We start from the raw sequence: 144179 nt of genomic DNA, 5'->3' as shown, positions 1-144179 counted from the left end.
CTGCCAGTTGAAAAGGCATTTGTTGAAAAGGCTATCTTTTTTTCTCCTGGATGGTTTTAGCTCCTTTGTCAAAGATCAAGTGATCATAAGTGTGTGGGTTCATTTCTGGGTCTTCAAGTCTATTCCATTGATCTGCCTGTCACTGTATCAGTACCATGCAGCTTTTTTATCATGATTGCTCTGTAGTACTGCTTGAGGTCAGGGATGGTGATTCTGCCAGAAGTTCATTTATTATTGAGAATAGTTTTTGCTATCCTGGGTTTTTTGTTATTCCAGATGAATTTGCAGATGGCTCTTTCTAACTCTATGAAGAACTGAGTTGGAATTTTGATGGAGATTGCATTGAATCTGTAGATTGCATTCGGCAAGATGGCCATTTTTACTATATTAATCCTGCTGATGCATGAGCATGGGGGATCTTTCCATCTTCTGAGATCTTCGATTTCTTCCTTCAGAGACTTGAGGTTCCTATCATACAGATCTTTCACTTGCTTAGAGTTACACCAAGTTACTTTATATTGTGACTACTGTTAAGGGTGTTGTTTCCATAATTTCTTTCTCAGCCTGTTTATCCTTTGAGTAGAGGAAGGCCACTGATTTGTTTGACTTAAATTTATATACAGCCATTTTGCTGAAGTTGTTTATCATGTTTAGGAGTTCTGTGGTAGAAATTTGGTGGTACCTTAAGTATGCTATCATATCATATGCAAACAGTGGTATCCTGACTTCTTCCTTTCCAATTTGTATCCCTTTGACTTCCTTTTGTTATCTAATTGCTCTGGCTAAGACTTCAAGTACTATAGAGAGTGGGCAGCCTTGTCTAGTCTCTGATTTTACTGGGATAGCTTCAAGTTTCTCTCTATTTAGTTTGATGTTGGCTACTGGTTTGCTGTATATTGCTTTTACTATGTTTAGGTAAGGTCCTTGAATTCCTGATCTTTCCAAGACTTCTATCATGAAGGTATGTTGGATTTGTCAAATGCTTTCTGAAGTGTCTAAGAACACATACTCCACTGTGTTCGTAGCAGCCTTGTTTATAATAGCCAGGAGCTGGAAAGAACCCAGATGTCCCTCAAGAGAGGAATGGATACAGAAAATGTGGTACATTTATATAATGGATTACTACTCAGCTATTAAAAACAATGAATTCATGAAATTCTTAGGCAAATGGATGGAACTAGAAAATATCATCCTAAATGAGGTAACCCAATCATAAAAGAACACATGGCATGTACTCACTGATAAGTGGATATTAGCCCAGAAGCTCAGAATCGCCAAGATATAATTCATAGACCACATAAAGCTCAAGAAAAAGGAAGACCAAAATGTGGATACTTCGGTCCTTCTTAGAAGGGAGAACAAAATACCCATGAGAGGAGATACAAAGTGTGGGGCAGAGACTGAAGGAAAGGCCAACCAGAGACTGTCCCACCTGGGGATCCATCCCATATACAGTTACTAAACCCAGAAACTATTGTGGATGCCAACAAGTGCTTGTTGACAGGAGCCAGATATAGCTGTCTCCTGAGACGCTTTGCCAGTGCCTGAAAAATACAGATGCGGAAGCTCTCAGCCAACCACTAGAGAGAGCACAGGGTCCCTAATGGAGGAGCTAGAGAAAGGACCCAAGGAGCTGAAGGGGTTTGCAGCCCCATAGGAGGAACAACAATATGAACCAACAAGTACTCCCAGTGCTCCCAGGGACTAAACCAGCCAAAGAGTACACATGGAGGGACCCATAGCTCCAGCAGCATATGTAGCAGAGGATGGCCTTGTCAGGCATCAATGAGAGGCGAGGCCTTTGGTCCTGGGAAAGTTTGATGCAACAGTGCAGGAGAATGCCAGGACAGGGAACTGGAAATGTGGAGGTTAGCAAGCAGGGGGAGAGGGGATGGGTTAGGAGGGTTTCAGAGAGGAAAAGAAGAAAAGGGATAACATTTGAAATGTAAATAAAGAAAATATCTAATAAAAATAAATTAAAAAGTTATCAAAAATACATAATTCAAAAGAAAAGAAATGAAAAGAAAAAAGATAAGAAAAGAAAAGAAAAGAAGAGGGCACTGAAGCAACCTCCTGGGCATGCCCACTTCAGGCTCAGGTAGTAAGACAGTGCACTTTCTCACAGTTGTGTTAAAGGTGATCTGTAGGATCACATTTTGTGCTTGCTTTCTGAATGATTTGTTTCAAGCTGGTCATTAATGAAGATCTCAGGAATCATGGATGACTAAGGCTGTCTTGTTTTCCTCTCAGAGTTTGTATAGAATCTTCCAGCATGATGGAAGCTAGCTTACTAGGGAAGAAACTTCCAGATCAATACCAATTTGATTTCTATATGTCCTGAGACCAAAAGATTTGATGTCTTCAACAATAGGATCCTACCACTAAATTCTCCGCTAAAATAATTTTTTGAAATTAAAAAGTGGAGTGCTGAGATAATGGAGTAGATAAGGACACTCGTGACCAGCCAAGTCTTGTGACCTTCAGTTCAGTCCCCAAAGTTCATAGAGTAGAAGGAGAGATTTGACTCCTACAAGTTTTCTTCTGACCTATATACACGTTTGTGGCAGATGCACAAGCTTGTGCACATACACAATGAATGAATGAATGAATGAATGAATGAATGAATGAACAAATGATGAAAAGTAAAAAGAATAGTCAGCAACGTAAAGTGATGAGGTTATAGAACAAGAAGAGGTCTCATTCATCACTGGCAGAGTATAAATCAGATCACTGTTTGGGATTATTTAGTGTGCATTGTCTCACACTATTTCTAGATATATACCAAAGAGAAACAAGTGCTTCTGCCCAATAAATGCATGTACAACAGTTACATAGAAGCTTTATTCTAAGCCATTAAAAAAAACTGTTGAGATAAGCTAAGGCTACAAACAGCCCTAATGATCCCAGATGGACCAAAGCTGTCCAATCGACCAAGCATGAAAAGAAAAATATGGTACTTTTACGAGGTTGTGTAGGTAAAAGAACGGTTTCAAGCGCGAATCCTTTCAAACAGAAGGAAAGGATTTTTCTATTTTATGTTAAGATAAAAGTAAGAATGTCTATTTAGCAAATCCCATCCTTAAGAAAATAGGAAGGGGAGCTCAGAGACGAGTCACTTGAAACACGTGACTGAGCAACCTACCGGGCATGCGCTGCTCCCAGGCCCAGGGAGTGAGACAAGAGTGCACTGTCTCACAGATGTATTAAAGGTGAGCTGCGGGATCACACTCTGTGCCTGCTTTCTGAATGATTTGTTTCACAAAAATATATATAGCATGACAATTCCGGTTTTGACAACTGTAGAGGAAGTAAACAGTTTTTAGCTTGGAAAACCTGAGAAACAAAGAGAGAGTTCATGTGAATTTGTGTTCCATCCAACAAAAGAGCGGATGTCTGAGTGACCCATGTGAGGTTCTTCCTGCTGGAAATGTAATTTGTTCAGTGTACAGAGCACAGGGACCTCTACACAAGGCCCATATGCTCCCCAACTATACCAACCAGCCCTGGCGTGCTGCATAAGGCTCTCGGGTAGACTGTGTTGGTTGGAAGATAGAAAAGAATACCTCTTCAGGAAGTTAGGGTAGAGACCCAAGTAGAAAGCTATTTGATGATCCTACAGCATCCAGCTTACAGGATTGGTTTGAGCCTTGATAACTCAGAGGTGTGTTTGTCAAAGAGCTTGAACCCACACTATTTGACCAGTTTCGCCATTCCATACGCAAGAGTATGCAGCAATTTAATCAGTTAAAATAAGTTCCTAAGAAGCCGGGGAGCAAAGAAACGGTTCTCCTTTCCATGAGCGCTGCCCAGTGCTGGTATATAATGCTTACTAAAGACTGAAGAAAGTAAATGCTTTTGTCTCTCCAGAGCCCTCAAAATCTATTTAAAACCTTTTCTAAAAATTCCAGCATAGCCTTCCTACAGCATGGCATGCGTCCTCTTGGCTCTGATGAACATTCCTGTAAGTATTCAAGGAACAGATCATTCTTAACATTCCAGCCTTTGAAAATGAATTTTTAATAGCCATCCGATTAATTTCACAAGACTGGACTTACATTCTATTACATTCCTCTTCACAGCTGTCATAACTATCAGGAAATGCATAATGGAATGAGAATGAAAGTCACATTTGCAGTAATAAAAAGTGTGAAGGAAAATGGAAAATTTTACTGAAACCCTGACATAGTGATAGGCGTTCCATATTTCTGAAAGGGATCCAAAAGATATAAAAATATCAATTAATTCATTTGGAAAAGTAGATTTTAAATATCTGAGATAGCCAAGATCAGACTTAGAATATAAAGCAATGACCTAATAAATTTTTCATTATGTATATTTTTCTTCAATATATATGTGTACATATATATATATAATATAATAACTACCAATATATAATACCACAACTAACTACTATTCTATAAACAACCTGAAACAAATCAAAGGTAATAATAAATACATTGAGTTATAATGATGTCTCCCTCAGAATGTAATACATTAGGATGCATCACATACCACTGGGGGAAAGGTGGACATAAATAAGAAGTACTGGGAGAAAAACAGATCATAGAAACAACAGAATTGGTAATCATCAAGGAAAAGATAGTGTACTGCAGCAAAAGTATCAATTAATCTGCGGTGGTTTGAACAGGTATAGCCTCCGGACAGCCGTGCACTTGAATGCTTGGCTCATAGTGATTGGCACTAGCAGGAGGTGTGGCCTTGATGGAGTAGGTGTGGCTTTGCTGGAGGAAGTGTGTCACTGTGGGGGTGGGCTTTAAGGTGTCATATGCTCAAGCTCCACCCAATATGGGTCACAGTCTCCTGCTGCCTGTAGATCAAGGTGTAGACCTTTCAGCTTCTCCAGCACCATATCTGCCTGCATGACACCATGTTCCGCCATGGTAAAAATGGACTAAACCTCCGAGCCTATACACCAGCCCCAATTACAGGTTATCCTTTATAAGAGTTGCCATAGTCATGGTGTCTCTTCATGGCAATAGAAACACTAACCAAGACATTCTGTGTATGGCGAAGACTGAGACACAGCAGACAGGACGAGGTACAGAGCTGCAAGATGGTGCTTTATTACTTTTTTATTAAATTGTTTTATTTATTTGCATTCCAAATATTGCCCCCCTTCCCAGTCCCCCATCCCGGTGTTCTTCACCCCTCCCCTTTGTCTCTAAGAGGGTGCTCCCCAACCTCTCCTCTCATTCACCCACCCACCTCCACCTCATCCCCCACAGCATCTCCCTTCCCTGAAGCATCTAGTCTCTACAGGATTAGGTGCACACTCTCCTACTGAGGCCAGACAGGCAGTCCTCTGATACATATGTGCCAGGGGCCACAGGGCAACCCATGTACGCTCTTTAGTTGGTGGCTTAGTCTCTGGGAGCTCTGAGGGGTCTGGGTTAGTTGATATTGAATTTTTTTTAATTTTCTTTTCTATGTAGTTCCCATCCTCTTCAGCTCCTTCAATCCTTCCCCTAAGTCTTCCATAGGGGTCCCCAACTGCAGCATCTGCATCCATCTCAGCCATTAGTAGCGCCTGTCAAAGGATAGCCATGCTAGGCTCCTGTCTGCAAGCACAACATGGCATCAGTAATAGTGTCAGGGTTTAGTGCCTGCTCATGGGATGTATCCCAAGTTGGGCCAGTCCCTCAATGGCCCCTCTTTCAGTCTCTTCTCCATTTTTGTCCCTGCATTTTCTTTAGACAGGAAAAATTCTGGGTCAAAAATTTTTAGGTGGGTGGCAATATTCCTCTACTGTGTCCCTGTCTATCTACTGGAAGTGGTCTCTTCAGCTTCCATCTCTCCATTGTTGGGCATTTTAGCTAAGATCATCTCCATTGAGTCCTGGGAGCCTCTCCTTCTGCTTTCTGTGATTATTTCATTCTCCCTTCTAAGTGGAACTGGAGCATCCTCACTTAGGCCTTCCTTCTTGTTAAACTTCATATGGTCTGTGAGTTGTACCATGGGCATTCTTTATTTTTGGCTAATATCTACTTATCAGTGTGTAATACTATGCATGTCCTTAGGTTCAGCTTACCTCACTCAGGATGCTGAAGACCTAGCTATATCACTCCTAGGCATATACCCAAAAGATGCTCGCCCATGTCACAAGGACACATGCTCCACTGTGTTCATAGCAGCTTTATTTGTAAGCAACTGGAAAGAACCCAGATGTTCCCTCAACTGAAGAACAGATCCAGAAAATGTGGCTCAGTTACACAATGGAACAAGATGGAGGTTTCTTAATCATTGTCTTTTCCATGATCAGTGATACCACAGCAACAAAGGAAGTGAGGAAACTAAAAGTATTTTCTGTGACAAAACTAAGAAACACCCTGGCCCAAAGTCAAGTATACAAGGAAGAGCTGCCAAACCTGGCAAAAAAAAAAAAAAAATAGATCATTGGGGGTAAGAAGAAAGCATGGCCAATCAGCTCTCAGAGAGAAGCAGAGGACCAGAGTGGCCTCCAAGGCTCACAGAGAGTGGAGAAAAGCAGTTAACACTTTTTGGAGTCAGGAAGCAGCCTCAGAACTTCTCAGTGGGGCTGTCCTGGCTAAACCAGTTTTCAGGGGTAGCACCAGAGGAAGGTGTCTCTGAGTTCTAAAGCTTAGATAGAAGCTGAGCCATCATGGCCCCCATCCCACTACAGTAAAGAACTCTTTCACACTCCAGGAAAATCCACCCTGCTTTTAAAGGGTGCAGTGGGGGAATACAACAAAGGAAGGGAGACTGCAAAGGAGTACAATTTAACACTATAAAATAGAAATTACAAGAAAAACTGTAAAAAAAAGAATACTTGACTGTATCTCATAGAGATACATAGAAAGATTCTATGCAGGTTTCTGGGGAAGGAGAGACTTCGGTGGTCTCACCCGGCAGTTTCCTACATGCTACAATACTCACCTTGAAGACAAGATGTACCGACCAGTACAATAGTGGCATGACTGATGAAGAGATAACAACGAGCCACTTTACAATTGTGTTTGCAGCCAGCTCCTCAGGACTGATTTCACGCCTGGGACTTTGAAGTAAAAATGCATGGACAAGAAGGTTATAGACCCTAGGGGAAGCTACCGTTGTTTTGATAAACAATCCTGTTGTTAAACTGCCTTCATTTTTTTAATCATTCCATTCATTTACATCTCAAATGATATCCCATTCTGTTACCCCTCCACAAGCCCCCCATCCCACAACCTCCCTCTCCCCCCTCCTCTTTAACTATATGAGGGTGCTCCTCCACCTACCCACCCTATCCTGCCCCACCCCTCCAGCATTCCCCTACACTGGGACATCAAACCTCCACAGGACCAAGGGCCTCCACTCCCATTACTGCCAGACAAGGCCATCGTATGCTGCCTATGTATCTGGAGCAATGGATCCCTCCCTGTACACTCCTTGGTTGGTGGTCTAGTCCCCGGGAGCACTGGGTGGTCCAGTCAGCTGATGTTTTTCTTCCTATAGGGTTACAGTACCCCTCAGTTTCTCTAGTCCTTCAGCTCGCTCCCCCACCAGAGTCCCTGAGTTCAGTCTGATGGTTGGCTCCAAGCATCCACATCTATATTGGCCAGTTGCTTGTTGAACCACCCAAGGAGCAGTCATACCAGGTTCCTGTCAGCAAGTAGCTCTTGTCAACAGTGTCAGGTTTATTATCTGCAGACAGGATGGATCCCTAGGAAGGGCAGTCCCCAGATGGCCCTTCCTTCAGTCTCCTCTCCAATTTTTTGTCCCTGTTCTTTCTTTGAACAGGAACATTTCTTAGTTAAAAACATTGAGATAGGTGTGTGGCCCCATCCCATGACCAGGAGCCATGCTTATCCACTAGAGGTGGTCTCTACATGTCTCTCCCCTTCTCTGCTAAAATAACCTCCATTGGATCCTGGGAGCCTCTTGCTTCCCTGGCATCTGGGACCCTCCAGCGGCTATTGCCAGTTCTTCATTCCCCCTACTATATATTTTTATTTGATTTCCTGACTTTCTGTACCTCTCTCCTGTCCCCTCCAGTACCTGATACTACCCCCCCTTATTTCTTCCCCCTTCTCTCTCCCTCCATGTGCCCCCTCCCTCCACCTCCCAAGATCATCCTTCCCCCCTACCTCGATGCAAGGAGCATCTACACCCTGGTCTTCCTTCCTCCTAAGCTCCATAGGATCTGTGGGTTGAGGCTAATATCCACTTCTCAGTGAATACATACCATGTGTGTTCTTTTGTGTCTGGGTTACCTCACTCAGGATGATATTTTCTAGTTCTGTCCGCTTGCCTATGAATTTCTTTTATTTATTTATTTATTTATTTATTTATTTATTTATTTACTTACTTACTTACTTATTTAATGTATATAAGTACACTATAGCTGTCCTCATACACAGCAGAAGAGGTCATCGGATCCCATTACAGATGGTTGTGAGCCACCATGTATGTGGTTGCTGGGAACTGCTTCTGGAAAAACAGTCAGTGCTCTCAACCACTGAGCCATCTCTCCAGCCCAGACAGTGAATTTCATGAAGTCATTCTTTTTATTAGCTGAGTAGTACTCCATTGTATAGATGTATCACATTTTCTGTATCCATTCCTCTGTTGAGGGACACCTGGGTTGTTTCCAGCTTCTGGCTATCATAAATAAGGCTGCTACAAACATGGTGGAGCATGTGTCCTTGTTATATGTTGGAACATCTTTAACTGCCTTTTAAGTCGTGATGTTTATCCCGTTCGTGTGAGTATCTTTCATCCGTATTAAGAGAGGTGAATGCACTCGGTAGTGGTTAACACAGAGACTCATCTGTAGTCAAAGCACTGAGAATAAGTGACCCTCAGCACCCATCCATAGATGGGTCATCTCTTCCAACCTCTCTCTACCCAAGGTTTACAGAACATGTCAAAGGGTAGGGAGAGAATGTGAGAGCTATGCAATGGGTGAGGGGTGAAATTCTATCTTCTAGACAAGACATGACCATTGGATACATGAACTCACTCTAGCACATGAAGCACAAGAAACCTGGCAGAAAATCTATTGGCAGTGAATGACTGCCGAGGGGAGAGAGTCACTTTTCTGTGGAGATATGACTTCAAAGAGGAATGCTCACACACCAGTGGATAGCCTCACATCCATAAGCATATAGGCAGTACTAGTTGTTCTCTGAATAACAACAACAACAACAACAACAACAATAATAACAATAATAGGAAGAGGAGAAGAATTTTCATGAGACATGTTTGAGAGTGCTGGGAGGAAATGCAGGATAACTACGCTAGAATTTTGTCTGTTTTGAATTTATGTACGCTGTGAGATGAAACCCATACCCAATACTGCTGAAATGACCAAGAAACTGGGAGTTGATAGATCACGGGCTCTAGGGGAAAGCCTACTACTACTATTCTGCCAAAGGGGCATAGTGATAATACGCCTTCTAATAAAACCACTATGCCCATAGATCAGGGGTTCAGTCAGCCCTCATCAGAGAAGCTTTCTGCAGTAGACACTAATTAACCATGATCGCATGCCATTCAGAGACTGAGAGACTATGGAGCCCTCAACCCTGACAGGGAGGCCTTTATTTCCCTCAAGGCTCAGGGTACCATGTGGGAGAGGAGATGGAAATATTGTAAGAGCAAGAGTAGAGCATGACTCCATGGAAACAGCATCTTCCAGACCCATCAGGATGGATAACATAGGTTTCGGTTGTTTTGTTAAATGTTACTGTTCATTAAAGGATGCTTTAAGAATTATAATTAAATTGACAATGTATTATGAGCCTGTGACATCAACAATGAATTTCAAATGTTCTTATGAATGTAACTATTGTCAATTTTAAATATTTTGCTGAGAAACAGAAGTTGAATTTTTTTTAATGTTATCTTTCTTTCTACTGGACCTTGCACATGTCAGGCAAGTGCTCTGCCACAGAGCTACACCTCAATCTTCTTTGTGTACTTGGGGAGGGAAGTGAGTGTGTGGTTATCTGTGTGTATGGTGTGGGGGTGTGGTGTGGTGTGAGTGTGTGTGTGTGTATGTGTGTGTGTGTGTGTGGTTGTGGTGTGGTGTATGTGTGGTATGTACGTGATGAGGTTGGTATAGTAGTAGTAGTGGTATGTGTACATGTATATAGTATGTGTACCTGTGTGTGTGTGTGTGTGTGTGTGTGTGTGTGTGTGTGTGTGGTGTATGTGTGGTATGTATGTGATATGGTTTATGTAGTAGTAGTAGTGGTATGTGTACATATATATAGTATATGTGTGTACCTGTGTGTGTGTGTGTGTGTGTGTGTGTGTGTGTGTGTCTGATGTGGGTTATGTAGTGGTAGTGGTATGTATGCTTACATGTGTATAGTGTGTGTGTGTTGCATACATGTTTATATAGGGAGGTGCATATACTTGTGCATGTACTTGTAGAAGCCAGGGTATACTTCACATGTGTTTCTCTACTGTCCTCCACTTTTTTTGTGGAAGTTACTCACTACACCAAGAACTCACCATTTCAGTTATACTGGCTGGCTAGCAGAGGCAGGAATCTTCCTGTCTCTGGCCCTGATCCCCCAATCCTGGGGTTATAGGCACATGCTACCCTGCATAGCTTTTGCATGGGTACTGTGGATCTGAAATCAGGATCCCATACTTGCACAGTCGGCATTTTCTAAATTGATCCCCCAGCCCATCATTGCATTGTGTTGTACAAATGAAGCATTGTATTGTATTATATTGTATTGTATTGGATTGGATTGGATTGGATTGGATTGATTGGATTGATTGGATTGATTGGATTGTAATGGTTGATTACCTGCTGACAATCATTTTGGCATCTCTAAACATAAATATGGTAAGGCTCAACACCACTTCAACATTTACAAATGCAATCAAACAAGCATTTGCTAGGCAGGTAATCACTTTTGACTTGGAGACACATGAAGCTCAAACTGTTTCTACCCTAAGGAGATGAAAGGCAAGTTAGAATTGCTTGCTACTGTGGCTTTCAACAACAGACAATTTTAGGTCCCAAAGGGCAGCTAGCAATGCCTAGAGTTGTACATGCGGGATGTGTAGAACACTACTGACATGTGGTAGTAGTCCAGGCAAGAGAGGGCAGTAAATACACTGGGCACTTGTTCACAGTGAAGAGATGTTTGGCTCAAAACATCAGCTGTAGCAAACACAAGATACCCTAAGTTGGCAGACCAGTGTCAACTGAAACGTGTCTTTCAAGTTATGATACTTTCTTTATTTTATTTTATTTTTTATTTACTGAAAAGGGAAATAAAGGGAAGTAAAAACACTTTGTGATAAAATTAAAGATTTGCATGGAAAATATTCCAGATAAACACATTAAAAATTGACAATTTTCATGGAAAATTAAGGCGTAAAGTGGTAGACATGTAAAACATTGCTAAATTAATTGAAATATGGGATAGAAACATTTTATGATAGAATTGAAGATTTATGTGGAAAATATTTTATGAAATTGTAGAAAATGTAGAAAAACATGTTAGAATTGAAGATTATCAAGGAAAATTGTATATAGATATAAGAATGGTAGGCGTAGGGGGCTGGGGAGATGGCTCAGCAGTTAAGAGCACTGACTGCTCTTCCAAAGGTCCTGAGTTCAAATCCCAGCAACCACATGGTGGCTCATAGCCATCCCTAATGGAATCTGACCCCTCCTCTTCTGGGGTGTCTGAAGACAGCTACACTATACTTACATATAATAATAAATAAATCTTAAAAAAAAAGAATGGTAGGTATAAAAGTATTCCTAAGTTGATTGAAAGTGGAATTATAGACATTTTCTGGTAAACTTGAAGATTTACATGGAAAATATTTCTGACAAAATTGTAGAAATATATAGAAAACCATGTTAAAATTAAAGATTATCATGGAAATTAAATAGATAAAAGGATAGGCATAAAAATAATTCTATGTTTATTGAAGGTGGAATTATAAACATTTTCAGATAACATTGAAGATTTACATGGAAAATAATTCTGGTAAAATTCAAAAAATAAATAGACAAACATGTTAAAATTGACTATTTCATGGAAAATTTTACATAAAGAATGGTTGATATAAAAGCTCTAAATTAATTGAAGGTGCAATTATAAACATTTGTGATAAAATCAAAGATTTACATTGAAAACATTTCTGATAAAATAGAGGAAGTATATAGAAAGACATATTAAAATTAAAGATTATCATGAAAATAATGCAGATAAAATGGTAGACATAAAAGATATTACTAAATTTATTAAAAGGGGGAATTGGAAACATTTTCGGATAAAATTGAAGATTTACATGAGAAATATTTCATTGGTCTATGTCTTTTTTGGGGGAGTTGAGTCCATTGTTGTTAAGAGATATTAGGAAATAGTGATTGTTGCTTCCTGTTATTTTTTATGTTATTTTTATGTTTGTGTGAGTATCTTCTTTTAGGTTTGTTGGAAGAAGATTACTTTCTTGCTTTTTCTAGGGTGTAGTTTCCCTTCTTGTGTTGGCATTTTCTATCAATTATCCTTTGTAAGGCTGGATTTGTGGACAGATATTGTGCAAATTTGGTTTTATCATGGAATATCTTGGTTTCTCCATCTATAATGACTGAGAGTTTTGATGGGTATAGTAGCCTGGGCTGGCATTTGTGTTCTCTTAGGGTCTGTATGAGGTCTGCCCAGGATCTTCTAGCTTTCATCGTCTCTGGTGAGAAGTCTGGTGTGATTCTGATAGGTCTGCCTTTACTTGCCCTCTTTCCCTTACTGCTTTTAATATTTTTCTTTGTTTAGTGAATTTGGTGTTTTGATTATTATGTGCCAGGAGGACTTTCTGCTCTGGTCCAGTCTGCTTGGAGTTCTGAAGGCTTCTTGTATGTTCATGGGCATCTCTTTCTCTAGGTTAGGGAAGTTTTCTTCTACAGTTTTGTTGAAAATATTTACTGGGCCTTTAAGATGTAAAACTTCGCTCTCCTCTATACCTATAATCCTTAGGTTTGGTCTTCTCATTGTGTCCTGGAGTTCCTGGATGCTTTGAGTTACCACCTTTATGCATTTTGCATTTTCTTTGACTTTTGAGTTAATGTTTTCTATGGTATCTTCAGCACCTGAGGTTCTTTCTTCTATCTCTTGTATTCTGTTGTAGATGCTTGCATCTGTGACTCCTGAATTCTTTCCAAGGTTTTCTATCTCCAGAGATGTCTCACTTTGTGATTTCTTTATTGTTTCTACTTCCACTTTTAGATTCTGGATTGTTTTGTTCAGTTCCTTCACTTGATTGTGTTTTCATGTAATTCTTTAAGAGATTTTTATGTTTCTTCATTAAGAGCTTCTGCCTGTTGACCCATGATCTCCTGTATTTCTTTAAGGGATTTTTGTGTTTCCTCTTTAAGGGCTTTTACCTGTTGACTGATGTTTCCCTGTATTTCTTTAAGGGAGTTACTTAAGTCTTTCTTGAAGCCCTCTATCAGCATCATGAGATAGGATTTTAAGTCGAATTCTTGCTTTTCTGGTGTGTTGGGGTATCCGGGACTTGCTGTGGTGGGAGAACTGAGTTCTGATGTTGCCATGTGGCCTTGGTTTCTGTTGGTAGGGTTCTTGTGCTTGCCTTTAGCCATCTGGTTATCTCAGGTGCTAGTTGGTATTGTTGTCTCTGTCTGGAGTTTGTTCCTCCTGTGGGTCTGTGAGCCTGTGTCCTTACTCCTCTGAGCTTAAAAGTGAAAGCACTGCTAGGAGATCTCTCTCTCTCCTGGTGGGCTATGCACAGAAGGCTGTGGAGTTTCCTGGCTCCCTGGTGCAAATGGCAGCAGGAAAATTTCTGTCCCGGCTGCTCCACTGATCTTAGGCCCTCTGTGCTCCTAGGTGGGTCCCCTCCAGGGAGAAGGTGGAGATCTCACCTTTGTGCTCAAAAGTGAAAGTCTGCTGGGAGATTACTCCCTCCTGGCAGACTATGCACAGAAGGCTGTAGAGTCTCCCGGCTCCCTGGTGCCTTTATGACACTTTCACATGACTGCTATTTTTGGTATCTGAGCATCTAGGACTAATGTTTGTTTCCCATTTCAGTAGACTAAAAACTCCAGGAGACTGTGTATCAATTCCCTCCTTTAAGACTCTCAGGTTTCTCAGGCAGTGTGGTGCATGCCTCTAATTTCAGCAGTGGGGAGACAGAGGCAGGTGAATCTCTGAGTTGGAGGCCAGCCTGGTTTACAGAACTAGTTCCAGAACAGCCGGGCTATGAAGAGGACGCTTGTTTTGAAAAATAACAATCATCATCATCATCATCATTATCATCATCATCATCATCATCATTCCCCCTGGCAATGGGTAAAGAGACACCTTGTTGGCAGTGTTACTCTTATGCCAGTCAGGGGCAGAGTCAACAGTTCTCTCCTTTGTTTATTATGGCTCAATGCCTGACTTGGTGGCCCAAGCAGTTTTATGCCTAGGACACACGAAAATCAATATCAAATCTAATCCAGGCAGCACAACGCAAGAAGAGGAAGATAGACATGTGTTTTCTGCTATGCCATGTGGTGTGGACTGGCAAAGATGTGCACAGACCTGCATTCTGTCCCCACGGCAAGGGACACACAGAGCTGGGCCTACCACCATACAGTGCAACAATATAGGAGGACACAGTCAGACAGAGTGCTGCAAATGGCCATACTACCCACAGACATGCCTTCCGGTGTGTGCCACAGGCACCGTACAGCATAGACAGAGGAAGTCACTATGAATTTGTCAGCTGTGTGGCCAGCCTGCAGTGGGAGCCACCACAATGTGTGAATATGTGGTGGTCAGAAGGGAGAGAAAGAGACGAGGAGTAGCTTGGGCCTTATGAAGAGAGATGGAACTGGGGACTCAAGGAGAGACTCAACAGAGGACTCAAGAGACTCAAGAGTAGGGGACTCAAGGCTGTTGTAAGTGACCACACATTGAGGTCCCAGCCTGAGCTGCTGCTGCTAAGGGCCATGTCTGGGCATGTGGCTCTGTGGCTCATATTACCACTAGAGAACATGGGGACGACCCTCATCAGCACAGCAGCAGGGGACTATGTGGATGTTCAGGGATTGTGCAGAATTAGCACCTCCCTTCATTGGCTGTGGTACTCTAGATAACCGCCCCTATCTCTTACCCTGTGGCAGCACTCAGGAGAGCTGGCCCTGCACTTCTCCCAGGCAGCACAGCGGAGCTGGCCCTGATGGCAGGGGTATGGTTGAGAAGGCCCTGGAGGTATGAGTGGGAGAGCTAACCCTGCCACTTGTCTGCCATTGGGCAGCATGGGTACGAGATTTCCACACCCCCAGCCCTTGCCACCTCCAGCAATCAGAAAGCTGCTCACAGGGTCATGAATTGGGGAGCGCTAACCCTGCTCTTCAGCAGCTATAGTACTGGGGAGAGCAGGTCCTACACCTTATACCTAGACAGAATAGTAAGCTGACCCTGGTGGTGGTTGGAAGGGCAGGTGAGTTGGCCCTCAGGGCAAGAGCATGGGAGAGATGGTCCTGCTACTCATCCACCATGAGGTGGCATGGGTGCAGGGGGTCATGTCCTTCCCACCCTTGTCCTTTGCCACCTGCAGAAGTTAGGAGAGCTGGCCTCCAGGGTCATGAGAGCAGGTGAGCTGTTCTTGACCTTCACTAGCTGTAGCACTCAAGAGAGTGGGCCCTGTACCTCACCTGCTCTCATGACCTGCTCTCAGCACAGTAGGGCTGGCCCTGGTTGAGGGAGCTCAGGTGAGCTAACCCCTGCCTCCCAACCCCCTTGCCCCTTGTCACCTTCCCTAGTTAGAGTTAGGCCCAGGGCATGAAAGCAGGAGAGCTGTCCCTGCCCCCTCACTGGCTGTAGCACTTGGGAGAGCCAGGCCCTGTGTCTTGCCTGAGCAACACAATGGAACTGGCCCTGATGTTGTCCAAGCCCTGTCCAAGCCCCTTGCAGGCTTCTGGGGGAGTGGACCCCACACCTTGACTGGGCAACAGAGTGAATCTGGTTCTAGAAGCATGGGTGTAGGTGAGCTGTCCAGAGGGCATGAGAACAGGAGAGGTGACATTGCCTCCTGTTGATGGTGGCATGGGGTGGTGTGGTGGTTTGAATATGCTTGGCCCAGGGAGTGGCACAACTAGGAGGTGTGGCCTTGTTGGAGTGAGTATAGCCTTCTTGAAGGAAGTATGTCACTGTGAGGGTGGGCTTTGAGACCCTCCTCCTAGCTGCCTGGAAGACAGTAGTAGTCTTCTCCTGACTGCCTTTGGGTCAAGATGTAGAACTCTCAGCCCCTCCAGCACCATGCCTGCCTGGATGCTGCCATGCTTTCTAGCATGAAGATAATGGATTGAGCTTCAGAACACATAAGCCAGCCCCAATGAAATGTCCTTTATAGCAGTTGCTTTGGTCATGATATCTTTTCACAGCAACAAATCCCAGACTAAGACAGGTGGCCTAGCTAGAGCAGTTCTGGAAAACTCACCCTGGTGGTGCAGATAAGAGAGTGGGCTTGCTGACCAATTCAGCCGCCACCCAGGCCCAGATCCAAAGCTCTAGTTGGCCCATCCCCAAATCTATATCATCTGTGAACAGTTGGGACACAGAAAAGGGCCAGTCCTGCTGAACCAAAGGTGAACCAAAGCAGGATCTCCATGACAGGGCAGCAACAGGATGGCCCTGAGGAGTCCCAGTGAGGATCCAATGTAGATGGTGTCGCAGAAACCAAAAATCTCAAACCAGACCAATGACTCACTGCAGTGAACATCTGCAAGTGAAGATGTGTGGACAGGGGGATGGACTGTGGGACACACTGACACACTACAGCCCCCACGATGAGATGTTTTCCATGGTTTTTGTTTTTTTTTTTGCTTTTGTTTGTTTGTTTGTATGCTCTTTTTGAGGGGCTTGGTTGCAAGGTTGAAGGGTGTATATGAGGGGATGGGGACATGAGCAGGAATGGAGTGAATGATGTAAAAAACTCAATTTTTAAAACAGGAATCAATTTTTAAAAAAGATCCCCAGACTTTTTTAAACTAGGTGAGTTATGAATATTTGTCAAGAAAATAATTAAGTATTGCAATATTAGCAAAACCCGTCATTCTCCAATATACTGGTTTGACAGTATATTGCACTCAAGAATTCTAGGGACCTTCTACCCGCTAGGCAAACACTCTACCACTGATGCTTATCACAAGTTCTCTCTCTACTTTTTATTTGGAGACAAGTTACACACTAAGTAATCTAGGCTGACTGAGAAATTTTGATCCTCCTGCCTCAGCCTCTGGAGCAACTGAGGCTGTAGGCCAGCACCACCAGTCCTGGCTAGAATGAATACCTTTGCAGATCATCTCATTGTATGTATATACTTTTCACACCCTAATTTAGTAAGAGTCTAACCTCCCCTCTAGCCCACAACCCACCAGAGGTACTGGAAAAGAAAGGTTATTAGGATACAGGGGAAGTGGACCTCTTTAGAAATGTTCGCTGGGGTGATTCCAATCTTCCTTGTTCTCAGTCCAGTCCACTAGCAAAGACCAAACATGAATCGGCAGCTGCAGTTCAGTCTACTCAGCAGACAACACACAAGAATCAGCAAGAGCCATTCAATCCAGAAGAAACCAGAGGCTTGCCAACTGGCTTGAGTTTGAGGAAGCCACAAAAAGCCACAGGAATCTCATGAGAAGTTCTTTGCTGAGTTTCTCTCTATGATGTCATCACAAGCAAAGCTCAACAATGCAATGCAAGTGAACCAATGCATATGTGATGTCAGCAAAGACTCGCAAGGCAGAGCAAAGAGAACCAATGAGAACCAAAGAGAACAGCTCCCACTGTCTAAGGTCGTATTTATATTCTTTCTAAACATGATGTGTCCTCTCATGTTTGTTATACAAAACACCCTTCCATCCATGCCTGCTTTAATAAAACATTCACCTGTCTGCCCCAGCAAAATACCATTTTAACCCAATTGAGTCTCCAAAGAAACCAGAAATTTCCACTTTATCTCACCACATGTCTTTTAATAATCATTCAAAGTAGCATGTTTGTTTGTTTGTTTGTTTGTATTTTCAAAAAGTTCCTATAGGAATGTCTCATATCTCAGGCAAATAAATGCAGTGTTGAGGTTTGGTCTACTGCTATGTATTGTAAGGCTAAGTGTGGAACCCCAAGACCTTGTTGCCCCAGAGATGAAGAGCCCACATGTAGACCCACATGATGCTATAGGACCTTGCCCCCAAGTTATTTCTGATTGGTGAATAAAGATGCCTACAGCCTATTGCTGGACAGAATAGAGATAGGCAGGGCTTGGTGTTCACAGCCTTGGGGACTGAGGAGAGCGTAAGGGAGAGAGAAGGTGGTGAGAGAGGAGAAGCCTTCATGGAGTAAAAATATTAAAGTAATGGCCATGTGGGTTGGATAATTGGAGTTAAGAGCAGCGCAGATGAAACATGGCAATTATATAATGGGATTATTGACTGGGAAATAGGCATAATCACATAGAAGATAGCTCTTGTGCTGGTTAATGCGTATCATAAAAATAAAGGTTGTATATGTGTGTCTTTTATCTAGGAACGAAATGATCAAAGGTGGGGTAGAAACCCAGGACTGAGATTAAATATTTTCAACAACAATGCAGCACTTCATGGAGTCAAAGGACACCAGTAGCACACTGTCGGGGACCCTATCCCCCAGGACTGAAAGAACACACCAAAACAACCATGGGCAAAACTGGCCTAGAGAGCAAGGAGGCATTTGAGCTATGTGGCTGCTTTCATTCATCAAGGAGTCTGAAACAGAAACACAGAACAAAGGTTGAGATAAGCTGGTGTCACACTACTTATGTATGTGTGCGTGTAGTTAAAGATGTATGTGTGGCCATCTATTCCCTAGGGTTGATTTCTTCCCCCTCAGATAATGCCTCACTCCAAAAGGATAAATGTCTCAGGAGGCTCCAATCCATGTCTAGTTTTATGGGAAATTCATCCAAGGCTGGAACAAGCTATATGGATGAACTAGATAGGTAGCTCTTTTTTTAATTACTGTCTTCCAAGACATTCTGTTCTGAGAGTCACTTAAGCTAGTGGTTCTCAACCTTCCTAATGCTGTGCCCCTTTAATAAACATAGAATTATCTCTGTTGTTACTTCATTAACTGTAATTTTGTTGCTGGAGGAAATAGAATACGTTTTATAGATAGCTATTAGAGTTTGGGAAAATAGACACGAGGCTGGGTGGTCAGAGTAAATAGGTCTAGTTGAGACTAGCCAAAACTAACTGGCCTTGAGAAAAATGTTCCTGCTCCTCCTCTTGATAAGTTCCAGGAGTGAATATGTCAGCATAATTTTCCCGGTCACCCAGTTCTTCCCCCTTATCAGCCTGTCTCTCTTTCAAGGACTTCCCAAGACCTGGTGCTGAAAGGGAGGAAGGAAGTTGAGTGACTTGGCCAGGAACGCCCCCTTGAGCGAACTGACCAATGCCCACCCGGATCCTTTGTCTTGATTCCCACCAATCAGAGTACCCAATTGCCGGCCTGTTGCTGGACTACCCTCGGTAAAGTATAAAAAGTGCGTACTTTCTTTGTTCGAGGTTGTTGCCTTTCCTGAGAGGCACAACCCCACGCACATGGACATGTCTTCAATCAGTAAACCTCATGCTTTTGCAGCGGTCTTTCGTCAAGCTGTGGTCTGTGGGGTTGCGCACCTTAGCAGAGACATTAATTATAATGTAAATGCATATGTAATTTGCATTAATTATAATGTAAATATCTGATATTCAACCCCTGAGAAAGGGTCATTCAACACCTCTCCCAATAAGGGATTGAAACCAATAGTTTACGAATCACTGATTAAGCAAAGGAAATTCTGAAATTCTCTTCATCATCCACTTGCTCTGCCAGACAGGTGACTGTTGACGGTGCGGGCTGTTAAGTAGCAGCATTTGGAACTAGGCGTACAGATAGTGTGAAAACAGTCTGTACATCCAGTTAAAACTCCAGCACCTGCAGTTTGCTTACACAAACCTCAGAGACGGAGCCAAGATACTTTTGGTGGGATAATGGAACTGCTTCGAAGACAATTTTTTCTAAGAAGCTGTGGGAAATGGGGTTGTGTAGGGATGGTTGGGAGTGTGTGAAGGAATCAAAACGTTGAAACATGAGAGTTTGGGATTTCTCAAAAGATTGCAGGTTATTAGAGTGAGAAACAGGAAACAGGTCATTTCACCTACAGACCTGAGAGGGGCTTCTTCATTCATTCAATGTCCAGTGTGCCTGTTACCTAAAAATACCATAATGATTGTGAACTGAGCATAGACATTAAAAGGACTCTAGTCAGTCCGAGCAGGACAAACATGGCCCTGGGAGGCCTTGTCCTTCTCCCCTATTCCCTCTGCCTTGCTAAAAAAAAAAAGAAAAAAAGAAAAAAAAAGAAATAACAAAAACAAACAAACAACAAAACAAAACAAAAAGTTAGGTTACATTCTAGAAGCTAGCTACCAAGGTCATTTCCTTCTCCTAAGGCTGACTACCAAGACCCAGTTATCAAAGTATTGAAGTCTAGCAATCAAAAACTCCCTTTGGCTAGATGGACTTTTTCTGCCTTCCCTCTATCCAGAGGCAGTCCTCTGTGTTTCCCTCCCCCTCTCCCCTGTCCTCCATCTCTTGCCTTTGTCTCTTATACCCTGCCCTTTGTCCATCTAGGGCAAATACATTTCCTAAGTGCTGAAAACTTAGTCTTGGAGGTCCTGAGGCAATTAGACAAATAACAAGCAACTGCGACCAGAGTTCAGGCAGGCTAAGAACTTTCTTTTCAAGGTGCAGAAGTCATCCTCAGACTTGCCTGGCTCTTTTTATTTCCTCTGCTGTTCTTTGTAGGTTTCCTCCAGAAGACATTAGCATAGAGGAGAAGGTCAAAATGTGACTATGACCCAGAGGAAGGATTGTCCCGGCTGGACTCACGCTGTGATCCTGTCAGAGTCACAGGGTTTTGAAGGGAGACATTGTCCCCAGAGGTTTCCATCACAAGGTGAACATATGCAGGGTAAAGAACAAATTTAAGTAAATTATATATACAATCTAGTCACTGTCACATGATCCGAAATGATACTTTCTTTTTCTTTTAGAATTCCCATATAAAACTAAACGAAACAGATGCGTTAGTCAAGGTTAACACTTTAGCTGTATTTTAATAGCTCAAGAGCCACAAAACCTTCAATTTTTCAGTAAAATTCTTTTGTGAGCAATAATTTTTTAAATGCCAGAAACAGCTATTCGTGAAGTACAGACACTGACCTGTACTTGTGTCAACGAGTCTGACTCTGGAGAGTTCTCAAAACCATACGCCACTATAGAATAAAGACCAAAGCCATGACTTCCCATTACTACGTCCTGAGAGGTACCTACTGTCTTCTTCCTTCTCAATTCACCTAGAGCCCATGCCTGCCTGAGTCTGCAAATTCTACCCATAGACTGTTACTGTTTAATCTTCTCTTGTGTCCATCTTTGATCCTCTATGACCAACAGCTATACACAGAAGGAACCTTTGAGGGCCACAAATCTCACCAGTTGGCTTACAAAGAACAAATTAAGTCTCAGAGAAGGGAAACAATATTTCCTCAAAGTCACAGAGATGATGAAGGTACAAGCCATGATCCAGGTGGAGCAACTCATCTGCACTCTAGTGTGCACAGGGCCATCTTCCCTGACCATTCCAGCTACTGAAGAGTTCTCCTCTCCCACCTGCTTCCCATTGTCAGGACACTGATCTGGGAAATATAATAAATATTTTGAAAGTATCTGCCCATCACACAAGAAGGATCTGATGCATTCGATTTTATTTTACATAGTGAAATGTGTCCCTTAAGCAAGGATTCCCTAAGGTAACAGATATTTGCTTAAGTCTTCCAAGAAGAGGCTGTGTGGAGTATGAAGGTCCAGAAGCAAAAAAAAGTCTGTTTTTCAAGACGGCAATGGTCACCTTAAGGTAGGTCAACTATTGCATGGATCAGACACTTAGGCTGTCGTTAAAACCATATTCCAGGTTGGAGAGATGGCTCAGTGGTTAAGATCACTGACTGCACTTCCAGAGGTCCTGAGTTCAATTCCCAGCAATCACAACGTGACTCATAAACATCTGTACTGCGATCCGATGCCCTCTTCTGGTGTCTGAAGACAGCTACAGTGTACTCATATACATAAAATAAATAAATTACAGTGTACTCACATACATAAATCTTTTTAAAAAATTATGGAAAAATATATCCCATGGTCTTTAATTTGGACTGAGATTCTTATTCCAATTTTTATAGTAATAAATGTAAAAAAATATAGATGTATACAGTGTCAAGGTCAAGTTTTTAGAGTGGGTATAGTCTCTCAATGTTTTTAATAAATACTTGCCAACAGTTAAGACATTCTATTTTTAAGTCTTAAAATTATAAATATATAATTTTAAAAACACGAGACAGTATAGTCACATGCTAAGTCACCCATCAGGTTATTGGCTGCCTCCAACTTCCCTCAATTCTTAAATGTAACTAAGATCCTCACTTACACCTTTTCCAAAAGAAGGAAAAAAAAAAACTTCTTCCCTTACATTTTGAAAGGAGTGATGTTTTATGGCAGAAACCTTTTGATTTCTCTTCCTCTCTCAGTCGAAGAACTACAGCAACCACAGGGTCACTTCCACCCACCAAAATTTTCCTGTGTTTATTTCCCCTCATCTTGGATCTTTCAATGATAAAGTAAAGTTCTCTAGAGATTCATCGGTTCTGCTAATGAAAACACTCGTGACAATTTGCCCAAGATTTGTTATCTGAATGCAGGTCCCTACTAATTACATATGTAAATGTATCCTAAATTGTAAGACTAGATTCCAACCCCAGAGGCATCGTGGCATGGGAAGCTTTAAATTTCTTTTTAGGAGGATTGTTTTTAGTGGTGGGTATACGTGCGTGCGTGCGTGCGTGCGTGCGTGCGTGTGTGCGTGCGTGCATAGGGGTAGTTATGGCTAAGACACCTGAGGCTTGTAGGCATTGGATACCCCGGAGCTGGCATTACAGACAGTCATGAACTGCCCAGTTTGGGTAGTGGACACTGAATTCTGGTCCTGTCCAGAAGCAGCACATGCTCTTAAGCCCTGAGCCATCTCCCCAGCCCCAAAACTTTAAAATTTCTGAGACAAATGGCTTCAAGCCCTGACTCTTCTCCATACCTAACTATAAGTTTGAACAAGTTACCTAATTTGACTTAACACTGAGACTTCCTGTGTTTAAAGTTTTGTGTTAATTAATCGCAAATGCAAAGAATCAATCAAGAACTGTTGTTACAAGTGTCCCTGAGGTACCTGTGCTGCCCGCCAGACATATTGCTGCAACTTAATGAGATTCTTAACAATAAAGTACTGGGAGAATGGAGACTTCAGGCTTGTAAACAACCAGGTTTATAGATCTAAAACTGAGATTTCTTTGGAGACTGAGGCAATTTGAGCTAGCTAGTAAAAGCCAGTAAGGAAGAAAGCAGTTCCTCAAACCTCCTGTTACAGACATGAAAGCAAAATAAAATCTTAAGGTTTATTTTTATGTTCTCCCATTTAAACCTCTTTCCCTTAACTAAACGATGAAGTTAACAGCAAAGAAAATGAGATCACTGAATCTTCTCTAAAGCCCGAATAACAATCCATCCCTCCTAGGCAGAGAGGGAAGCGACCTAGAGAACAGGTTCCTGTCTCAGCTGCCGCACAAGCCTTAGCTGAATTATGAATTTAAGGGTCATGAAACAGCAGGCCGTTTGTTGTTGGGATTTATTTTTGTGTTGAGAAAGCCTCTCATATAGACAAAGCCAGCCACCAACTTATTATATGGGGAGATCTCTCTTTGTTAGTTCCCTAATAATGTGCACACGGATGGGAGGCAAGGACGCCAGACAGACTGGGTCTTCTTCTGGGTGACTTTTGTCATCAGGCTATGCAGCCATATTGTGTAAAGCAGTGGTTCTTCAGGCTGTGCCTTGCCCTAGTCAACTCCATTTGACAAACAGCTTTTGGCCCTATTTTAAGTGCATATCAGAGGCAGGGTGGCTTTATACCCACTGGATAGACGAACAGAACCCAGTGCCACCCATGAGGCTAATAACTTATTCTTAAAATGAATAGTACAACTATAAATTTATCACCAAAGGCAAAATTGTAGGGGCACAAGAACATACGATCAGGAAAACCAGGCTTGGGAATTTATTGAACAAGCAAGACCAAGGGAAAGATTCCAACTCTTTCATCTGGACCCCAGAGGACACTCAAAACCATGATGGTGAAGGTCCCAACTGACCTGTCCACCAACCCTCCCTAGATGTGTGCTTCAAGGGACTAACAGATCTCCCACCTATCCCCAGTGTCAGCTCTGCTCAGTGCCCACTATTGATAAGCCCGCTCAGGCTGCCTTTTGTCCACACTTGTGGTCATCCAATCGGACCCAGCCAACTCTTTCACCTTTACGCCTCCGTGGGGAGCTCTCCTCTACAGCTTGGCTCAAGTCTGAGGTTCGGCTCGGCTTTGGTCCTATGGCTTAATTTTAGAGCATCTGCAGCAGCTGCCTGCCAGAGTTAATCATCTGATCTCCCCTATCCCTAGGAAATCTGTCTTACATCCCTATCGGCATGTTTCTGCCTCTCAGTGAGGCCTTCTTGGGATTCCCTAAAATCTGCTATGGCCTCTCTTTGCAACTATACACAAACACCACACAAACATAGACACACACACACACACATATACCACCCTCAAACATGCTTCCCCACACACATTAAAAAAAAAACAAACCCTCATGCCTTTAAGTAATGGTTCAGTGGTTAAGAGCACTTGAAGCTCTTCCAAAAGAGCAGAGGGCAGACCCCAGTAGCTCTATCAGGTGACTCACATCTATCTACCAGGTATCTTGGGCTCCAGGAGGACCTAATGCCTCTGATCTCCACAGAAGTCTTCACTCGCATGTACAAACACATGCATATACACACAATTTTAAAATATAAATCGTTCTGTAAAGCTGAATTTCAAAGAAAAAAAAAGGAAAGGAAAAAGAAAAAGGAAATTTCCTTCAGCGGGATAGATGTCTGAGCCAAGTGACCACCACCAAGTTGTGACCAGCAGCCTGAACTGCACCAGAAAGTGCAGTTACAAAAGTCAAATCTGGGGAAATCTCCAATCAGTGACATGGAAGGGTCCATGGATGTGCACAGGTGATGTGCACAGGTCAGCTGATGTGGAAGTGAGCAGAAGGTTTACTCCTTGGTCCTCAGGCAAAGCACAATTAGCCATGTAGTTTCACTACTGTCTATTTAGTGACCTGCAAAGTAACTTCAGGAATATTTTCACTTTTAAAGTGTTTCGACTCCTGTGGCCCCATTAACTTGGAAACCAACTTTTACCTGCATCTGTAGATCATCCATTTCAGAAGAGAGAGAGACAGAGGGCAGAGGAAAATCTACTCTTGATATTAATGAGACCCAAGCCCAATAAAGAGTTTTAACTTTTGGATTTTTTTTTTTTTTTTTAGTCAGACACATGTAATTTTGAAATTATGGCTCCAGCCTTAAGGCACTTTTATCTGAAAGTAAAGCATTTAAAGTACAGTGTGGCTAACTGCACTAGAGATGTTAGCTCTGGTATATTCTGGCCATTAACCTGACCTCAGAGTAATGGTTTTTAGAATATAATTGCCCACATCAACGGGAATACCTGATTTTGTTTTAACGTACAGACCAAAGTGGCCGGAGTAGCTACATAGACTATGATAGGAACCAACAGAATCAGCCCAGCCCAGCTCTAAATACAAGTATACAAAGGTGTGAATCATTCATACATCACAAGGAAAGAGACGCACACCAACCAAAACAAGCGGAGTGTGGCGTGCTTGATTAGATATGGCGATCAACCAAGCTGAACTCAAAATTAGTTAAAATACTGGTGATGAGGAAATCCAGTAAGAGGAGACCCTTGAGCGCTGGGTTCTGAGCACAGGAGCTTAAATTTCCATCTCCCACAGTGCCATCTGATGACAGCTGCCATGCCTCGGCAATGGTCATCAGTACCAATACAAGCCAAGCCCATATCCAGGATGAGTATGCGCCCCTGTTCCAGCGTTGCACAGGGTATGTCCCCAGTTGGAAGAACTGGAATTGTACAGCTCCCATTAGTATTTGCAACCAAGGAAGTGTGACTTTGTATCCATGACCTTTCCGAGCAGGAGGAACATCTGGATCTGGGAAGCAGCTGTTTAATAAAGTCACACTCGAGCGGAAGATAAGTACACACCAATAGGCAAACAGGAGAAATGGACACCCGCTGCTCACTCTGTCGACTGCTAAACTAAAGGTAGTGTCTGGACTTACTGACCACTTCTGCATTGCCAAGAAACCAATCTCAAAGCTAGCTAGGTGTGGTGATACGTGCTACCAAGGCTGTAGTCTACCATATCCAGATGACTCCTCTGAGCTCAGCACAGAATGGAGACTCTGTTTTCTTCATGGGGTTTCCTCTTCTCTGCCTGATCTAGGGAGCCTGACCCCCCAAATCTACCAGAGAAATGTCGCATAGTCCTTGGCAAACCTACAAGTTCACCCCGACACACACCAGTACTTCAAACTCTAGCCAATGACTTACATTCACTCTGGGAACTCCTTCCCGCTCACCAAGGTTCATATACAGCCTTTGTCCACCCCAAAGAAAGTGCGTGTGTATGGTCACCAGCTATTTCACTGAAGAGCAGTCTAAGAGAGCTGTAAACACTAAAGTCATGGGAGAACTTCCCCAAACCCCACCCCCCCAGTACTCACTTTCAGCCAGACTGGGATCCTGCAGACCCCATCCATTCTAGACTTGGCTTCATTCTTCCAGACCAGTATGCAGCAGCGCCAAGACACCCTGAGGGAGGGAACAGGTGACTCAGAGCCACAGTTAGTCCCTAAAACGCATACCACAGGTACATACTCCATAGCCCAGCACTCAGCACAGGCAGGGAAATCTAGAGTTCCAGGCTAAAATCATGTGACTATATAGTGAAAATACGGAAGGAAAGAAGAGGCAAAGGAGCTCTGAGATTACAAAGTAAGAACGACAACAGAATTTCCAAGGCCAGTATGTTTCTGTTTTATTTATTTATTTTTTGTGTTTGACTTGAGATTGTTGAGTGATTTATAAGCATTACATTAATTCCCATGCAAAACTCCAAGAGCCTGATTCCAATTGGCCGAAATTCAACCTATTGAGTCTGGACATTCAAGACCAAAAACAGCCATTGTTTGCTTGACTCTTCTACTAGCAGACATCGTTGGTGTCGCCTAGGTCAGCAGGCCCGTCCGCGACCCAAGCACCACGGTTTGCCTTGAGTTCACACCAAAAGAGGGGCCAGCACGCCCTGAAGCACCTAAATCTGGCAAACAGTTTCTGTCAGATAACAGGACTCCCTTATTCCAACAGAGCTACTTAGATAATTCCTGGTTCCTGCTCTGCAGTGAAACCTGCTTTTAACAGGCACGGTTACCTTCAATCTGGGGATAATTCTGCCTGTCAGCTTCCCTCGAGATCTCAGGAGAAGTAAAGAGACTTTATAAAAGGAAAGGGGAAGAAAAGATCTCTAGAACCATCCCAAAGAAATAAATACAAAGATACCCACTTTATCAAGCACTCTCTCCCCAGCTTCGGATGATCGGTGAATAGGTACAAAGCTTTAAGAATTCCCCTCAATAAGGCAGAAACCAGAGCTATCAAAGAGGGTAAAATGGACCCACAGTTAAAGGAGAACTAGACAAAATGTAGAGAGAGACCCATCCTACTGACCGGGAGAACTGGACTAAATGAGAGGTGACGGCGGCATTTTCTAGAGGGGTATTAATGGATGCTGAGACACACATCGCAGCTATGACAATGGCAGAGACTTCATTAGTGCAAATAACAATTAGAATGGTGTACTCCTTAATAGGATTTAAATAAGGCTTCAAATAATTACAAACACTAAAACTAACATTTGGAAACCTTAATTCTGTTTGGAAAGCTATCAAACCCTCCCTCCAAACCATCCAATGTTTGCTGATTCGAGGACAATTACATTCAATGAGGTTGCTCAGAAACATGATGAACGTCACTCTCTCTCGCTCTCTCTCTCTCTTGAAGTTTCCAAGGGGAAACTGTTCTGACTGCTGGTGCAAAGAAATAAAGGCAGCCAGTATGCACAGGGCCCACAGGTTCTGAGGACTCTCAGTGAACCCTCGGGAGAAGAACAAGGTCAAAGACAAAACAAAAGCCGAAGAGAGTGTGTTCAAATATGTCAGGATGAGATGTGTTCCCCCAGACCCACCAACAAATCTACGCTGGGTGCGGGGGCAGAAAGCAGGCAAAAGGATTCATGGGCAGTGTCTTCTATGGCTCAAGTTCTCCTTAAAAAATGAACACCAAGAAAAATAAAACTCCACAATACCTAGAAAACAAACAGCCAAATCAGGCAGAATATGAAATAGTAATAATACTGTTTCAGAGCCCACACCATCCTGCAGAACCTGTGTGTTCTTACCAAATCCAATGTAAGCTGGATATGTAAAAACAGAGCGACAGTCACAAATCACACTACACAGTACGTAAGTTTTAGAACCAAGAAGGGAGGAGGGGAAAGAAAGTCAACAAAACACTCAGAAAAATTTATCATCGATTCTGAAATGGGGCCTCGTGACGTCATCGGGGTTAATAAAGACTGAGATGGACTTCCCTGGATTCTCAGTTACTAGCTGCTGCAGTTTTTTGGCCAGACGGTCATCGGGCTGATTGGGGTCCCCTCCATCCGACTGCGGGGAGGGGATGCTGGTGGTGCTGCCCCGACGCTGTAGCTTCAGCGTCAGCCGATTGGCCGCCTTCACGTGCTCGATGGCGGTGCGCAGGTGTTCCGCGGGATCCGAGCGGACTGAGGACAGCTTCCGGGCGTGGAGCATGACTGTCTCCTCCGACAAGTGCTCCAGCATGTTGCACTGAGGGATGAAATAATTAGGGCACATCTTGTTGACCAGACAGTGCTGCAGGTCGTCAATGAGACCCAGCAAAAAGTGGGCCGCATAGTCTTCTTGAGCCAGGTAGCTGGCGGGGAGTCGGTCACAGGCCCAGAGCATCATGCTCCGGAGGTGATAGGGGCTGATCGCCTTGGGCCTTGACAGGAGTTTGATGATGATGGCTTTGCAGGCTTGGTAGGCTTGCATGAGGCTGCCCGAGATGCACTTCTTCAGCTGAACCTCGCTCCTGGCGAAGGACAGTCGCCACTCATTGTCCTTCTTGCCCTTGTAGGAGCAAGCTGGCACCAAGTAGAAGCCACTGATGACCTCTTCCTCAGTGATCTTCCCATCCCAAAAGTGGTTCTCCATAAGCCAGCTCTGGGCCACCGCGGGCCAGCCTTTGAAGGACACCACGGGGACAATGTCGTACAACATGCGGCTGCTGCCCACGCCCAGGATGATAGAGATGATGGTCCCGTTCTTTTCTACCTTTTCCACCTTGGGCATCCCTCTCTGGGGTTTCTTCTGTATCTCTGAGAGGACGATGCTGATGGAGTCATAGAACCAGTCGGCCACTTTGGTGGGGGAGAAGAAGTAGTTGGTGGCCCCGTTGATGTGATCGGCAATTGTGCAGCAACCTTTCCATTTACTGATTGTCCCCTCGTCGAAGAGCCGGAGGCTCAGCCAGGAGTGGCACAAGGCTGAGTGACGCATGTCGAGTGTCACAGGCTGGTTACGGTCATGCAGCTTAAGGGCCGGCACCAGAAGAGTGAAGTCCATGTCGTAGTCGGTGCCCCGGGCATAGACGTTTAACTCATCCAGGTCCAGGTCCACCACGCCTTCCCGGACACCTCCCGAGAGCAACAGATACTCGTTGGCCACGGGGAGTTTTTGATCTAGCTTTTGCACCATTCCTAGGAACAAAAAGAGAAAACACCGTTACAGGGAGCACAGGGCCATGTGTGTTACTAAGGAAAGTTCTGACCTCTAAGAATAAAACACACCAGTACAAAATCAGATCTCAGGTGCTGCGCAGACCCAGCTAACAACGACTCCATTCTTTCTTACCAGCGCCAGGGTCTGCCCATTCCCAGGTGGAAGGGTTCTGACAGCTCATTAGCATAAAAACTATTTCCACCCTAGACCAGGCCTCCTCCCCCCCTTGGGTAACAGGCTCTCCACACACTCAGTCATTTAGTCAGAGAGCTTCCATATGGCTCCAACTCTTCTTGACCTTGTCCTACCAAATCTTACCCGAATCTCATCCCTTCTGTGTCTCTGCTGTCCCCATTCCCCGTGCTGAAGCCATCTGATGTCATCACATGAAGAGTCAGGTCTGGGTTTTGCCAAGGCAGTCTCCCCATTTACCCAGCTTCTCCCAGCAGTGAACAGTTCTCCGAACCCTAAGTCCTCAACGTGACCGCAGAGACTTTCAAAGGACAATGTGTTCCGAACTCTAGCACATCATCTGACCTTTCTGACTGGCACTTGCCCAGAGGTACAAAAGCAGCTACGGGCAACTAACTCTGGGCAATTTAGTGGGTGGTCCCTCGTACTGCTGTAGATACGTAGAGTAAAGTGCTGGGCTGGGATTAAATGAATTGGAAATGAAGTGGGCAGCCCACTGTTATCTTCTCTTGGGTATAAACACCTCAAATTTCTCTTTCTAAGTGTCCCTTCCACGCCTAGTTAAAATTAACTTTCCAAGGAGCCAATGTGATAAAGTGTTTGGTCCAATCCTGCAGTTCAGGAGTTAGGCTGATTGTGAACACTGGTTCTCTCAATCCTGCAGAACTCGGTGGAGTTTGTTAGACTCTCAGAAGGCGGCAACTTGGGTTGCTAAGGCTGTGTTCCTCCAGTGATGCTTGCATTTTCAGGTGGCCTTCTTGAGCCTACTACTGTGCAGTTTTACAAAGCTGAGGACAAGCGGAGCCTCCCCCGGACAAGCGGAGTCTTCACGGCTCCATCCACCCGGAGACATCCTCCTCACAGAGTTGTCTGGGTTCAGTTTAAGCCAAACCGGGCTGACATAAGAAGCGATAGCAGATGGATTGATTGTCAGGGGTTGGAAGACAGCACAGATTGGCAGGGAGTTCAATGCTCAGGGGGCTGAGGGTTGGTGGCAACAGGTAAGTCTCTGAACGGATTCACTTTTGCCACCAGCCACATCTGAAGTCAGGGACAGAGCACCAGAGGCCACACCAGCCCACGAGCTCACCAGCAGAAACAGAGAATGGCTTCCTTGAGTCTTCTCTCCTAAGAAACACTCCAGGAACGCCATCTTCCCATAATCCTCCAAGCTAGTTAGTAGTTCTCAACTTCCCTAATGCTACAATCCTTTAACCCTGCGCTGTTGTGAGCCCCCCAACCAAACCATAAAGTTATTTTTGTTGCTACTTTGTAACTGTAATTTTGCTACTATTATGGATACTATTTTTAAAGAAGTTTGCCAAAGGGGTCACGACCCACAGGTTAAGAACTCCAATTCTATGCTTTGGATTTTCTTTACTACATACTTTCTACTGCCAAAGACCTTAGTATTATAAACACTGGGGTCTCAGGGTTAGGGTATGAGTTCCATCTATTCAGCCCTTAGTACTTCGTGGATCTTTTTAGAAGATCAAGTAAGAGAACAGAGTGTTGCCCATCTCCCTAAGACCTAGGGAATAAACTTTGCCTCGACACACTACGTTAGGAAGTAAATCAGTTCGGAGACAGCACCTGTTGAAACCGAGCAGTGGAACCACATTAACTCCATCACTACAGACACAATACTGGGCGGTTAACATCCCAGATAAGACGCTACCGTCCCGTCTTCAGGGACCTCATTTAATAAATACTCGGTGGATGAGCGTAAATGGAGAGGTCCCTTTAAACACACACAAACACTGGAAAAAGAATCGTTAAGTTTTAATGTCTTGTAATTAGAGCAACATTCGATGAATTCTCTTTGGTGAGGTGTACAAATACAACAACCTCAGCTGGTTTGGGCTCAGCTAACCACTTCTTTAGCCTCAGCTCTGTGACTCCCACAATTAACAGAGCCTTCCTCCAGCAGAGATTCTTAGTGCCGGGCACAGAGAGGGATCGCAGTGCCGGAAGTCCTCCGTGACACGGACACACCCTTGAGGGTGAGTGTCCTTGGCTGATAAAAAAAATAGAAACGTTCTTGTAAAGATATGGTTTCTACTTTGCAGGAAGAAATGCCTTGTTAGGCTTATTCAAGATTCCAAGAAGCATCCTTAGCTGTGGGCAGGGCTCTCTTTTTCTAAGAACGGCACCATCGACAGAATTCTTAATGGCCCCAATTTGTAGGTTTTGGCATTCCCTCATTCATACTTTAAAAAAAAAAATCATCTATCCGGAGTCTCTCCCTCTGTGTGTGCGGTGTGGCAGAGGGGGTTACAAAAACAAGCACCTAAGATTCTGAGGAGAAGTAACTCACTGAGGGCTGCAGAGCTTGGGGGACATAGTAAGAACACGGCCCTATTCTCATATACGCTGCAGAGGTCAGCATGTCGCATGCATACTGTCCTCTCTGTGCAGAGGACCTGGCTTGACCTGAATGTAAAATGACTTGGAAAGGAAGCAGCGAGGCTCTCCAAAGTGCTGGCTCTGTGTTTTTGCTGCCGGAAGCTTTATTGTGACCTTGGACCAGTAACAGATCATATCTAGCCACCTACGTTTATCAAGAAATAATGGACCCCCATCAGCCTTGGAAAACGCCATTAATATACCCAGATAAACAGACTGCACGGTGCTGGGCCTCCTTGCTGTGTAGCAATCTCCTAGTCACCAGTACTGTTCACATTAGAGTAACATTTTATAAGCCAATAAGTGGGTTTTATTTTTGCACAACTGCTTAGACAACTTCGAGTAGTTTTACTTGACACTGAAAATCTGGTTTAAAAAAAATTCAAGGCATGGCAATGGTCATGACTATTTATTTAGTCTCCGTATACAAAAGTGGGAAGGACTGAAAGAAGTCCCCTCAGAGAACTTGCTTGATCTTTGTCCATTTTGACCCTGATCAATATACATGAGTTCTGGGACCAGAACAAGAGGCCTTGGGAGGGTGTCCAGGGTTTTCCATTTACAATTTAGATGAGCCCGATGAGGCTGTTAGACCTTCCAGAGATTCCAGTTCCCCATTTAAGCAAATAAATAAACCATCATCTGAGTGGCTACCAAGTACCTAAGCACATGATAGGCACAGTTCTTTCTCCTCATCTGCGTTCCCCTTTCCACTAAACTAGACTCACTGCACAGAGTGCTTTGGAGATCTAATTAAAGCAATCCAGTAAGAGCCTCTGGCACATTCAGGGCACACAAAGCATTTCGTGAAGTGAAATGAAGAGGAGCCTCTCCTTCGGAGAAAACAAGGCTTCTGCTGGCCCCGGGACACATCCTTGGGTGGCAGCAGGTTGCTGGAAACCCAGTTTGGCAAACGGGGCAAGCTGGATTCTGCCATCCGCGGTGCTCTGTGGACGGACGGAACAGCTCCGTAGAGGCTTTAGCCTAAAGAGAGCCCTTTCATTGCCAATGATAGTGGCTTGGCGGTTCTGAGGCGTTCCCTCTAAGTAGGGTACTAGCCAACCAGCATGTGGCATTGATATGAGCAGAGGCTCAGCCCACGCAGGCAACTACCCGCAGGCAAAGCCTACCAGCTCCTTGTAGTCAGGGTTTTATTCTCCCACACCTAGAACAAACTTTGCGAATTGGAAGCTAACTGCTTCAGACAGTGTATCGTGCATTTCAATCACTTTTAAAACCTCATTAATTATACGTGGATCACAGAAGGTCTGGCAGCATACAGGACAGAACGGTGTACTGGTTGTCAAAAAGTCAAGTAGGTAAAGGAGAAACCAAAAGCCTCAGGGTTTCATTATTTTCCTTTCGAACAAGTTCTAAAAGTCAGCGCCCTGTCAAAGTCTACCAAGCTCTCATAGACAGCATGTGGGTTCGTCTGAAGACACATACAAGGAACACAATTAAGCCCTCTGTGCCTCGCTTTCCTTGAACAAAAACTGTAGAATAACAATTGTAAGGCGGTAAGGTAGCCATGGTAACATGCTAAGTACACCTTGCAGGGAGCGGCTGGTTGCTTAACTGCACTGTGAGCGAGCGTCTACTCTTGGAATCCAGATTTGTACAAGGTAGCAACACATTTGCCACTCAGGAAAGCTGGACCCAGCTCTGGGGATGCTCACAAAGTGTGGTTTCCAGAACTCAAAACTTACTGGCCTCTCACAGTCATACCTGAGAATGAAAAATGCTCCTTCCTCAAAGATCCTCCGTCAGCATGGTGGTGGTGGTAGTGGTGAGGGGGAGACGGGGACTAGTTTCTATTATTTCCTCATTTGGGGTGTAAATACAAATTAGTTAAATCACTCTGAACTAAACAGGAACGTTAAGTTTACCAGGGTAGGAATAGGAAACAAAACTTTAGTTTATTCACGCACAGGATGTAAGTCTTTATACCCACAGACACTGGGGATACCCAGGTGAAGAGAGATGCCTCCTGAGTGCACAATGCATACATATCACGTATTCTTTCGAGATGCCAGCTGCATCAGTCAGGGGAGGGGACATCGTGCTGAGTAACAAACCTAAGATCTCAGTGACCCTGAAGAACAAAGTTTCGCAGTCCACAGGGGTAGGTAAGCTGAGGGCTCTCCTTCCCAGGACAAGAGTGGAAGAAGTAAGCCAACTCAGAGCCTTCACAGTCTCTCTGCTGTATTCAGAGGGAGCTCCTTGGGAGATGCGATGAATTTTGGCACGGAAGTAAGCGATCTGGCTAAAAATCATTTCATTCACAATTCAGGGTCTCCAAACTGTCCCAGCCAATCACAGAGAAGAAAGTACGTCCTTTCCCCATGCGGGCATGGAAGGGGGCCAGGAATATTTGACAAGCAGCCCAAACAGACGAATCACATGTGATGAACACACAATTGTAAGTTGAAATTAAAAACATGAAGGGAAGTGAAATGGGTCCTAGCCAAACCATAGGAGAAAGAAAAGGGGGATGGGGAGATGCTTGCCCTGGAGAACGGACAATTCAAGAAGGCCAAGGGATTCCTTCTAATAACTGTCGGGAGTTGTGGGATGCATCTCCACCGGGCACAGTTTTCTAACAGTGCTGACAGACAGCAGTAGGCTCTTCGAGGGAATGGACAATCATAAGTCAGAACTAAAATCACAAGCATGTGATGGGACCTGGGTAAACGTCTCCCAAGGGAACTGCCCAACACAAGAGCCCACTACTAAACCCAGACACCATCCAAGGCTGACTCTAACATCCTTTCGATGGCCCAGCGCAGCCCCGGCAACACTGGCAGTGAAATAAATACCCAGGGACCGCTGGGGTCAAGCGCTTGGAGACCTTGTGCTGCTCGCATATGAGCTTTGGGGTGCCGTTTCTAGTTTACAGCAGAGCTACCAGTTCAGGTTTAAAGATGGAGCGCATTACACCATAGCAGCGGGGGGGGGGGGGGGGGGGGGGGGGGCAGGGATGGTCAATGCACAGCGCATGCTCCTGAAATACACAGGCTGGGAGAGACACTGCGCTGACTGGTACAGCTGTGCACCAAGGCACAGGCTGAATGCTTCACCTGTCAACCCATCGGCCCACTCGACCCTTTCAGGAAGGTGGTCATTCCCCTCTTACAGCTGGGGAAATCAAGTAGACACCAGTGGAGAAACTGTGCCTGGCTTTTAGAGGAGAGTTTAAGAGGGATTTAAACTCAAGTTGATTCCCGTTCTCCTATTCCACGCTACTTTTGATATTACCCTCTCACAGGGGATCCAAACACTCATAGATGCTCAAGCCTTTGAAAGGCTGCCGCCGTATACTAGAGTAAGAAGATTGCTTTTCTACCTCAAAATAAAAGGGGTGGGGGATTACTTCTACAGACAGCTTGCAAGTTTCCAAAAAAAAAAATATTTTAATGATACTAGTTAGCTATGTATGCCTAGAAAATAAACAATGTGCCTTTAATGAGTCAGGGGTCATAGGAGCTCGCGCCCAGCCTCAACTTGGATGCATCTACTACCTGGTTAAAGAGCTGGGCCAAGTATCCAAGTATGTCAGAGACCAAACCCTAGAAAAACAGACCCTCAACAGCTCTCACCTTGAGAGTCCACTGACCTTTAGGTTTACAAAGCTGAATCACCCCCTTCTTCACACAAAGTTGATCAACTGGTTCTCATCCTGGCCAAACATCTGGGGTTGTCTAGGCGGAACCAGCATTCCAGAAACGTTGCTGGAAGCCACAGTCAACTTCTGACCGGGATGACCTTTCCTCTTTCTGTGCCTTTAGCTTTCCCCTCAGCCCCTCCCTACTTCCTCTTAAGGTGGGTTCAAAACCAGGTGTTTTGCATTTCATTAAAGAGGCTTTGACAAAGAACACCCCGTTTGCTTGGCCTCGCTTTTCTTTCCTGCCCATTCTCTCTTTCAGGCTTGGGTCTTCCTCAGCTCCCTGAATTACTAGGTCCCGAGGGTCGGGACACAAGTACCAAAAGCACTCAACACATAGGAACCCCGCCCCAGCTCTGAAGTCTACCTTCTTCCTCTGCGGACAGTATCTAACAGTCAAACCAGAGCACACAACCCACCTCAGGCACTTTGAGGAGAAAGAAACAGGAGGTTCCTCTGAGTGCTGTGAAGGAAAGGGCAGTCTGCTTCCTGTGAAGAAAGACAGAGAGGGGGCAAGGAACCCTGAACATCATATCTCGCACAGCCTAGGCAAAGAGCTCACAGAAAGGCTGCAGAACCAGCACCAGGCTTGCCCCCTTACCTAGAGAGGTTCCACTATTACCCCGCCATAGAGGCCTAGTCAGCAGACTAAATCCAGGCTACGTGAGTCTGGGGTTAGGGGAAGGAGGTCCTCTAAAGAAATTTAAACTGGCTAGTCAAAGACCTAGTCTTAACGTCAGTTTACTGTGGACGTTTTCAAATAGTTGCAATGGTGAAGAAAGCTTCGAGAATCATACTTGCCAGGTGTCACTATCTCATTTTTTATGCTACAATACGTTAAAGCATAACCCAAGCATCATGTCATATCACCCACAGACACTTCAAGACAGCTAATGGATAATGCCCCTGCAGTACCATAGACAGTGGTCTCACTCTAAACAACAACAACAAAACAATTGTCTTCTATTATAGAATTGATTGCACTTTTCCCCAACATGTATGTGTGAAGATAGGACACATTATTGGGTGTATGTGGGCTTGGGGGAGGGGCCCTCTTGGTGGCCTACTGTGTCTCCAGTCTGCTCTGCAGTTCCCTGTAGCTATGACAGGCAACACCCACAGAAGGACAGTTTCCTACCTTTAGTGTCACCCACTGCTCCAACCACAACTTGAAAGTTCAGGAGCCTATGCAGACAGGGAGCTCTGGGAGTAGTCCTGTACCCATGAGGAGAGGAAGCAGACTCTACGGGCAAAGGCCCGGCTATGATGTCAGGATGCATTCCCACAGCTTCCCAGAGTGCCAGCCCTCCTCAGTTTACAGGGACCCCGGCCGGCCTTGCTCCCTTCCCTGACTGGAGGGCTCAGCTGCTGCCTGGTGTTCTTAGCGATGAACTTACCCAGCTGGGAGGCCCAACTGACCATGGCAAGAGTCATTCAGGTCAGCAATAGAATGACCTGCTTGTTATATCCAGTTATATGTATAATGTGTCCCGGGCTGAATGCCTTATAAAACAAGATCTATGCACAACTGCCCCAAGTCACTGGGCTCTCAGATCAGCAAGTGTGTTTGCAGTCTGCATCTTGTCTGATTAGTCACGGCCTTGTTGGTTATCTAATCCTGCTGGCCAATCCAGAGATACTTCTGCCCTTTCTGAATCTCTTTCCAGAGCCATCATGAGTCTGTGTTCTCCTTAGATATGGGTCTTGTGTCTGCCTTCAGGCCATTCTTAAAGTATGGACTGAACAGGGGAGGGCAGGGCTTGCAGTGTGTGTGTGTGTGTGTGTGTGTGTGTGTGCGCGCGTGCGCGCGCTTTGGATTGGATCATCCCTGTCCCTCCGAAATGTATGGAACTAACTCCAAATGTGCATTCTATTTCCATCCACTAGTTATTAATTATGCAGTTACCTGCTGGTTCCTTTGTGTGCGATAACCTGTGTATCACCTAACAATGGAAGTTGAACAGATATAGACTGAATAAGCAGGTAGACCACATATCCTGGAATACGCTGTCTCACAGAGGATGAGACTGGTGGGTAAAATGCTTAGCATGACAGTGTCAATCTGATAGTGTCATATGGTCATTTTCCTAAGAAATTGCATCTAGTCCAGATTCCCAAGCAAAGGCATCAGACAGACGAAAGCCTGATAATAGAGCAGCTATGGCGGGGGTGGGGGTGTACCACATCTTGTCACTCAGAGACAGTACAAAGCATCATCTGCAACCCTCAGTCCCAGCAAGGAGGCTGGATGGTTACCATAAGAGCTAAGGTCAAATTCCCAGTAACTGCCATTAGATGGCGCCCGAGCTCCATCACTGCTGCGTAAAGCAAGGCTCCAAAGTCGTCAAATCCTAAAAGCTGTAGGCAATCAGAGGCTTCACAGAGAGGCCTCTGTGAGACACATTAAAACCATCACCCTCGACCCGTCTACCATCTACCTCAGATCATCTAGATGCTTCCTGATTCGTGACCCTGCCTCTGTAACCCCGGAGAAGAGAGAAGCCTCATGCGGAGCTCCGGCCCATCGATGGAACGTTCCACACTTATGTTTGGTCTAGCACGAGCAAACCTACATCGTTAAGCTAACTCGGGAGAGAGGGTGGTCAGACCAAGCTCCCAAGGAAAGCAGTCATGGGAAAAGGTGCCAGCATTCTTACCGGTAATAAAGAACAGAATCATTTTCAAGACATCATTGGCTACCTGAAAATAACTCTTAACATCAGGAACAAAACATAACTTAGTGCTGAGCTTAAAGATGTTTGCATGAAAGAAAAATAGACTACGGAATACAGCCAGAAAAGCCCTCTATGGAGGTGTGCTTGTGCAGGTTAGAGGTGCAGGTGGGTATCCTGAAGAAAGCACTGCAGTGTCTCAAATCCACATCTGCCCCACGACAGCAAAGGCCACCTTGCAGGTCGCCGTAAGGTCACCCTCCTGCTGCTTACATGGGGAAGTGGTGGTAGAGGCTAGCCCCTCTGCCCGGTGCTTTCCAGCGGATGAAGAGTTGTGGTCACAGTTCCAGCTAGACCCAGACGAGCAAACTCCTCCTGAGAGAGGAGCCCATACCTGCAGGCCCTTCGACACTCCGGTCATCTGGAAACTGCAGATCCTGGACTCTGGGGAAAGCTAGGAGTGTGTTCAACACTCAGAGAATTGATGAGTCGGATTACTGGAGCCAAATCTGACTCCCAGTGTTATTAATACAACTGCCATGGTACAGATTAGAAAGTCAGAGCCCAGAGCCAGAGGGCTGGGAATGGAATTCCAGACTCTCTGATCTTTTCCTCTACACGGAGCTCTTAAACTGTGTGTGTGTGTGTGTGTGTGTGTGTGTGTGTGTGTGTGTGTGTGTGTGTGTGTCTGTGTGTGTGTGTGTGTGTGTGTGTAACTTTTGGATCTCTGTATCTCACCTCAAAGGGCTGAACCAACCTTCAAGGAGATGTGCGTCTCAAACTGTCAGCATTGAGATTTTCCCCCCCAATTTTAAATCCACTTTTAACTGCATCCAGACTGGGTTTACCACCAGGAAATTCTAAAGTCTGAAGAGCAGAGTACTTACATTTTGGTGAGTTTTGGCACAGTTTTGGTGAAACTCTTGGATATACAAGTGTGGTTCAATTCCAGGAAAAACAGAACATCTTTTATTTGTCCCAACTGGGACACATTCTTATCTCTAACTTCCCAGGCATCCATTTTACTTTAAAAGAAAAAAAAGCTTGTTTTTTTTGTTTGTTTGTTTTGTTTGTTTGTTTGTTTTGCTAAGATTTCCCTGATGGCTATCTGTTCACGCCTGTATCTCCTTCACCTACCAGAGAGGAGCCATCTTATGCCTGGACGGTGTGCTCGAGCTGAGAGTCCTCAGGGAGAGAACTGACCAAACACTCCACCCTGTAGAGGGGTCAAGGAGTATCAAGTGTGTGGACTGGCAGCACAGCAATAGTCTGTGGTGATAGCCTTGAAACCAAAGATGGTCTGAATCACCTACACGCACACAGGTATACAATTTCCAGAGGAATCGGCAGTCGGGGAGCTGAATTTTGACCCAAGGGATTAAACATCGGCCTGAACATCCACACTGCACACCTTTCAAGAGCTTACTCAGATCAGATTTTACAGTTAAGCAGGAACTTGATTACAGGGTTGAGAAAAGCCATTGATGATGTGGTCTGGTTGTGATGCAGAAATCCAATACACAAGATAGTGACAAGATGACGCAGACCCACCTTTTGTTATAAAAGTAACAGCTTCTAACATTGAGATGAAAAACTCGGTCTTGAAATTTTCAGTCTTGAAGAAGACCAGCAAGGGAGAATCATCCTCCAGCAAAGCGCACTACAGTTCTGAGAGAGCGTGTTTTCCGTACTCTCCACTGGAGGGTGCACCTCCCTAACTTTTCCTTACAGCTGCATCGTCTCCAGCGAAAGAGTAGCCAGCCTCAAAAGGCCTGGAGGTTTGACATAATTTTTGTATAATGCATTCCTGATTTTACTGATATGCTTTGAAAATGGGCCAGGATACTGTGCTTTACGCTGGCGAATCCCTGATACCCGCACAGAGTTCGCAGTAACCCCCACTTAATGGGATGTCACACATCACTGATAAAATTACACGGTATCTGGACGAAAAGAGACGGAGGAGGGAAAATGCCCAAACAGATGACAGGGATAGTGTGACCCGAACGTTATGAATTCACAATTTATCGGCTCTGCAACATTTGGAAAAGTGATCTGACTGCATGTGTGGCTGTTACTGTGTGTGGAGGCCAGAGGCTGGCGTATCCGGTGTCTTCAGTCATGCTCCACCCTAAATATGTTGAGACGGGGTCTCCTGTTGCCCTTGGACTTAACTGATCAGCTGACTGGTGGGCTCCCGGGTTCCACCGTCTCCGGTTCTCATGCTGTAGTTACAGATGTGTGGCCACACCTGGCTTCCTACCTGGGTACAAGGGATCTATCTGGACTTGGGCCAGAGTATGAAAGGCGCATTGCAGGATGAGCCCTCTCCTTAAGACCTATGGGTTTTCTGAAACTTCAGTTTCGTCATTTCTTTAAAAATGGGAGTGGGCTATAATATGGCACATTGTTCCGTGAGACTTGACTGAGTGCTATCTATATAAAGCTCCTAGGAACATTTCTGTAACTTGGAAAGTGCTGGAAAAACAAAAATATATAGTTCTCTTTGTCCGATCTAATTCTGTTCACACCGCTCTGGGTCAACGAACACACAGACTTTTAGCATTGGTCGAGCATGTGGTGTTTTGTTTTGTTTTCTATTTGGAGTATTTTCTATTCAGTCCATTCCCTTCCCTTAGGGGACTGCATGAGCCCTGTCTGGCTTGGGCCAAGTGCTGGTGCTGGCGAACCTGTTAAGAGCTGACCGGCTGGGCCTGCCTCTGTACTCTCTGCTTTGGCGGGCCTGGATAATTTGCATTTCCAGTCATTTCCCAGGTGGCAGAGGCTGCTAGTCAAGGACCACCACATACTCGCACCCAGGATGACACAGCCACAGAGTTTAGCATCAACTCTGTGGCAGACAGAGAGCAGAACAAGAACAATGCCCTCGGGCCACAGCCCTCACCTCGCAGCAGTTCGCCATGACAAGGGCACGCTTAGCCATCCATTTCCTCCTCTTTCTGTACAGATGAACAATATCGAGAGAGGAGGTCAAATGAGGGTCGAAGAAGGAAGGGAATAAATTAAGACTCAAGAATAATTAGATGATTCCCTGTAAGAAGAAACAATCAGGACAACGGCTCACACAGCGCTGGGGGGAAGGGGGCACGAGGTCCAGGAGTTCAAGGTCATCCCTGTATCTAGGAAGTCAGCCCTATCTCAGAAGAAGAGGAAGACAAGGAGGAGGAATGGAAGGAGGGGGGCGGGAGGGAAGGAAGGAGAGGACAAATGAAGGGAAGAAGAAAAATGCCCATTACTTCAATAGACAGTCTAAAGAGGAGAGAGTTCTTAGCTGTATTCTGCCCACTAACTTTACTTAACTAAAACGCTGTACCTAATTTCCTACCTAAAACCATGCCCCGGTCCTTAGACCAGCACTTAAGCAGGCAACAGAGCATCTTCCCACCCAGATCCAAGAACAAGGCACTACCATCCTTCTTCAAGAGAGTGCCCAACAGTGGTCTGAGGACCACCAGCCTTCTTGCCCACAGTCAGCACAGACCAGTCAGTCACAGGCGTCAGGTGAGCCCAGTTTCTGCCTCCTTCAGAAGTGTATTCCCAGCTGGCTTCACAGCAGTGGTGGTTACTGCTGAAAACGGCACATCTGTCACCATTCGGCAGGTACGCCAGAGTCGGGCGCCATCGATTCAGTTGTCAAATGTTTGACATCCTGTCTCTTAACTGCCAGGCGCGGGGTCTTCCCTACAGAGTCCATTGTTGTGTGTCCCTGTCACAACTAGCTAAGACATCACATCACACCAGGGCTGATGGTGACGCCTCCTAATTGGCCTCTTCTCCCATCACCGCCGAAGGGGCTTCTTGAGGACAGGCGCAGTCATCTCAGCGGCCTGCACCGAGCCCTCTGGCACTGCCCCATCTTTGCAGCCAAGACCGGCCACGTTTAGGCCAATCTCATCCATTCCTGGTCTTAGATTGCCCCTTAAGGAACCATGAGCTTCTGTCCCGGAAAGGATGCCCCCAAATCCACCACCCAATCAAACACTAGTTTGGATATCCAACCTCCCAATTTTTACAAGATTCGCAGTGTGACTTATACAAAACCATGAATTTCAGCAGGATGGAGACTTCCGTGTCCCCTTGTGTTCTTCAGTGTTGAGGTCACTATGTTCCAGGAACAGCCTGTCTCGATACATGAACTGACATGTATAGGGCTGGTAAGCTGGGGAGTTACAGTTCAATACTGTTCTTTCATATATAACTTTCTCAAGACGTTAATATTTTGTAAACTAAGTAGTAACAGTAAGCAGAATGCACTGAAGCATAGCAGAACACAGCATCCCAGAGAGGGCTATGGTCTCCCTAGCCATACTGCACGTGACACTCAAGGAACTGAGTCTGTCACCAAATTCCAATATCAACTTAATCTTTTTTCCTACAACCATTAGGATATGGAAATTGCATGTGTGTGTGTGTGTGTGTGTGTGTGTGTGTGTGTGTGTGTGTGTGTGTGTACTAAAGACAGGATCATAGTATGCAACTGTGACTGGGCTGGGAAGTCACTGCTTAGACCAGGTTGGCCTTGAACTTACAGAGATCTAACTGTGTCTGCCTCCTGAACCTTCAAGCTTTACCTAAAGGTAAAGGCCTACGTTGGAGTGATATTTATTTCTTAGTATGACTAATTGCTTGTGCTGGTTTTCTGGCTGTAAGTTTTAACCATTTGGGGATGATGCCCCTGACCCCATCTTTCTAACAAATTGCACTGGTTTAGGAATCCAAGTTTACAGAACTATCTTTATAACAATGCCTGGCCTACATGCGACACAGCAGGGACAGAAGGCAGGTCACCTTTCCTCCCCGAGTGATCATGGCGCTTCTCAACGGAGCTTCCTTGTCTGTGTGTCGTGTGGAGTAACTGGAGGTGGGGACGAAGCCTCAAGCCTCTCTGCTCGAAGCTGGAGCTTCCAGACAACAGGCTCTAGAGCGGACAACAGACTAACCTAAGCTGAAGGGTCATGGAGTGGCTGGGGCTGTCCTGGAGAGCTCAGTGTGTCTGAAGAGTGCCTGAGACTCACTCCCACCCCCACCCGGGCTCCTGAAGAAGGCCTGTGAGAGGCGGCTCCTGAAGAAGGCAGGCGGCGGGGTGTGGAGGGAGGAGCGTATGTGGACTTCCCATGACTCAGGCATGTTATAGGCCATCTGACCTAGTGAATACCAAAGTCTCAAGTTGGACTCCAGCTTTAAGAAACTCAGGCGTGGGGCTGGAGAGATGGCTCCGCAGTTACGAGCACTGACTGCTCTTCCAGAGGTCCTGAGTTCAATTCCAAGTAACCACAGGGTGGCTCACAACCATCTTTAATGGGATCCGATGCCCTCCTCTAGTGCGTCTCAAGACAGCTACAGTGTACTCACATATATAAAATAGGTAAATCTTTAAATGCATGAGCAGAAAGGATTTTAGGAAAAAGAAAAAGCTTAGTGGTTACGGAGTTTACCTACAGAGTGCTGAATCCAGAACACTGCAGCACCAAACAGCGTCCAGAACCAGGCCTCCGGTGGCGCCCAGCCGAGTGAGGGTGGATGCGGAAGATGAAGTGTAAGGAGAGATTCAGAGCACATCACCCGCTCCTGGCTGCTTTATATCTAGCACAGCGTCCTCTTAGGTTTGCATCTGAAGTCAGATGGTTTCCTTCTTTCTTTTCTTGGAGGGTGGGAGGTAGAAGGGTGGGTGTTTTGTTTCCAGAGAAATCACTTTGCAAATCACTACACCATACCAAGCTGCTTATTTCCCAACTCTGCCCAAGGCTGGCCTTCAGCAGAAAACTACATCAGTGCTTATCAAAAGACTGACCCTATGCAGAGCTGGGGGGGGGGGGCTCGATTCCCCGCCTCCCTCTGATCACTTCCAAGCTTTCTTTTACTCAGCTTTCCCCCTTCGCTGAACTCCTACCCACATCCAGACATCCCAAGGCAGGTGAGGAGCATGGGCAAGGCCTGGCATCCACCCTGGGCGGACAGCAGCTGGGATGCAGGCCCCTCTTCAGCCAGCGATCTACAGACAAGCCCTGGATCCAAAGCAGGACACCTGGGGCCTGTCCCTGGCCAGCCAGGACCGGTGTCACCTCCCCTACACAGGCCTCTGCTTCTTGAACTGACTGTACTAAATGGTGTGGCATGTTCTCTGACTTCCAACAGTCTATGAATAAAAAATGTGCTTGTGTTAAGAGAAACAGAGGGAGATGCTGTGGTTAATAAAAACCACACATGCTCACGCATGCATGAAGGGAGTTGGGACTTTTCAGAATCCATAGTTGAGACAGCAAGCAGACTTAGAGCCTGGGCTGCTTGAAGCAAGGTTGTGGTTGAGTCATTCCACAAACAGACCGGCCATAAAAGATAAGGGGCATGCCTGGGCAATCTCCTATGTGTCATACACTATCTGGAGTCTCCTGTCTCCTGTCCCTTGGATGCAGTTTACTAATGTCAAAGTGACGTTCCTGCTAACAAAAGTAAACCACACTCCTCCTACATTGCTGATAGCCCAATCTGCACGTATGCCAAAAAAAAAACCCACCCTGCGCACCAGAATCCCCCGCCAATGTTTAAATCAACAAATCATGTGTAACCGCGACAACCCCCCTGACATCCCCCTGACTTCTCCTATATTAACCCCTAACTTTTGAGCCTCAGGGTCGACTCCTCTGTCTCCTGTGTGAGATACGTGTTGGCCCAGAGCTCTGATAATAAACTGCCTCGTGCATTTGCATCAAGTCCGTCTCTCGCGTTTCCTTGGGTGTACGCTATCCAGAGAATGGAGTGGGGGTCTCCTCAAAAGGAGGTCCTACATGCACACACACGCAAACACACACACAAACTCTGGGGCTGTACAGATAGTTTAGCTGTCAAAGCAAATACTGTTCTTCTAGAAAGAGCCAAGTTGAGTTGCCAGCACCCACACTAGCAGCTCACAACCACCTGCAAACCCAACTCCAGAGGATCTGACACCTTCTTCTGAGCCACACGGGCACCTGCACACAGGTGCACATACCTACACAGAGCCGTACACACATCATTGAAAATAATTGAAAATCTTTAAAAAAAAAATAGTAATTTGGTCAGGCTGATTAGCACAAGTCAGAAGGCTGGCCAAAAGGATTGCTAGTTCAAGGCCTGCCTGGGCGTTTTAGTGTGAGTCTGTCTCAAAACGAAAAGTGAAAGAGTAAGGGACAAAGCTCATCGCTAGAGAACGTGTCTGCTCAATACAAAGTCCACACTTCCATGGCTAGGGCCAAAGCACGAAACGCCAAATGAGGACAGTGTGTGTCAAGAAGGGCAGCAAGTTGCCGAGGAAGGCGGAGCTCCAAACGCCAAGTGTGGCCAGCTCCCTGCACGCACTTGGCATAGAGAAGGATGGTGGCTGAGACTCCAGGAAAAGTTTGGAAAATGGGTAAGGAATGAAAGGAGGAAGCGTGGATGTCACAGATGGGGCTGGGGCTGCCCAAGTAGCCACTCCCAGAAACCAATGCCTGAGTCACAGAGACGATTTATAAAGAGATTGGCTAATGACCAGATTGATGATATTAAAATGTGGCTCTTTGTGCCTGGGACACAGCGAGTGACATTAAGTAGTTATGATTTAACTGACACAGACTCAATGGCTTTAAAAAGTCACCACCCCCATGATAAATACACATGACAGTTTTGCACAGATGAGAGCATATTACAACTTATCTAGTGTGTCAGCGTATTAAAATACATTAATGATTTATTTTTGTCACGACAGAGCTTGAGCCTGGTGTCCCACACGTCAGACATACCCCGGGCTCGTAAGTGGACCGTGACCTTTCGCTACTTTAAAAGTCCATTACACAAGAACAATGGTTGGGGGGGGGGAAGCTGAACGGTCACCCGAGCTGCACACTCTGGGGACTTGGTGTTAGAGCCCAAGTGTCCAACTCCAAAGCGAACGCTGGTTCACAAGCATCTCGCACAGGGTTCCAGGGCTGTGCTTTCTTCCCGCCTCCTGGTTCCTCACTGCCATCCTCACAAGGAGCCCCCTGACAAGCGAGGAGAGTTACACCTACAGACAGAATGTTTCTAAGCTCAATTTTCTGGTTTTGTCCCCCCTTGTCTTTAAGTTCTACCAAGTTCACAATTAAGAAAGTGAGAATTGTCTCTTAATTGAAAATGCGGTCAACTGGAGAGTCACACTCGCAGCCGAGAGCGCCCGCCCTTGGGGGAGAGGTGTGTGGAATAAGAACCCAGAATGTGAGATTAACTGGTATCCAGGCCGGACATCAGCTAAGAGGGCAGGAGAGGCAGGCGGGAAGCCCTGGGCGCCACGGAGATGCCTGGCTGGTTTTGTTTCTCCCTCCTTCCTCTCCCTCCCTCTCACAGAGCTTCCAGTCCCCCATACCAGGGTAATATGGTATTATTAAGTCATTTGCCAAACAGTGGCAGCTCTGAGTCTAAGCACCATAGGCAGCCATTTTACATGGCGTACGATGTGATTGTAAACGTTATCCTACCAGACTAAACAGCCACAGCAGGGAGATGGGGACTGTGCACAGTGAAGTCCAGCGTGTCGACGGCCATCTCACAGTGATGGAGACCACCAAGGCTAAGAAAAGGAGAGGTACAAGCCTCTGATGCTCGGCCTACCCTGTGGAGACAGTGCTTCTCCTGTGGCTATGGGGAGCCCCATACGGCTTACGGCTTTTGCTTTTCTAAGGGCAAACTCTGAAGGGAGGAGTTCAGCGGTACCATCTGCCCCCAGAGCATCCTGCCCTATGGCTTTGCCCTACTGATGGGAACACTAAAGGCCATGGAGCAGATTGAAGGCCACACAGCTCATACGTGTTGGAAGTATATGATCTGGTTTTTTGATTTTGATTTTATAGGGGATTACAGTTCAGAGATTGTGTCAATCTCGGGAGAGGCTTTGAACTTTGGACTTTTAAACATTGTTGAGACTGTGATAGATCATAGGGACTTTTGAAGTTAGACTGAATATTTTGTATTATGCTATAGAGAGATATGATCCCCAAAGACTCGTATTTTTTTGAAGTATGAAGAAGCTTCTGGGGGCAGGGAATTGAATGTGGTGGTTTGAATATGCTTGGCCCAGGGAGTGGCACTGTTAGGAGGTGTGGCCTTGCTGGAGGAAATGCATCATGGTGGGGGTGGGCTTTGAGGTACTGCTTAAGCTCTGTCCAGTGCAGAAGAGACCCTCCTGCAGGCTGCCTGTGAGAGAGAGTCTCTCCAGGTTGCCTTTGGATCAACATGTAGAACTCTTGGCTCCTCCACCACCATGTCTGCCTGGATGCTGTCATGCTTTCTACCATGATGACAATAGATTGAACCTCTGAAACTGTAAGCCAGCCCAAATTAAATGTTGTCCTTTATAAAAGTTGCCTTGGCAATGTGTGGAGCAGAGTCTGAAGTAAAGGCCACTCAGAGACTGCCCTACCTGGGGATTCATCCCATAAACAGTCGCTAAACCCCGACACTACGCAAGAAGTGTGTACCAAAAGGATCATGCCATGGCTGTCTCCAGAGGGGGCCTTCCAGAGCCCTACAAATACAGAGGCAGAAAAAGTAGTAACCAACTATTAGACTGGGCTTGGGGTTCCCAATGGACGATCTGGAGGGTGGGTCAGAGGAGCTGAAGGGTGGTCTGGAGGAGCTGAAGGGGTTTACAGCCCCATGGAAAGACCAATGACTTCGGACACCCAGATACCCCAAGACTCCCAGGGACTGAACCATCAACCAAGGGGTACACGTGGTTCCAGCCAAAAATGTGGCAGAGGAATGCCTTGTTGGGCATCAGTGGGAGGAGTGGTCTTTGGTCAGGTAAAGGCTCAAGAGAGGCCCCAACAAAGGGAAACAGATGGGGGGGGGAGAGGTAGGAGTGTGTCGGATAGAGGGGCATATACATGGAGGCAGGGATGGGAGGAAGGATAGGGAATCTTTGGAGAGGGGGGGCTTTTGGGAGGGGGAAATTGGGAAAGGTTTTAACATTGACAATGTAAATGAAGAAGATACTCAATAAAATAAATACATAAATAAATAAATAAATAAAAGTTGCCTTGGTCACTGCATCTCTTTACAGCAATAAAACCCTAAGTAAGACAGTGCCTGAGCCAGGAGTGGGTCACAGTCTTCTTATGTCCTCAGTCAGGGCTGCTATACACGGAGTGAACTGATAAAGTGCTGAGCCGACAGACCGCGCACGTCAAAATCCTATGTCTTCCCATGGCCGTCTGCCGATCATGACAATATCCAGCTGACGTCTCTGCCCAGCGGGTGTGAGAGGAATAATGTGACAGAAGGCAGACGTAGTCCTATCCGACACATTATAAGTACGCGTTCAAAATTAAAGTCAAATTTCATATCTGAATTTCAAAACTGAATGCCCTCAACTTTCCAAATGGATTGAACAAAACACATTTAAAATAGAGTCAAGATTACTTTGAAATCCTATTTAGAACAGGTTTAAGCTGAAATGAATCTGGCTTACTTTCAAACCATGAAGTAGGCATGGTAGCCCAGTCCTAGAATCACAACTATTTACAAAGATGAAACACGGAGATCACTGAGCCAAAATCAAGGCTAGCCTGGGCAACATAACTGCAGTCTCATAAAACAAACAAAAACAAAAAATAACACACACACAGAGCCAAGCGGGTGACACACACTTGCTTTTCCCTTTTTTTTTTTTTTTTTTTTTTTTGAGACAGGGTTTCTCTGTGTAGCCCCGGCTGTCCTGGGACTCACTCTGTAGACCAGGCTGGCCATGAACTCAGAAATCCACCTGCTTCTGTTGTCACACACTTTTAATCCCAGTACTCGGGAGGCAGATGGAGGTGGATCTGAGACTTCAAGGCCAGCCTCTAATACTCAGGAAGACCCTGCCTCAAGCAATGGAAGATAAAATAAGACTAACAATGAGTAAATAAATGCTACATAATCTCCAAAATCTGCCAGCCAACACCAAGTTACTAAAGGCTTCTTCTCGCAGCATGCCAAAAACCACTTTTCCAAGTCAACGCTGCCCAAGGGCTGCACAGACAGGAAAAGAGTCCTCAGGGTGGCTTGGATCTGAGACTCAGCCGTGATGCAAATGGCCAATTTAAAAATCCAGTGCCCAGGAAGCTAAAGTGATGGCTCAGAGGTTAAGAGCACTGACTGCTCTTCCTGAGGTTTTGAGTTCAATTCCCAGCCACCATATGGTGGCTAACAAACATTTGTAATCGGATCTGATGCCCTCTTCTGGTGTATCTGAAGAAAGTGACAATGCAGTCTAGATAGATAGATAGATAGATAGATAGATAGATAGATAGATAGATAGATAGATAGATCTTTAAATGTCCACTATGCATGCTCATTTGTTTTATTATAGGAGAAGTGGTAGGCTGAAGGGGATGACTCAGGGGACAGAGGCGCTTGCTGCCAAGTCTAATGATCCAACTTCGATCCCATGAATCCTCATTGTAGGAGAATAGACAACTGCAAGTTTTCTTCCTGCCTCCACATGCGTGCATATATATATATATATATATATATATATATATATATATACACATACATACAGTAAAGATTTTAAAAACATATATGGTATCTATTTGTGAATAAAACTGACATGTGAAAAAATTAAAGCAAAATTATAAGCCCTAAAAATAAGGTCTGTTTCTTCCCTACCCCCAGGACATCCCACTGAGAGCTGAATGACCTTTCCTAAGAAGACAAGATCATCCTAACACGTCTCTGTTCATGTTCAGCAAGGATTTGCCTTTGTGAGGAAAAAAAAAAAGAGAGAGAAGAAATCTCTTGCAAGGATATATTCGGATTTACCGAAAGAGTTTGGGATGTGAGAATAAACTCAGATCAAAGAGCGACTTTACACCAGAAGACTTCATCCTTAAAGCAATGTGAATCTTCACACTTCAGCCTTTGCGAACATCTGATTTAGCAGATTAAAAAAAAAAAAAAAGTCAAATGACCAAAGGAGGCTGGTAGGTAAGAAGAAGATCTCAAGTAAACTCAAGGCACAACTTAGGGGCTGGCAGGTAACAGAGACAACAGTGCAGTGTGCAAAGACGCTTCCTGCAGGCTGGTGAGACTGACTCCACAGAGGCAGAGCCCGTCTCTCTCCCACCGAGCTCAGCCCCAGCCCAAATCAGCTCAGAGAGAAACAGCATCTCACCTCTGTGGATATAGTTATCTCATATGCCTGAGGAGAACAGAAGACCTATTACATAGTTTTCGAAGGTAATGATTTGATTAAAAGAGGTGATTCCACAAAGGTGTTCTGAAGTTCATTTGTGACCTGCAGCCTCTATGTAAAAAGGGAAATGTGAAATTATATGATTGTGGTTTTCCATCTAAACATTTTAACCCTTACATGTCAGCTCTGCGGCGTTGCCATTCCCTCCAGCCTCTGTGTAGCCATCATCCTTTTTCTCTCCGTGGATGTTCTCGCCCCAGCAACCAGCCATGGTTCTGTGTGGACTCGCAATCTTTCCCATAGTGAAAACTGTTCAGTGAGCGCACACACATAGCACAGTCCCTGGGACGCTTCCCGTGTCCAGCATCTAAAGCTCTATTTCAGGAATCTACCTGACAATGCTGGAAGCTGCCAGCAACAGCGGCTGGCGGTCCCCAGGTCAGTAAGCAGCTTCCTCCGGGCTGCCATCCTGCCCTGGACCCCTCTAGCCCAGGCCTCTGCTCTCCCTAGCCATCTCCCTGCTAGAACGGCAGCTCTTAAGGGGCCCGGGGATGCGTCCAGATGGTCACCTCCTTTATTTCTGGCACGCTGTACGCTTGTTGGACGAACGAGGAGCTGAATATTTGTACAAAATAGAAGCCTGTGAGGGCAGGCAGATTGTCTCAGGCAAATTCTTATGCCACGGGAAGGGGAGGGGGAAACAAACAAACAAACAGAGCTTGTAAGAGACCTTAAAGATCATTTTCCAGAAGCCAAGGAATCTTGGCACGGTGCCCCCACTTAACGTAAAAGAACATTTCACAAAACATAGGAAAGAATATTAGGAAAAAGCAATACTGTCTTCTGAGGATAAAGACTCCAGACCACTCAGTGTACAAGCAGAATTAATATTTCACAAGTCTAATTTTATTTGGCTTTTATTAGTGGCTTCAAATATGTCCACTCACTACCTACCAGTGTCTCTCGTTTTCCGGGCCCGATTACTTAGTATGCAGATGAGGCAAGGGTCTCCCTTCCCTCTCGGTTTCTCTAGCCTCTCAGTGTTCATTAGTACCTCCAACAGAAGGCAGAGGAAGCAAAACTCCAATTTATCAATGTCAACTGTTGAACCAGCAAATTGCATCCGTCCCGCCCCCGCATGGAAGTGTTTGGACAATTCTGAATCAACAAGATGTTGGCAGCTGTGTCCCTATGGTTCGGTAATTGCACTGTTTCCTACTGTGCTCTATGGGTTGTGAAATGAATTTATTAAATAACTCACACAAAGAGCGTGTGCCGGGGCTGGAGGAGGCAGCTCCAGGGCGGGGCCCGGAACGTGTCCTCATCGTCTCCCACCACAGCCGGTCGGTCGTCTTGGCTCCAGTTTCTTTAATTAGCAGACTCGAAAACTATTCAAGAAGATGGCAAATTCTGCTTTGGGCAGTAGGAAAGTCTTTATCACCTAACACAGCGGGTGCTTTCTTGCCCGCATAGAGATTGAACACATATATCCTCTGCAGACTTGAAAACAGCACGCTTACTTTCAAGCTCAGATTACACCCTGCAAGTACAGAAAAATGTGACCTGCAACGGTCCGAGGAACCAGACAGGACACGTTATAACCCTAAGCCTAACTGACCACTGACTACTGATAGGCGAAGGCAGAAAGCAAAACCAGATCAAGGTGCACAGAGCACAGAGCACAGGATGGAAGAGGAACCGGTCCTATTGTCTCAGGTAAGTTCCAGAGTTGACGCTTTGCTAGGTGTCTTTGCATTAAAGCTAGCTTCAGCTGTGCAAATCTGACACACAATTGTGTAGCCAGAGGGGTTTTTCTCAAGGGAGGGAGGAAGATTTACTTAGAATATTATCACAGCTGTAAAGGAAAGAAAGGTCTTGCTTTTTTGGAAGAGTCGACCATAAACCTAGTGAGGTTTGATTCACACCCATGAACATGTACTAATAATACCTACAGGCACTGGCCAAGACTGCTGCTAGCTACTGTCCCTGGGCTTAGGACCTCCAGGTTGCTAAAAAATAAAAAATGACAAAGTGGAACATAAGATATGTGACATAGAGAGCCCAGTATGGTCACACTGTCCTTAAAACCCCAGAGACCGGAGGGGAGGAATCAGCATGGTCATCAAGAAGTGGAGTTGGCAGTGGAAGAATCAGGAACTGAAACACGTCCACAACACACTGAATCTCAGGGGGTCTGTATTACCATAGGCCGGTGAAGCCTTAGTTGTTTCCTGACTGACTGGCAGCCACCTACAAGGCTGAAAACATGGATGATTCCGTTCTGCTTTCCCGCTCCCCCCCCACCCCCCGCCAGCACCTACGTAAAGGCAAAATGGCGTGTGTACAGACAAATCAGTGATGAGAAGCTGTGTGCTGGGGGTAATCAGCTAGATAACAAATCAGCTTTACTTTCGAAGCCACAGGCAGGTTAACACTGATGAGTGCTGGAGTAACCAGGCAGAGAAGGGAGGCACAACACTTGACTCACACCTAGAATGAGTAGAGAGCCAAGGATCCAGTTCTCTCCAGGACTGAACCCCAGAAAACTGGGTTCCTGATCACAAGGATAGGTTGAATCATTTCCTCACAGGGGGGAGGGAGGGAGGGAAAAGGAGAACTTCTATTGTCTCTCAAACTTCTCTTATTGCCTTTTGTAGTCAAGGTCCTTCCTAAGACCTAGGCAATCTCCTGTCTCATTTGTGGGGATAACTTTGGGATTTACTGAATAAAATCGAAATGGTAACCTTGTGTGCTAAACATAACCTTCTTCTGTTTAGCATGACAGTTGTAAGTTTTATCCACCTTGATTCATCAGAGCTATTTTTTTTTCTTTTACTGCTGGGGAGTGGCTCACTGTATGCAGGTAACAAAATCTATCTGTTCACCACTTTCTAGGGTCTTGCCATTTTGAATAAAGCTCTTGTAAATGTTCGTGTGCAGGCCTTTGTGTAGCTATAAATTCTATCTTCTCTAGTAAATACTTGGGAGTGTAATTGGTATGGTAATTCAGCGTGTGATGCATTAACTTATTTTTTTAACAAGGTGTCACATTATTTTTCAAAGTGGTTACAGTATTTTGCATTCCTGCCAGGCACGGATGTACTCACTGGCTAACGTCCAGTAGAGTACTTCACCAAACAATTGTTGTGTCACTGTACATAACTGTCCCGTCTCTCAAATGAATCTTCTACAGTGGAGACCCCAGGCAGTGCAGATCAACACTGACCTTCAAGACACCAAAGACACACTTGAAGCAGATGCTGGACTCGATGCTGAGAGTCCTTCCAGCTTTGGCATATTCCTCCAAATCAGATGTGAAAACAGGACTCCCCCTGCACTGCATGAAGAGCCCGCCGTGGTTTCTGCTTGCTTCACAGGTCCAGAGTTCGCTCTCACCACACATAACTATTGACCTCCCTACTCTATCACCCAAGGATGGAAGTTTGCGCTTCCAAATAAAGAGTGGCACAGAGATACGGAACGGACACTGCTCCATTCTTGTGGCTCTCAATATGTTCCTCTCAAGAGATGTGTTAAGCACACGGGAGAGAAGGCTTACTGCAGGCAAGAAGGCAGGTAGGTGCCCAGGCCAGCATCTCAGCGTCTGTCTAAGCAGACGTAGAGCACGCGGCTCTCATGGGACCATTTCAGCTGTAATTGTATTTGGAGAAACACTTTTGGAGCACAGAGCTTTTCTGATTGCTAATGTTTCAAAAGTGCGTGAGTGAGCCAGCATGCATGTGTGAGTGTGTGTGTGTGTGTGTGTGTGTGTGTGTGTGTCTGCCTGTCTGTGAGGAAGAGAGCATCAGAGTAAGAAGGGAGGCCTGAGGAGCCCACCAGCAGATATCAGTGGTCTGGATAAAGCATTAGCACCTCTCCTTTTCAGCACTGTTCTGAGTTCCGCCTCATCCCTTCCCAAGTCCCCTCCGCCCCTGCTAGCTAATTACCCATCTGTTGCTGCCTGAAATTTGACCTTCATTTTGAAGACGCTCACAGCTGCAGCAAGGTGCCTCTTCCCTCGCTCTATCACACTATGGCCTCTGCTCCTCTGCATATCTTGGCTCAATTAACTTCTCCAAGGTAGCGGCTGTTTCTCTTCTTCCTTCTCGCAGACCTGTTGGTCTTCCAAGGAAGCAGAGGAGGTGGGGGTAATGGAGACCTTGCTGGCTCCACTGGCACTGACACTCAGGACATCACATATAAAACCAGGAGCAAGTGCGAATGCCGATTCATGACCGACTGAGCTAAGACCTACGGAATCAGACACTGGGCTTTAACCACAGACGCCGGCGATCTGTGGACTCACTCAAGTTTCAAAATTGCTAGACTGGGGCAGCAGTTGTAGAGAATTTTCATTTTAAGAAAGGGCACAAGGAGATGAAGTGGCCGTGATGATGAAGACAAATCTATGCTGGAAAGACCCTACAGCAGAAGGGAAACAGAGCCAGCCCCAGGGGCCCTTAGCCTACAGACACCCACACAAAGTGCAATGCCTGCTTCTCCATGAGCCAAAGCTGGTGGGTGTGTCAGAAGAGTTAGGGGAAATTTCTGACACTAAGGCATTAACAGCACTGTGACTTTCTTCTTTGCCTTGGTCCCTGGGACCTTTGGAGAAAGCCGGCAGCTATGCTGTGAAGAAGGTTATGTTGGCACCACGGGTCCTTCAGCACCAGTCAAGTATCTGGTTGACAAAACCACCAGCTAAGCGTAAACCACAGCCTTCCAGGCAATGCCAAATCAGAACCACGCAGCTAAGCCTCCTGCCAACACTTGGTCTGTGTGACATAATATTCACTATCAACGCACTGTGCTTGGGTTAAGTGTTTACTTAGCTATCAATAAATAACTAGTATAAAGAAAAGCAGGGAGCTCATCGGAGACCAGTTCCCTGATGCATAGAGATGTCCCCTGGTTATGACAATTTCTCAGCATTTCAGACTGTAAACGAAGCAACTTCAGCTAACTAAACTTTCATCTCTTGCTGAACGTAAGATTCACTATTTCTCAGAAGTTGTAAAAAATAAAAATTTAAAAATACGTCAAATTCTATGATCGCGCTAATGTGAGAGATGTAAAGTTGAGGGAGACACACACTGAAATCAATAGATTGTGGCTATTAAACGTTCCCCCACTACACTCGGATGCCATGAAGGGAAACACAGTCACAGGTGAGAAGACACCTGGAAGGACAGACAGACAGCATCCCGAGGCAGCATAGCGTGAACAAGGGAAATGTGGTCCTGACTATCCAGGCCAGCTAATTAATCTAGCTCTGCTGGATTCCTGCTTCTCACTTGGAATGCTACTGCCTCGGGCCTCCTCGGGCCATTTATACTTGAAAAGGCTGCTACAAAGCCCAGCTGAGAGGGAAAAACAGGCAGGGAAAAAGCATCTATAGTCTTTGTGTTCCTTCAACTTGTTTCGGCACAAGAAACCACTTGGTACAATTGTTAAGTACCCACAGGGACCACAGAGATTTTGACGAATTAATTCTTGGGAAGGCGTGGAGATCTGTATTAACCAGAGCCCCACAGATGTCGGCCAAACATATAAATTTTAGAACACTGATCTGGGCAACATAAAAATGCTTAGTGGTATTTGTTCTTTTCATCTGATTGTCATGGAAACCCACATCCTGATTTCCTTAGTATGTTCCCCTCTCCAAGCGCCTTCAACTAAGTGAAAGGTTTTGCTGTCCTTAGCACAGGAAAATGTATCTCTCCAAGGACAGTTCACTATCAAGTGAAAAATCTCAGTGGTCTGAGGGCAGATCACATCATTCCAAACTGACTATAAATACCACACGGGGTGGTATTAAAGACTACACCACCCACCAAGACGAACTGTGTCTTTCCCATTAGTCCCGGGGGTGGGGTGGGGTGGGGTGGGGTGGAGTTGGGTGGGGTGGGGTAGGGTTGGGTGGGGTGGGGTTGGGTGGGGTTGGGTGGGGTGGGATGGGGTCAGGTAAGCGGACCTTTACTGACATCTCCCAAGGAAAAGGCACACAAGGATACACAGAAAACATCTTTAAGCCAGGGGTGGTGGGACACACCTGTAGTTTCAGCACTCAGAAGTCTACGGCAGGGGTGATCAATTCAAGACCAAGACCAGCTTGGGCTAGAGCCAGGCTCTGCACAAAATTAATAAATACTTGAAAAAAGAAAGCGAGCAAACGAACAATCAGTGACGTCAGCACAGCTCTTCAAAGGCTCCTTTCGGTCAGGAAGGCTCCGAGGTACCTTTCTCAAATAAACAACACTAAAATCACCCTCCACTTCTAAACACCTCACTCAGGAGCCTTCCAGTTCCCTTCAGTTTTCCAACTGAAATTCATCCTTGACCTGAACTTCTAAATCTCTCACTCAGGAGCCTTCTGGTTCCCTTCAGTTTTCAAACTGAAATTCATTCTTGATCTGAACTTCTAAATCTCTCATAAACAGCAGCTGTGGCACAGGCTGTCAAAAGGGCATTTACTGACAGACTGTAAACCAAACAAGAACCAAGAGGACCCTTCCACACTCCTGTATGTGTGCAGCAAACTGAGACGTATAGCTAGAAGCTGTAGATTTCCAAAGAACGTGGTTCTTTTCTTTTCTTTTAAGATGTATGATTCGATGAACGTGAGTACACTGTCTTCAGACACACCAGAAGAGAGCATCAGACGCCCGTGACAGATGGTTGTGAGTGATCATGTGACTGCTGGGAATTGAACTCAGGACCACCGGAAGAGCAGTCGGTGCTCTTTACCAACGAGCCATCTCTCCAGCCCCAGAATATGGTTCCTTAGAGCTGCATTTCTCAACCTTAACACTGCCACCGTTTAATACAGCCACTGTCCCTCATGTTGAGATGAGCCCCCAACCATAAAATTGTTTTTGCTGCTACTTCGTTACTGTAATTTTGCTGGTGTTATGAATCGTAACGTAAATATGCATTTGTTTTCCTGCTGTGGATCATACCCAATGGGGTCTCGACCCACAGGATGGGAACTGCTTCGTTAGAGTGTTACTCAGTGCCACTGATGCTGTGGTGAATAGTTTTAGACACTACATAACTTTTTCATAGGATGCTCAGGCTAACTCCACTTCATCTTCTGGTAGAAAGCTTTCTTGGATAAAGCCCCCAGTCTGCGCCTGTGAAGGTTGCTGAATCCCATCCTCCTTCGCATTCCCAGGACACAGAACCAGCAGTCCACCATGTTATTTTTTCCTCTACTGCTGGGCCTGCCTACTGGAGATGCATGGCCTCGTAATTCACTTCAGGTTGCAGTATTGCCCAGTCCATGATAAGTATGCCAGCAATTCATACAAATAAGGGATTCCAAGCCGGGCGGTGGTGGCACACACCTTTAATCCCAGCACTTGGAGGCAGAGGCAGGCAGATTTCTGAGTTCGAGGCCAGTCTGGTCTACAGAGGGAGTTCCAGGACAGCCAGGGCTACACAGAGAAACCGTCTCAAAACAACAAAAAAACAAAACAAAAGGGATCCGAGACACTCAGATTCTGACTCAAATACAGTCATAAAATAAATAAGGGTCCCGAGCCCAAGCGAGAGATTTGTCCCACTTACACCAAAAAACAAAGAAAAAGGAAAAAAGGCATAAACCCAGACTCTCGTCTGCTACCCAGTTCTCTCCACAGGCCGCTCAGTCCTTGTCTTCCAGCCCATTCTCCCCAGCCGTCCCCAGTAAACTTCACTAATTCCTCATCCTTCATTCTTGCCAGCAGATGCTCCATGCCTGGAGCAGGCTTTCTTTTCCCCTGGCTTCTGTTATCTCTGAGAATCATACTTCTTCCTTTGGAGAACTTATTCAAAGCAGCGTGCATTCAAAACTGAAATTATTATATTAAAGTCTACTTTTTTCTTACTAGCATACAAACTCCCTGAGAGTAGAAACCATTACCATCGCGACTGTCCATTCCTTCTGGTCTATGCTAGCAGGAAGTCTATCTCAAATTTCATTGAATAAATCATCTGTTGAAATACAGTGGATCTACAGTACAAATATTCCATCTCACGATTAACACAGATACAATATGCCCAGCAAAGTGTCCTTTTATATATGTTAAAAGAGGTCTCTGTTTATGCATTAGGATAACTTTATAAACAAACTGTAGCCAGTGCAGTCTAACCTCTTTGTTTATGTGTTCAGATAAGTTACTTGATAAACAACCAGTAGCCAGAGAGGGGAGTCCAAGGCAGGCTTCAGTCCAGGCTTAAGACTAGGAAACATCTGGAATTCCATTCTCTCTTAATGACTTCCTGAGGTGTCCAGCCTGTGTCAGGAGGGCCAGTCCCAGTGGAAAGGCATTGGGATGTTACAGGGTCTCTTCCCAGGGCTGGGTGGAAATCCAGCCTGGGCTGTGTGGCCAGCTGCTTCCAAGCACAGGTACGGTATTTAGACCAATACTCGTATCTGATTGTGTGGTTTTTCAAGTTTTCTTTAAAACACACATCTGGCAAATTTTACCTCTACTTAGAGAGAAGCCACTCAGACCTCAGCTTTCCATGTCACTGCGCAGATTCCAAAGGTAGGTGAGGACAATCTGACATGGTGCCGCTAACAGGACAGCTGTCTGTCAGACACATGGAACCATTTCCTAACTTAATTCCAAATGAAAACCCTAAGTGGATCACTTTAACTGCCGCCCGATGCTGAACCTAATTCTGTTACAGACTCACCAGCCTTGATCCTCAACTCATGGTGAGAAACCCATCCTCCTTTAGGAGTTCAAAAAGAAGAAAGAAAAAAAATTTTTAAAAAAAGTCTTCCTTTGGAGAAGGACGCTTTGATTACCCAAAGTTCTCAGCACATTCCCTGTGAGGTATTCATCACAGGTTCCCTCCTTCAAGCTTGAAAAGAATGTCACAGCACCCTTGTGTTGAGCACCTCTGGGATGAGGCTGAAGGCAACCTCAGCCTCTGGTCAGCGTGTCTGGCTACTGTTCTCATTTGCCTTAGAAGTGGGGTGTAACCCAAAAGACCTAATGGTCAGCGCGTCTGGCTACTGTTCTCATTTGCCTTAGAAGTGGGGTGTAACCCAAAAGACCTAATTATAAACCTGCTTAAGTCACTCCCTGGCTCTCGGCTTCTTTAAAAGTAAATCAGGGTGTCATTCAACGGGGCCTTTATCACGGTTGGCACTTCTAACTTTAACACCATGTTATCCGCAGACGGCGTCTCAGAACTTATTTCTAGAAGGCAGAAAAATGGATCGAGTCTCTTTACAGGTCACTCTGCTTTAGCACACCGCCATAGAGACTTAAACCTTGCTTCGCAAGAAACTCTAACACCTGAGGGGATGTTTGAGGTGGGGTAGTCTGGGTCACCCGAAAACTCGTTCTATAAAGTCCATTAGAATGTGCCTATATTTGAAGATAAGGACATGAGAAGCCATGACTGAAGGAAATGTGAACCCGACTGGGTGAACCCTAGTTCAATCTGACCACTGTCCCTCTAGCAGAAAAATCAGACACAAGGATTCACAAGGTACGCGCAAAAGAAAGTCGGATGAAGACACGGCGTAAAGGAGGCTGTCAGTACTCGGGGGACAGGCGTCAAGAGAAGTCGGCATCCCCAATGCCTTGATCTAATACTTCCAGCCTCTAGAAATATAAGGAAATAAATTTGTGTCACCTACTCCACCGTGCCCATGTTTTATTATGACAGCTTAGCAAATAAATACAATGCTGAGAAAGAATTGCCTACTTAGATTAGAATGTGACATGCTCGCCCCGCCCAGACAGGTCTCCCTTCTCTCTCGTGGCCCTCATTCCAAAGCTGCCGTGTAAGGTTTCCAAGACATCTTAGCTTTATTATTGCGGTGATGAAACACCATGACCTAAACAGCTTGGGGAAGAAAGAGTTTATCTGGCTGATGCTTCCAGATCAGTCCATCACCAAAGAAGTCAGGAAAGGAACTCAAGCAAGGTAGAAACCTGGGGCAGAAGCTGATGCTGAGGTATTGGGGGGGGGCGTGGGGCGGGGCAGGGCGGGGCGCTGGTTACTGACTTGCAACCCATGGCTTTTTAAAGATTTATTTATTATTATATGTGAGCACACTGTAGCTGTCTTCAGACGTACCAGAAGAGGGCGTCAGGTCTCATTACGGATGGTTGTGAGCCACCATGCCGTTGCTGGGATCTGAACTCAGGACCTTCGGAAGAGCAGTCTGTGCTCTTAACTGCTGAGCCATCTCTCCAGCCTACAACCCATGGCTTTATCAGCCTGCTTTCTCATAGAATCCAGGACCACCTGCCCAGGGATAAACCTTCCCACATCAATCACTAACTAACAAAAAGCCCTAACAACCTGCCCATAGCTCCATCTTATGGAGGTATTGTCTTAATTGAACCTTCTGCCTGTCCAGTGACATGGAGATATGATATGATCACCCTAAGGGACATAAAAACCCTTACTCACCTATACTGTTTCCCTTTAAGCAAGCCCAGATCCTACAACACAACCTATTGACATATGTGGTTGAAACAGACATCCTAATATCGTACATCAAAGACCACACTGAGTACAACAGTTGTGATGCTTGCAGAACCTATTTTAAATAAGGATGATGGCACTTTATGGGTGAATTAAAATCACATTGAAAATATGCCTTGTTTGTACCAAAAACTCTGCCTGCATCTGTTAAGCAAAGAAGCCACAAGGCTCCCTGCAACCTCACTCTAGACAGTCAACAAGTTTCCTCCTGAGAGCATTCTCTATAGCTGCTTACTCCCTTCTGGGTTCTATTCTTTGTCCCCAAGGAGCCTCTGAAGTCTGTATACACCGAGAGACTCTCATACATAAACATGCCTGTTCTTTAAGAAGAATAGCAGGCGGGCTGGAGAGATGGCTCAGCGGTTAAGAGCACTGACTGCTCTTCTGAAAGTCTTGAGTTCAAATCCCAGCAACCACATGGTGGCTCACAGCCATCTGTAATGAGACCTGACGCCCTCTTCTGGTGTGTCTAAAGACAGCTACAGCATACTTACATATAATAAATAAATCTTTAAAAAAAAAAAAAAACATCAGGCAGCAACTCAAATGTTGGCACTGAAGTGTGTCTCCAGTCTTGACATCCCGGTCATATTCGATGCTGAGTCCTTGGATGAGGTCTTGGAAGCTGGGTTCAAAGGCAAGAACGAAGAAGCTCCTTACCCTGTAGCATCCCAGAAACAAAAGGCATGAGGCAAGCTCCCAAGAGAGAACGGAAAGTCGACACCCCGAAACGAACACCATTATCAGACCTGAACTGTGGAAACGAGAGAGAATCTTATGTTCCTGGGTCGGGTGACTTGGTTTTCCATGTTCCCAATGATCCCTAAGTTATTGTCTAGATTGGGAAGCCCACTGCAGGTTTTCCAGAGTTGAGAGAAAGCATCTGAGTGGTAGCGGATATCCATAAATTCCAGACACTGTCATAGATTGGACCACCCGAGCAATCAGAAAACTGAGGCAATCTGAGGTACTATTCAGACATTGTTATGTCAGCCACCTACCACGGCTTGGTAAAGAACCCACCTTAGTGACCTGTGAACCATAAACCTTTCTTCTCCTTCAATTTCTCTTTGTTGTCATTTTAGGCGATCAGCCTGGGAGGGAGGGAGGAGGAAAGAGGGAGAGATTTCTTTTCTTTTCTTTTTCTTTTGTTTTCTTTCTTTCTTTTTTATTTTTTTTATTTTTTATTTATTTATTTTTTTTGGTTTTCCTATGACAGAGACTCTCTGTGTAGCCCTGGCTGTCCTAGAACTCGGCTTGTAGACCAGGCTGGCTGCAGCCTAAGAGATCCACCTGCCTCTGCCTCCTGAGTGTTGGGATTAAAGGCGTGCCCACCACCACTGCCAGCTGGAGGCATTTCTTATTTATAATTCTCACGAAACTGCAGTCTGAGACTCCTGTCATCTGAAGGCCTTGTTAGAAGAAACATCCATTTTATGAATCTTTGAGCACAGAGCCTAAGTCCCTGCTGCTGCTGCTGCTGGCTGAAGTCGTAGTTCCCCACCACATGGGCCTCCATGAGGGAAGAGTGCACTGTCCTCAGCATGGCCGCTGTCTTCCCACAGGGTGGGCCATCCCAGAGCAACAAGGGGAAAGCCGGAGGCTGTTGGGACTGACACTGTCTTCCCAGACAGGCTGGGAATGTCTTCCATTCTCCGTCCATCACAAACAAGCCAGTAAGTCCATCTACACTAAGAACGGCTGGAATAATACTATAACGTTCAGTGTTTCTGTTACATACAAAGGGGAAAGTAAAATAGCAATACACACACAGCATTCACACACCCCACAAAGACCATACTCACAGAGACATATGCTCAACACACACACAAACACACACACACACACATCTTACTCACATGCCTCTCCCCAGATGAACCGACACATACACCACACAGAGACACCACACATACATCACATTCACACACACACACACACTCCACATATGCCTTACTCACATACCTCTCTCCACAGATGAGCCCCCACACAGAGATGCTCACACATCACACACACATACAAAGAGACACCACACATACACCAATAACACACACACACAGAGATACTCAACACAAACACATGGATACTCACATACCCCACCCAAATGAAAACATAGCACATACAGACAGATGCTCACATACCACACATACATACACACTCCACACACGCCTTACTCACATACCTCTTGCCAGATAAACCCACACATACGTCACACACAGAGATGCTCACACACCACACACAGAGAGACAGAGACACCACACATACACCATATACATACAACACACACACACACACACACTTACACACACGCCTTACTCACATACCTCTCCCCAGATGAACCCACACATACACCACACAGAGATGCTCACACACCACAAACACACAGAGACACAGAGACACTACACATACACCACACATACTCACACACATACGCATACACCACACACACATACACACACACTCACACACTCACACTCACATCTACTCACTCAACCCCTTCCACAAACAGACTTGTGGAATCTAAGCAGCAGTGGCTACAGAAAAGAACCAGAAAATTCAATTATCATACTCTTCCCATGACGTCAAGCTGAGATACCCGGTTTGGCTGAAACGGAAGCATACCCGTGTGCTGAGAGCAAACGAAAGGTTGAATCCCTGGTTTCTTTTATGTTACTGAACTCCTAAACTACTTTGCTCCATTTAGGATGAACCCACCTGCACCTCAGGGCAGTGGTAGTGTGGGGTGGGACAAGGATTCTGACAGCCAGTTCAGGGAAGACCCAGGGCAATGCTGGAGAAAGCTGACTTTGCGGCCATTCTGATTACCGCCACGCCTACTACTACAGCACGTGCTTCTGATAGCGCACCTCTCAGAGGCTGACGGAACTGGGGACACCAAGTGACCCTCCCTCTCTTTAGCATGCACATGCCTCTGGATTCATATGCCCTCTATCTGCATGCAAAACACCATGTTACTGCACAGTAAGGAACTCCCACCCCCAGGACATGCATGCATTCTATCTCCCTTTTCCAAACTCTGTGTCCTTCCCGGCAGACAGGAACCTTTGGCATTCCCGTCGACGAGAACCAAACGGACTTTCACATGGAAAGCCCACAAGCAGGGCAAACAACAACTCCCCCTGAGGGTGTGAATAAGAAGGCCCTGAAAACAAATATGGACGTTTCTACAATGATTTTGTGCATGCAGATACATCTATACAAAGATATTCCAGCATTATTCATACAGATACTGGCACAAATATGTATAATTCTAGCAACAGGAAAGAGTGCCCCCAGGTCACTGGAGAAATTAGTCTGCCTCGAAGTGAAAAAGCTCATTCCTGATTCTTTATCTCATCTACTTCCCAACGTCTCCTTTCTACTGTGCTTCTCCAGATATATGTGGATATACAAACACATGCATGAACACACACACACACACACACACACACACACACGATAAGAGCTTGGGGAAAAAAAACCCGCCATGCTCCATAAACCTCCAATCATGCAGAGAAATGGAGACAGAAAACATTCTTTTTCTTGATAAGAATCTTTTTAATGTTATCTTGAGCCAATGAGTTTTGTGAAACTCCTAGAAGCCTTGCAAGAATAAGTATGAAAAGTCCCCCGCAGACACAAAAGTGGAGGCGAGGAGGGCGAGGAGTCACAGAGCAGAGTTTGAGAGGGCCACCTGCAGTGTTCCCCTTTTGAAAGAGCAAAAACGGGAGAAAGACTGAAATTAGAAACACAGATTCATCCAACACGTTCAAAGACAAACGCAGGGGTCAGAAGAACTTTGTTCAGAATGAAAAGGAAAATCAAAGCCCTTTTCTTGAAGTCAGCCCACAGAACATCGTCGGGCTAGGCTGGTAGGCGAGGGCTTTCTCCTCCCTCTGAGGCTCTGTCTCAGGAACCGTTTATTGGGGAAGTTTACTTTAGAGCGTTGTAGGGGACAAAAAGGCCTTGTGCTCACTGAGAAGCCCTGGAGAAGCCAGGAAAGTTAAACCCAGGGTTTCCTTCCTTGATAGAATGAGCTACTCTCCCCGGAATGCTAAGAATGAAGGAGTTCTACAGCCTGGTGAGCCCTTGCTCTCCAATGACACATCCTCTGCTCTGATCTTCCAGAATCGCTGTTTTTACTTGTCCCAATGTTTTACTTTACTTTAAAACCTCGAGCCTTTGTCCATAAAAGCCATTCTTAGGAGAGAACTCTGTTATCTTATGTTCACCTCAGTCAAACCCCTCAGACCTAAATCTTGGGCACCATCTCTGAATCCACAGTACCCATTCCTGGGAAAGAAGCCAGGTGCACTTTGTAAATAATCTCAAGGTAAACATTCCTTAAACTGTTGTGCACTTGACACTGAATTAATCGTTATCTGCATACTTTGCTGTCTCCAAATTGTGCTGCTCTTAAATAGTGGCTAAACTCAAAGGCCCTGAGCCAGACTCTAGAAGTCCTGAATCAGCTCTGGTTATAATAAAATCAGGATGAGCCAAGTTTTTAAGATTTATTTATTATATTTATATGAGTACACTGTAGCTGTTTTCAGACATACCAGAAGAGGGCAATCAGATCCCATTATAGATGGTTGTGAGCCACCATGTGGTTGCTGGGATTTGAACTCAGGACCTACCTTTGGAAGAGCAGTCTGTGCTCTTAACCGATGAGCCAAGTCTCATTCTTAATTCACCCTGATTTTTTCCCACTGCCTGTTGTACAGGCTGCAGGGAAATCACCACACAGCACAGTACCACCAAGTGGAAGCTTACAGTCTGTTTTTACCTGTTAAGCGTTTAGCAGAAAGTCTCTCATAAAGGGAAGAGACAGATGGATCGCCACAGACAGCAGGAGAGGCTGCTTAGATATATGCTCTCCTCGGGGGCCTCCTAAGCATCCATGTTCAGTACAACACTCAAGTCAATCGGAAGCCTTGGAGGGGCAACTCCTGAACAGGTAGATAAAGGCCTTGGGTGGCGAGAACATCTTACAACATCGCCTGTTTTTTGGAATCACTAAATGTGAATATTGCATACTAGGATCAAGTAGTGATTGGCTGCCACAACGTTGATCCTCTTAATTATCAACAAAACTGACAGACAAGAAACACACTGTAGAAAGCACTCTAGAAAATAAAAATCAGCACATTGGTTTTAGCCAGAGAGAACATGGGCTTTTGAAACAGACAGACCTCGGAATGACTTTCTAACTGTGCTGTACCTTGGCTGCACGGCTCAAACCTGAGTTGCTCCATTTGTTTAAAAAATTAGAACATCGACAGATTGTTATGGGGGGGGGGGAAACAAAACAAAACAAAACAAAACAAAACAAAACAAAAGCACTGACTAGGGAGTCTTTAGAGGTAAGAGACATTAGTGACCTCCAAGACAAAGAGGAAAACAAGACACAGATGCAAATGCCAAGGCAGGTACTTCAGCCAGACTCCAGCATGGCCCCAGGGTACCCTCTTTCCAGTTCCCCCATGCTAGAGCTACACCCCCCACCCCCACCCATTCCCCGTAGGCTGGTCACTGTGACCTGGTAGAAGAAATGGTTTCCACATCCAAGATTATGTCACAAAAGGCACTGTGTCTTCCATCTTACTCATCTGTCTGTCTGTCCATCTGCATAAGCCAGCTACTAAGCAATGCCATTTAGGACCTACTGGGGAGTACAGGGCAAACCCGTTGGCCTCCCTGCCAAAGCATCAGAAGACTATGGCAGGGGACAGCTTGTGTAACCTTCACTGTGACAGGCAGGACCCCAGAGCCAAGCCACTCCTGGGTCTCTCCCTGGCTATCCGAAATCTCAGCAGAGGGGTTTTGTTTTTGTTTTAACATGATAGAATAACGTATGGGCAAGTGTGGTCATGCGAAGTGGGGTGGGGTCTTTGTCAAAGATGGTGAGGGCTGCTGAAGGAGGGAGACTGTGAGCAGTGATGCGCTGCGGATATGGGCAACAATCTAGAGGTGGGGCTGCCATTTTCATAGTTTGAGTGAAAAAAAAAATGTCCCTCACAGGCTCACGAGTTTGAACGCTTAGTCCCAAGCTGACAACGCTGTTCTAGATGGTTGTGAAACATTCTGAGCATTGCACAGAGCTGACGAAGGCCACCAGGGCCGGGTCTCTGATAAGAACATCATGGCCCTAATTCTGTTCCCTTGTCTGTGCTCCCTGATGAGTCAAGGCGCGCGTTCCCACTGGCCTGTTCTGCCACCACCCCTTCCCTGCTAAGATGACCTGACAGGCTGGAGACCATGACCAGAATAAATCCTTCCTCCTAAAGGTGTTTCTGTAAAGTGAGACAAATAACCAACACCACGGGAGATCACGCAGTGGAGAGCACAGAGAGGCCCCCTGAGCACAGAGGGGACTGGCCTGTGACCTTAACTGAGATTGCCCCTAGGAAACACACAGGTGCTGTCCACACCAAACCAGAAGCAGAGTCAAACAGGAAGCTTCCAAAAGCAGGGGAGGTCTCTGAAGTGGAGCTTGCCCAAGAGGAAGCAGAGAACATGAATGAGAGGTATGAGGCCCCAACTCTCCCACCCAAGCACCAGCCTTCCTGCCTGCAGCTGCCTGCAGAACCAGAGGCCTTAGAGCTCACGAGCTCATCTAATCTGCGCATATTTAGCAACATGCCTAAGGATACAGTTGCCAAGGGACACATTTTTCAGTCAAATCGCCACTGTCATATATATAACATGCTGTTCTTGTACTCAGTGTAGCGTGCTACAAAATTAATGCCATAAATACTTTGGACTTTATAGATAGAAAATCGCAGCAAATACGTAAACTTTGTTTTTTCTTAAATGGCCCTAACCGCAAGAACTGCGTCCAAACCACACTGTTATCTTTAATAAAGCAAAATCAAATAATAGTAATAAAAGAAGGCATGCTGCAGAACACAGAAAAAATTCCAAACCCTGTCCTGTACAACAGAAGCAGGGGAGCACGGGAGTGGGGGTGGGGGGGAGAAGGTACTGAGGAGTAATATTAACAGTATCAATCTCATTCAGCAGTCCTAGGTGGCCAGGGAACAGCCACCAAAAAGCCAATACAAAGTCAAAAGCCATCTGGGCCCTGGAATCTTCTGGGATCTTTGGCAAATACTACTGTCCAGGTTCTCAGAGGCTGTGGTATCTGCTGCTCCTGTTTAGTTCAATTAAGGCCATTCAGTGGAAGTTGGACCAGAGAGTTGACCAGAGGGCCCTAACCTCTGGCACACTGTCTGCCTGACAGAAGCCTTTGGTACCAGAAGCTGCCAAGGCAAAAAAAGCGTATGTAGCCAGTCCTTCCCTTGTGCTTCTGTATACATCAGTGCCCATTTGGTCTCGCTGGCATTACTCCTCTAACAGTTAGGGAAACTGAGGCTGCAAAGAGTGAAGCGTATCACTCAAGTCTCAAAGCCAGGAGGTTCAGTCACGATGAGTGTGCAGCTGAGGAAAAGAATCGACTGATTCAGTCCCAGGCGAGCAGAGGCTCGGCCAACACAGCCGACGCTTTTAAAGGAATCTATTTATTAGAAGTGTTGGAGGCTCGACAAAACATAGAAAGGAAAGCAAACACGTCACTGTTGTCCTGAGAGAAGGTTGATCAACCTTCCACTGATGGGAGAGTGCCAAGAACCACCTTGCAGCGGGCATGGAGGCTCGCGTCTGTAACCCTAGCACTTGGAGAGAGAGGGGAAGCAGGGTTCAATGCCATCTTTATAAATTGTATTCAAGGACTCCTTAGGCTACATGAGACTCTGTGTTAAGAAACACAGCACAGACACACACACACACACACACACACACACACACAAGGATACGAATGAATGAGGAGGGGAAGGGCAACAGATAGAGAAACAGAGACAGAGAGTATGAATTAGCTCCTTTCTCCGCCATTATCACTTGTGTTGGACCACAGAGCAACTAAGAATCCTTCCAGATTCCCAAGCATTTGAAGGAGAAACATTTGCTGATGAAAGCTAGATGGGACAAGCTCACGGAGAAATATAAACATTTCTATTTGGGGAACAGTGACATCTATCACGGGAAGTGTACGCAGCATGTGCATGCGAACAAGAAACGTTCGGTCAGATCTCTCGTGCTCTAGGTTGCAGCAGAAACCCTGTATTCACCTCCTGGCGCTGCCAGTTACCAGACACCATTTCACCTTGCTGAGCCTTGGTTGGGAAGCAGCCATGGCTTCCTCCAGTACCAGCAACTTCCTGAGGCCCACATGCCATTTACCCAATTACGTGCTGAGTCCCCCAGGACCTACAGGGGCTACAGCCCCTTTCCTCCCAGCTCTGGCACCCATTTCTCTCCTGCTGGGTTTACATCCTTCTACCTGCTGATTATGAAATATGCTATTACTTACTATCCAGGGTTTGATTTCTGCTCAGTTTAATCTTTTCTTGTCATATCTCCCCCTGGTCAGAGAGCTACCCTAAAACAATCCCCAGGGACATGGGCAGGCCCTCTTTTTTACTTTGCCCCTGCCTCTGTGGTGATGGAAGGGGCCCTGTACAAACCCACCAACACCCACGTGTATTCTTCTTACTTCCGGAGGCTTTGAATAGCTAAAGAGAATGTTCCTGGTTTCCGCTGTCGTAAATGTTAGTCGGAGCGCCCATGATTTACTCTTCCTAACTCACCACCCTGCCTTGGTAGGGTGGCTCTCTCCACCATGGCTGTTTCAGATGCTTGAGTGCCTTTCCCTGAGTCCCACGCCAGGCTCCCAGTGTTCTCCTCTACTGCAGTCCCTACAGCCCACCTCCACAGGGTTGATGAATCTACCAGCAGAAACATCTCACAATGGCACACATCACCTGTACTTCCGGCTACAACCACAGGTGCCCCCATGTTACCCCTGGCCCACAGAGACAGCGAGAGCTCCCTAGTTATCCAGATTCAACAGGCTGGGAAGCTGGTAGAACCCCTCGGCCTGCCAGCATGTGACCCTTCTCCATGCACACTCAAGCTCATTCCTTCCCATTTCCTTCCTATAAAATTCCTGGGAAAGAAACTGGAAACAACACAGCGCCCCTCTGATCTGCAGGCGACAGTCCCTGTCCGGGCCTCCTATCTCTCAGCCAGGGTTGGCAGTCTCAGTGCCTCCTCCTCTTCCAAAGGGGGCCGAGTAGAAAGCTCAGTCCCTCTTGTTGTCGCTTGGAACTTGTACAGCTGGTGACTAACAGCCTCTTAAACAAGGCTGGCCCTCTACTCACTACAGATGTCCCACGTCCTTGGGAAACTCGGAAGTTTCATACTAAGTAATGAAAGAAGCCTAATAAATAGTAAAGGAAGGACTGCTGGCACCTAATCTTTGCAGGAATCATTTGCCAAGGAAGGTGGGTCTCCCCTGGGTATTAGGGTAACGGAACTTAAACTATACCTTCATCAGTCACAGTCCTGAGAGCCATGTGCATCCCAAACCCAGACAACTGCTTCAACATCCCGAGACTCCCGCCTCTGACTCACCCTTAAGAGTCACCCTTAAGAGCTGGACAGGGTTTTGACCAGGCATCACAAGCGCCAATTAGGACATGCCTTCTTGCCAACCAGTATCCCTGCCTGAGCCCCGCCATGAACCGCTGTCCCCAGACAGAGGGGCTACAGGTAGGAAAACCCCTAGCCCCTGCCTTTCCTTCACCTGCTAATGACACCATGGTCTTACAGGTGGATGGCCTCTGCCTTCCTTCCCACAAAGCATTCCGAAGTCCCCCAAGGAAGAGGTGGACAAGCCAAGCCACCGCCCTGGCCCCCTCTTCCTTTGCCCCATACCAGAAGCTAAGACGGAGCAGAACGGCAGCCCATACGTATTTTTCTCTCTGGAACAGTGCTTTTACTCGAGCCATCCTAACATTCAGATTAGATGATTAACCTTTAACCTGCTTGCTTCACATGCTATCTATCCGCCATATAATTCTGGTGTATCAATGTCATAAAACTCACATAGCATTTCTAACAAATTCACATGAGCATTCCTCCTTTGCACATAGTATATACATATAGTAGTAGCAAAGACGTAATAGTAACACAGAAACAGTATTGATTGAGTACTTGTGAGGCTTAAGGCATTTCAGAGATGTTATTCCAACAAATAGTCATAAAAAGTACATGATATAGGCAGTTGTTTTGTGTTTCGTTTGTTTTTATATCTAAGTACCCAGTCCGTTCCTCTCCTTCTTTGTCCAAACTACAAACCCCTATGACGAGCTACTATCCACTGCAATTCCCAAGCCAAATTCATGGTATCACCTCTCCTGGAAGTAGAGACCCAACCCGGAGCAGCTGCTTTGTGGTTTGGTCATCTGTTTGTTTGTTTGTTTGTTTGTTTGTTTGTTTTTTTCCATTAGAAACAACCAAAATTGTCCTAAGTAAGACATATGGTTTCATTTAGGACTAAGGCGTGTTTGGAGCATCGAGTATTCAAGAACAGGGAGTTCAGATCTCAGAGCATAGGCACACCACAGAGGTGCCCCCAGAACACCCCAACTCGGGGGTCATCTTCCCTTCCTGCTCCTCACATCATAAACTCTGAGTCTGTAGGCTTCCTGGAACCTCCCACCTGTCACTAACTAGCGCGGACTGTGTACCCGGCACACTGATTCCTGTGAACACCAATTAGTTTAAGATCTTTCATTAAATGGTCTTAAGGATTCCCTGACTGACCCCTATTAGGCAAGATTTACCACCACTCTGGAGCAGAGGATACGCCCTGGAAGCAGCTACTCTGAGGTTTCCTGCTCCGAGTCAAGGGAGTTGGGAGGGACCTAGATCCTCATCAGGCTCCAAGTCATCACAAGGTCGCTTGTCAAACTAAGGCTCTCCTCAGAGATGGGCGTGGCTTTACTGAGCATTTACTGAGGCCAATCCATAGGCAGGTAAAAAGACACAGGCTCTCCAAAGAATGGCCCAGATATTCAGAACTCTGGATGTGCCACACTCTGATATCAATGCCAAACAAGGTATTACCACGCTCCCTCCTTAAAGTCAACAGGACCCAGAAAGCAAGTGCACTTGACGCTGAGGTCGGGTCCACTCTTTGGCTCTACCAATAGCACCTGACAGGGTCTTGGAATTGCTGTAACTCAAAGGATAATTTCCACCACTATAAAAAAAAAAGGATTGAAGCCGGGCAGTGGTGGTGCATGCCTGTAATCCTAGCAAAGCACTTGGGAGGCAGGGGCAGGCAGATTTCTGAGTTCGAGGTCAGCCTGGTCTACAGAGTGAGCTCCAGGACTCCACAGAGAAACCCTGACTCAAAAAAACCAAAAAAAAAAAAAAAAGGATTGAAATCAACTCTCCCCCATCTCCCACCTCCCACCTCTCCCTCACACACACAATGAGCTGTATATAAGCTGTCATGTGCAGCAATGTCTTCAAGGCACACACAGTTACACTAACAGAACACCATTTGCCGGTAAACATCCAGGTGTTAATCTTCTTGCAGGATCAACAATCTCCTGGACAACTCTGGCTCCTCTTCTCTCTTTCTGTCCCCTCTCCCCTCGTTCCCCTCCCTCCCTCCCTCCCTCTCTCTCTCTCTTTCTCTCTCTGTCTCTCTCTCCCCCTTTCTCTGTCTCTACTACCCTCCCAACTCCCCTTCCCATAGCCTAAATACATTCTATTCTATACTATTTAAAAACAAAACAAAACAGTCTCCAGGACAGCTGCCCAGATTCTTCAGGCGCTTAGCAAGCCCTCAACCAGGCGGATAGCTCACTTTAAACTGTGTATAACACCCGGAGGCTGTTTGCACAGTACTTCTCCCTGGGGAACCAGAGGTAGAATTGTCTTCTTGGAAACTATCCGGGAAATGTAAACAACTGCATGCATTTTATATGAGTTTTTAAAAACTCCAGCCAATAAGGGCAAGTAAAATTCATATTCATAAAAAAAATTCAAATACAAACTCAATTTAAGCTTAACTTGGAGATACTGCACACTCAAAAATAAAATATAATCAACCAAAATTGTGTCTACAGCTGCAGCATTAACGTTGGCGGCAGAGCATTCACTTTCATCAGCCAAGAAGTGCCTCTCCATCTGGTCACATAGCCAGCATTACACACACACACAAACACACAAACACACACACACGCTTTAAGGTTATTCAAATATTTCATTCGTGAAAACAGAGATTATTCCATGTAGGCAACTTTGGGAGAAGCTAAGTGTTAAATATGCTACCGAGCCCCCGTTTAACCCGCGAAAATGACATTTTTTTCCTTCCAGGCTGACAGTTAAATGCCTATTCCGCTTCTTAATGCATTCATACACTTCTGCAAACCCATGTGCTGACATTTTGTGAAAGCGCTATCTTACAAGCCCCTGATGGGGAGGGGAACGGGAACGGGAAGCAAGAAGCCAGGAGACTCTCCCTCCCTGAGGGAGGGCTAGTTCACATGAAGCAATTAGGTGCAATGCAGATGGTTTGGGAGGCGGGGCATCATTGGTCTCATCTACCACTGCACCCTGCATGATGACAAGATGGACAGACTGGTCTAAGGGACAGAAGCCTAGCCATTATGGGGGAACCCAACCAGGCGTGTTCCACAGGAGAGTGCTTAAGTTTGGTACTGTAAACCCGAACAAAAGTCCACGGTTGGGGAGACCATAGGCCCCAGGGTTGGGGAAAAGCCACTGTTGTCATGTTAAATGGTCATGCAGTCAAAATGCCTTCTGAATAGCTACGCATTGTGCTGCTCTCGATTTTGGTCAGAGAGCCTTCTTTTCTCCACTGTGGAGCAGTTACTGAAGACTCACCTCTGATCAAAGACTCAAGAATAAGTGACCATAAGTGCTAGCTACTAGCTACGGGTGGGCCATCTGCATAAACCTCTCCCTACCAGACTCCCTAGGTAGCACTGGGGAAGAGCAGACAGACAGACAGACAGAATGCATGTTGGCAGACAGGAGACTACTGATGGATTCCGGGCAGGGCGTGGCTGTTGTTCCCATCCACTCACACAGCTGTTACCTGCACAAGATGAAGCCTGTCGAAATTCCAGAAAAAGTGGAGGAGAGGCCCCCAAGGCCTCACCCTTGGCAGGAGCGCTCTTGTCAGCTGATGGTTACTGAGGGATGGAGAGCCTCTCTCCTTTGGGGGCGTGGTTGTTAATAGGTTGTCCATGCCTCAGTGGATGGTTCCAAACCTGTGCACACATGAGGAGCGGTAATAGGACTCCAGGGCTTGTTAATAAGAAAAAGACAGCCGGGTATTAGTGGTGCACGCCTTTAATCATCCCAGCACTCGGGAGGCAGAGGCAGGGGTTTCTCTGAGTCCGAAGCCAGTCTGGTCTACACAGTGAGTTCCAGAACAGCCAGGGTTACACATAGAAACCCTGTCTTTAAAAAATAAACCACAGAAGACATGAACTTGGGATGGTCACAGAGTAGAAAGCATCAAGGGAGGTGGAGGGAGGCAACAGTGGATAAACAGGGCGGATATGATCATCCATTCTACACGTGTGTGAAGTTTTCAAAGAATAAAAACGGTTTTAAATTTTTAACCAGCCTACACTCCCTTTACAGTTTTTCCTTTTATTCATAATATTTATTGTATTACATTTTAAAACCATAATTTCCGTGCTATTCTCATTGCATATTTCCCTCTCCTAAAATGACAAAGAGCCAAAGCAACAGAAGGACCATCTCTATTTTGTTCTAAGGAGCTTAGAATAATTCCAGGCACAGGTCCGGAGACAGCGCAATCAGGGGGTTACACAGGGAACCGTCCAATCCCTAGAGTCCACTCCAAAGCCAGGCCTGGTGACTCACCCCTGTAATTCCAGCACTTTGGGGGACCGCTGCCCGGCCAGTTCAGCCTAAATCCAGGATCAGGCCAGACGGAAAGCCTGTCTGGAGAAACAAAGTAACCAAGAAACAAAGTCTCCCAATGAACAAGCAAACCTTCCTGAGGCTTCCAGGAGAAATGATAATCAAGGTCGGCCTCTGGCCTCCTCATACAAGTGTACACACGTGTCTACGCACACAAAAAGCAATAAAAGTTCCTAGCACTCAGGAGGCCTTTAAATATTTGCTGAGAGAATAACTGAACTGACACCAACAGAACTATTACATCACAAAATAACTTCCTGGACTCCACTGAAGTAGACTAGGTGTGGAGATACTGTCTCCTGGAGGCAGACAGTATGCTAGATGAAAGTGCTAAGATGGCCCCACGTGATTAAACAGAACCACAGAGACATAAATAGACACCAACACAGACTGCAAGGGATCCCTCCTGTCCACTCTTCCAGTAGAGGTGCGAAGCTCTCAAACATGGCATCCACCAACCTCACGGCTCAGTTACTAACCCTGTGTCCTGCATGTGATGACCTGGGCATGTTTTAATGATGGGTGTGAACGCATCTATATTCAGCAGAGAAAAATGCAGCGCGCGTCCTCAAGCCTCTGCTCGCCTCAAGCCACCCGGTGCACACCGCACACCGTGTCTGGAAACCTTTGGCCTCTGGCACAGCCCCTCCCAGGGTTGAGTCAGCTCTTCGTGCTGCCGTGGGAGCTCCACCCAGCTCTGCATTACTCCTCTAGTCCAAGACCTGCTGCTCTTTACGGCAACCCAAAGGTGGTAAGAATGAGTCAAATACAACCAAGTACAACCCCAGAGTGTCTAAATCACAGGTCTGAGCTAAGGAACCCCACAGTGGAGCCCACTCAGGACCACCATGACTTTGTCACCATAAGTCACATTAAAATAGCTTGTATACTCTAGCTTCTGGGGTCATGGTGTGATTGATGTTCAAGAGCATAGTCTACAGTTGAACCAAGCTTGCCAACCCATGGTTAGCTATACATTTCTATAGCATTCAAACTCTTTCCCTTATCCCAATCGGGTGATAATGATCACACCTACAAAGCAGGGTAATTATGAAGATGAACCTCTGGCAAATCTTAGGGACCTATGAAACACAAACACACACACACACACACACACACACACACACACACACACACCACTCAAAATAATGCTCCTGCAAAGAAAAACGTGGTCTGTTACCAGATAAACCAGGAACACCAGGCTAAGTAAAAGAAGGCAGACACACAGGAGGCTGTGTATGGCATGAATCATGAGTCTAGTAGGCAAGATGTTCAGAATAGAGGGATTCTGTCTTAAAAAGTCAACTAGAAACTGCCAGTTGTAGTTGCCAAGGGCTGCTTGGGGGAGGAGGGAAGGGCATGCTAACAGCAAGGCAGTGTTCACAGCAATAGACCCGGTCTGTGGATATGCCAAAGCTATTATCTGAGGCTTTAAAATAAAGAGATGCCTTTAAAGGTAGTATTCTCCCATGAGCTACATGAGGACAATATTAAAACCTTCTCCCAATATGCCCAGAAGTTTCCAGCACAAAGCAAGACAAGCTGAATGTCAAATAAATCAAGTATCCAATGACAGGTGTGGAGCCAAAGTTTTCTAGGAAACATCCACAGACCTGAACTGCGGAGTGACTCAGAGGAATGTTAAGGCCGGTGTGGGCAAAGTTTTATCCGCCCCAAGGCATTTGGAGTAGCGCCAGTCAGGATGGATTCACTGCGGCTCCGGTCAGGGGTAGATTCTGCCAACAGTGGGAAGGATCAAAGCAGAACAAGGTCAATCTAGTCCAGGGAGGGAACAAACCTCCCCCACCTCTCCCCGGGTTCACGGTCAGGGACAGTGGTGGCTCCCCTGCATCAGTTCCTTGGGGCAGACCTACTCATGCCATGGGGTCTCTGCAGTCAATGCTGCAGCTATGAATGTGAGTGACCTGGAAGGAGTGCTGTCTGCTAAGAGCAACAGTTTCTTTGCTTGAATTGGCAGCCAGTAAAGAATTCTTAAAGACATCCCAGTGCTTGGCTAAGCCAGCCTTGTAGCCTGTCCCATATGCACCGTCTCTGGGTCAGTCTCTCCGCTGAAAGGGGGGAAGAAAACAGAGGAGGAAGAAGTGAGGCAGAGTTTCTAAATAAGTCTCTGTTGCTGGTAAAAAGGAAACTAGGTTGCACCTTTCCACACTGTCCAGGCTTTTATAAGCTATCAACACAGAACATTTAAAGCAACAAGAACAGGGTAAAAGCCAGCACCCATTTGAGAGGAAAGGGGACATAACTGAGGGACGGAGGTAAGAAAGCTCACAGAAAAAAACCTGAAGCTGTGCCTAGAATTTCCACCATGAGCCCCCGCAGACCCCAGCACATTTCCAGCCACTTGCCCACAGAGCCCATAGCCCGGGATCCAAAATGGCCTTGATGCCTTTGGGAATGGCTGTACATTTGAATGCTCTAATTTCATGACTATCTGAAAATCTGGCCAGTTAGAAGTACTCCCCCATTCCTCTTAGTGTTAAGGGTTGAGCTGGGAGAGAACCTGAGAGCATCTCTAACTCCTTTTGACTACACTGCTTTCCCATTATCACCGTCCTGAACACAGCCCTAACCGTCTCTCCCCCGAGGCCACTGCAGGAAGTTTCTCCCCCGAGACCATCGCCATTGCTTTGCCGTGGTTTATCTCCAACATATTTACTCTCATCTCGCTTCAACCCAGGCCCAGCATTGTGAACGTACAAATAACGAACAAAGCCTGACCTCTTTAGCCTAGCTTTCAAGATCACCACACCCACGTCCCCACTTCCAGGCGCTCCACGCCCTCCTACATCCCACAGTCCCAGAGGGCTTCTATTTTCTGTGATGACATCAGTACTCCAGGCAATTCTGTGCCAAGCGCCATTCTACACTACGGTAGTGTTCAATACAGTGTGACTTTAACCATCTGACAGCTCGGAAGCTCACAGCAGACATAGCCACCTTGTCTGCCATGCCTCCTGAATGCCAACAAATGCACAAAATATTGCAATGACTCAAGGATTCTACGAGAAAACTGTACCTGAAAATATTTTTTTCAGTACGCTGAATGATTTGTGCACATATTTGAGTTATTTTTTATTCCTCAAATGAACACCTTCTTTTTTTGGGGGGGGCGGGGGGGTTTGGAGACAGGGTTTCTCTGTGTAGCCCTGGCTGTCCTGGAACTCACTCTGCAGACCAGGCTGGCCTCGAACTCAGAAATCTGCCTGCCTCTGCCTCCCAAGTGCTGGGATTAAAGGAGTGTGTCACCACTGCCCAGCCCACCTTCATTTTTATAATAAGGATACTGTCTTTGGAATTTCTGAGATCACAGAGTTAAAAAAAAAAAAAACAGGGCAAGGGGGGGAACATCAGTATTAAAACTCAGATGTTAACCCTCAAATGCCCTCTTCAATATTGAAGAGTCTTCCCTCTCTCCAGCTCTACCCTCCCATTTAACAGACAGAAAATAATGTGGCAGAGAAGCTGTGAAGCAAGGCGAAGACCTAGAGACCCACCACGTTTCCAAAGTTCTAGGCAAGTGAGTCAGGAGGAGTTGGTCCTCAGAGGGGAGGGTCCATATCACTACCTCTGCACGGCCCAGGCCATATCTGCAAACCCAGGTCTGCATCCCCACACCTCTCATACCCACCTCTGCAAACCCAGTCAGCTTCCAACAGATCCTTTTCCCACTCCAAGCCCACCTCACAGGACTGCTAAGGAAAACCAGGAGGGTGTGGGGGATAAGGAGAGCTTTGAGAACAAAGGCAGCAGTGGTCTGCACTGCCTTACTGCCTGGTCTCCTGGGTGCTTATCTTTTCTGATAACCTTTGCTTTGCTTCAGGTGTCTGTATGGGAAGTGGTTCGAATCGAGAAACAGCAAACTGGGTATAGTCGTGTGTTGGGATACAGTCCAAAGACGTAGTCAAGTGAGAACTCTGAGTGCTTGTGAGAAAAATCCAAGAAAACAGACAGGAGTCTAGAGAGAGACATCAGCTGCCTCAAAGCACAGAGTTGTTCTTGGACTGTGTTTTCGTGCTTCTCCCAGGTGTAGTGGATAAAAATGAGGTTATTCCAGCAGTTGTTACTCATACGCCTCTATGGAAAACCTGTTTTTCCACATGTGGCTTGTGATGTGAGTCTTCTTAATCCTCAGAGTATAAACTGTCCGATGCTCTGAATAAAGCTGGCTAGTGCATGAGTCTTTAGTCAGCCTCATCTTCAGGTCCCACCCTCCCAGGTTCCAGCTGCCAAATAGAACAGTAAACAGTAACCACAGGACTCCAGGCTGAGGTAGGAAGGTTACAAGTTCAAGGCCAGTACCTCCACAGAAACAGGGGTGGGGGGGCCTGTATTATTATCATGGTAGAGCCTAAGTCAATCACAATGCTGGTAACAGATCACACACGCAAGAGAAAACGTACAAGAAAATAAAGTGTAAGAATTGACTTCCTTAGAGCCTCCATGACGGCATGTTAGTGGAAGAGACTTAAGGGAAGAAAAGAGAAAAAGCAAGCGGCGGGAAGAGTGACTGGATCAGGAAACCTAACGGATGCCCTAAATGTCTAATCAAAAGGAGCTGCCTTTGCGATTTAAACTGAAAGGCCTGCTCAAAGAGAAGCAATTTAAGGTCCAAATTGAACAGCCTCAGCAATCTGTGGGAGAAGAGATACTCTGAAATGATGTCATGTGGGAACAAAGAACAAAGCATTTTTATCTGAATTCTAGACAATTAAACGAACCTGCCAATTCTATGGGTAAGATGGGCTTTAAAGGGCCACCAGCAAATCAGGGAACATGCAAGTCACTCAGAACTCATGAGGTGCCAGAGCAGAAGTCGATACAGATTTCTGAACAGGTGCCTCCAACCCATGCCAAAAGAAGCCCATGGCTGCCCAGAGCTGCCGAGGACCCAAAGGGACACCGCTCTTTAATTAACCCTTCCAGTGTGGGCTTTTGCCTGGCTTTCTGGCCTTGGTCCCGCCCACAAGCATCACAATCTCCACAGACAAAGCGTGTCAGCAGACTCCAGCACCATCACCAGTAAGACCACGGACCCAGAGGGAGCCTGGATTGATCCTTGAGCGACACTATACAATTCTGAATAAATCTAGCTTCATCTCACTGGCAACAGCAATCAAACAAGCCTGGGCAATGAAATTCACTCTCCAAATACAAATTAAGCACTGAGACAAACCACATGCCAACCTCCTCCTGGGCTAGCCTGCTCCTGGGCTAGCCTGCTCCTGGGCTAGCCTGCTCCATGTTGCATCAGGTCCCCCCTCTGCTACCTGACATTCTGCATGCTATTTCCTCCTGTCTCCCTCCAGCAGAAGGGGAGGACCAAAGGCAGTGATCCCAGGCCTGAGCTCAGAACCCCAGACACGTTAGGACCTGGGGGCTGGGGGGGGTGTAAATAAATAAAAAGGGAAATGAGATAGCATTTGTCCTCAAATGATGGGTGGTATTCAGAAGAAAAAACCAAATGGATAAAGCTGAGAAGTGGGAGCGGATGAGGCATCATGGGTGGAAGGGACCGTGTGAAAAAAAAATGAGGGGCTAGAAAACACTACTTGTTTGAAAGATGGCTTCATGCAGAATAGAGAGCCTAAAACTTCTGGCAACCTCTGTGGCCCTTGGACTGTAAAGATGGGGGTGGGGGGAGTATTGGGAAGAATTCCGCTGGGAATCACCTAAGTTTCAGGGACCCTGATGGAGGGCCATATTCCCTAGAGGTTGGGATGATTCCCGGAAGCCAATGAATGGAGTGGTTCCTCTCATGGCTTAGAGGTTCTCTGAGCCAACACCATGCCTCGCTTTCCACTCCTGACTCTGCCCTGACATGCCTGGAAAGGGCGGCAGGACTTCTCCAGGGCAGCAGACCAGGATTTTCCACCTCAGGCCCAGACATGCTACCAACCTCTGGACAGAAACTCACCCTGATATACACAACTTTTTCTGTTTTTTTTTTCTTCTTTTCTCTTCTCTTTCCTTGCTTTTAATTTATCTATTCACTTTGCATCTTGACCATAGAGCCCCCTCCTTCCTCTCCAGTCCCCCCTCCCACTCCCTCGTCCCCTGCTCCCTGCTCCCCACTCCCTTCCTGGGTACCCACCTGCCCTGGCACATCAAGTTGCAGTCCTGTCAGGACTAAAGGTATCCTCTTCCACTGAGGCTAGACAAGGCAGCCCAGCCAGGGAAAGGAATCCAGAAGCAGGCAACAGAGTCCAAGTCAGAGACAGCCCCTGGTCCAATTGTCAGGGGACCCACATAAAGACCAAGCTACACATCTGCTCCATATGTGTAGGGGGCCTAGGCCCAGCCCATGCATGCTCTTTGGTTGGAGGTTCAGTCTCTCTGAGCCCCCACGGGCCCAGGTTATTTAACTCTGTAGGTCTTCTTCCTCTTAAGTCATTTTATTTACCTTTCTTAATATTGTGAAGACTGATCCAGGAAACAAACACATCTCAAATGGAGAAAAGTCATTAGAATGCATAACAGATAAAGGCCATAGGTTATTGATGGTGACAATTGAGGAACACCGACCAGCGCAGGATGCCTCTGCTGTTCACAGAAATTGAGATAAAATATAATCCACACAGCATATTAAATGCAGGTAGCATGGTTTTGGCAAGCAGACAGCTGCTGACTGTGTACAGCTAGGCCTCACAAGGTGCCAGCCTGCTCAGCAGCCAGCTCAGAAACACCAGGCAGCAGGAGTGGGGAGACAGGACCAAATTTGGGGGAGAAATCAAGGGACAGGATAATCTTTTCCATTCATGTCCCTCTGTAGGAGGGCAGCAGAGTCTCCCAGGTGACCCAGACGCATCTGAAATAAATCCACAGGCGTGACAGAGGGACTCGATCAATATTCTAGGGAGAAAGATTGAACTAGCCAATTCTGTTTATTTCTCGTCCTTTATTCTGTTAACAAAAGCAGGCTGCTGGATAAATGGCCGAAGCTAATGACTTCTAACGTGCTAAGTGGTTTGGAGAAGAGAGCACTGGGGCAGACACACAGAGGTGGAACACAGATGACTTTCTGAGCAGAGGTATTTGACTTCTCTCAGCCACAGCGTCCCCTCTGAAATGTACCTTAGCACATACTGCATGGATATCCCACTTGCAGTGTAACTGTTATACCCAAGTTGCAAGTACCCAAAGACCACTGAGGAGCTAATTCCGATGTAAAAGACATAAGGGTCTTTATTACCAGTTTGGCAGCAAGGTCTCTCAGACTCTCATTGTCACAGTGAGTTAGGGAGAAAGCCCTCAAACTAAGGGTTCACAGCTTCTTGTTTGTTTCTTTTTTGTTTTGTATTGTTTGTGGTTATCTCAAACTTGCAGGTATTTCAGTGGTTCACTTGCAACAAAGTTGCATCCGAGCCCTAACCCTCACCAGTGTCCCACCCCCCATGAGTAACTGTCATATTCTTTGGAAACAGTCTTCACACAGTGATCCAGGTAAGATGCAGGTCAGCAAGTTAATATTGTAAAAACTGCATTTCTGGCATAATCTACAGGAACCGAACACTGGGATAAAACCACCTGACAAACAGGATGGCTAAGTTACTATTCTCTGCAGGATGTCTGAAGTTATGTAAATGCACCTTGACTCTGCTACTGTAGCCTGACTGGCTGTTGCCAAGGGGATGGGCTGCTATAGGACCCTTGCTCAAGACAACTCTGTAATTTTCCTTCTGGAATTGGAGTTTAGCCCCTAGTCTCGTACAAAATGGAGTTTCTTCAAAAATGAGGTTGGTTGGGCTTTACAAAAATAACGTTCAATATTCACGTGCCTGTTAACCTCATTCTGCAAAATAATTTCGTCCCACACCATAAAGAGCCCAGAAGGTTCTCAATTTAGAGGAAACTATACTCCAGATACTGGAAAACAGAGAGGAGGCCAGAAGTGGCATCTTCAGAAACACGAAACTCTCTTGCCCCCCCCAACTCAAAAGAATAAGATTGGTATTTCATATTCACACTAATGGAAAGGATGAGAACAGCAGGGGAACTGAAGCCTCAGACTGAAGAGAGACAGTGAAGTCCTGGGTAAGTGGGTGGACATCAGCTGGCCACGTCTAAGACCAAGGCCTCAAACCCATATGAAATCGGCAAAGCCTTCCCCATGTGGATCTGGCTTGGAACTGGCAAAACCTTTCTTTGGTCCAAGTGTAAATACTGACAGTATGTGCACATACTTAAGTGAGTTTTAAAATGGTTGATCAGTGTGAGGAGAACTAGCAACTGTGACTCCCTCTTCCCAGATGTTTACAGCCTGAGACTGTGGCCTATAGAGACCTCCTTCTGAGATCTCCCTGAACAGCAAGGAATAAATACTCTGTGGTTAGGGTTGAAGCAGTTGGTTCCACACCCTCAGTCATGGTGTGAAACCTCATGCTAAGGTACATTCAGAGGGGAAACCTCAGACATGCATGACCCACATGTCCCCAGCTTTTCTATGCATTGTGTGTCCTTTTTATCAGACCATGGATACCCTAGGAAAATTTCCAGACCCAAGTCCTGCACAATACAGTATAATTTTTTTTTAATTTCAAAATTTTTTCCCAAAGCTGCTGTCTAGTTCTAAAATGTTGCCTTTGGGAAAGCAACCCCAGAGATGCTTCTTAAACATGAGGTGGCTGTCTGGGAGGAAAGACTGAAGGTATCTCAGTGGTTGACTTGCAACAAACTTGCTCCTAAACCCTAACCCTCCCCAGTGCCCCGCCCCCATCAATAACTGCGAGACTTTGGAAACAGTCTTCACAGAAATGACACAGGCAAGATGCAGGCATATTAAACTAAGGAAGGCTGCAAATCCAATGCCGGGCAACACAAAGAGAAGAGGAAATATTATACAGGAGGATGACTGACTTGGACCATTTGGAATGCTATCCCAAAACGCACACCCACAAAATACTCTATAAATAAACATGTATTGCTTACAGCTCTGGAGGCTGAGAAGTCCCATTCAAGGCATTAGCAGAAGTGTGAGCTTTGGGGGGGAGGGGTGTGCTCACACACTGGTTGTTAAAACAGGTTCCCTGTGGTCCCTTTTATACAAATCCTCATCCTATTCACAATAAATGGAGTTCTCATGACCGAGACACGACTTAAAAGTGCCTCTAGACACGACTTAAAAGGCCTCTGTAAGATGCATGGGGGGGGGGATATGCAGGGGGGGAGGATATGCAGGGGGGAAGGGGGAAATGAGGTGTTCAACACTGGAACATGGGAGAAGGGGCCACAAACATTCAGATCATAGGAAGTCCACACTATGATGGTGATTGTATTAGGAGCCCCAGGAAGACCACTAGGCCACGAGAACAGAGCCTTCATGGAGGAATTAGTGCCTAAATAAGAGAACCAGAGAGTACTCTTGTCCCTTAGGACAGGTGAGAACACAGCAAAAATGGCCACCACTGAGCCAGGAAATAGATCTTCAACTGACATTGATTCATTTGGCACCTGATCTGCTACACTCAAAGCACACGGTGCTTCATGGCATGCATGCACACACAAGCACACACTTGCACATTTAACTCTAAATTATAGAGCAATTTCTTTTTTCCAGGTGGCTAGGCCCTCAATGAATTCTCAATTAATGAAATTGTTTTGCCTGTCCATGAAGACTGCTTGTTTTTTGAGGCACGATCACGTGAAAGCATGGGATAGGAAAAACAATCTGTTCTCATGTCAAGCATTGGGAGAGAAGAGAGCCCTTATCTCTGGAAGAGTTGATTGGCCTGCTGCACGGCTGGGCTCGCTGCATACCTACCTCCTGCCTCAGACACTCAGACACAGACGTCAAGTCCCCTGTGAAGACGGGTTGCACACTTCCCTCCCTCCCAGAAGGGAGAGGGAATGAAGAGGGAGTGGAGAGGGCTGCTGGTCTTCTCTCTGCCTTTTGTGCATGCTTGCATGCTTGCACACAGATGGCCTGAAGCCTCAGGTTGGAGGAACATAATAAACCCAGAAATCTCCACAGATCAGGTTATAAACTGACTGACTTTCAAACATGGCCTCCTGACCAGCAGAAGGAGCACGGAACACAGGCTAAGAGAACACAAGCAGCTCAGCAAATACAGCAGAGCCCAGCCTCTCCCCCAAGCACAGATGCACCAAGCACAAGACAAATAGTTTTTCTCTCTCTCTACTTATGAGCTCTGCAACAGCACCACTAGCCTGAGGCTGATGCAGAACAGCCCCGAACATGACTCGTGATGGGTAGCACTGTACAACAGCTCCACACGGGCTCATCCACTGTGGGGGTGAGGAGGGCGGGGTTAGGGTGAAGAGAAGGGGCTCAGGGATTCAGAACAAAGCAGAGGTGACCAGAGGTGCAAAGGTAGTAACTCTGGATGTTTGGGTGGTGTTGTTTTCATTTTATTTCTGAAAGGGATGCCAAAACACCGGACCAATCACTGCTCTGGCGTGCGGGACTCAGGTTCCAATCAGCAAACAGAACACTAGACAGCCAGATAACTGTGGCAGACTACAGGTTCTCTGAGAGCACTCCCTTCAAGGGAAGAGGCTAAATGCCCTATGCTCTGGGACCAGAGTATGCTCCGTGACTGCCCAAGGGTCTGAGTAATGTGTGGGTACTGTCTGGCTGGTTTTCAGGCTTCAGACTTAAGAAACCTTTCTAGTTACTTTCTCGGAGAGCCCAGATGTTCCACGTACAGATTCTGAATTAGGCCGCTGTGCTATAAAGTGAGGTCAAGGCAACGGTGGGTAGGAAGGAGACGGGAAGCCTGTAGGCCTCTGGCCTGGCCAGTCCACCTGAGGAGCTAATTACAGGCCGTCCCTTGTGTGACCTGTAATAAAGGGCTGGCCCATCCTATGATCATTGGGTCTTGAGCTAGTTTTTAAGCAGTAACTTCACGGGGAGGTGAATAAGACATTTGTTATAGTTTCGATCTTAAATGGCCTTATGTGTCTGGTTCCCAACTACCAACTCTAGTTGGAGAAGTGGGAAACCTCTAACAGGTAGGGTCCAGCAGAAGGAGGGGGGGGGGTCCTAGGAGCATGCCCCACCCTGAGAGAGCTATCAAAACTCCAGATAGCTCCCTCCGGCTCACCCTCCCTCCGTCCATCTCTGTCTCTGTATCTCTCCAAACTGCCATTTAGTTTCTTTTTTTTTTTTTAAGATTTTTAAGATTTATTATTATATGTAAGTACACTGTAGCCATCTTCAGACACACCAGAAGAGGGCATCAGATCTCATTACGGATGGTTGTGAGCCACCATGATTGCTGGGATTTGAACTCAGGACCTTCAGAAGAGCAATCCGTGCTCTTAACCACTAAGCCATCTCACCAGCTCACCATGAAGTTTCTACCACCAAGTGCTTCTGCCACGGTGCTGCCCACAGCTATGGGGCCATGTGACCACAGACTGGGAGCCCTAAGAAATTATGCAGGCCTCCCCTCCTTGGACTCAGGGAGAGAACACTGAGTACCACACACATCTAGTCCCAACAACTCTACTCTGTGATCTCTGTGGCTCTCTCTCTCTTGACCCGTCCTCTCCAGGGCAGCCAAGCTCTGACATTAGCAGGGCTAGACAGGCCGTTTTGTTGGGGGACTCTTAAGAATGGTCACGAAAGCAACCCAGAAAGCTGCACAACCCGATGCCACCTTGTCTATCTTACCCAGGAGTGCTCATGTACCCCCCTCCCCACCCCCTACCCCAACCCCCCCCCCACTTTTACTTCCCGCTCTATCTGCCTCCTTCCCCCTCTCTGGCCCCTGACAATTACTACAAAGGAAGGGCTGTAGTGCACACAGTTACTGCTGACATGATTACTCTGAGTTGAGCAACAGTCAGTAATCCTCAAGTTTGTACCTACAGACGCAACCACTCCGGGGGCAAAATCAACAGCTAGTAAAATCCCTATCATACACACAACTATGATATTTATGATGCCCGAGCAAAGAGGACGAGACTCCAGCACCCAGACCAAGGGTGCTACACCCACACTACTCTAGCAAAACACCCCGGGCACAGCCTCACTGGAAGCTCTGTTTGGACCATAACTTGGTTCAGCTTTTCCTTAGTCCCACTTCTTCCGTCTCAAAGCAAGAAAGTTGTGGGTCTACCCTGGTCCCTCCCACAACCCCTCCTCCACTCTTCTTTTGTGAGACAGTGTTCCTGGATGCCAGTAGCTAGCTCCTTAGCTCTACGAGGGTGCCTTCCCTACACACTGGAAGTGATTTACAACACAGTGGTGGCTAAGTTTTTGTCAACTTGACACAAGCTAAGGTCATACAGGATGAAGAAGTCCTTAGAACATTTTATTGAGAAATGACTGACGGGAGAGGTTCCAGCCCACGGTGGATAGTGTGACCCCTGGGCAGGCTGGGTAGGAAAGCAAGCTGAGTGAGGCATGAGGAGCAGTGTGCCTCCGTGGTATCTGCTTCAGTTTCTTGAGCTCCTGCCCTGACTTCACAGCTATGGGTCATTTTAAGTTAATGATCATGGAAACCATGGTAACAGGCAACTGCATCTGGGAGACAAAACAATATTTTAGGAAGGCTGCTAAATAATCACGGAAGGTTTGAGAAACTATGACTAATCAGAAACTTAGCAGCAGAGCCTATGGGTTACACTGAAGACTCTGTTGAAGAGAACATATTCTCCTGGCCCTACCCACTCCTCAAAGTCACTGAACCTGGTGTTTCCCTCTCCAACGCTTCCGTGTGGTCCATCCACCTCTAATGACGCCCAGAGTATCCCAAACATCATCTTCCTCTGGTTTTGTTGGGTCTTAGGGTGCCTGACAACCTCTAGGGTAGGGGAGGTAACACAACTAGTAGTTTTCCTACACTGTGGCCATTTGTAAATCACCCCTATACAAACCTTCTTCCATCTATCCTCACTGGTCCCACCCACTTCCCTCTGAGACCTTGACTCATAGAACGAAGCACAGTGCTCCATTTGCAACACGGAAAGACTCAGCACCCCCCCCCAAAACCCCACACACATTACAGCCCGAGAAGCTGCAGGTTTTTCCTACTTACCTCCTTAACCCAAGCACCTACTCTTCTAACCCAGTGGTTTTCAACCAGTTCCTCACGTTGTGGTGACCCCCAAACATAACATTATTTTCACTGATACTTCATAACTGTGATTTTGCTATTGTCATGAGTCATAATTTAAATTTTTTTTGGAAACAGAAGTTTGTCAAAGGGGCAGAGACCGACATGTGGAGAACCACTGATCAGAGTTTAATCTGTGAAGCCCAGATTCAGAGCACCTAGCATTTAGAAGGTAGCCAGCTGTCTGACAATGCTTGGATGGATGGATGGATGGATGGATGGATGGATGGATGGATGGATGGATGAATGGATGGATGCAAGGATGGATGGATGGATGGATGGATGGATGGATGGATGGATGGATAGATGGATGAAAGGATGAATGGATGCATGGATGGATGGATGCAAGGATGGATGCATGGATGGACAGACAATATGGAAAGATTAATGAAAGAAAAACAAAAATAAGAACAATGCAAGCACTGGAGAGACAGCTTATCAATAAGAGCCCTGGCCGCTCTTTGGGAGAACTTGGCATTCTCAGCACCAATATGGTGGCTTACAATGGGCTCTAACTCTAGATCCATGGTTATCTGATGGCCTCTTTTGGCCCCCATAGGCACTACATGCACAACTGTACACAGCCATACATAGAGGCACAGCACCCACATACATAAGATAAAAATAAATAAATCTTTTTTTAAAAGGAAGAGAAAAGGCGAATTAGAATTGCCATATGGACGAGTCAAGAAAGGATCGTAAGCATCTAAGGCTCGAATTGCTGTTGTTGTTACAGAAAAACTGTGGGTGGTTTGTAAATTTTTAATTTTTCATTAAAGTTGCTGTTTATATAGCAATAATACATAAAAAGAAAATATTTTCGTTTCACTGAAATCTGGAATGAAAATGGAAATGTAACAAATATACGTTCATATACTTTATGGATGCACAAATAGAATACTAAAATAAACTTCATGAGACAACCAAATGATTAAACATTAAAGCTGACTTTCCCTCTGCACATAGCTATTAAAGAGTAATTAAGACTTTCCACTGAGTTAAGCAACCACTTGCCTAACAAAGTTGCCGTAATCGCATGAGAACGGGGCAGATGGGACCAAATGAGATGCAAATGGGGCACGGTCCCCATGTGGATTTATGGTCTGTCAGCAGTTCTTCCCCAGAAGAGGACAGCAGGCTACATGGGTCTGTTTCTAATGTGTTTCCAGCGGCTACTAAGCCAACAATAGAAGAAACCCTCCCAGGAGGCTGGTGACATGGGACCCAGGCCTGGTTCTGCTGGTGAGTGTCTACGCTCCCTAAGCAAGTGGTTCAGAGCTCTGTTCCCCTCTTCTCACAGGTAAAATGAAAGGTCCCTGCCAAACCGCAAGTCCCCATGTTTGTGCTGTGTGATCTCCCTATGCCTAGTAGCAGATCAGCCCAGAGGAAAGGTGTGCGGGTGGTATCACACCCTGCTGTTCCTCAGGCTCCACTGCTACCTTCTCTCTCCTCCTGAGCACATGGTCTGGGGCCCAAGGGAAACCCAACAATCACCTTGAGTTTCTGCCTCTCTGTTACCCTTATGTTAAACATCAACTCTGCTCATTTTTACCTTCTACTTATCACCTGGATCTGTTCCATTTTCTAGAGCTTGTCTTTTACTGGAATCCTTTAGCAGGCATTGCTATCAGGATCTGCCCCTGTATCCCAGGTTGGTGCACAAGGCTCTTGCTTCTGTCCTACTGTCTCACCTCCTCCCAGAAAGCCATCAGCCATCGGCCTCATGGCTTGTGAACATGTCTTCTAAGGAGAATGTTCTTTCTTTCACTCTTGGCATTCGCTCTGGCTATTTTCTACCATTCGCTGGTCCTTCCGTCTCTAAGATTTCTCTTCCTCTGGATCCTAAATTGGAGACACTGCTTATCATGGCATGGATGGAAACATGTCTTCTGCATGCTCATGTGTGTGGATACTTGATCCTTAGCCAGTGGCGGTGTTTTGGGAAGTTGTGGGAGCTTTCGGAGAAAGTGGCATGGCTGATGAAGACAGCCAATGAGCCACTGAAGACAGGCCTCAAGGGTTACTTACAGCCTGTCAACACTGCTTCCTGCCCCGCCAGGATGTGAGATGTGACAGCTGCAGGCTCTTGACACTCCAGTGGCCGTGACGTCACGCCATGATACGCTGAATGCTCTGCTGTCCTTCCCCAATTAAGACGCTCTGTCAGGAATCTTGTGACTCATGAAGAACTTCGGAGTCCTCTAGGCAGCTGGCATTTAATACTCAAAATTCTATGTTTTCTAAGTTCAAAGTGAGGGTAAAGGGTCAGTCCTCACCGAGCCGCAGGATCCAGAACAATGCCTACAGTGAATGGTCGGGACTTGTTTATGAATAACACCATGAAGACAGAGGTGGGAGATACATCTTAGATGGTAAAGAGGGAGATAAATCTTAGATTCTCTCAAGATGCTATCCTACAGAGAAACGTTAGCCAGGACCCTAAGGATTGCACATGGCCTCTGCTAGACACATTTTCTGAGCTTTCTAACTTAGTACATGGGAGAAATCCCCACAGATAATCATATCTATTCTCTTGCATTAAGCACGATTACTTTCCAATCATCCCAGACAGTTATAAACCCCTCAGTAAAGGAACATCTGCTACCATCTAGGTCATAATCCTTTTTGAAAAATGCAATAAACTTTCAAAGCAAAGCTATCTGATAGTCATTCTAAGATGAGAATCATTTCAAACTAGCTGCTCTTCACACAGAGGATCATGTGTGCTCTCCTAATACCTGATCTAGCATCATCTGAGGGAGTTCATGTCTCTCCCTGTTCCTAAGGTCTGCCCGTGCCAAAGGCCAGCTCATCTATGACATACCCTGGCCACCTCGCTGTCTTCCCACAAGACTCCGAACAGGCATCTCCTCACCGTCTGTGCAGCGGCTCGGTGAGCTGTGTGTAGTCACATACTGTGTGCATGCGCAATCGCAAGAAATCTACCTCCAACTCCGAGTGGATGTGTCTTTATCAAAAACTAACACAATTAATCACTGGGTGACACCACAGCTACTCAGACATGGGGTGGGGTGGGGGCGTATCCACTCTATTCACCAGCATGCATAACAGACTCATACTTGTATATTTCTCTCCAGAAGTTGCCATGTCTAAGGTCTGGAGTTTATACTTGCTGCCACAAGACTGAAGGGTAAAGATACAAATTCTTGAAAATCCGGGGCTCCCAAAAATAGGTAACTATTTCCTGCTATAAGCTGGATATGAAACTGTACCACTATGGGAAACTTCTAGAATCTTTAAGACAGGGGGCCTAGCAGAGAGAACTAAGAGCAGTGGAGACACGCCCTTTGAAGGGGAGATTAGAATCCAGACCCTTTCTGTCACACTTTACTTCTTGTATGCCAGGAGAGGACCGTGCTCCCTCCCATGTGCTCCCTCCCACTGTATTGCATCACATGGGCCCAAGTCAACAGAATCAAATGGCTGTGGACTGAAACCTCTGATGGCTCTGAACCTATGGGCTATAATAAACCTTTCTTCCCTTTGCGTTGATTTGTTTGGGTATTTTGTCACAGTGACAGAAAGCTAGCTAGCTAACACACACACCCTTCACATCACAGCTGGAAACAAAACTCCATTATAGGAGGTTCTGACACAGCACAGTGCACAGTGGTGGCCACAGTCCTGGGCTGGGGGGGGGGGAGGCCTGGGGGGGAATGCCGTCCTCAAGTTGTTTCTCCTTATTCTTCCCAACACCCAGAATGAATCCCTGAACTCAATTACTCCAAAAGGCTTTTTGCCTCTGTGGTATATTGTCCACTTCCAACCCCTCTTCCCCTAGGCAAATCCAGCGGCAAGGCTAAGTCATTTAAAACAGGACACAGATGAACGCCTTTATAGATCTCTCTCCTCTTAGTGAGAAAATTGGACAAGAAATAAAAAGCTCAACAATTTCTTTAGTATCGGGGCTTCGCCTGCTGCCAGGCTAATTAAGCTGCACCTCTGCCTATACTGCCCTGCCCCTACCCGACAGCCCCCCCACCACCACCAATATTTATTGTAGCTTTTAAAACCTCCAATAAATGAGGGCTTTGAATGTCTGTGTTTATAGGAACTACAGACCTCCCTTCAAAAATCCAATGGCGCACTACATGCATGCCATGGTAAACAACGTTCTGAGCCACAGAATTCTAAAGAAACCCCTTCTCCCCAAAAAGACCGCGGTGCAAGAGAAGTTGGCTGTCTATCTGCAGGCCTCCTATGTGCCTGAGTTCAGGGTGACATGGGGCACTCCCTATGCTAAAGCTACCCACGCTAGAGCTGGCCAGCACTAACAGCCTGGACCAAGGGGACCGACAGGTAGAAAGGGGTTGCTCTCAGAACTGGCCGAGATGGAAGGCATTTCAGCCAGCAGGAATGAAACCAAAGCCCTTTAGGCCTCAGAAAGGCCTTCCTTTCCTCCTCCTTCATGCTTCCTTCTCTATTGCCTGTCACGTCGGTTAGCAGCATGATCACTTCTGCTAGAGAGCCACCGACTGGAGGCGCTGTGCTCGGCCCAGCTCAGAAAGAACATCAGCCATTGCGCGGAGGGTCAGAAACAGCAGTGTGAAGGGCTGTCAGAAGCGGAAAAAACAGAACTCCTACCTCATCAACCCTTAGGAGCTTCCGCTGCTCAGAGACACTGCTCCCAAAGCAAATAAATCTTTAATTGATTAATGTCATAAACAATTAAAAGGGGTTTTCATTGCAAAAGATACCCATGGCAAGAAAGACTTTTAAACTTCCTCTTAAATTCCCAAAGCAGTAAGCACTGGCACCTGGCTGTAGGCCAAATTCTTCACAGGAGTAGAGACTGGAAAGGAGATCGGAAGATCCTAGCACCTCCCTCCCACTGGTATCCCAGGCTACACCAGCAGGGGCTGCAGGAGGAAGAAACACAAAATACATTGCCGCATAGTGCTTTTCCACTATGAGGCTGAGCTGGGGCTGAAGATGTCTATTAGGGGGACTCTACCTTAGAGAGAGGAGAAAGGGAGCCAGAAAAAGGCCCAGCCAACAAGCCTCCCACCCGCCCTGCCCCCAACCTTGACTGGCACCAGACAACTCTACCTACTGGTCTCTCAGAAAGGAGATGGCCCAAGGCAAGGAGCTCTCAGAAGCAGACGGGTCCCTCAGCGAGCCGAGAGCTAGCAGAACTGTCTGCCTGTTGGAGCACCAACTGTCACCCAGCCCTCCTGTCAAGGGAACCCGGGGTGGCATGCGTCTGTGCACTCACCCACCACTTATTCCCCCAGCACAACCTATCATTATATTTGTAATTCAGTCCTACAAGGTTAAAAGTTTAAATTGTATTGTTAGGAATCATCTAATACATGTAAGATACAAGTAGGAAAAATTTCCATTTGCACTTAACTTGAAAATCATTTCTCAAATGAAAGGGAAATCCATCGTGAGGAGATGCAGGCTCTTCTCGGTTACTGACAGTGAAAGACACACACGAGCTTGTCCCATCGAGGGAGGTGAGAACTGGAGGTGAGAGACACCCAAAACTAGACAAGCCTCAGACCCACCGACTCACCTTACACCACAGGCTGATTACTGGATGCTCTGGAGATAAGTTTCCCCATACCAGCTACAGTGGGAGCTGAGGGAGGGGGATGCCTACAGTTCCTTCCCCTTCAATGTTTTATAGTTCTAACAAAATGGCAGCTGCCGCCACCCTCACTGTGGAAATACGGATATCAAACTTAATAATACACTAAATTCCCCAGAATAAATGCACGGATTTGCAGTAGTAAGAAAACTGTCGGAGCTCTCTGCCAGTTTCCAAAGCGTCAGGTGAGAAGCAGGTGCTCCTGTGGATCTTTCCACAGAGGTGATGTTGCTAATGGATCAAACCAGAAAGTCCCGTACACACGACAGCACGGGCCTACTAGGACCAGCTAGCTGGAACTGCACATGCTTCTGTGAAACTTTACCACTGAGCAACTTCAAACACAAAGAATCAGCATCGGTAACTGTCCCCAAAGGACTGGCCTCTCTGTGCGACATTTGCATCTTCTCCTGACTTTATAAGCCATGGGACAAAATGGCACTGGGAGTCAAAAGGAACAGTTTCCTTGCCTCCTGAGGAGACTATTTATCTACATGACTCCCTGGAAGAGGCTAGGGTGCAGCCCAGAACTCTGACACCAAGGTCCCCTGGCTACTTTCCACAGCAAAAACCAAAGGACTAAATGAACAGCTGCATATCCTGCTAGGCTAAGTCCACGGGCACTGTGGATATCAGAATGCATCAGGCAACACTTGAAAATGAGACAAAAGCAAGGCGGTGTGCCCGTGCAAGACCAGACTGCAACTCTATAGTGTAGAAGACACACTAAAGCATCATTTGAATCTCAAGAGATTCTGTTCACGCTGTGGCCCTTGTGCACCCACAAGTCAACTGAGAGATCTGTGGTCATTATGGGTATATATGTTGCTGGGTGGTGAAAATGAGAGGCCTCAACGCTGTTTTATCGCTCTGTAAGAACAGCAAGGAGCCTGGTGTCTGCCCCATTCCAGCTTGTACTGCTACCTGGACTAATCAAATACAATCTTCTCTACGAGTTTCTGATCAATGAATTAAATCTCCGACATGTGCTTATTACTTTTATATTACTTTTCATCTATAATTTTTTTTAAATTATACTGGCAAGCAAAATACAAAAAAAAGAAGACCTAGGTTGTTGCAAGCATAGTGTGATTAAGACAAGGACAAGAACATGCACTTTTTCAGATAAGATAATTGTGATATGAGCTACGGAAGGGCAGGGAAATCCAAAGTCAGTTCAGGGCTGGGTTTGGTATTTACCGTCAAGGATGGAAATTCTCCTGCACACCTCAAAAGAAGGGAGCCGAGAAGTGGTCCGCAGGGGTATGCTCAGAAGTAGGGTCAGTGACCAAACTTCCAGTCCCAGAAAGCTTCTGGAGATGACAAGGTCCATTTGTCTGGATGCTGGGTGGCTTGCAACTCCAAAGTTACAGGATTCCTATGCAGTCCCCTGACGGGAGAAAGGTCAGGCCCACCTGACTTCCTCCACCCCCTTCAGAAGCATCTTGCTGTAAGAACAAGGGCCTCCTGTGTGGTTTTCAAAGAACTAACTGTATTCAAGGCAACAGCGAATGGAGATGAATTCCTCTGACTGTAACCGGCTTCGTCTGTTTCTGGACCTCTGAAACACACTATGGTGGCAAAGGACCTTGATAGGACTTGATGCCACTTGAGGGTCACAAAGACAAAACTTCACACACATGAAAGTCAACTGCAAAAATCTTTGGGGCTTTGGAACTACATACTTGGGATATTCCCTTGGTTTTCAAAGTCCGAGTGCACTGCCCAGACATAGCGTTAAAACTGTGTTTCAAGTCTGGGAACGGTGGCCCTTGCCCATGGTTCCAGGTAGTCAGAACACTTGGGGGAGAAGAGTGGCCTGGTCCCAAGAGATCCTAAACAGACCTCTGCAATACATAAAGAAAATGGGAAATAAACCGAAGGCCGCATTACTCCATTTTACTGCAATTCAGTTAGTCTTTTCTTTTTTAAAAAAATATTTATTTTATGAGTGCTCTATGTGCATGTACACCTGCCTGCCAGAAGAGGGCATCAGATCCCATTACAGGTGGTTGTGAGCCACCAAGTGGATGCAGGGATTTGAACTCAGGATCCCTGGAAGAGCAGCCAGTGTTCTTAACCACTGAGCCATCTCTCCAGCCCCTAGTGACTATTTTCTAAAGCACTCATTTCTGGGTCAGGTGCTTGGTAGCTCTCCCACCTTTGTAGTAAGCCTCCCCCCCTCACCACTGTACACTGCTGTTTAGTTCCAATGAATTAAGACAGTCTTGCAGACAGAGATGTAAACAGAGAGATCCATGAGTTGGTAATTCTGTCCCTAAAACATCAAATAACTCAGAGACTGAAGACTTTCTCTCTCCACACGTGTGTCTCTGTATGTGTCTCTGTGCCTGTGTGTTTGTCTGTCTGTGTGTGTGTCTCTGTGTGTCTCTGTGTCTGTGTGTGTGCTCACATGTTGGTGTGTGTGAGTGTGTATGTCTGAGTGTGTATGTGTGTCTGTGTGTGTCTGTATGTCTCTCTCTCTCTCTGTGTGTGTGTGTGTGTGTGTGTGTGTGTGTGTGTATCTATGTCTGTGTCTCTCTGTTTCTGTATGTGTATCTCTGTGACTGGGTGTCTGTCTATGTGTGTGTGTGTGTGTGTGTGTCTGTGTGTGTTTCTGTGTCTGTGTGTCTGTGTCTGTGTGTTTCTGTGTGTGTGTGTCTGTGTATCTCAGTGTCTACGCCTCTGTGTCTGTGTGTGTTGTGTGTGTACACACTTCTCTTACCCCGGCTCTGCCTTCCTCACACACCTACCATAGCCCCGTCCACATGGGAGGAAACAGTAAGTATCTGGTGAGTGTTTGAATGAAACGACCAATCCAGGAATCACTCAGCTAGGGAAGGACTGAACACCGTACCCATTCCTGAGACATGAAACCAGATTCAAAAAGATTTAGTGCCACATAACAGCCGGGAAGCAATTCTTCTGCTACACCTGGCACGATCCAGACCCTTAAAAGATAATTATATGTTTCTAGAAAATTAGAAATATTTGCGAGTTGAGATAGGAGCAATAAATTTGATTAAGGGGGACAAAAACCAGTTCTGGGTGGGAAATAAAATTATCCTAGCAAGAGTTAGATTAGACTAGAGGCACCCCTGGGACTGTCTGCACATTCAGGGCGTGACTGCGGTCCTAGGCTCCACTCCATTGTTCACAATAAAGCATGCACAACCAAGAGGCCTTAACGCTGGACAAACAGCAGATAACTGAAAGTCCTGGGACACACCTGTAAACATTTTTGTCACCATGGCTTACTAACACGATTTCTATTCCCCACCCCAGCATAAGCACGTTAGTTTGAAAGCCCAAGTCTTCCCCACTGCCAGAAAGCGCATCCACAGGGACTAGCTTCCGTTCTACGCTCATGAATAAATACCAAATGTGTGGCCTTTACCATGCCCTCTAGGCATGGATTATTATAATGGGAACACTGATCAGTTCCCTGGGTGTGCACAGCAGGCAGACACTGAGGCAAGAATGGACATCCTAAAGGGAAAGGTAATTAAGGAGACGACCGTTCCTCCAGGGTCCCCGGGCTCCCCTGGAAGGAGATCTTTCTCATTTCCTGGTTCCCTCAAATGGCTCAGAAGAGGTATCATCTAGAGATGGGACAGGAGCAAATGGCGACTCAGTGTGTAGCTAGGACTCTGATATGTTTTCAAGGTCGCCAAGACCACAGCAAGTTGGGACAGCGCACATCGAGCCCTTCCTGGAAGTAGCAGAGCTGTGACTAGCAACACAAATGAAACCTGTCCCAGGCCACCACCAATAGCCTTTAAAGCCCCGTCTCCATCTACAGTGGTAAAGACACCAGGTCATGTGAACAGGAAAAGAAGACAGGCTCAAATCCTGGCACTGTCCACACATTCTACACATCAATTTTAAGTCTTTAACTCAACCAGGAGCCCCATCAACTAGATTATTTTCAGAATGTTTATGTGTCATCTTGATCTTTTTGTGATGAAACGAGAATTAAAAAAAAAAAAGCACATTTTGGCCTAGTGTAATAACACACCCATTCAATTATAGTACTGGGGAAGTAGAAGCAGGGGGTGGGGCTCTGTGAGTTTGGGGCCAGCCTGGTCTACATAATGAGTTCCAGAACAACCAGGGCTACACAGTGAGACTCACTCTCAAGTAAATATAAATGGGCATTTTAATAACATTCTTGAGAATTTGAGTTCATAAATTGTTTTCACACAAATCAATTTCTATCTGGTTTTCAAAACAGAAAAAGGAAAACAAGGGGCTAAAGGTGTGACCACCCAGTGATAGTGCGTATGTTTAGCCAATGCAAGAACCTTTGTGCAAACCCTGGTACCAAAACATAAATAAAAATAAAATGACCAGTTTCTTAAAAGCATTTTTCTTGTATTTCAGATCACATACATACCACAAATGATGACATAAATACCATGTACACATTCACTGGCTTGCTCTCATCCTGACATTTTATATTTCCTCAACATATCAAAAATAAAAATCTATAGATATAATTATTCTGTTCCCCTCTCCTGTCTTCACAGAGGTGGCTGCCATCCTGAAAGGCACAGGAGACATTCTACAGTGCATTCTCTACATGTGCTCTGAGCGTATTCACAGACACTGCAGTTTAATTAGGGGGGCGATGTCCCATTGGGCCAAGCATCCAGCAACACGCTTTTCTGAGTTTCTGAGATTGTACAATGTCTACTCTCTGTACTCCACTCAGCATTCCCGTCGCAGCTGATTAAGTAAATAAACCACGAATCTGAAGACACAGGTGGCTCAGGCTTCATACTGCTAGGCCGTGCTCTTCCTGCTGTAACCCTCAACGGATATCTGAAGCGAGGAGACAGCAGACTATAATCTCCTCACGCAAAATCCCACCGCACTGAACACTGGGAAGAAATCAAAACCATCGTTCTCCCCACTAGCTCCAGATCAGATTTTTTTACTGTCCAAAGGACCAGCAGGGTAAAGGTGCTGAACTCAGTGCCTTGATTACTTTAAGCTAAACACCACTGTGGGGAACACTGGTATGTGTGTGTGTGTGTGTGTGTCTGTGTGTGTGTGTCTGTGTGTGTCTGTGTGTGTGTGTGTCTGTGTGTGTGTGTGTGTGTGTGTGTGTGTGTATACATCACAGGCTAGCTAGGAACACACTTTGTAGACTAGGCTAACTTCAAATTCACAGAGATCCACTTGTCTTTGCCTCCACAGTGCTGGGATTAAGTGTGTGTCATCAAGTCTCGTCAAGGCTACATTTCTTGATACTGGTGCTGTGGTTACCTTAAGAAAGGAGAGGTACTACTTAAGAGCTACAGAGTTCTCTGTGGAAGAAGGAAACTGTCCTGGAGATCCACCACACAGCAAATGTTAGCATCAGACGTAACTCCTCTCCCACAAACCACATGCACTCTACCACAGTCCTAAAAGGGAAAAGTTAGATTTAGTGAGAAACACAGAAACACAGCTTACCTCTGTCTCAGTCTCCCTAGGATGGTGTTTCCCTTGTCTATTTCAAGTTCTCTAAAATAAGAGCGTTTAAGTGCCAGTTTAACGTGAGAACAATAAAAATACTACTTCATCAGTGAGGTGTTCGGGGTAGTTAAGCAGAAATAAAAAAAAAAAAAATCCAGACTTTTCTTTTTCAGATGCTCAGTCTTCAGAAGAGTTCTACTTTCTATTGATGCTAAAATGACGTATGTGATAGACAGGTGCTTCCCAAACTGTATCACATAAGAGAATCAACTGTTGACTTGTTAAGCCTAAAACACTGCGTTCTAACTAGATCCTGGATAAAGCTAGGGGCACAAGGATTACACCTGATGGGGGGGGGGGACCGACTAGAAGACAAAGAAACTTTTGAAAGGAGAAAAGTCAGTGGCTTTAATTAGTTTGCTCTAGAGTCAGTGAGCAATGACAAGCACTCCCACTCAGGCCTGGAGGGATCTCCCGCCCAGTTTGCACATAATGGCCAGGTATCATTGGTCCCCTAATAGGAGCCTCGCAAACAGAGAAAACACACAAAAAAAAAAACCAAGATCCTAGCATCAGGTTTGTTCCTTTGGGGACAGCCTCCTATATTTAAACTCGCTAAATAAAAATAAAACCTTCTGAGCAAACAGATTCTGCTTCTAATCTGGTACGTGATGACCTAATCTGGTACGTGAGTCCAAAAGTCAAAGCTCAGAGCCCAGGACAAGGCTTGGGAATCATTAACAGACTGTGAGAAGATTAATAGAAAGGAAAAGAGGTTTGAAAGAGCAAACCAGCTCAGAGAAGTTTCTTGGTTCCAGTCTACATACCAACTCCCCTAAGCCAAGCAAAGGCTTGGTTGGTAACTGACGGAGCTTTTTGGAAATGAGGAATCTGGACTCCATGGAGTAAGTCACTGATTGAGGCGCGTTCTGATCATATTCCTAGGAGATGGTAGAGACCTAGGAGGTGCAGCCAAGAAGGAAGAAGTGGGTCGGTAGGGACACACTTTTAAAGGACCGATCTGGTCTCTAACGCCCGTTGCTCTCTGCTCCCTGATCACAGAGAGTTATCTACACCAGGCCCTGTCCTCATGTTGCCTCAAGCCCTCAGCAATGGAGCGAACCACCCACAGGCCGAAATCTCAGGAAGCGTGAGACTAAGTAAACCCTCTGCTACTTCGCTTGCCCCTGGTTTTGTCAAGATAACAAAAAGGTAACATAAGATCAAACAGATTTCATGAATGAAGAAATATAATTGTTTAAACATGAACACTCTCACTGAATCAAATCTTAAAAAGAAATTAAGTATTTCTACTCATTAAAAAAAAAAAGCTTGCCTATAAAACACAATAATTTCTCCTAAAGAAGAGGACCAAATTATGGTCCCAGGTTAGCTTAAGCAGTCTTCTGAGCTGAGGTGTCTCTGTCTTATGCTGAGCATTCTCAGACCATCAGCAGGCAACCGTTCCCCTCAGCCGTATTGAGTGAGCTCACACAGGGGCAGGGCCCGCAGTCTGCACGCTACAGGAACCACCTCGCTTACAATACCCCATCCTATTCACCAGGTCACGGTCACGTCTCCGCCCAGGACTGTGCAGTGCCTCTTTCAGCTGAGAATGGAATACAGATGCCCTTCTCTGCCTAGAAGTGTGGGTTAAAGCCATCCACGGTGCTGGGGAGTACCCCAAACCAGCAGCTGGGGCAGAAGAAGCGTGAGAGAAATTTATAAAATGTCCCCACCTTCAACATACAATTCCCAGTGGAAGTATTCCCAAGAAGGAAATGTTTAAAGATTTTTAGTATTTTACTATTATTTATTAAATGGTCATACATGATCAATCTCATTCAATCTACCAACCTATTGACCTATCTACCTATCTACCCACTAATCTATCTCTATCTAATTTGTACACACACACACACAGGCACACACACACAGAAGCACACACATACACACACACAGAGGCATACACACACACACACACAGAGGCACACACACAGAGGCACACACTCACACAGAGGCACACACACAGAGGCACACACATACACATACACAGAGGCATACACATACACACACACACACAGAGGCACACACACACACAGAGGCACACACATACACATACACAGAGGCATACACACACACACAGAGGCACACACTCACACAGAGGCACACACATACACATACACAGAGGCATACACACACACACACACACAGAGGCACACACATACACATACACAGAGGCATACACACACACACAGAGGCACACACTCACACAGAGGCACACACTCACACAGAGGCACACACATACACATACACAGAGGCATACACACACACACAGAGGCACACACTCACACAGAGGCACACACATACACATACACAGAGGCATACACACACACACACACACAAAGGCACACACATACACAGAGGCATATACACACACACACACACACACACAGAGGCACACACACACACAGAGGCACACACACACTTGTGCAAGCAGAGACAATCCTTCTGGCAAGTGATGAAAAGACAGGTACTTACAAAGCGCGGAGGAGAAGATGAGCTAAGGCTCCAAGAACCATTCCAGAGAGTCTGGAATGCTGGGAATGCAGTTACCTACAAAGTTGGCCTTCTGTGAGAAGAATTCAGTGGCTGTTCTGAGAGGTCAGCTGGCTCAGAATTGCTAAGTCTACACTTAACCATCACACAACAGGCAGTGTTCTAAGAACAATACATAAGTTTCATGACGACTAGTCCCGAAAGCCTTTTCTTAGAGCTATAGTCTGTAGGTAGATTTAACACACCCACCCTTGCCTTGGAGTTTCTCACAGAATGATATATTTGATTCCATAAATAGCTTCCAGGGGCTTCTGTCAAGATGTCTCAGACCCAAGCCCAAGCCAAATACCTTTCAAATCACTTAACGGGGAAGTGAAAACTGTGCTCCAAATACAAAGACTTGAAAAGCATTTTGTGAACTTTCTGGAAAGCACACAGCATGACTGTAAAACACTGTGACAGGAACTACCACCTGTAATTACAAAAGTCTTACTTGTAGGATTAAACTCAACCCCAAGAATTTCTATTGAAAGAACTAAGGCCCTGAATTCTCACATTCAGAGTTCACACTGAGTTTCCCCCCAAATAAAACAACAAAAATGGAGTTCAGTGAAATGCAAGGAAGGAATCCAGAAACTTCTCTTTTGTGAAGGACAGGTTTTAACAAATACTACTGGTAGTTCTGAAACCAGAATTAATCATACGAACAATGCCTGTCGCCTGTATTTATTCCTGGAGCACACAGAAACAACATATTTCCAAGATATCATTCTACTGCATGTGGAAGAAATGCTCCTCTTGGAATAAACAGCAGAAACACATTGCTGAGCCCCTTGCAGTTAGGTGTAAGGATGCAACAGACAGGGAGAGCGGCGTGGCATGGTGAAGCCCGGTGGAAATGGCGCTCCACAGTTACACAGATGGCTTGTTTCCGTGGCTCGCAGATACCAGAGACAATCCCAACAGAAAGAGAAGAACTAGAGAGACATGCTTTTTCTGGTACTTCCAGCTTTGGGAGATCCTTATTAAATCTTAGATGTTCAGGATGCCAGACACAAGGGTATTATGTGTGCCCTTGAAAGAAACTTGAATTGAACCCACTTCCTGTGTGATAATTTTCTAGGAATTGAAAAACAAATCTGATGCAATCTACATTAAGGAAAAAAAACCTGCCTATTGCATTGGTATTCTACAGCTATAATTGCATCCCATGCCTCTATCCCACTACACTGATACAAACTTAGAAACCATGAGGCCAAACAAATGCGTACTTATAGACAAAAACAAAAACTGTGAAACTACTGCATTTCAACAACAGTGTCTGTTTCAAAATACAGCATGGAGCCACCATGAGCATCCATCCCTTCTGCAGCAGATGACCTGAAGACGTCCATAGCTCCGAGGAATCCTTGACTATATGGTCCAGGCAAAGCCATGGGAAGAGGAAGAAAGGTGTTTATTTTAAATAGTAATATATTAATATACTCAAGGACAGTTTTGAGTATGGAAATGACCCAAATCAAACAACTATTATCTTCAGAGGACATTTCCAACACTTCCTAACGGCTTACCCACCCACAAAGAGGAATCCTGCTCAGGAAAAAATGGAATCAATGAATTCTTTACAATTAAAGCCACATATATCGTTTTCAGATTCCTTATTAGTGCCTCTGACTCCTTGTGTACATTCCTTATTTAACTTTCTAGCTTAGATTAAGTGGGTAGGGTTGCCTAAGACCATTGGAAATCACAGATATTTACATTATGATTCATTAACAGTTATGAAGTAGCAATGAAATAGTTTTATGATTGGGATTTACCACAGCACGAGGAACTGTATTGAAGGGTCACAGCATTAGGAAACATAAGAACCACTGTTCTAGAGTCTCACACATGGATTGAGAGCCCTGTGACATCACACACATACACACACACACACACACACACACACACACACACACACACACACACACACACGCACGCAGACACACCTGTGGAGAGGAGTCCTGGATGGCAGGCTATTTCCCAAAACTGAATATCAAAGGCTGGGGTGTAGATGGCACAGAGTGGGTGTGACACAGAGTTTAGCCCCTGGCACTACCAAAACAAAAAGCGAGTACAACTCTAGCAAACTGTAAAACAGGATGACACTAGCTGGCTCCCTTACACACATCAACTCAATAGAGCCTCAATAGGCTCCCCGTTTCTGTACTCAACAGCAATACTGGCACCCACTCTCAGCCAGATACTGTAGAGGACCCTGGGAGACAGCATTAGCCACGTGAATACGGGAGTGCAGAAAAGTTTCAGAGAGGGTAAGTGGCTTGTCACACGGGTGCCAACTTGAACAGTTGAGAAAGCTAATCAGAATAATGTGTGATGATGTTCTCCAAATCCCTCCAGTAACTTATAAACTCAATACCAACACAAGGGCCTTCGATACACGTTATTCCATTCAACTCATTAGAGACAATGGCTTACTTCAAGAAACACTGGAGAACACGAATCATTCTGTCAAGAGAAGATAAGAGCATGGCACCTTTTTTAATTCTGATGAGTCACATACCAGCACGTTAAAGGGACTTCTCCCTTGTTTCCCTGCATAACCAAGATATATCTAACATATCCACCTGCAAATGCCAAGAAAGAAAGTCACCTCACAAAAAGCAAATACCCAACCACCAAACTAAGCCTGCCTCATAAGCTGCCATCTTGTATACCTTTACTGATTCTCTTCTCTGTGCCAAGGTTTATTTAGTCTTCTGTCTTTCTAAAGTAACTCTCCTAGGGACTTGGAATTAGGTGGAGAAGAGGAAAAACATTTCTAATCTACAGGGAGCCATTTGGTGTTAGACTATCCAGAAAGGCCCATGAAGTAGTAATTTTTCATGATAAACCACAAATGCACATTTCATATACACATGCAGATTTTTAGATGTTACCATCACATTCAATCATGTATTTGTATTTATTATAATGAGGGTAAAAGAAGATAGATTTGCAAGCTACATTCGGGGGGTGCAGATGGCCGACACGTTGACATATGGATTAGAATACCAAGATGTAATAGAGGACAAGCAAGAAAAACATCACAAGAAATACCGACTTTCACTGTTTGCAAAATCAGGAGAAAGCAGCGCAGTGTTTGGTAGACCAGGTGACAGCAGGCACTCCCTAGCTACAGAACATCTCCACATACTTCCCTGCACAGGAGTAGTACAACACCAAGTGTAGCCCCCAGCACCTAGTTTACAATCAAGAAATGTTCATTCTTGTTATTTCCATTGCTATTAAGACAAGAAAAGCCCAGGGCACTGCCCTATCTGTAACCACTGACACGTTACACTTGGCCCTTGGTATCCTCGGAGTTTATATGCACAGATTCATCTAACAGGAACCCACACACATGAAAAATGCAAACACTGCATCTGCTCTGAACTTGTACCATCAGCATTCACACTGCATTATCTATTCTTCACATACGTGTGTGTGTGTGTGTGTGTGTGTGTGTGTGTGTGATGTGCACACGTATGTATATGCATGTTTTCAAGTGTGGTGGTAGAAGTGTGAGCTTCAGTATACACACACAGGAGTGTGCATGTGTGTGGAGGTCATTTTTCATCTTCTTTGTTTGTCCTCTACCTTATGGATTGGGACAGGGTCACTCCCTTGACCCAGAGCTCACCCATTCTGCTAGTGTCGCTCCAGGGCTTCCTATCTCTGTTTCCTGATTGAGATACATCAAGCCTGCCAATACCGGCATGACTGCCGGAGAACTGAATACCTCAAACAGCCAGTAGTTGTTCATCAAATGACCTTTCCGGCTCCAGAGATAGCTATTACAAATGACTAAGGATAAAACACAGTGTGTGTGCCTGGGGATGGGCATTACACATTATACGGGGATCCCACACCATGTTACAGAAGGGACTTGAACATCCGAAGATCTGGGCGTCTCGGTGGGTCCTTGAATCCATCCTCATGGATATCGAGGGTCACTGTGCTGAACACCTCTGCTTCAGCATCAGCATCTTTTCAATCCACTGCAGCACACCAAGCTTCAAGAAGCCCAGATCTTCCTGTTGCTGCCGGGATGAAGGGAAGCTCTACCCAACCCAAGGCACGGCACAGGAGAACATCTTCCCAAGCTGTAAACTCAAGCCCGAGGGTTTAAAATACAACCCTCCAGTCGTACTGTAGGCTTAACATTTAAGTGGTCTGTCCCTTCATTGCTTCGTGTGTAGAGTAAGAAAACACAATAACCATTTATTTTACAAGACTGAGAATTAAAGCATGCCACAGTTAACAATCATTAGCCCAAACATTATGTATGAAGCTCCTTCTACAGACACACCTGAGAGTATCACGAGGTGATCCCAGCAGTCTCTTGCTGCTCACCGAGGGGAACTGTGCTGCTGTGTCCCATGCCTCCCCCACCACCATGCTCCCTCAGCAGGGCTGTTACATCTCCAGATGGTGTCCCCCTTTCAGAGAAAAGGATTTAAGACACTGGGCCCCCCAACCCCACATTGTAACCTGCTACCTGCATTACACAGACATCCCAAGAAGAAAGGCAAAGGTTTTCCTAATTCATCTTAATTCAGGCATCTGCTAGTTCTCTTTAACTCTTAGTCACTGCTTGTTAATAGAGTCAACCCAGGCAGACTCGGGGCAAATATAACAGTAATCCAAAAGCGGAACACAGCTCTGTAATTACCCTAATGTTCCTAATAGAGTTACACAATGGGCAGAGAATTATGTACCGAGGGGGAGAATTGTATTAGACACCTCTGAACCTTTGAAACCGCATTACTTAGAACCTTGGCAAATGAGCAGTAAGTATTTAAAGAAGATTAAGATGAATTTCCCATTTGGTGTCCTACTTCATCTGCACGACAATATTTGGCTGTCACCTCCAGTGTAAACTGCTCAGGGCCTTCCTGGTGTCTTCCACTCCTGGTGCGGCTGCACTCGCTTGGTTAAGCATGGCCCAGAGCTGTCATGCCACCAACTGCAGCAGGGGCCAGCAGGAGTACTAGCTGTCCAGCAAGGGCCTGTGCTGTCCTGGAGCTGAGTCACTGGCCATGAGGGAAGTGTGTCCTGTGTGATGTCATAACTTCCTCAAATGAGAACATAAACATAAAAAAGCGAATCCCTGCCTGTCACGCCACATCAAAGTCCCATCTTTGGGAATTTAACATCTTTAGATATTTAACAACCATCATATTAACCAGAGAGAAGACACTATCTACAGAGTCCTAAATCCCTGCCTCGGAAGGAAAGTACAGCTTCCTACTTGTACGGATGGGAAGCTCAGGGCTGCAGAAAGGAGTGGCTAGCTGGCATCTAACCCAGTGGATTTCTGAGAAAACTCTGCTTTTCCCAGAACATCTGGGAAGCATCCCCAGCAGCTCTTAGAGCTATAGAAACAGCAGCCCCAGATGCTACTCAGGGGTTAGCCCAGGCGATCCTCACCAACCCCAGGGTTTGTTTTCTTCCTTCTGAAATACCCTAGCCTCATTCTATCACGTCAGGCTCTTCTCTGCTAAGTGGATTCAAACAGAGCCCGGTTTCCCAGCTCTTAGATCAGCCCCTCTACCTGACTGCTTCTGAAAATAAGCGGACAGCGATTTTCCCTTTGAGATCTTCACTCCTCCCCTGAAAAGAAGACAGCAGAAAGACACAGAGACAGACAGACAGACAGACAGACAGACAGACAGACAGAGAGAATGCTATTTGTGCACACATGTCTAGAATTTTATAAACATTGACCTGTCCTTTAAGAAGCTCTTGTCTTGGGCTGGAGAGATAGATGGCTCAGTGCTTAAGAGCACTGACTGCTCTTCCGAAGGTCCTGAGTTCAAATCCCAGCAACCACATGGTGGCTCACAACCATCTGTAACAAAGATCTGAATGCCCTCTCCTGGAATGTCTGAAGACAGCTACAGTGTACTTACATATCATAATAAATCTTTAAAAAAATAAAGAAGCTCTTGTCTTCAGATACCCCAGACTTCATCTTCCATCTCCCACCTGAACAACAGCAACATACATTTTGTTGTGGTTTGTCCCCGCCCTCCCCCATAGTGTTTGGTCCAAAGCGGGTGGCACTGTTTGGGGAAGTTGTAGGACTTTTAGGAAGATGTAAAGTCTTGCCTGAGTTAGTTCATTGCTGAGGGTGGATGTTGAGGTTTTACAGCCTGGTCTCTCTTGTTTCCTGAGTATAAATTCCATGTGATCAGCCCGCTTCCTCCTCCTGCTGCTATACCTTCCCTGTCTGCTGCAGGCTTTCCCTGGAGAGGTTCTATCCCTGTGTAACTATAAGTCTAAAATGTCCCTTCACCTTTCAATTGCTTTTGCCAGGATATTTTATCACAGCAACAGAAAAGGAACGAATACATATACCAAGTAGGAGGTTACCCGTGCATGCAACAGCCATTGCTTCAGGAAAAGACCGATGCTAGGCTTTTCCTCACCTAGTCAGACACAAGGATTAGAAATGACAACATAGAAAAAGACAGATATGAAAGATCGTCTTTCGGGGGCTGGTAAATTGGTCCAGCTGTGAAAGGCATGTGCCGTTCAAGCCATGCTACCTCAGTTTAATCCCTCTAACTCAAAAAAAGGTGGAAGGAGCAAACCAAGTCCGAGGAGCAGGTCCTCCATGTCCTAGAGAGCATCAGGGCAATCCTGAGCTTCCTTCACAAGAAGCCTGGGTGGGAGCCCCATCTCCTGAGTTATCCCTGCCTTCTGTCCTAGCAAAAGTGTTAGCCTAAGCATCAGATTTAAAACATCAGCTAACGTGAATTCCTCCAATCCAGCAAGGCAAGATGTGTTTTGTGTGTGTATGTGTGTGTTATGCATGTGTGTTCATGCATGTTTATGTGTAGTATGGATATTAGTGCACATATCTGTGACTGTGGAGGCTAGAAGTCAACCTTAGGTGGTTTCCCCAATCATTCTCCACCCTGGTTCTTGAGTTAGAGTCCCTCACTGACCCTGAAGCTCACAGATTTGGCTAAACTGATGGGCCAGGAAGCTCCAAGGATTGGAGGACCTCCACCTCAGTGCTGGGATGACAGACCTGTCCCACTGAGCTAACTTCTTATGGAAGGACTGGAAATTCAAACTCAAGTATTCATTTTGTGCTGACTGAGCACAAAACCCCTGAGCAAGGGGGCTTTAATCTAGTTGAGTGAGATGTAGAGGCACTTCTCCATCCTGTAGACCCCACAGGGAAGGGTGATAGAACAGCCAGAATAAGAGTCCTCATTTGGTCAACTCTATACTGTGAAATGTCTGAGAAACTGCAAAAAGAAGGAAAGAAGGACGAGAAAGAAAGAAAGAAAGAAAGAAAGAAAGAAAGAAAGAAAGAAAGAAAGAAAGAAAGAAAGAAAGAAAGAAGAAAGAAAGAAAGAAAGAAAGAAAGAAAGAAGAAGGAGGGAGGGAGGGAGGGAGGGAGGGAGGGAGGGAGGGAGGGAGGGAGGGAGGGAGGGAGGGAGGAGGGAGGAGAGGGAGGAGAGGGAGGAGAGGGAGGGAGGGAGGGAGGGGAGGGAGGAGAGGGAGGGAGGAGAGGGGAGGGAGGGAGGGAGGGAGGGGAGGGAGGAGAGGGGAGGGAGGAGAAGAAGAAAGAAAGAAAGAAAGAAAGAAAAGAAAGAAAAAGAAAGAAAAGAAAGAAAGAAAGAAAGAAAGAAAGAAAGAAAGAAAGAAAGAAAGAAAGAAAGAAAGAAGAGAAAGAAAAGAAAAAGAAAAGAAAAGAAAAAGAAGAAAGAAAACCAAAATTCTGAAAATCATCTAGTTTTCTCTTATTTACAAAACTTGAAAAAGACAGAAGGAGTTTCTATCCTGTGTAGTCAGCAATGTGATGACAGGATGTTTTCACAGAGAACTGAGGGGACCCCACATACACAGCTCTTGCTCCTTTGTGCTCGGGCTGCAACACTGATCTCAGCTCAGGAGAAGGGAAGATGGCGGTTGAGGGAAAGGTTTCACATGGAGAGTGGCTAACATCCTGTGTACCTCAGATAAAACACACAAAACCACACTGCTGGGCTTTAATGCAAGCCTATACATTCAGCTTTGCCCTGTCCTTCACGGCTCAGTGGTTAAGACAACTGACTGCTCTTCCAGAGGTCCCGGAGTTCAATTCCCAGCAACCACTTGGTGGCTCACAACCATCTGTAATGAGATCCAATGCCCTCTTCTGGTATGTCTGAAGACAGCTCCAGTGTGCAAATATATATATATATATATATATATATATATATATATATATATATATATATATATATATATATATATATGTAAATCTTAAAAAAAAATATCTTTAGGACCTACAACAGGCTATGGAATGACGAATCTAACAGTCTGCCCAGTGTCACTTGGGACTCCAGTCTGCCCACCCCCAGGGCCACCCACGTTCTCCCTTCTCACCACATCCCCACCTCTTCCGTGACAACTCTATCTCTCCCATGCAGACACAGAAGGATGGCTACCATAGCACCATTTACCTCAGACAACGGAACTTAACACAGGAACTACAGATTTTGCCTAAACTACAGCTAAAAACCAAATCAGGCAAGCCAGCCTTGTTCCCATTAGCAAAACTTAGCAACAGCACAATTCCTTAGTCACCAAGATTCTCTGTCAACAGGGAATCATCTGAGCACAAGTCTTTCATATTTGGTAAATATTCTCACATTACTGTGTCTTAGGCCACTGTGGGGACCGGTACAGGGCCATAGGTGGTCATCAATGGCAAGCATCCAACGGCCCAAATTCAGAACAAAAGCAAAGTCAGTAATATTAGCAAGATTTGTTGAGGCCCTCTCAAATCTTCACTGAACGTGCTCCAGACATACAAAAGAGAAACAAAAGCATATCTGTGGAGGCCATCTTTGAGATGTTAAGGTAATGGGAAACATCAGACGTTGGTCACAAACAATTAGAAATTCATAACTGACTAGGCCAACTGGGCCCTGTGAAATTAATCATCTGCTGCCTCTCAAGAAAAGCTCATTTCCTGAAGCCTGAGTGTACGGATACATGAAGCTGGAGTATAAGGTACATGGGTATGTGAAACTAGATGTGGGGGGGGAGCGGAGGTCAGAGGGCAGGGGGAGGGGCATGTGAGGCCAGAGGGCAGGGGGAGGGGCATGTGAGGATAGAGGGCAGGAGCAAGGGAGCTGAAGGAGGCAGCCCTAGTTGTACCAGCAAGATCAATACTGCGTTTCTACCTTAATGTACAACAATGAAACTCAGTACCTCATACAGTGTCTGTCTCACCCATACCAGCTACACATGTGGCACACATCTGTAACGCCAGAACTAGTAGGAATGAAGGAGGAGAAGGTTCAGCAATTCGAGCTAGCCTAGGCTACCCAGATCCATCCCAAACAAAATCACACGGAAACCAAATGACTACGGAAGTTTAACAAAGTTTTTCCGTGAGCATTTACTTTGTTCAGGAAGATCTTCAGTTCTCAGTGGGGTTGGTTAGGGTAGGGTAGGGTAGGTCAGAACCAGGTTTCTCTGCAGATTCTAAGCCCTACCCTCTGACATCATCAATGCCAAGACCGCAAAAAGCAACCTCATCCTAAGAACTGTGTCTTGGTTTCTTTTCCTGTGGCTGTGGCTGTGTTCTTCAGGAACCTACGGGAGAAAAAGCTTGTTCTAGCTGACAGACAGTTCAGTTAGCCATCATGGTGGAGAAATCACAGAAGCCTGAGTTTGGGGGTCATATTGCAACCTCAGTAAAAAGGCAAAGCAACAACTGCATGCCAATGCTTGGCTCCCTTTCCACACTTGATACTTCCTGGAATAGGACCAGGAAATGGTACCACCCACAGTGGGTGGGTTCTCCCACATCTGAGTTAATGTAGCTGAGATAATCTCTCACGGTCATGCCCAGAGTGGCCCATCTCCCACGTCATTCCGGATTCTGTCAGGCTGACAATTAATACCAGCCATTATAAACCAACCCAATGGCAGTATGTTCAGTGCCTTAGGACAAGACCATGTACAAAGGCAGACCCATACAACACAGGGAAACGGGCAGGCTCTAAACTTTGAAAAAGCACTCGTCAGTCTTCAAAAGTGGTCACAACAGCTGGGAGTTACTGGTGCACACATTTAATCCCAGCACTCAGGAGGCAGAGGCTGGTTGGTGAATCTCTGAGTTTGAGGTCAGCCTGGTCTACAGAAGAAGTTCTAGGACAGCCATAGCTATACAGAGAAACCCTGTCTCTCAGGTCGGGGGCCAGGGAGAGTAAGGAGGCAGATCCTTTCATTCACATAAAACCCAATTCAGCTAATAAATTTTAATTGCAAAATTACAGTGTACTTTTAAACAGTACTCTGCCATGAACCTTTCATTGGGAAAATCATTGCTCCCCACTCCAGGACCAACTACTTTAACTATACCCTCATTAAATTTTCTAAATCTGGAGTGAAACCTACTGGTGTGGGGAAAGGACCCTCACAAAAATACCCTGATTTACTCAGTGCCAGGAGCCCAGTTGACTTCAGCAGGGCTTAAATCCATCAATTGGGCTGGAACCTACCTTCTTACCTTCAGAAAGAGGGAACCTGGGGACAGGATGAGGTCTCACACAAAAGGCTATTCAACACACAAAACCACAGTTTGGAAGAAATGCTAGTCCTGGGGACTGCCAGGAAAACAGCGACATGACGGTGACGCCCCCGGCTTCTAGAACAGCAAGACGGCCCTGCTCTCCACTTGGCCCGCTACTCCTCACTTCCACCTGCTCTGGAACGTGTGTCACTGTCCAGGGTTGTGGTCTTCTACCTCACAGAGCCTGGAACAACTTCCTGGAAATGGGAGGAAGAAAGAAGTTGCACTGTCTGACTGAGTGTGGGCTTGATCACGTGACTTTAAGGTACTGCCGATTCAGCTGCAAAGGGAGGATGGTAAACAACCAGAATCAAGTAGATCACTGATTCCAAAGCACCTGAGCTCCTGGGGCAAGTGTTCCCTGGGAGCATCCACACTGTAGCTGTCATCTGGCCCTGAGGAAGTCACTATCCACCACTGGAGTGAGGCATGATCGTCAGTATAGTGATGGGGTACACACACTGGTCTCAGCACCACCACAGATGCACTGCTGCAGAACTCTGTAACGGTGCTAAATCCTCAGGACTCAGCTCCCACACCACCAACCCAAGGAGAGGGTAGTGTATCCTCTCCTCCTCCCCAAGATGTAGGCCAGCTTATGGAGAACCACAGGGAAGACCAGCCAGCCGCCTTCCTTATCCCAGATTTGGAGTGTTTGGGGATCAAAATATCCATCTGAGGTATGAAAACAGTTCAGGTGTAAAAGGATAGGATTCAGAGGAAAGAAGCCAGAGAGGAGAAGAGACGGGGAACAATCCAAAAGACCAAAGCAAACAGGACAGACCAAAATACACTCTATCCATGGCTCTCTTCTGAGCATCCTTCCTCTAACAGCTATTAAGAGAACTTCAAAGCACAAGGAGGCTTTGTAGCAGAGAAATGTCCCCTACCTTGAAGCAGAGGCCTCCTGAAACAACTTCAAAGCCAGGCAGCCTTCCCTCAGGGGCAAACGCTAGAGGCAGCTGGCTGGTGTGCAAACACATTGTTTGGTATCATCTGTGGCCCAACTCTGCAAATCTCCACTCTACCCAAAAGTGAAGGTGAAGCGTAAGATGATGGAGTCCCTCCTTTGTGGGTCCTCAGCTTCTGTGCCTGTAAAACGCAGGAGGGAGGGAACCCAGCCACCTAGCGCAATATTAAATAGCAGGAGTCTTTGCAGTGGATTCCACTCTACGTGGGAAAGGATCCTTTGTGCTTTTGTAAGAAAGGTCAAGAAAAATGGTCTATTGGGGCTGCTCCTGTGGAGGACTCGGGGTTCAATTCCCAGCACTCACAACTTACAGCTATCTTTAAGATATCTAAAGATAGCAGCTTACAACTGTCTTTAACTTCAGTCCTGGTGCCTTCTTCTGCTCTACGCCAGCACTAGGCATAAAGCATCATCCACAAGACATACATGGAGGCCAAGCACCCATACACGCAAAGAAAAATAAATAAGTAAAAAGAAAGAAGGTACAACTTATGCCTTAGTTTGATAAATAGCCTGGTCTAACACAACTTGGACAGGAAGGGATTTATTTCGGCTTAGAAGTCACAGTGCATCACTGAGAGAAGTTAAGGCAGGAACTCGAGTAAGGAAGCAGGGAAGAATGTTGCTTACTGGTGGCTCCTCAGGCCTCCCTCAGCCCTCATTTTCATACAGCCCAGAACCAGATCTGCCCAGGGTGGCCCCACCCACAGTGAGCTGGGCTCTCCTCCATTATTAAATCTTGAGGCTTAGGAAGTCCACAGGCTGGTCTGATGGAGACATTTTCTCAGTTGAGGTTCCTTCTTCCCAGATGATCCAGCCTGAGTTGACAAAAACTAACTAGCACAGTTGTCTTAGGGTTTCATTGCTGTGAAGAGACACCATGACCAAGGCAACTCTTGTGAAGGCAAACAGTAGCATCATTGCAGGCCAAGCGTTCAAACCACAAGAGTCTATGGGGACCAAACCTATTCAAATCAGAGCAAAGCATTTGTTTTCTGCCTGAAATGACTTCTTAGGTTCAAATCCCCACTCAATGATGTCTGTCATTACTGCTTTTTGCTTCTGAGTTTTTAGAGCAAATAAGGGTTACTATTACCTTCTTCACAGCATGATGGTTATTGATTTAGTCAATAGAAGCCAAATATAAAATACTTAGAATTGTGCAAAGGACACAGTAAACATTATTTAGTGCAGTTATCATTATTTCCAATGCTACACAACTAGATTTTCAATTTAAAAATAAAAGCAGGACAGCAAGCTAGGGTAGATGAACACACACACACACACACACACACACACACACACACAAAGGTCATGATTCTGCTCCAGTGTGACCAGATGCTCTTGCTCTCCAAAACAGATAGCGCAAACGTTCCCTAATATATTCAGTCCAAAGAGGATCGGCTGAAAGGTCACACGCTGTCTGACCCATAGCTTCCACCATCACAGTATTTCTTTAAAGTTTTACTTTGGTCTCAATATCTAAAAAGCTGTGTAGGCCTCATTAAAAACCCCAAACATCCCAATGCTATCATCCCCCATGGGTCTGGAAGCAGAGGATCTGGAAGTGATGTTCCCAAAGCTGCCGAACCAGATGGATAGAACTGCAAACTCAAGACTCCATCCCATACCTACACATCAGGCACCGGGAGGAAGCCAGGGATCTCTGCTAGAGGCCGGAGACCAATACACGCTCTGAAACCACCCAGCAGCCACTGCTGCCCCCAACACACACACACACACACACACACACACACACGCGCGCGCGCGCGCCGCGCGCGCGAGCGCGCGCACACACACACACACTCCTTGACTGACAGTGATGGCTGGGTACCATTTGTGAGCATTTTTTCACCCACAGGATGGTTCCCTCACCATCCGATCTGTCCAGGGCCTTTCAGGGCACCTGCTTTGCTGTAGATAAGCCATTTTCAACATGAAGGTCCCAACCCCTACTGGGGTCAAATATTCAGATATCCTACATATCAGACTTTGTACATAGCAGTAGCAAAATTACAGTTATGAAGTAGCCATGAGACAGTTTAATGGATGGGGGTCACCACTGAGGTATGAAAGGGTCACACCTCAGGAAGGTTGAGGACCGCTACTCTGGTTGGCCCCTGCCTCTCACAGGAAAGATCACATCGTACGCCAATAGGACTGTGTTGCTTAAAATCAGATGCAGCCAGCATGCAAGCAGGCTGTGCACAGCAAGGGCACAGTTTCGAGAACAAACTGTTGAGTTTCTTTTATTAATCACAACACAAGCCGCACACGCAGCTGCTATTAGGAACAGCTGCAGCTGCTAGAAGGGCGTTCTTGAAGCGGCCTAGAAAAGTGCTTAAAAGTTGAATAAGGATCCAGGCAGGCATGGGCACATGAGGGCCCAAAGGCTTTGGGCTTTAGGCTGCCTCTGACCTCTGACCTCTGACCTCTGACCTCACTGGGATCCAGCAGCCTGCTCCGTTCTGCACTCCAACACAGCCTGGGACATAAGGCCAGGCAATGAATGGGGTGTTCTTCAGAGGACTGGATTCTGAGGCTCCCTGTCCCCTAGCCACTGTCTGTGATCTTCAGCAAGGTGGAGGAATTTTCTTCCTGCTTCACAGGGTTAAGGTAAGTCAGGAGAAGTATAACCTGCATGTGAAAACATTTTGTAAACTTGGGAGGTCTAAAGAAAAACAAAAGGCTCACTGTCATCCCGGAACAGCGCAGTGTTCACAAATCAACCCAGGATTTAGGGATTTTTTTCCCTAGCCCTAGGGTTATCGGAAGTGAAATCAGAGAATAGCAGGACTCCAAAGGACCTCTGTGGCATCCCTTGTCCTGCTGGGGCATGGTAATACAAGTCTGGAATCCTGACAATCCGAGGCTCACCACTAGGGAGGCTGATGATACAGATTCCCAGGCAGCCTGGGCTGTAAGTTCAAGTCTCTCCTGAGCTACAAAGCAAGCTCCCATTTCTAGCATGATACTAATAAGCAATCATAAAGGCCTTGAAATCTAATTTTTTAAGTTCCCCTCATCTCCACTAATTCTCATGTCAAAAACAAAAAGCTTTGACCAAGGGTGGTCCCACCTGGAAAGCCTCCACCTACAGAAACTGAAGTGAGACCTACTATAATTTAAGCCACCCTGTAAGTGCTTGCAACTGTACCCCACTTTCTGCTTGCTGTTCTTTCTACCTGGAATACACCCGAGCCTGGGGTTCAAGCAGCGGGCTCCTTCTGTACCCTATCACCTCTGTCCAGCCAGATACCCCAGCTGTGATCGGCCACACTACTCGTTTTCTTTATGATCGCAGTTCTATTCATCTGCAAGTGTGATCACAGTATGCATCCTCCAGAGAACAGAACAGAACAGCCTTGGAGGTAGCCTCGCTCTTCAGATTCACTACTGGATGTTCTTACACGGGTAACTGCATGATAGTAGTAGTAGCTACAGAAGCACATGGTTGCCACACCAACTGCGAATTAATGAATGAATGCTTAGCACCATCAGCTGTGTATACGTGGCAGACATTCAAACCCTAGTTAGAAGAAACAAAAACAAATACAATCTAGACCAACTCCCGCCCTGGGCTTCATTTAGCTCACAGACAGTAATCAAGTCTTCTGTACTGAGGATAAAAATATTTTTTTTAAAAAACAAGCAAATTGAGTAACAGTTCCTTACACCTGTTTATCTGCAGCGGTTCTGTCTCTGGTTCTCTATCTTGTGCAAAGGGAATTCATACACGCACGCACAGGCACTGAAGAGTATGAAAAACAGATAGCTCTTCCCGGGAGACAGGACCTTATGCAATGGCATAATTATGAACTGTCCTTAACTGATCACTAAGTAGCTGACAGTACTTACTCAAGCTCAGTGCAAACAATGCCGCAGACCTTATGAAAAAGCTGGGCAGGGCCAAGCAATCAGAAAGATGTATGGTCACAGGGTTTAAAGTGACACATATTCTCAGCTAGCCTGTCTACAACAAATCCTCAAAAGCCTCAGGTGGACGACAATTCAGAGAGAATTGTCCCCAAAACCTGTGTCTGAGGGTCAAAAGCCCTGGAAGTTCTTTGCTGTATCCTGCACCAAGAGACAGCAGTAGCTGGACTGAGACTTGTTCCACAACTGAACCTGCAACCCTGAGTCAAGTCCCATGACCTCTCTCTGGTCTCGGTGATCTTGTGCATAAATGGTGGTCAAAGCTGCCCATACAATCTCTCACAAAGGCGGGGCCTAACCAGTACAGGAATGTGGACTGCAGTCTATAAAACACTTTGTTTACTGTGCAAAGATAAATTATTATTGACTGTAAATACTCAATTTATAACAAAGAATTGCTGTAGTAGGAGTCCCAGAGGAAGTATTCAACGATTTGGAACATAAATGATAAAACATGGGGAAGACAAGCAACGGCAGGGGGCCAGTCCAGGAGCATCGTGAGACGCTCAGAGAAGACAAACCAAGGGCTGTAACAAAGGATCCATGCCCATGAGTTTACAAGGCACTGCCTGCTGCTCTTGGCAAGCAGTCCCAACAGACACACCGGGCATTTCTTACGCTGCCCTCAGGAAGAAAAGCAGAAATGTCTTATGTAGAAGTCACCTACATTTCTCTACCACATAAGAAAGTAAGTCCAAGATCTCACAGCTCCAGAGAAGACAGTCAGTCAAACGTGGCTTGACAGATGAGAAAATCGTGCTGCAATTTCAGAAGAGTCCATTTCCTTTTTTGAAGATTTTATCGAAGCACAGGCAACATGTCTAACTGGGATCCTTAACTATTTTTGTGGCATAGATCCTTTACACAGTCTAGCCTATTCTATGAACTCCTGGGAGGAACCATATGTATCATTTATTTAGTAGGTTTTTGAGACAGGGTCCAACTTCTCAGTCCAGGCTAGTTTAGAGTCACTGTATATTACCCAGGCTGGTCTTGAACTCATGATTCTCCTACCTCCAAAGTTCTGGGATCAGTGGTATGCACCCTCATGCCTCGAAAGCAAGCACAGTGCCCTTAAATGGAGACAGCAATGTGACCCAAATTTTCAAAGAAAATCAGCACTAAAAATACACATTTTTAAGTAAATCTGAGATTTACTCTGTTAACCCAGTGAAATAAATAATAGTCTGATATCTGCCTTTATTGTGAAACAACAGTAAATGATTTTTTATATTTTTATTGCATGTATTTGTGTATGTACACACATGCATGTGTGTATGTGCATACATGCATGTGTGTATTGTGTGTATGTGCACTCATGCATGTGTCCCAGCATCCATGGGGAAGTCAGAGGACAACTCTGTGTAGCAGGTTCTTGCCTTTAACTATGTGAGTGTCGAGGATTGAACTAGGGTCATCAGGTTCATGGGCAAATAAATACCTTTAGCCATTAAGTTATCTCACTGGCCCAGTTTCTTCTGCAATGCATGTGACACTGCATTGTGAACTAAAATGCCAGGGCTGGAAAGAGAGTTCAGAGGTTAAGACCACTGGCTGCTCTTTCAGAGCATCTGGGTTCAACTCCTAGCACACACATGGCAACTCATAAATGTCCAAGGCATCCATCTAGCACCCTCAAAAAGATATACATTCAGGCAAAATAGCAATGCACATAAAAATAAATTTTTAAAAAAGTACCCATGATTTCTATTAGCAACAAAACTGTCGGTATTACTTACTAATACTACTACAGTTTATCAACTGTATTTATAGAGGGAGGAAATGCCTCAGGAAATGTCTCAGGTAGAGGTTGATAAAAATAAAGACATTCTTCTCATTCAAGTTCACACACTCCCAATTCATTGTTTCCATGGAGCCAGGTTAGGAAGCCAATCAAAAAAGCAACCCAAGGAAAGGGAAGAAAAAAAAAAAAAGAAACATGGATCTATTGTATAGAACCTGCAAAGTGGAACAGGAGAGACACTGAAAGGCGACAACACCCTCAAGGTCACGCATGCCAAGGTTCCATCACCCTCAATTAGTAAACCACAGCCTGAGCTCCAAATTGAACAGTGGCATCTTCTCCCAGAATAAGACAGCCAGAGTAAAAGACAGGAGGCCATCACCCCACAGTCTCCTCCTTAGAGCCTCTCTTTCACTGTGTGGTATATGACACCATATTGATGAACTTGTAAAAACAGCGTTAATCCAGTTGGATCTCTGTTATACAAAACAGTATGCAACGTAAGTACCTACAGGTGTAAATGTGGTGCAAACACAGATGGCTGGTAAAATGTGCGTGGAAATATCATTAGTGATTAGCATGCAGAATGGTCTTGCTTCTTTTGTGTTTCAGTTAGAGAAAAGCGGTAGAAAGAAGACCAACAGAGACACAGGGTCACCCAGACACCACAGACTACAATACACAGCTCCACAATGCCCTTCTCTTGGTTTGCACAAAAGACTTCAGATCCTAAAGCAATCAAACACAGGAAGTAGGTACACCCCATCCGGTGTGTTCTTATATAGTCAGAAACTGAGACTCAACTTTCAAAAATGCCTTGCCCCAAAATCAAAGGCTATGCACTTGCCCAACCTTAGATTTCAGCTATGTTGCCTCCTTGCTGATAGTAAACTTGGGCAAATTTCTGAGGTTTTCTACTCACTGGGCTCAGTCTCCAAAGATAGCCAGGAAGACATTCACTGCGCTTGAGAACAGGTCTAGAAGACAGATAACGAACAGCCTCAGGCTTTAAGGCAGACAGACAGACAGAACAGACAGAGAACGCCCAGTGTGGAGTTCTCTGGAGATTCTGAATCAATACATCTGAAATGGGACCAGAAAGTCAGAGTTTTTCTAAAGCTCCCCAGGAGAATTGAAAAGGCTTAGCATTCAGTGACAAGTTCTCAGTTTGACAAGAGGGACTCTAATAGGCCGTGAGAATGCAAAAGAGGCTTAGCCTAATCGGGAGCTGTGCAGTGTCCAATGATGGCACTAGAACCACAAGACCCAGGGCTCAAAGCAGCTCCCAACACTCTCCTAGGGAGGGTGAAGAGAGCACTGCTGAGAACCAACTGAACTTAGCACCGGACACACACACATATACACACACCGTTTAGAGGGACCCTACTGCCCTAAGTGTATGTTTCCATAAACAGAGCAAAACAGAAACCATCTTAGAATTGGTAAGGGACTAGCACGGTAGTGAATACAACTCTAAACCAAGCAGAGCGGGTTGATGTGGCAACATCTGCAGCTAATGCTTCCGGGTGAACTGGCATTCACAGATCAGAAAGTCACGGCTTCCAAATGACCTCCCTCCTCAGGAGGTGTGAAGACTGCCTGGAAATGAGTCCTGGAGCACACAGTAGCACTTTGGAGGGTGAGGAGCACCCACTCAGAAGTACTCTGAAGGGGCCGCATGGTGTTTATTGGGCTGCCACCTGTTCTTAGAGTGAGTGTCCAGGGCAGGGGTCGGAGAAGGAATGGGGTCAAAACAGACCCATGTAGATTTCTCAAAAGTTTTTGCTCCCTGCTTTATCCCAGATCCCTGCAGAGGCAAACAGTACTTGCTGGGTGGGAGGGGGAAAAAAGGTACAGAGAGGAACAGACAGCAACCAACTGGCAAAGGGAAATCACCCCTCCTCATACAGGCAAAGCGGGCAGTAAGTGGCCCATTCCCCAGGATGGAGGGCCTTCCAGTGTCAGGCAAAGAGAGATGGAAGCAGAAGGGATGAAGGCGTTTGCACTGTAAAGACCTGAGTCCAACAGATCAGCAAACAAGCCACCTGTCAAAACTCCAGCTCTGTGTTGTCAAGGCAGAAGAACCTGTCCTCTCTGCACCTCTCAGCGGTCGGTCTTCAGGATGGCATTTGCTTTATCCTCAGAATACATGGATGGGACACATCCCTGAGACTGATCTGTCAGACTACAGGAGCTGACAGATTTAGGCAATAGAGCTACCTTCAGAGCAGGCACACGCTGTAAGCTTAACATACACAGGTCGAGCGTTGGAATTTACCATGCCCCCCTTCGGCCACAGCCAATATCCTCGAGGCTACTGCAAACTGTACTCCGCATTTCTTTCTGGAGAAAAGCTGTGAGAGTCATTTCAGATGAAACTCACTGCATTCTCTAATACAGCACCTTTCTTCAAATAAATAATAAAATCATATTATTCTTCTTTTTCCAGTTAGCATCCAGATATCATGCTGAAAGGATGCATTATTCTTATCTACGTATAAAAGATGAAAAAAAAAAAAACTAACACCACACAGCCAGCAAGGGGCAGAGTGAGGCTGGAATGGCAGAGTGGATGACAGTCACTGTGATTGTCCCAATCAAGAATTCAAATAGGTGATCTTGCCATGGAACACTTGAGCTCAGAGTGCGTCGGCAATCATCGCAGAGGCTGTCTGCGTTATGTGAAGACTCTCGGCTCGAAACAGAAGCAAAAATCCCGAAACAAGTGCTTTCTCAAAACAAAGCTCTCTCCTCCCTGAGTCCCATGCTTTCACGTTTAATGCACTCAAGTAGGAGAGGAACATGTCTGAGTCACTATAATCTATCACCCACTCGTTTGGGTCTCTTCATCCCACTAACTTTCAGCACCTTCGCCTGCGAGTTGGGGATGAAACCCCTGCTCAAAAAGACCCCACGGAGCTCCTGCCCTGAGCGAGTGGTCAGCAACTGACAGCTATTCTCATGGCCGGGCCATGGCAACCAACCCTTGTCTCTTGGAGACTACACATCGCTTCCTGCCTTCTCCACCTCCTGCACACTCTCTCTTCCACGTGTGTTCCACAGAAAGACCATGACTCTTCCATCTGACTTCACTAGGGAACGAAGGTAACAAAAGATCCAGCAGAGAGGGTATGCAAATATCAAATATTATTAAAACATTAATGAACTCTGCTGATTTCTATGAATTTTGATAAATGGCGTTCATTATGTCCTTCCAGCCTCTCGACACACTCCGGGTCTCCCAGATATTAACTAGATAATAACAGTAATCGTTCTCCTAAAACAACAAGGTTGTAGAGAAACAGAAGTGATGCTTGAGTCCAGCTGACGCTTGGCCTCCAAAGGAGCTGGAATCTCAGCACAAATAGAACCCAGAGTCTTCCATGACCCTCAATGGGCTCAGCCTGTACAGATCCTGCTTACACAGGACATCGGGTCTCCTAGTGCTGAAGAACTACTGAGCACACTGTCGGTTTCCTTCACTCATCTGCAGAACACTTCCCTACCCCCCACCCCCCACCCCCACCCCCCACCCTCCCAAAAAAACATAGATAAAATGAAAAGGTGGGAAGCTACAAGGACTTCGGTCCAAGCTAACGACCTGGTAGCACAGATAGGGACTTGGCTGGCCATCAACCCTGGCCCCACTGCCTGCACCCCAAGGATGCATTATCCACATTTCCGTTAAAGAGGATTGGACAACCGCCTTTGCCATTTCATCCTGACTGAGAGGATAACGCTTTTTTAAGCTGCTGACAAACCTCAGGTGCAGTTCAGACAGAGAAAGAACAAAGCCAGGAGAACTACCCCCACCCCCCCAAAAAAAACCCCAAGAACTCCCTAAACCGAGGGCCTGATGCCACCCAAGTGACACTTTAACAAGCTTGGGATGGGGGAGTGGGGTCGTCAAGACCCCTTATCTGCATATTCATGAAAAACTCTGGACCATAGCAAGTGAAAGAAAGTGTACAAAAAAAGAGATTTTCTTTCTCAAGCCGAGCGAAAATCTGCTTTAGAAAAAGTAAATCCACAGGGGGACCCTGGCTGTTGCTAAACCTTCACTGGTCTAGGAAAGCCAGCACCTCATTAAAGGAAACCAAAGGATTCGAAAATGAATGCAGTACCACACACAGGCAAGCTCATTCCGCCATCTGCCTGGTAGTATCCAGAGGGGCAAAGGGCTTAAGATGATACTCCTGAAGTCTCTCTCCGGCAGGTGGCAATGCCAAAGTCCCAGGGGAGAGAAAGCAACCCTTCCAAGGTCAAAGGACTGAGAAGGAAGAGAAGCAAGTCTTGTTTACCTGTCAGCACAGTGCTGCCGGTGGCATTAAACGCACGCATAAATTAAGTGCCCTGGAATAATTTACCTTTTGTATATGACTTAAGACCTGACGGATTCACTGTATCATATGAAGAGATAGATAGTGCACACGTTCTCACTGAGCCAGGCATTTAAACTTACTTTCCCCAGCACCACACACACACACACACACACACACACACACACAGTCTGCTCCAAGACTATCCTCACCACTACCTCCAGACACAGACAAGGGGGGCTATTATGCCGTAATGGCAGGCAATGGTTAGCTATGCCAAAGAGCAAGGCCACAGCTAAGCACCTCAAATAACTGCCTTGAGCTTTCTGTGTGCGTGCCTACCCCCACCCCCAACACCCGTCTCTCTGACAATCACCGGTTTGGTTCTAAGATGTAGAGCCTTTGTAAAGGCTTTTCCCCTCCTTACTGAAAGCTGACTCCCGCCACAGAGTAAATTAAAATAATAATTCAATTAAACAGTCAAACATCCAAATAAGGAACTTCCAACCACATTCACCACCTAGAATACACGTGTGGGGTGAGCAGTAGAAGGAAAACACACTCCCGTGTTTCACACGGCCCATCCAACTTGTCTAATTCTTCATAGGACCAGTGGACCCCATTCAATCTGTATCACTTCGACTTGAGCTAATAGGAGCAAGAAAATCTGGAGGGAATATGGTACCCTAACAGAGAAACAGCATCAGTAGGCTGGCTGCAATCTCGTTAGATCCCAAGAGAATGCAAAGACTCTGTCCTGTATTTAAAAGGCCTTTGTCGATCACATTGACCACTATCTGAAAAATTGTGGAAATCTTTGGCGAGCACGGCTCCAACAGTCCACCCCTGCTGAATGTAAACCACGGGGCCACCACTGCTGCATGACAGCGCTACACACTCGAGGCTCCAAACAGCGGATGCTCATTCTACAACTCAGAAGCAATAATCCCACCGCAGGACGCCAGGGATGGGGTTGGATCCTCGGAACCCAGTATTTTTCTTTATCTTTCCAGACCCATAAGTGAAGAACTGGGGAAAACGGTGGAGGAAAATTTTCTAACCCAGGGCTGCTCAGAGTGGGAAACTTGAGCAGCTAGCTCTTAGCCATCACTAGGACAATACACAAAGACGAGGGGAGGGGGGGGCAGAGCTCTGAGCTAGGTCGTGTTCGAGCAAGAAATTAGGAATTCCAGCTCAGCAACAACCAGGAGAAGCACCGGAAATGCTTCCAACCCCTTCAAAGGGAAGTCGATTTGCAAATCAAAGTTGCAGGCAACTCCGGGCGCCCGGACTACTTCCGCGGGTTACTCTGGAACACCCAACAAGTTTGGCCACCCGAGGCTCGGCATGACAGCGCCGCGCCGCAACCACGACAGAAGCAACTTGTCGCTCTAGCATGGGTCGGCCTCCAACGGGGCCGCCCGGGCTTGGAGGAGAGCCGGTGTCAACCGGCCCGAGCAGCTTCGGGGACTCCCCGAGCCGGGAGGCGTCTCCTGCCGCCGCCTCACCTGCCCGGCAGACCCGCGGCCGAGGAAACAACAAAAGAGCGGGCGATCGGGAAGGAGAGGGGCACCCTGCGCGGAGCGCAGCAGGCAGGAGAGGAGGGGGCGGCTGCGCCGGCGGTGGAGAGGAAAGGGGACCTCACGGAACCAGGGGTGACACCCCGGGCAAACGCCAGAGCGGGAACCAGAGCTCCCACCCGCTCCATCACACCCGCGCACACACGCATACTCACACATCCTCCCCGTTCTCCTTACCCAGCATGGAAAAGATGAAATCCTTGGCAGTGTGGATCTCCAGCGCTCTCTGGTCATCGTATTCCCGCTGGTCGTGTCTAGTGAATTCCTGGATGAGTTTGTTCAGTTCCTCCACCCGAGCTCCAGACCTGAAATCCAGCTCCGGGAAGGCAGGCTTGTTGTTGCAGCCCAGGGAGGCTGCCTTGCTGGCGGTGGGAGCCGCCATCTTCATGCAAAACGCGCCGAGCGGCGGCTCCGAGGCGGCCGCGGCACCCACCCCCGCCCCCCACCCCGCCCCGGCCTCCCGGCGCGGCTGGGCTGCCCGGCCCGTGGGCGGGCTGGCTTCTGGGCGGGCCCCGCGCCGCGCTGCGCTCCGGGCGGCCGCGCTCCTTCGCGGGAGGAGCCCGACTGCGGCGAGGTGCGCGTGTGGCCCCGGTCCCCGGTCCTCCCGCCCCCGCCCGCTGCGCTGCTGCGGGCCCCTGCCCTCCTCGAACCCTGCGGGGATCAGCGGCTGCGTCCCGGAGCCGACCCGAGCCTCCCCCGGGGCAAGGAAAGTGAAGTGGAAACAATGTGAAATTCACCAGCGCTGAAATCAACAAGCTGCCGGCTCCGATGTTACGGAGCCAGCAGCAGCATTCCCATTTAAAGGGACAGCGCACCCGGTGGGAAGGAAAATAAATAAATAAATAAATAAAAGGCAGAGGTTCGCGCGCCCGGATCACTTGCCAGTCCGTACTCCGGCTGACGCGCGTGGTGTGGACGCTTTCTTTCTCCACCTCCACCCCCGCCCCTCTTTAGGGGCAGGGCTTGCCAAGCGCATCCAAGGAGAAAGGAGTCTTCCTACTCTGATCTTAGGGCGGTGTCCCGGGCGAAAACGTGTCTGTGGGCGCATTTCCAATGTCCATCCCGAGAACTTCAGTACCTCTGGATGGTGGAAAAATATAAAATGTACCTTCTGTCCTTTGTCGCCTAGATTGCCAAGAATGATAAAATTAGCGAATCAAGAAGGGGTCCAATCCTGCCGCGTAGAGACATTTCCAATTAACCACTCAAGTATCCTTACCTTTGCCCTTGGTAATTAATTTGCTTGGATAACAACTCATTCAACTTAACACATCGTGCCTTAACGGGAGCCAACCTGCTCTCAGACATAGGGATCCAAATGCGGATGTCGGGGAAGGAAAACAATGAATTGCCCCAGGGTACAAGGAAGATGTGAGAGTCTCCCTTTTGGCTAATAGAATTTGAGCACTCACTGTTAGACCAGAATGACTTGTTGGCTACAGGGATGAGCCTGAGGACTTGCCCCTCACCCACACCCACGACCCCACTAGAACTAGGACTTTCAAGCCAAGGCTGCTGTAATCCAAGTCTAGTTCATGTAGACCGATTGGCAGATGTGTTTTTTAGTGTTCTGTTCATGTGAATCACACACTTAAGGAGGCCTGGTGACCCCTAGAAACAATGGTGAACTGTCCTCTCCCAGCCTGTGATCCTATCAAGACCTTTTAATTTTCTTACCTGAGTTCTCATCACTTGTAAGACTTGTAAGAACATCCAGTTCCTGCCATACTTATCCGTGTGAATTAGTATAGATAATAATTACATCGTCATAGGCTGCTTTAAGAATTAGGTGTGATAACACTGGATGGTGACCATTTAGGATAAGGAATGATACGTTAAGTAGCATGTTTAATAGCAAGTAGCTGTATCAGCTTCCGCTGTTGATAGAAACTTTAGGGTTGAGGTGTGTGTGTGTGTGTGTGTGTGTGTGTGTGTCCCTACATGTACATACACTGCATTGCTGCCTGGTACCTGCAGAGGTCACAAGAGGGCATCATATCTCCGGAAACTAACGTTCCAGACAAACGTGAGCTGTCGCATGGCTGCTGGGAGCTGAAACTCAGGTCCAGACAAACGTGAGCTGTTGCATGGCTGCTGGGAGCTGAAACTCAGGTCCTCCACGACAAGAACAACAGTGCTCTTAATTGCTAAGCCATCGCTCCAGCCCCTCCCACGGGATCTTTACAAAGCACAGATCTGCACTGAGACCTCCCCTGGAATTTCTCTGCCTCTTCTTTCAGTTCTCAGCTGTACACCCAGCCAAGCCAACCCCATCCTTCCTTGCTCTGACAGCTTCTCCCGGCCAACCTCAACCTTTGCCCCACAACTGAGTAGCAAGACTGCTGCACTCTTTAGAGAAGCTTGCATGTGACACCTATGAATCCAGCTTGCTTCCTCATTGTTATTGCAAGTCTCACATTTTGAGTTACCCAGCATGCACCATGTTCTGTGCCTGACCCCAGTACCACATACAGACAAACACCGGACACAGAGTCTATATAAAATAGTCAAAATATTTTTCTCTCTTAATTTCCAAAACCAGCAGTAAGTCATTATTTTTTTTTTTTTTGACAGGGTTTCTCTGTATAGTCCTGGCTGTCCTGGAACGCACGTTGTAGACCAGGCTGGCCACAAACTCAGAAATCCACCTGCCTCTGCCTCCCAAGTGCTGGGACTAAAAGTGTGCACCGCTGCCACCCGGCTTCCTTGCCTTTTCTTAAGATAGTTGCATCATAGGAAATCATCAGGTTTCTAGCAAAAATCTCAAATATGAACTAGCTCCAAACTTGGTGGTTTAGAATGAATAAGATCGTCATTGTGGACACTTCTTTCTTGTCAGCCAGATCAGAATTCCATGAATAATTCCTCCAATGAGCCTATTTATATTGAGAATGTTACTGAATGGTAAATACCTTATAGATCGGTTACAAGGTGGCATTACCATCTCTGAATTGCAAAAAATTAGAGAAAAAAAAGTTAAGGAATGTATTTCCGAAAAATATTCTTGATCATGTTTTGTCCTGAATGTCCTAGTAGATGATATATCTCCATCACTTTTGCAGGCAACTGTATTTGATAGTTCCTGCCCCACTTTATATCCTATTTTTTTCTTGATTTTTTTTTTTAGGGCAGGGTGTCACTATGCTGATCTGGCTAACCTTGAACTCACTATGGAGTGAGGTAGCCATAGAACTCTGTATAGGTAAGGTCGGCCTGGAACTTAGAGCCCTCCTACCTCTGCCTCCTGAGTGCTGAGATGACAGGTATGTACCTCTATGCTAAGCCGTGGTGTGGTCTTAATTAGTGTATGTGAATGGACAGACTTCATTCCTTAAAGTCTCAGGGGTCATTGTTTAGGTGACAATAGCCACTCCAGGTAATGTCAGCCCCCAGCATTTCTCCACCACCACTTAAGAGTTGTTATAAAGCTGGGTGGTAGTGGCACACGCCTGTAATCCCAGCACTCTGGGAGGCAAAGGCAGGTGTATTTCTGAGTTCGAGGCCAGCCTGGTCTACAGAGTGAGTTTCAGGACAGCCAGGGCTACACAGAGAAACCCTGTCTCGAAAAAAACCAAATCCAAAAAAAAAAAAAAAAAGAAAGAAAGAAAGAAAGAAAGAAAGAAAGAAAGAAAGAAAGAAAGAAAAGAGTTGTTATAAACCGACAGACTGCTCTTTGAGTCAAATTAAATGCTGTTCCTTGCATCTCTTTTCATCTCCTATGCACGCTATAGGAAGTCAGAGAAGAAACGGAGCCTGGAAAAGGTGAAGGGAAGGAACAATTTCTATCGGAGTCCTTAATATTTGAATTAAGTGTGCACGGACGACTGGAGGGCCTACCATCTAAGGACACACTCAGGTAAGCTTCCTCCACTTCCTTTCCAGCTTCTGAGCAAACAGAAGAACTCCATGTTCCCCACGGGGGAAGGAGCTTGTCCATTTTCCTGATGTCATGAGCACCTTGAGGAAGAAGCCTCCAAGTTGCCTCTCTAGAGCTGTTTGTTTTGAAATACAACTCCGTGGGCTCATAGCAAACCCTCGGTCATGAGTGGCTGGATTGTGTCGAGTACATATTAAAAATAGCAAGCCTCACAGTCACATGATGAAGTAACAGAATATAATTTTAACCAACATTTGTCTGAGCAGACAGGGTTTTAAATAGCAGCCTGGGCCACAAAGATGTACCCCCATTGGCCAGGCCGTTGTTCAATAAAAGACTAGCAAATGGGAATGACCCAGGTTTCTTATGATTTGCAAATCCGTACAGAAAAACAAGACGCAAAGATCGCAGGCACTTTGGTGGCAGAAGGGACTTGGAAGATAAGAGTCCATCCACCAACTTTATATTGCAGATAACAAAATCAGAACATGGGAAAAGAGCCTTGCACGATGGGTAGAGACAGCACTGTTCATATTTTTCCATGCTAATCCCAAATTTAGTAAATAATAATTTCATTTCCATATTGTCAGGGGGCATGGATATCTCCATCCAATGACATAATTGTGATTAAGTAGCATGAGGAAGGAAGGGAGGGAAGGAGGGAGGGAAGAAGGAAGGGAGGAAGAAAGGAAGGGAAATAAATACCCTTGGGAAAATGCACTTATTTTACACATGAGACTTAAATATTAGTAAACCAGGAATTACTGAAATTTGGAGTCATCTATTTATGCTTTCATATCATAGATGTAGAGTTAGGGCTAGAGCTAAATCAACCTATGGTGGTTTGCATGAGAAAAACCCCCATAGACTGAAGTATTTGAACCCTTGGTTCCAAGTGCTGGCACTGTTTGCAGAAGCTCAGGTGTGCAGCCCTGCTGGAAGAAATGTATCACTAGGTACCAGCTCTGAGAGTGTCTCTCCCTGTCCTGCTTCCAATCTACTCTCTCTGTCTCTCTCTCTGCTTCAAATTTTTCAGTTAAAGGTGTGAGCCTTCCACCCTTGGTTGCTGTTAGTTGCTGTCATTCTGGATTTTAACTTTAACCCCCTGGAACCATAGGAAAGTCTGTCTTCTAGAAAGTGCCTTAGTGGCGCATTTTGTAACAGCAACAGAAAGGTAACTAATGCACAATCCCCTTGTCTGGTCCCTCTCTCTTTCTCTCTCTCTCTCTCTCTCTCTCACACACACACACACACACACACACACACACACACACACATGCGACAGGGAATTGAACTCAGTGCCTCAGTGCCTTACAGAAAGCTGGGCATATTCTCAGACTTATTTGTATGCTTTATTGTGAGACAGAAGGCTTTAGTATTTCCTCAGAGAGGCCTTGAATGGTGACCCTCCTGCCTCAACCTCCTCAGTAGTTGGCATTACAAGACTGTGCCAGCTATAAATAAATCTCTAGAATTTACAAAATCCTTCAATGGTTATCATCAAGAAAAGAAATGATGAGAATGCTGGCTAGTCCTGTGGGGAAAGAGGAATCCTTACTCATTGTTGGTGGGAATGTGCATTGTTGTAGCCACTATGGAAGTCAGTGTGGAGGTTTCTTAAAAGGCTAAAAATAGAATTACTATAGGATCCAGCTATACCACCCCTGGATATAAATGTAAAGAACACTGTATCCTAACACAGAGATACCTCTAAATTCATGTTTGTTGCTATTCTAGACACAATAGGTAGACTCAGCTGAGCTGTCTGCCCATCACCTAATGAGTAGATCATAAAAATGTGGTGCACACACACACAGTGTATTCAGCCATAAGGGAAATATGAAGGGGCTGGTAGGTGCCTACCGTGGGGCTGGAGAGATGGCTTAGAGGTTAAGCATACTTGCCCTTCTTTCAGAGGATCCAGGTTCGATTCCCAGCACCCAAACAGCAGCTCATGACTGTCTGTAACTTCAGTTCTAGAGGATCTGACACCTCAAACAGACGTAGATGCAGATAAAACACCAATGCACACAGAGATACGTGTTTTAAAAGTACGTACAACTCTCAGAGGTCCTGATTTCAGCGCTAGCACCCACGTCAGGAAGCTCGCAAGCTCCTGTCACTCTAATTCCTAGTGATCCAGTGCCCTCTTTTGGCCTCCACAAGCACTGCCCTCATATGCACAAGCACACACACACACACACACACGCACACGCACACGCACACACAATTCTTTTTTAAAAAAATCAAAAATTAAAAAAAAATCTTTTTAAAAAGGAAGAAAAAAAATTAAACAAAAATTTTCAGAAAATGGATGGAACTGGAAAATACTGAGTAGGATCAAGCAGGCTCAGAAATGTAGGTCCTCTCTCAGGTGTGGATTCTAGCTTCTAATTTTTATGTGTGTGTTTATACAGGGGTGGTTGTGTATAGAGTCCAAGAAACTAGAAAGGACCCCCGGAGGAAATAGTGAGCGCTGTGAAAGAGAAAGGGAAACTCTGCTCCGCTGGGTGGAAGTGCCTGAGGAAAGCCAGGGACCGAAGGAGAGAGATAACACAGGAAGAGGAAGCGCCACCATGACTCAGTATGCAAGAAAGGGCTGTAAGCTGTGTGGGGAGTTCTGGGCGCTGCCGTCCAAGCCTCTGCAGAAGATAGATGTTTTATCACATTTTCCTGGAGTATGAGATCCTCCTGCACCTGTGCTACTTCGGTCCAAACTTACTCAACTCGGTGAAGCAGAAGCTGTTCACCGAGGTGGAGGGGATCTGCACTGGGAAATATGGCTTCGTAATTTCTGTCACCACCATCGACAATATTGGTGCGACCCAGCTAGGCCCAAGGTTTGTTCTTTATCCGGTGAAATACAAAGCTATTGTTTTCCTGCCCTTTAAGGGTGAAGTGGTGGATGCTGTGGTCACTCAGGTCAACAAGGTCAGACTTTTCACAGAAATTGGGCCCATGTCTTGCTTCATCTCTCGGCACGCCATCCTTTCAGAGATGGAGTTTGATCCAAATTCAAACCCCCCTTGTTATGAGACCATGGATGAGGGCATTGTGATTCAGCAGGACTATGAGATACGCTTGAAGATTGTAGGGATGCGTGTAGACAAGAATGACATCTTTGCTATTGGTTCTCTGGTGGACGATTACTTGGGACTCGTGAGCTGGGTGAGAGAGCCTCCAGCTTGGTTTGGTCTTGGTTTAGAAAGTGTGACTTGTCAACTTGAGTTCAGCACCATCTTGACTTTCCTATCAGAGTTTCCATCTGGCCACTGATGGAGGAAAGGAAGGTTCCTTGTCCCCAGCTGTTTCATCCAGCTGAGTTGTGCTCTCAGACTTTATTCTGTGTTCTGACCATAAACACGCTGTCCTTGGTTAAAAAAATAAAATAAAATGAAACAAAACAAAAAACAGGAGAACCTTCCTCAAGCAGCCAAGTCACTGCTTGGGATAAATGGAGCAGCATGTCGGCCATTGCAATGTCAAGGAAACCCATGCCCACTGAAAATATGAGTGCTCCTCCCTAATACTTGGTTTGGGCAAAGCGGACATCAGTGGCCTCCACGCCCTTGGCTGTGCTCCCATAATTCTAAGGGCCTTTGCCCACTCTCTGCTCCGCTTCTCAGTCAAATCTACCTGTGGGCCCAGGGAGTCTAGTCATGAAATCAAACAAACAAACAAACAAACAAACAACAACAACAACAACAAAACCTTTACAACTGTACAACATTCACCTCAACCTATAGCTCCAATTTCTCTTCCTGCTGTACTGTGGTTGGAGAAGGAAGAGGGAGAAGCTCTAACTGCAGGAAAAGAAGCAAACTCTAGAAATGTAGGTGAGAAAATATGGAAATGTGGATAGCGTTGATTAACATTCCTTCCATGGTGGGGGACATTGCAATTCAACCAAACACTGCTGAGGAAATGCACCCACTTTCTCTTCACCTCCTGCTAAAGCAGGTCACTCTGGGCTACTGTTTCTATTCCCATTTTTGAGATAAGTTACAGCTCAGCAAGATGGCACTGGAATGGCCATCCTGTTTCCTGAGGGCCCTTCCTGGCCCTCCAGCCCCACTCCCCTCACCTCAGTCTTGTCTCATTTCATAGCCCTCACACTCTCTAGCACGGTCTCGCTGCTCAGGCTTCACCTCAGCTCCCTAGTGTCTTTCATGTCTCCCTAATAAAACAATAAGTAAATAAAAATGCCCGTGTCATATGCATGGTGACAATGTGTATATTATCCCCAATCCCCACTACTGAATCCAAAGCATAAGAAGGTGTTCAGTGTTCTTTTCTTCAAATTTCACAGGCTCTGTTGTGAAAGGGTCTGTGATTAGATGAAGAATGATTCCGTGGACTCAAATAATATGCAAAAGCAAAGAGTGTTTTATTCTGCAGAACTCTAGCATACTGAGGTCTCCCATTACCAAGATGGAGACACCAGTGAGCTCACTGGCCTGATTTAAAGTACATTAAGGGAATTTCAGAGAGGGATAGATGACCTCTATCTCTATCTCTAGGGATATTCCAGAACCACTGCTGGGGTGGGGGGGGGGCTGGAAACTGTTGCTGGGAAAGACTGGAAACTGCTGCTGACCCATTGTCCTTGCCTCAGGCCAGGTGGTGGGGCCTGAACTTGCCTGGAATTGCCCAGTTCTTGGAAACTGTTTCCAAGAAATGTGGAATTTAAATTTAGGCCTAGTCTCCTGAACTGCCAATCTGAAGCCTGTCATCAAGTCAGCCTAGCCTGTCTCAGTTGATTGCAACTACTGAACCTAGAGAAAAATACCAGTAATCTCTGACAGTATGGAGCTTACAAATACTTTACCTAGCATCTGATACATTACCTGACACCCTCCCAACTCCCCTACCCCCTGTCCCTTGACCCTGTCTGCCACCCAGTCAGGAATTCTCTTAAGTTTACATCACTGTGAAAGTGGTTTTTCTGTCATCCCCCACCCCACCCACCTACTTTAAAATATAAGCATAGACTATTTGCCCAATGAATTATTGACACAATAACTTGGGAAAAAATATGTCTGGTTTCATTTCTTTCTTCTCCCAGTGAAACCTGCTTGACATCGCTTCTACACATCAGGGGAGAAAGGCAGAGCGATTGATTGCAGGCAATTATAAATGACTCTGGGTATAGTCTTTGCACATGGATGCTGTGCTGCTTACTTTCATGTCGCCGTGACAGAATAACTGAGAGAACAACTTCAGGGAGGAAAAGGAAACGTGGGCCTGTGGTTTAAGGGCATCTCTGTCTGAGGCAGTGGGCGGGTGGGTGTGGCATGTCATCATATGAGGCCGTCTGGAAGTACAGGGAGTAGGCCGGAAGCAGAGCCTAGCCTTCTGCCCCAGCTGGGCCCCATCTCTTCAAGATCCCACAGTCCATCCTCATGTCCCTAACCAATGAGTTTACTGGGGCTACTTACAGGGACCATGAACCAGAGGTTGCCTACAAAGCTGTGGGTGTCTCCAAGGCAGCTGCACGATAAGGAAGTCCACCATGGTATGGTCACAACCCACGAAAGCCATATCAATGGAGCTTTCTGGTCAGTGGGTAGTCCCTACACAGCCCGTGTTTCCTACATGGGCCTGGGGGACATTTAAGAATCAAACTGTAACAAAAATGGGATGCCTTCATGACCAAGTAGTCTCCACCACCGTTATATGCATCATCTTCTAGCCTATGAGTTGGCTCCAAAACACAGTTCCAGGTCCTCTGTGGCAGCCCGCAGGCTTTCTTACTTTGAGTGTTTGCTGAGTGTCCTCAGTGGCGCCTGGTACCTTGCCATGAGAAGAATGGGAAGGTGAGGCTTTTACCATCGTGCACAACTACTCAAGTAAGGAGAAATTACTTGGTAGTGTGTGTGTGTGTGTGTGTGTGTGTGTGTGTGTGTTGCTCGCTCATGGCTGTGTGAATCAGAAGGTCAGAAGCAGGAGAGATAGACAGAGAGCACAGAAATTTGCTCAGCACAGATGAAGCCAGAGGCATGGAAGAATTTTCTAAATATAACAACTACTAGGCCTCAATACAACTACCTGACAGAGGAGTGAGCTCCCCATGATATGTATTCAGAGCAGTGCTATATACATCTTCGGCAGGCTCCTGAGCAGGAGTCCCCACTTCCTCTGTCCCTTAAGTGTCTTTCAGTGCAGAGAAGCTCCTGCTCTAGTGCTTATACACTTTCAAGTAGCAGGACAACTGAGGACTTCCGTCCCGAAAGGACCCACCCACATAGATGATGCACTGCACTAGACACAAGGCACGACGTGACCATTTTCACAGGAAGCTCAGGCACAAGCATTTTGTCTTTTGCTTGCTTTTCTAGATTTTACACACGCAGAGACACACGGACAAACACACATAAATATAGACATACACATATACTCAGTCATATATACACATATACACACACATAAATATAGACACATATACACACATACATACAAATATACACACATATATTGACACATATATGTGCGTATATACACAATATATACACATAAATAGAGACACACACATATACACACATAAATATACACACACATTTAGACGTATTCACACATATACATGCAAACACATATACAGACACGCAATATATAGACATATATGCATATACACATATGCACATATTATTACAGACACACACAACTATGCATGCATACAAACATACACGCATAAATGGACACACACACACACACACATACACATACATGCACACTCAGGAGCTCAGGCCTCCTTCCTTTTCTCTTAATGTTCACTTCTAGTAAGTTCTTTATTTCACCAAAAATATTCTGTAGTAGAGAAACATGCCATAGACATCTCTCTCTCTCTCTCTCTCACACACACACACACAGACACACACACACACCACCTTGATTTGTATTCAGAAAGGATCTTGGAGGAAAAGAGAGTTTCTTCCCTTAGCACGTTGTTCATTTGCTGACTTTTTGACAGAGGCGGTCAGTTCCTGAACAGGTCTATTCTGCTGACAAGGGAATCATTGCAATACCTGCTTTGTTTTCCAACCCCTGTCAAAGGGAGGTTCTGTAAACCCCACATTGTAACAAGTCTGTTGAAAGCCCTGGCTTCCTCCTACCCCAACAATGCCCAGTGCAGTTGTGAATAGAAGGAGTTCTCTCGCCTCATCTGAGACCCGGTGTGCTGCATTAAGGTCCACAGCTCATTTTCAATTCCAAGTTGCAGAACCTGGAGAGAGGGCATTTGTGGAAATGCTCACATCCTTTAGCTCTGACAACATTATCAAACACAGACATAAATATAGCTCCTGGACTACGCCTTCTAATTCTGAGTTCTTGCTTAGCACTTTCTAATAAAAAACAAACAAAAACAAACCAAAATGAAAATCTACTCTCACATGCTATGCATTTCTCCATATTTTTTTGCATAGTCAGGAAGGGGGGCTGGAGAGAAAAAATTGAAAAGAATGAAAATACAGAAAAGAAGAAAGCACACACCCCCAAGTCTAATTCTGATCACGATTTTGTGCATTTTACTGAAGCTTGCCTTCGTATTTTAAGAGGTAGGTAGGCAAGCCAGGGAGCCGGGATGCATGCTGCGAATGAATAAATTCAAACAAAGGCAGTGATCTGCAAGTCCGGAGGTGTCCATTCTAGACCAATCTTCCACATTAGGCAATGATCATAGGAAAACCTGCCCCCTTTCCTCCATATAATCCCCTTTCTTCCTGTGTAAATGAACAGAATAAGGTGTCATCGGGCGTGACACTCGGACTGTATCTCTAACAGGTGAAGACAGACAATGCAGTGTTGGGCTCCTGACACCAAAGCAAAGGGATTCTACAAGTGCATCAATCCCCCTTGCTTGGCACAGTCTTGCTAATTGCCTCTTAATTCGACTCCGGGTGGGGGGTGGGGAGGATGAGGGAAATATGCTGCTGATAGTCACTCTGCAGGTCAGTCCTAGAGGCTGCCTACCGGGCCTCAGAGCCTCAGGACCCCCACGGGGCACAGCGGGTGTGCCAGACTCCAGACACCTCTCTCTCCCCAAAAGGTGAAAGGAAGCTAAAGAAAGAGAACCTTGGGAGATTTACAAAAGGCAGCAAAACAGTTGTAAATTCTTGGCCCTAAAATTAAGAGCAAGGGTTAGTTAGTGTTCTGAAGCCCAAAGGCAAGATGGATGTTTTTATGAAGCTGTGGTACAAAGAATTCATTCCCAACCTAGATACAGTAAAAGTCCTGTCCCAGCGAATCTGGCCTATAGTTTATGTATTTGAGAAGAGCAATTCACACACACACACACACACACACACACACACACACACAAACACACACACACACACACACACACAGAGAGAGAGAGAGAGAGAAAGACAGACAGAGACAGAGAGAGTCAGAGAGAGACAAAGACAGAGAGAGACGGAGCGCGCAAGCTTGGGTATTAATTTGATAGTAGACTGATTCACAAAGAAAGCAAAACCATTGTACAATAAATAGGACCCGAATATGTCAATTATCAAAAACAGATGAAAAATTAAGGATCCAGCAGGAACAAAGATCATAGATCATGAAGAAAAGAGGAAGAAATCCTAAATGCTAGTACACCCAGGTTGTCATCTTACAGATGGACACTCGAGGAGAGCAGACTTGCCTATGGGGACACACGGAGCCCGCTGTGGGGCTGTTTGCTTTTATTTTTGTTTTCCCGGCTATCCATACCACTAAAAGCCTGCCGTGGGACTATTTGGGGGCGGGAGAAGCACCCGTGCCTATTCACTCCAGATAGGGCACCAACAATTGACCACCTAGCTCTCTGACTTGATGAATCAGTGAGTTTGTTGGGGTTATTGAGCACGGATGAGAGGTTGCCTACAAAGCCATGGGTGTCTCAAAGGCAGCGGCATCACCAAAAAGCCCACCTTGAGAGGGCGACTTGAGAGAGTTCTATCTCTGGAGGTTTCTGGTCGTTTGCAGGTCGTCTCTTTCCGAAGGTAGGTGTTTCCTGCCTTTGTAATGTAAGTGGGAGAACCCTGTGATTGTTGTTTTCAGAGTTTCTTGAGATCCTCGGAGCTGTCCTTCTCCATTTAGGAAGGAATGTTTTAATTTGGAAGCAATACCTATACAACAGAAGCCAATAATGTGAGGTTCTATAGGCAAGTTATCAAGCACTCGGTCAACGTATGCTTCAAACTTAAAAGTGTGCTGTTAGTCCCAAGGATGGGAGAAGAAAGACCACCAGCCTAAATCATCATGGCCAAATTAATTAAAACAAGGTTTATTTTTATTTGAGCACATGAGCTGCCTCCCCCTAAGGTGGAGTTCAGGAGGTCAGCATTGAATGTGAGAAAGACAAGGATATGGGGTTTCCAACGTGGGGGGTGGGGGCTGGCAGGGTGTTGGGTTTATAAAAGAGAGAAAGGGGTTTAGGGAATGTGGCACACGGCTGTGTGGGAAGTGGGTGCCTAGGCGGGGCCATGCTCAGGCGCCCTTTCCCCATGAGGGATCTGATGCACACAGACATGGTAGAGAATAGAATTTATTCAAGGCAGAGGATGGGAGTTAATGAGGTAATGGAGGCAGAGAAAGAGTAGAGAAGTGGAGGAGTGGAGGCCGGCCATGACCACGTGGAGAGAGGGGGTAGGGGAGGAGAGCCCAAGAGGGAAAAGAGGAGAGAATGCCAAGAGGCAAGAGTGAGGAGAGAGGGGGGGAGGGGCAAGTAGCCCCATTTATAGTGGGCCAGGTCTATGGGGCGGGGCATACCTGGTTGTTGCCAGGTAATTGTGGGGTGGAGCTTAGACAGAATACTAACACAGGGTTGGCAGGCAAAACAGAACACCAGCCTAACAAGTTAGTCATAAGGACTCCTGAAACAAAGACATGTCCACAAGGTAGTCATAACAAGATAGTCGCAACAATGGGTGGTCATAATAAGGTAGCTGTGGTGATCGTCAAAGACCACACCAGGCCAAACAGTTCCATGTGAAGTTTATTGAGAGGGAAAAAGGACAAGGTAGCGGTGGAAAGAGAAAGGGTGGGGGGAGGGAGATCAGAGGGGCCTTCCTCTTATATATGGATGGTGACATAGCAACAGGTAAAGCTGGGAGGTGAGCCAAGTGAATTCTGGGAATATGGTGGCTGTCATCTTGGCAACAGGTGTGCAGATCACGCTGCCACCTCTGTGATGTCCCGGTTTTCGGAGGTCCTGATACTAACAGTAGCTATAACAAACTTTTGAAACAAAAGGTAGGTTTGCAAGACGGTTATTAACTTTTTGAAACAAACACATGGTGGTCATTTCTGGAGCAGGCACAAATGGTACGTGTACCAACGGTATGGAACCATTTGTAATAAAGGCAAGAGGTGAGGCATAGCCTGCTTAATCCTCAATAAACAGGCCTTTAAGACAGAGAGAGAGGCAGGCTGAATCTTCAAAGGTAATAGCAAAAGCTGTGCAGCTGTAACTGGCCTGGAACTTGCTCTGTAGAGGAGGCTGGCCTGGAACTCACCTTTGGATCCACCTACCTCTTCCTCTTGAGTGCTGGGATGAAAGAATATAGCATTTTCAATGGCGTTCTTTTTTATATCTCTTTACCTGAGCAAATGCTTACTGAGACTGTATCATGCACAGCTTCCTTATTTGACACTGAGGACACAGAAGATTCTTGTCTTCCTGGATCCTACACGCCTGCTCCATCACTTAATCACAAACTGCTGTGTTTACTAAATTTATCTCTGTCTGTAACAGGGTCCTCTAGAAAGCCAGATCAATAACATACACCTACATGGAGTTTTCCAAAAATTGGTTCATCGGTTGTGAGGACTAACAAACCCAACTCGCTCTACAGGCAAGTCTGGAACCGATGGGGTTGGAAACAGGCTGGAAACTCAAGTCACACTGCACATGGTGTGATCCCTGTGGCAAATCTCAGGTATTGTCCTCAAGACCTCTCAGCTGATTGGATGGGATCCATATACAGTGTGTAGGTCCCATTCCTCACACTGAGAGCTGCACTCCTATGTGGAATAAGTAACTAAATGGAGTGTCATGAAAATTTTGACAATAAGATGTTTCTGAGGACAGAGCAACCAAAATTAAGTTAAGATCAAACACGTACTAAATCCCAGGTGTGATAGCATTCGCAGAGGTTACCTCACGCAACTTCACTTCACCCTTGGTTCTGAACACACATTGCATTGAGCAGGCCTTCACGTCTAGCAACACGGACAAACTGCCTGGAACACCCTGACTCAGATTTAAAACCATTGCCAGGATGTAATATGCAATGAATATGTGATAGTTGCAATCGAATTTTATTTGGCTTTATGGAAAAATCAAATCATGAAACTTGCAGGAAAATGGATGGGTCAGGAAACTATTACAGTCCATGTGATAACCCAGACTCTGTTTGTTGGAAAGACAAAAATCGCATCATCTCTTTCCTATGCAGATTTCAGTTCATAGTGTTTGTTTGGATGTAACGTGTATGGGCAACATATATGTAATGAACCTAGAAAGGGGTTGTAAGAGAGTACTAGAAACAACAGAGGCTTTCAGCAAGGGGTGGGAACACAGGCAGAGCTTGCTCTAAATACTGGGACTCAGATAGCAAGCCATCACATGGTAGAAACTGGTGTTTTAACTGCATACTCAATTTTCTGTTCTTACAGTAACACAATGGTTTTGTTACAGAAAATAAAGACTTCTTAATATTTTTTCCATCATCATGCCTCAGCATGTAAATGTCAAATTTGTGTATCTTTGGATGGGGATTGGATTGACTTGAGTGTTTAATTTTAAAAATTGCTGTTTGATCTGCTGACTCTGAGTTTTCATGAAAACTCGTGAAATGAGTTTTGCCTTGGGGTTGAGGCAGAATCTCCAACAATTTCTGAAATGTCCCTTAACACACTTCTGCCATATTTTTTGTTTTGTTTTGTTTTGTTTTTTTATGAGAAGCAATGTTCTCTGCATTGATGATTATTGTACAGAGCCATATTGGGGCAGTCTTGCACTTGGTCAGAGTTTGACTTTGGTCAAGGTTAACTTCTCCCAGAATGCCAGGATCCTGCTCCACCTAGGGTGGAGTGCACGTAGTGAAGGTCAAGCTCATTGTTCCTCCGTGTATAGGGATTCCTGAGTTAAACAGGTGACCCACCCAGCTGCCGGAGCAGTCAAGACGAAGACCTCCAAGAGAAGCTAGACAACTTCCACCGGAACTCAGCCTGGAGTCTGGGGGGAGGGTTTGCCCAAACTGTTAAAAGGTCCGGCGCCATTAAAGTTTAGGGCTTTGATCAGTGAACATTGACTTAGCCGTACTTTCTTTTCGCCGCTCTTCCCTATGACCCCAAAATTCTCTCAACAGGTAACCCAGTTTACATGTAGCTGCTGGCGGCTACATAGTGGCGCCCAACGTGGGGCGACCTGGCACGAGAGAATTTCTTGAGGTAGCCCTATCCAGCGAAGCTTCGCAGAAAAAGGTGAAAATTAATGGTGTCCGCACGGTAAGCAACATAGAGGACAAAACTAGCGCTAGTGAATTCGTGTCTATGGTTGTGAGTGCAGGAATAGATACAGTTTTTCAAGCATACTGCGTGGACCCAGCGCAGGACTGCTTGGGTTGATAAGATAGGGAAATATGGGGAAGGAATTTGGTAGGCATTTGCCCAAAGCTCGTAAGAGCTGATTTCGGCGAAAAGAAAGGGGTTTTTAAAAATAGGCATATGTCCACAGCTTCTAAGAGCTGTTTAAAGAGGAAAATGGATGCAATTGCTTAACAAGCACGCTTAACTTTCTGTGTATCTTTCCGTGTTTGTCCCGGTGCACCGACTGTCTATGTGTATGTTTATGTCCTCTCTGTGTCTTTGTGTGAATGACTGTTTCATGTTAAAAAGAAAAAATTGGTAAAGATTACATCTGCTGGTAACCTCTTGAGCTAGCCACAGTTTGTGTGGAGATTGATTCAAAGCCACGCCGCGGCAGCGTAGCTCACTCACCCAAGACAGAAACATGGCTGGGGAAAAAGCCGCTCTTAAAAGCCCAGAAACCTCGAGATTTGAGAAGACCTTGGTTTGGCTTGTGAAATTCATGTAGTCGCTTTATACATGTTTCTAATTGGTTTTAATGATATAAGGCTTTACATTTCTTGACTAAAGAGTTATAAATTAATTGGTTATTATGTAAAAGGTATAGTGTTATTAAGAAAAGGTTAGTTTAAAAACTGGTGATTCAGTGTTAGAGCTATCTTAACTAACTACACGTGGCCTAACGCCACTCATGCCTTGTTCTTGTTTATAATTAGATTTAAAGGTATATTTTGCATGTCTTGACTATAGAGTATTGGCTTAAGTCACTGCACATGATTTAAAAGGTATAATGTTATTAACAAAAGTTAGGTTAAGGCTGGTAGTTTAGGGTAGTCGCCATTTTGAACACGTGGCATGATGGTTAAGGCTGGTAGTTTAGGGTAGTCGCCATTTTGAACACGTGGCATGACGATTAAGGCTGGTAGTTTAGGGTAGTCGCCATTTTGAACACCACATGGCATGACGCAATCCAGGAAATACAGGCCTTTGGGACGCTCCTAAATTGGCATGGTGTTTCATGTGAATCTTGGCCTAGAGATTAGACTTAATAAAGATTAAGATCTAAAATATTGTCTCTTTAATAAGTTACACTGTTATACACTTGAACATAAGAACTGGCATACTAACCTTGTGCTGTAAATATGTGTTTGCCATTAATTTTAAAGAAAATAGATTGTTTAAAATTGAGATTTGCTTCCAAAATTACAATTGTGCTCTAATATTACAAGAAAACATTGAGTTACAATAAAAATCAGTGTGTCATTGGCTACAGTTTTCAGTTTGCAGGCTCGTAATTGTTAACATTTTGTAATTAAGATAATTTTAAGAGTGATACTGCTGTCTCCAAAATTAAAAAGGAGATCTCAGTGAAAATGTATTTGATATCAAGCAGGTTCCTTTGACCGTGGAATTACAGGTTTCTTTTGTTTAATCCTCAACTTCCTTGTAGGTTTGGTTCTGGTCTTAGATAAAAGGCTCAGATTAGAAGATATTTACATTTGAGGAATCTCATACAAAGTCCTTGCCAAGGACTCAAGGTGGATCCTAGGACAGATAAAAAAATTTACATTTGAGTTAATGCAAAGCTTAGAGCTGCCTCAGGGGAAGCTAGTGAGGAAGTTTTGAGAAATTGTTTCCGCCTTACAGGCCCCACCTAGGGAGTGTTTGGTTTTAAAAAAAAAAAAAAAAAAAAAAAAAGTTTTTGACTTATCCAGGTGTGGGTTAAAATGCAGTTCAAATCTATGAAAGGTCAAGGAGGCTATAAAAGCATTAACATTTGGCCTGTCTACTCCCTACAAAATTATTGTAAATTTAAAGGGTTGGTTTTTTGCTTTACATTCTGATAATTATAAAAACATTTGCTTCTAATTTTAAAGAGACAACAAAACAATTTCATTAGAAAGTTTTGCCTCAAGGAATGGCTAACAGCCTTATGTCTTGTGAGAAAAAGTGTTTTGTCTCTGTTTCAATACTAGAAGTTAAGATCTTAAAATTTTCAGTGTATAATGTTCATAGAATGTTTGTTACAGGCCCTTGCTCCTATAGACTTTTAGAATTTTTAGGTAAATGGCTTTCAAAGGTTGTTAGGATATATTAATTGGCTTTATCTTATTTACCTCATTTTAAGCTTGCCACAGAAGGTCTTAAACCTCTGTTTTCAAGGTAGGAAACGTTTGTTCCTTGCTTCAAGCAACAATCAAATTTATTATTAATGGTTGATCTATTACATGGCAAGCATTTTTAGGCAAAATTAATAATTGTTATCCAAAAGATAATTTGTACTATCAGATCACATGTTTATTCCTTTAAGTTTCTCCCTGCTTCAACACAGATACCTGAATTGGGTGCTATAGCAGCTATTTTTAAGATGTTAAAGGTCAAGCTTTTAATAATAGTAGATATACATAGCTCATGGTTTATAATTGCTTAAGATTGGTCCATTTTTAATAC

General features: G+C 45.8%; 2 protein-coding genes and 1 non-coding gene across 3 annotated transcripts; 2 read left to right on the top strand and 1 right to left on the bottom strand.

Moving 5' to 3' along the window:
* Positions 1–14285: 14285 nt before the first annotated feature.
* Positions 14286–14431, top strand: LOC127666379 (small nucleolar RNA SNORA48). The gene has a single exon (XR_007973598.1). It is a non-coding gene; the product is annotated as a small nucleolar RNA SNORA48 (small nucleolar RNA).
* Positions 14432–27063: 12632 nt separating this feature from the next.
* Positions 27064–125708, bottom strand: Mb21d2 (Mab-21 domain containing 2). Its single transcript, XM_052158016.1, has 2 exons — positions 125456–125708; positions 27064–29887 (listed from the first exon to the last, which is right to left on the bottom strand). Exons 1-2 carry the CDS (start codon positions 125664–125666, stop codon positions 28623–28625), a joined length of 1476 nt encoding a protein of 491 aa, XP_052013976.1. The 5' UTR covers positions 125667–125708; the 3' UTR covers positions 27064–28622.
* A 6102-nt stretch (positions 125709–131810) lies between these two features.
* LOC127665659 (DNA-directed RNA polymerase II subunit RPB7-like) lies at positions 131811–132431 on the top strand. Its single transcript, XM_052158150.1, has one exon. The coding sequence runs from the start codon at positions 131811–131813 to the stop codon at positions 132429–132431; it is 621 nt and encodes a 206-aa protein (XP_052014110.1).
* The last annotated feature ends 11748 nt before the right edge of the window (positions 132432–144179 follow it).

This window comes from Apodemus sylvaticus, chromosome 15 (assembly GCF_947179515.1).
Source record: "Apodemus sylvaticus chromosome 15, mApoSyl1.1, whole genome shotgun sequence".
Classification (NCBI taxonomy): Eukaryota; Metazoa; Chordata; class Mammalia; order Rodentia; family Muridae; genus Apodemus; species Apodemus sylvaticus.
Note: the sequence above shows the minus strand (reverse complement) of the source record. Positions and strands in the feature narration are given on the sequence as shown.

Bases quoted from the DNA above. Each gene is read 5' to 3' on its own strand.
- Mb21d2 (XM_052158016.1), bottom strand. From the start codon at position 125,666: ATGAAGATGGCGGCTCCCACCGCCAGCAAGGCAGCCTCCCTGGGCTGC. The intron at 29,888-125,455 runs GTAAGGAGAACG...TTTTGTTCCTAG, and splicing joins TTTCATCTTTTCCATGCTGG to GAATGGTGCAAAAGCTAGAT.
- LOC127665659 (XM_052158150.1), top strand. From the start codon at position 131,811: ATGTTTTATCACATTTTCCTGGAGTATGAGATCCTCCTGCACCTGTGC.